Below are 144,179 nucleotides of genomic sequence, written 5' to 3'. Positions count from 1 at the left end.
CTTGGGGATGCTGGTCCACACCAGGTCCCTGCTGAAGGAAACGCTCGACATCTCTGTGGGGCTCAGGGACAAATACGAGCTGCTGGCCCTCACCATCAGGAGCCACGGGACCCGGCTAGGTCGGCTGAAAAACGATTATCTTAAAGTGTAGGTGGAAGGGCAAACTTCCAGGGAGAGGGAATCAAATCAGACCCGTGGTGGAAGGTGGGGGACAGAGACGGGACTTTTTCCCATATACTTATTACTTTTTATAACCAGATTTGCACTTGGAGAGTCACCTGATGTGATCCTAACAAGAAAGAAGTGAGAGTTGAGTGGTTTTAGTTTTGTACACTATTTATGTGATTGCTATTGATTTGTCACCTGGAAAGAAGAATTTAAAACCATGTCTCCTGCCTTTCCTAGAAGGGCTTTATATCTCTGCAGAGACACCTGTTTCAGCCACATCTGAAAGGACACAGTTTATGCAGTAGGGACTGTTTAATCTTCCTCATCCTGAAGATTATGTGAAAATACCTGGGGAGCATGTGCATAGCTCCTTTCTGCCTTCAGCCTTCTCCCCTGGGCTCTGAAAGCTGTCAAAGTCGCCTGTTTTTCAGATGAGGTCAGCGTGCCTGCCAGAGGATGGAAGTTGCCGGTTTCTTCTCCTTTTCCTTCTTATTTATTAACCATGGTCTTTAGTTGTTTTCTTTTTGGTTTTGGATTTGGGTTTTTTGGTTTGTATTTTTTCTTAAGTATTGGCTAGAAACTACATGCAAATCACCTTTTGCAGGGACATGTCTGCTGTGCCTCTGTGGGTGTGTGTAAGTGAAAGGGGTCACATTCAAGAAGTCTAAGGTTTGTGGTGATTATGCACTCCTGTGATATGCTGATTTGCTGTGTCTCTCATTGTGTGTCTGTGTCATGGCACTGCAGTCCATTACAAAGGAGTAGGTAGATTGCCTTGACACACCCCCAAATGCCTGTGATTTAGGTTACCAGTGTATTCTTTCTCATTTAAGCGTTTTGCTTCTGTTTGCTTATTGAAAACTTGTACTTCAAGTAGAGGGAATTTTAATTCTCATAACTCCTTAACTAAGTTTTATTATTCAGCCAATAAATATGTTCTCATATAATACCTGCTTATTTTCTAATTTATATTCATAACTTTCATACTGCAAAGAGGAGCCAAGTGCAAAAGGCAAGAGAAGGCTGGGATTGAAGCCAGTTTACTTAGAGTATATGATAAAGAAGACAGAGGGATCGACACGTATTTGGCAATCCTCCCTTCCCTGGCCACCCTTACCATCCTCAAAAGGAAAAAATAAAATCTAGGCTGTGCCAAAACTTGATCTCTGCTGGTCTGCCTAAAAACTCCAATTTTCTCTAGTTTTCCCCTAGAATTAATTGGAAAAGTTGATGGTAAGGCTCAGAGCTTATATGCCCTCAGAATGCAGAGGGAAGGCACCATGCTAAGCTGTAGGTACTACAGTGATGTTTAATAACTTTGAAGACAGGTCTACGTTATTTCATTAATGATTTTTAAAATGGAAATGCACTTTATTTCATATCTTCTCCCAGCCAATCCTCACCCTTACCTTAAATATGCTTTCCTTTCATACATAGGCACACACACACACACACACACACACTGGGAAATAAGTGTTCATAATCTATTCTTCAACAGGGAGCCATTTTTTCTCTACCATGCACGAGGAATCCAGTTTTCTACTCCTCTGAAGTGTCCAATATCCTCCTATGACAATAGGGGAAACTGAGGCCCAGAAAGTGACTGATCCTCAGTTAGTTCTAACAGCACCAAGTCTCCTAGATTTAAGTATGGGACTTTCCCACACTGCTCTTTTCAAAGATGCTGAGAGATGAGAGGGAGCGGCCTGAGGCCTGAGGCTTTGCATAACTATTTCATTGTTTCAAATAAAAAGGAACAAAATATGGAATAATACTTCAGATAATCATTTGTCATTTCTTTTCAGCACCCAGGGGCCTGATTTTAGCCGCCTCTAGTGTATGGGGAGAAGACTGGTGTGTGGGAAAACGGTAAAGGTCTTTTAAGAGGGGTTTCCATCTTTATTCTATGAAAGATGAGGAAAAAAATAACAGCAGAGGCAAAGGAGATGATATTTGGTACCTAAATGATTGTAGTTTGTAGTCACAACCCTTCTTATCTCAAAACTTTCATATCACTCACTTCACAGTGATCACGTCTAATCCACAGACGTATTAAATGTCATCTCCTTAATTTTCCCAGTTGTAATAAGAGGATATTAGACTCATGATATGGATGGAAAACTGATTTCCTCTTGATGCTGATTTCAATCAGTTGGGAATGGCTACATACAGTAGTACATCAAAAAGGATTTAAATGACACAGATGTAAAGATTGCTGTACCCAATTAGAGATATCTTCCATGCGTGCAGGAAGGCGAGTGGTGACACATCTGCTACAAATTTGAAAACCCAAAAATAGATAATGTCTGAGGTTCTTTCCAGTGCTGACATTCTATGATTCCTACAAAACCAGAATGAAATTATCTGACATTGAATCATCCATTCAAGGCTAGATGTAATGCCAGTAATCTCAGAGTCTTATGTAAATGGCCCCAGAGGGCAAATAGGAATTCCCAGGTGGGGAGAGTAAACCATCCTGGACTATCAACCCAGAGGCTAGTATCACAAGGAGTTTCCAAATCCTCCTATGACGGGGAGGAGCCCCACGCAGATCTTTCCTCTCTGCTTCCTTATTCTTACTAAGACTTTATTACTCACACAGTGACAAATTCTTTTTTTTAAGTAGTGGTTCTTTATTTTTTAGACCATGAAATATTTTAAGAATCTGAAGAAAACTATATACTTTCTTCCCTGAGAAATCTACTTACAAGAACATTCATACAATGTAGGATAGTCTTTCTTTAATAAATATTTGTCGATCACTCAATATGTGTCAGGCACTAGGTTAGGTTGTGGGTAATTCTGAGATATTACAAAGTGTTGGGACACCAACTAACTGAAAGTTTAAAAAAGCCTCTTAGGGTTTTATTTGGAGTAGGAGACATTTATTATTATTATATTATTGTCATTGTTATTATTGTTATCAACAACAACAAAATATCCAACTTTTTTGAGAACTCAACTCAGCATTATTGGTGAGAACCTGTGCTAAGAACTTTACCAGGGTATTTCCCTTAATTCTAACAACAAACTGTGTGAGGAAAGTATTATATAAAAGGAATTAACATATGCCAAGGGCTTAGAATAGTACCTGACACAGAGTGAATCCTCAATAAATGTTAGTTGTTGCTTTACTGTATTTATTATTATCATTATTTTTATAACTGAGGCCCAGAAAGCCTAGGTAATTTTCCCAAGGTTAAAACAGTGATGTCTTATTTGCTTCACTATTCTCTCACTTTTGAAGGTGATGATTATCTAGTGGGATATATGATCAAATAAAAGAAGAATGTGGAGGGTAAGGGTCCACTGGAGCTGCCAGCTGCCCACTCTAAACATTGTCCCTTCTAGGCCAGGCAGCCTACAGCCTACAACAGTTCAGATGCCTGAGAGCTGTCAGTCAGAAGCTGAGCGGCTCCACTGGTAACAGAATTCCTCGTGGTTACTTTCTCCATGTAGGGCATTGTTCAGTATCCTCACACCCTCAATCTGACCATGTGAAAACTGCCATATACCTACTTTGAAGAATTCCATAGATATCTGTCCATCTATAGTCTGCCGATAAAAGACACCAGGCCACGTTAGCCTCTGCAGAAACCAAAGCCACACTCGGAGAAGCTGGCAGGTGTGGGTGTGTTATGCATGGCAGCACGGAGAGGCTGTTCCACAGTTTACATACTTCCATTGTCTTTTAAACTCTCACTTACAATTCTGCTAAGGAAACAGACAAAAAACTTTCTTAGAGAAGCCTTGAAACTTCAATTATAAGCTATTTAACAAGTAATAAAAGCGTCCATGAAAACTACTAAAGATATGAAATCTCCCTAAAGAGTATGGTCAGATTTCCTTGGGACATTTTTCAGAGGATGATTATTAAAATCTTCTTGATAAAGAATAATACTAGGGTGTGAAATATGAATGGTAAATGTGGTTTATAAATGTTTTAATATAAAAGGAAAAACAACTGGAGACATAAAAATCTTGGTTAGAAATAGAATACAGAAATACATGACAATCATTCACCAGTATAGAGAATGAGATTCTGCAAATCATCTTAGTAATTTTGGAATCAGGGTGGTCCTTAGGAATACTATTTCCAGAGTCAGAATCCCCAAGGACATGTTATTCATCAGACATTTTAAAACTGCCACCATATGAGGTAACTAGGATAGAAATAGTATAGTGGGCTCTCTGTATCTGCGGGTTCCTCATCCCTGGATTCAACCAACCTCGGATAGAAAATATTTGCAAGAAAAAAATATTCCAGAAAGTTCCAAGAAGCAAAACAAAAAGCAAAAATAGTGCACTGGCAACTATTTACGTAGCATTTATGTTGTATTAGGTATTAGTAATATAGAGATGATTTAAAGTATATGGGAGGATGTGAGTATATTATATGCAAATACTAAGCCACTTTTTATAAGGGACTTGAGCATCCCTGAATTTGGGTATCCACGGGGGTCCTGGAACCAATCAACTTCAGATACAGAGGGACAACTGCGTTTAGGCATGTGAGGAAACTGACACCTAAAAAAGGATTTGAGCTTGGCACACTGTGGATTGGTATGTACAAGGTCCAGCAAGACTCTAAACTAGAATTGTCTGGACAATGTAAAACAGTGTAAATAAAATAAGGATTTTGTATAACCACATATTCAAGGGATAAAGGAGTTTCATTGTTGCTGTTATTATTGTTGTTGTTTTGCTTTTTAAATGACTATTTTTCTAGTTATATAAGCCATACCTGCTGAATTCTAATAACGTGGCAAACAGCAGAACATAAAGAAAACAAAATCGTTCATATTCTCAAACTCTCCCTGCCATACACTCACTATTTGCATTTCGGTGTGCATTCTTTTAGTGCTTTTCACACATATCTATGTATTGTATTTTTTTTAGAAAAAATGATATTATAATAATGCATTGTTTTGTAGCCAGTGTGACGTTTAAGTGTTAAGTATGCTCAATTGCATAAATCTTTTAAAAATGCTTAAATCTATCCACCGTGCTTCAGGAGGTGGAAGTTCTGGATTCAGATCTTGGCCCAACACGTGTTAGCTGTGCAACTTCGAAGAAGTCCCTTCAATGTTCTGAAATTCAGTCACTTTGTTTGCAAAATGAAGATAATAATAGCTAATATTTACTGAACAGGCACAAAGTGTTTTCCATACATTACCTTATAAAATCCTCACAGGGTCATATTTCAGGTAGATGTTATAGTTTCTGAACTTTTTAGATAATGACACTGAGGCACAAAGAGGTTAAGGTCTCACAGCTAAACAGGAGTGGAGTCAAGATTCAAAAGCAGGCAATCTGACTTCTCTATTGCCCTCATAACCACTAATGATGCTTTTCCTTTCTGGAAGCAGGAGACTGGACACATGATTTCTTAACTCTCTGCCTATTCCAGGATCTATGACATGTGGCCTGTGAAATGAACATTTTCTCTATATGAGTACCTTAACCGAAAAAAGTTAAACCCAATTTATCTCAAAGAACTTTTCTGCTTGATTTTACATTGGACCAAGTATCTCCTTATACCTGTGTCACTCTGTGATTCTTTGCCTAAGAACAACTGGCTTCTTGCTAAATGTGACATTTTTCCAGTCACTTTCACATGTATTATCACTTTCTATCATAACCCATGTTATGATAGCAGAGTAAATCAGAGAAAGAAAGAGCTTGGGGTCAGAGAGGAGAACTGAGACTAGGTAGTATAGGAACTAGATGGTTAGCATAAGAAATTTGGATATTATTCTAATTTCAATGCACTTGAAGTCTAAGGAGAGGATCTATTTAGATACTAATTAATATAATATATGTAATATTGGATAATATTTGGGTATTATTCAAATTTCAATGATCTAATTTCCATTTGGATATTATTCAAATTTCAATGCACTTGGAGGTCTAAGGTGAGGAGTAGTATGATCTGATTTACACTAAAAAGACCACGTTGGGAGGAGATTATATGTAGGGCAGCAAGAGTGGAAGCAGGAAAGCTGCTTGGATAGGTGGCTACAAGGTCATGCTGATGAGAGATGATGAAGGCTTGGGCTAAGGTGGTAATGGGAAAGACAGCAGGAACTGGCCTTGATCCTCTACCGATATGTCTCATTATTGCTTTTGTCCCAGAAGAGTGTGTGTCATTATTCCCAACCTTCTTCTGCATTGATCCAATTTCCCAACTCTTGGCTCCATTTATTCTCTTCCTCCTCTTTTGGATTTGACTCTAGCATTGCCTCCCTCAGATTCTTGACCACCTTCCCCTCCAAAAGGTGGCTGGATATGTATGAATGACTACATCAGGCAATATATGGACCCCAGCTGACCCCTCCCACTCAAAGCTCCAACTCTGGCCCACCAGCCCAAACCCTGTCTACCCTACTTTTTAGGGTGGAATGGACAGACCTGTAAAGGTGGAGATTTGCATTCAAACCACAGGCATGACTCACACGATTGCTTATTACACAAAGATAACTGTGATCGCACTAAAATTTAGACATCTCCCCTTCACTAATGATCTCAGGCATCACCACTGCATCTCTATTTATTCTGCATTTTTCTTCACAGGAGCTTTAAGAGAGATAAGCTATATCTAAACACATAACTTTTCTTTTGAGGCTTTCGAATGACTTCATAATTTGTCATTGCCTCGTACTCGATAAGGGCATAGAGCAGCCTATTTTGACTCTCACAGTGTTTACTCGTATGGCTTGTACATTTCACCATGTCTCTTTTTTGCCTTTCCATGAAAAACAAAAGACATTTTGTGTGTCAATAGCTTGCTGTTTACAGAGCAGAACCTGACAGCTATGATTAATGAGGGAGAGCCTCCATGCTTTGGGATTGGCAGTGATGGCTTGCATTTTCCAGTTGTGAAAAGTTTCCTCCTGCAGGAGTTAAGGAAATGTTTTTCCTGAATGTCTTTTCTTGCTTTGATCTTTGCCCAGCTCTAAATGCAGGCACTCCGTTCAACTTTCAAAATGTATGCTTTGCTGGCAGTCCCACTGAGTCAACCACTAACATTTTCCACATGATTCTACTACAGATTAAATTATAAAGAGCAGAAAACCTAGTGGGTTCGCTCTGCTCTGAGGTATATTTTTGCCTACCCTTCAAGTGTCTGTTTTCTCCTGTCCTGGTTTCCCCTCCCACTTGCCTTAGCAAAGCTCTTTCTCTCCTGTTTCCTCCTTTGCTCTCCATCTCTTCCTCTCCTTTTGCTATTAGGAGCATGGAAAGTAGAGGCAGAATTCTGATTCATATCATGACTCCGCAATTTATTAGCTGCAGAAGCTAAGCAAATCGCTTAACCTCTCGGAACCTCCGTTTCCTCCGCTGTACAGTGGGAATCATGACACATAGTTTGCAGGGTTCTTGTGAGGATTTGATATGCCATTGTATGAAGAGGACTTACTATAATACTGAGTCAAAGTGCGTGCCACTATACCCATGCTGTCTGGCCATGGGTAGCTCATCGAAGACCCTCTTTTAAGAAGGGACATCTTATGTGTTCTTAGGTTAAAATGAAAAAGATGTATTTCAAATAAGCCTTAGACACTGCATGTATGTGTCATGAACCTGTATTAACCTCCCCATTCTAGGCAGGCATCTCAGAAACCAACGACGTGTTTGTTCCCATTCATGTAAGAGAAGCTCCTTTGCACGTATGTGTGTATACCTCAAATATTCCTCCCTATTTAGGCCAAGAGAAAGAATGCTATTGCAGGAAGTAACAGTTAGCAAACTTGCTTACCTTTCCTTTCCAAATGTTAACAGTGTCTTTGCTTTGTGCCTTGAGCAGGGGGGTGATGCACATGAAAGAAATTCGGGAATTGCAGTTCTTGGGCAGCTACAGTGAGAGAACTCGCAAATCTTGGCAAAAGGACTACCAAGTGAGAGAGAATAAGAATATTAATTCCTAATATTTATTGAGCACTAACTACATATTTGGTCCTGGGTACCCTGGAAAAGTCCAGTTTTCAGGCCTATCAGACTAAAATCAGAGCCCATTTGTGGTGATCTCAATATGGAAAGCATTAGGGTGACAGCATGATCTTCTTTATGTAAACCCACACTTTTGCTGTGTGATTTGCTGGGCTTAATTGCCTGGTAGTCCTCTATAGCAGCGGTCCCCAACCTCTTTGGCACCAGGGACCGGTTTCGTGGAAGACAATTTTTCCACTGGTGGGGTGGGGGAAGGGCAGATGGTTCAGGCGATAATGCGAGCCATGGGGAACGGTAGATGATGCTTCGCTCGCTCTCCCACCGCTCACCTCCTGCAGTGTGGCCCAGTTCTTAACAGGGGTTGGGGACCCCTACTCTAGAGTCTCCATGTCATGAGCTTGCCAGGGCTGGTAGATTGTACTTATCTAAGCCCTGTTTCAGCTCGGACATATGTGGGCTTCACTAAGAGGACCCGGGGACATTTGCATGCAGCTTGAAGACTTCCTGAAGTGAGAATTTCTGAAGTTAGTAATTCTCTAGCTTGCCTGCTTCTCCCCCATGCACTCTCTACTTGCGCTGCAATGGAAGAGGCCCTGGGTCAGTTGAACAATGACTCAGGATAGGGCATGGTGATCCCTGCAAAACACACTCAGAGAAGACTTGGATCTACATCCTCTTCAATATAAAAGCAGACAGTGTGGCCCAGTGAACACTAATCTGTGCATATATTTAGCAGTAAATCTAAGGAATAAATAGGCAACATTTCTTTTCTAATTAGAAGCATTTTGTTCACTTGGGAAACTTCAGAAATAGAACAATTTTTAACTGTTTGGCTCAAACAAAAACTCATTCAGGCTCAGAAATTGGCAAAGGCCATACTAATAATAAATACTTATCCCATAATCACATTTTCCATAGCCCCTCTAATTTCCAAGAGTTTTGTCATAAAAAGAATTGCAGTGAAAAATCTGGACTGACAGTTCGCAATAATGACATAATATTAACAGGATGTCAGGGTTTACAGGGCTCTCCCATTTCCTCTGTAAAAATCTGACCATTACCAAAGCCACCACTTTGCCTTTCATTCATTGTTAAACAACTATTTTTCAGAGGGGTTATTCATTCATTTTTCTGTTCATTCAACAAATATTTATTGAATACCTACTATGTGCAATTACTTTACTAGATTCAGAGCATAATAATTGTAATAATAATGATAATAATAAAAATAAAACAATAGACAATATTTTTACACTACTTACTATGTGCCCAGCACGATATTTTGAGCATATCACATTTATTTAACACAGGTAAACCTTGCAATAACCCTTCAGAAGGTTTGCTTGTAAATTGCTCAACGACCTTTCTAGAATGTCACCAATGCCAATGCCAACCCTTCTTCTTGCCTCTTCCCTGATTCCCAGCTTTGCCAGAGTCCCCTCTCTGGCTACTAGCCTCTCCTGATCTGACCCCTCCTACCTTCTAATGGAATGCTAATTCTGGAAGGATCGAGCAGTCTTTAAATCAGGAGTTCAGGAATATTTGGAGAAGGTTCTTCCTCAGTGATCCAGGGAGTTAAATAAAACAAACTTTAGATTATCTGAGAAAGAAATGTTAGAGAAAGAAAGTTAGCAGAAGAAGACCTTGACCCTAAGCTCAAGTTTTCAGGATTGAGCCAGCCAACCTGATCATGAAACCCAATATTTCAACATTATGTTAACCTCTGTCAGGCTAAAATAGTAATAAAACCGTACTTGTAATTACATCCCTGGATATAGTTTTGGCCCTGAGAGCTACACAGTCTGAGAACATCAGAGCTAGAAATAACCTTCACAAATGGAGAGTCTGAGGTCTAAACAAGTGAAGAAATTTATTCCAGGTCATATAAACTCATGGTATTAAGGCCAGGACGTCACAGAATCACAACCCGAGGGGCCAAGTTCATCCCATTTACCTGGTCAGTCATCAGCTGCCTGAATTCCTTATATTATAATATGGCAGCCCTGCCAAGTGATAATACAGCCCACATGCTTGCACTCCTCAAATTGTGGTGCACTCCTTTGTCTCTGGAGGAGTGCATTCAATTGTCAGAGAGTTCCAACTCTTAGAAAGTTCTTCTGTAGTTTGAACTGAAATCTCTCCTCATGGAGCTTCCACCATTCAGGGACCCACAGCCTCATTTATCTCTTTTCCATATCAATTTAATCAATGACCCGGCAGCTCCTTTGGCCAGGCTCCATAGCCTCCAACCTTTCCTTCTGTAGCATAATAACCAAGGTCTCCTTGCTCTAGTTTATTACCAGCAAGCAATGATTTACAGTGGTTAAAAGCATGGGCTTTGCAAACCGACAAACCTCTGAGTTGAATCTCAGTTCTACACTTACAACACAAATGTCCAAGGGCAGTTTATTTATTCTGACCATAACCTGGGTTCTTTTACGTGAATTGGTGATGATGATACCCACAACATAGGGTTGTTGGGATGAATAAATGAAATAACATGAATAAAATTCCAAGCACTACACCTAGCACTATGTAAGAATTCAACAAATAGATCTGAATGGATGAATGAACAAACCCCAGGTTGGGTCTTTGTATAAATTCAGCATTATTAAGGGAGCTGTATAGAAAGAATTGCAAATCTGGAGAAGACCCTGTTGGGGGGAAGGCCGAAGGAGGAATGAAGGGGAGAGGCCCGAATGATTACCCCAAAGCTGCCACGGCTGACGACTGACGAGCTTTCCGTGCAGGGCATCCTCAGCCCTTCTGTCGCAAGTTCACCAACCACGTGATAAGCCATGTAGTTCATGCTCATGGCTGTGCTCAGTAAGGGGACAGGAGGAGTCTTAAGTTCAAGTCTTTTTCAACTAATTCTGGACTTTCTCATAAACGTCTGACCACATGGTAATTTGAAAGTCCAAACACTAAGTTATTTTGGGAATGGGAGAAAAGGTACTTTCTATCTTATCCCTCCCCACCCCCTCACCAGCTACAAAAACAGCTGAACAGACTTTCCTAACTCTTTCCCAAAACTTTCATGTTTGGGCTGAGCTCAGCCCTGGAAGATTTCACTCTCAAGAGAAAGAACTGAGAAAGTCATTAAAGGCAAATGAAAGCCCTGGAATAGAAATACGCAAGGAAGATGGGAATCCAGTTGGCTTTTTCTCCCAGGTGACCCATCTCTCAGTAACAGGAAGATGAAACCAAAGCAAACTGTCTCAAGGATAATATCTTTTAAAGCATATAAACTTCAACATAGTGTTAAGAAGGGGCTCTTGGGCACAGACCGCCTTGCATTGAATCATGGCTCTTCCTTTGTCATCTGGGTTATCTGTGGCGAATGACTACTCCCCCTGGGCCTGTTTTCTTCTCTATAAATGGATATTATGGTCCTTATCTCCTAGTATTTTGAAGAGAACCAAATGAGAGACTCCAGCTTGGTATATGGTCTGGCATGTATGTTACACTATTTCATTAAGTGTAAAAGGACAAAGAGCAAGCAGTCTTTGTCCCATGAATACAATGGGATCAAAATGATTAACACTTAGAGTCCACACTCTTTTTTTTTTTAACATCTTTATTGTAGTATAATTGCCTTACAATGTTGTGTTCATTTCTGCTGTATAATAAAGGTAGAGCCCACACTCTTTTTCCTGTCCCTTACCTGTTTGGCCCCTCCTCTCCTCCTATCTCCCTCCTGACTCTTGGTAAAAGGAAAAAACTGCACTGACACATGATCCACCCCACTTTTCAACAAAAATGTTTTGAAGGAGGAAGAACCACATGCATTAGGGGGCTAGAGTGTGACATGAAAGGAAAGGGATAGAGGCCAGCGATGCTGATCTGCATCCTACAGTGCACAGGACAACCCCCATGACAAAGAATGATCTGGCCCGCAATGTCAGTAGTGCCAAGGTTGAGAAACCCTGGTCTATAATATGTAGGACATAAAGGAGCAGGGGGACAATAGGGGTGTGATAGTTAGATTGAGGATCTTGAATATCAGGTTAAAATTCTTCCCAGACGTAATGGGTGTACTATAGAATTAAAGGCACAAAGAAAATATAAATTTCGGAAGATTAGTATTACAAAGGTTTGTCTAACATATTAGAACACAGAGATACTAGAGACTTTCAGGCATCCTGATGCAAATTCACATATTTTATATAGTATCATGGTTACAATGCCCCAACATCTGGCTGAAAAGTGAAAGCATCTATCAAGAGGCTAATTTTATCTCCTTGGCTTCAAAAGACAACTGGATTTCTGGCCCTTCTATTGATTAGGGCTTCCTCTGCACTCTGCAAAGACAATTAAAAGGGATGAGGGATGTTGATTTTTCTAAATAATAGTTTGGCATGATGTAGACAAAACATCTGGTTGATTGGCACTTTCACTTTGCACTTGGTGGTTTTGATATGGAGGAAACATAATCATTGTTGGATGTTGGCTAGTCATCATTGTAAACCTAGCTGATGGCAGGGTAGAATCAACTGGTCCTAAAGTAAAGAATTGTAGGTATGAATCTTCAACCTGAAAGACCATTGCTTATAAGAAAGAGGAGCTCTAGAGTTGAAAAGGAAGAACTCAAGCATAACCTTCATTTATGTCGCCCTGTGATTGCTCATATCCAAATACCTTCTCAATGTACTCCTGAGAAGTTTGTGTAATCCACCAAAGCATTAGATCAAGCCACGTTCTCTGGATGAGGAATATATCTGCCTGGAGAACGGGGCTCCTTTTTCTTCAGGCACAAGTTACTGTCTGCTCACAAACTCAAGTGAATGCATCCACCCAGAAGGGGGACATTGTATTTTTGTTTGTTTTTTAGTTTCTTTTTTATTCATCTACCAAGAGGTGACACCTTGTTCTAATTCATCTAAAGGAACAATATAAACCAGTGAAGACTGTGGTCCCTTTTTTCTGCTTTTCCAGTTCTTACATATCTTTCCAAGCCCAGCTCATTCTACCTCCCTAAAGCCTTCTCTAGGGTTCCTGTCGATGGTGATATAATGCATAACAACTGTGATTAATAAAGACTACCTGGATCACTGTGTCAGGTAGGATATTAAAGTCTTATCAATACAAGGAGAAAGAATTCTATGATTTATTAACAACACCTTTTAAAATTACAAGATAGGGAGGAGGTAATATGTAAACCAAGTATTTTCTTTCCTCATCCTTTCCTGACATTTACTGACATTATCATTCATTTTGGTACCCATTATAGACATTAATATAACAATAGTGAGCAACAGTAGATATTATCCCTGCATTCTCAGAGCTTAAGGTCTAGTGGAAAGAATCAGTAATCAAATAATCATTTACCTTCTGATGAATTAGAGATAGCCCCAATTCTTTGCTGCTTCCTTCATCAGGAGGTGGCATTTTACGTTCCTCCCCTTGAATCTGGATGGCCGTGTGACTTGCTTTGACTAATAGAATGTGGTGTAAGTGACACTGTGCCAGTTCTGGGCCCAAACTTTAAAAGGCCAAGAGCAGCTTCCATTCTTGCCCCCTGGAATCTAGCCACAAAGGTGTGAAGAACATTGGGCTAGACTACTGCATGAAGGAGCCCACATGGAGAGAGACCAGGGAAGGTGAGAGGCCATGATGGACATGACAGGGCCAACTGAGCCCCCAACTGAATGCAGCCACATGAATGACCTCATCACAGAATGTGGAATAGAAAAACCACCCAGCTGAACCCAGTCAACCAAAAGAATTGCACAAAATTTAAATTGTCATCATTTTAAGCCAGGAAGCATGGAGGTCATTTGTTATGCAACAATAGCTAGCTAAAACACATCATATCTAAGATAGACTTCCACTACATTCTTTTTCTATCACATTACCCTGTTTTCTTTATAGCTCTTATCACTGCCTAAAATTATTCCATTCAGGTTTCTGTTGTCTGTCTCCCCCAGCAGGAGAAAACTGTGAGAGCAAGGACCTTGTCCATACTGTTTCTTGCGATAACTTCTGTTCCTAAAACAATGCCTGACACAGAGCAGAATGTTCAGTAAGCATTGTAGCTTAAATGAATAGATGGACAGTTGCCACTATGATAGATGAGATAACTGAGAAGTAGATGTTGCTAAAACAGTTTGTAATAAGGGAATTAGACCTGGAGAGGGAAGTCAAGGATGAGGAGATTTGTTCTGATAAAGCCTTCACATGGTTTGTTCAGGAGGAGAGTGGGGAAGGAGCTATTTTCTTTCTAGTTACTGTTCAATTAATCATTCTCTTATAAGTGACATTATCACTTTAAACTTCCCATGGTGGCAGAGCATAGAAAGTTTTTCAAAATATTTTTAGAGCAACCTTCTGAGGATCCAGATATTAAATAGGTAAGTAACCTCCTGAATTATATAAAAAATTTAATTTTACAAAAACTGCTCAAGAAAAGATGTGGAATCTGCTCTAGTCCTCTGCTAGAAATCTGAATGAAAGAGAAAATTCTTCTTCCTCAATTTGAGAAAGTACCTCTTTCTAAATGTGAGGAAATTTTGAGGTATATTTCGTGTTTCCTAAGTGTAGAGTCCATCTGAGAAATTTTACAGGAAGAAAGAAAGAGAAAGCGTTCTTAAAGAAGAGAGTCAGTGAGAGAGAAATATGGAAAGATCTTTTTTCTCCTTCTTCCTGGAAAATGTTTCCTTGCTGGGAAAGAGGAAATCAGAAGAACTCTGGAGTTGCATGAACCAAAAACCAGAATGCTGTAGACACATAGTTTCAGGGCTGTGAGTGAGTTGGTCAGTAAGTAGCTGAGACCCTTCCTTCAAAGCCAAAAGATGAAGATAAGAAAAGATCAGAAAGAGAAAAGGATAAGAATGAAAACAGTTAGGAAATAATGGAGCTGATAGCAATTTTGCTATGTGTGTAAAATATATATGGAGTGTGTGGTAGAATTAAACCTATTTTCATCCTTATAGTTGTATGTATTCTATAAATGTTAGTTTTATACACACACACATATACATGCATGCATATCTATAAATATATACATGCATCTTGAGTTTCTATCTGTTTTTAAATTTTTTTAATTACTGTTTTGATCTTTGTTTAAAGCTTGGTTTGGGTTGTTTTAATAGAAAAAGATAAACATCATGAAAGGAAGAGAAATTCATGTTTATAAGACTCTGAGATGAGTTTGAAAAGAAAAATACTATCAATTCAGTACACAGAAAGACAACAAGATTCAGATCAAAGGGTAAACAGAGACTCTGGCTTCATTTGGAACATTGTCTGAATCTTTGATCCACCACTTACAAGCTCTAGAAACTGAGAACACTACTTAACCTTTTATCTCTAAAGGACAGGTTCTTTCAATGTTTTGAGGTATTTATGCATGAAATAATATGATATCTGAGACTGGGTTTAAAATAATCTAATAGGAAAGGTCATGAGGTGGGAGGGGATGTGGGTAGAGGTGAAATAAAAGTGTCCATGAGTTAGCAGTCCTTGAAACTGGATATAGATGACTTTTTTGTTCTATTCTCCTTACTTGAGTATATGTTTGAAATGTCTATAACATAAAATTTTAATGCCAAGAAAAAATAAATAAATAAAGGACAAGTTCTTTCTATTCAGTTCAAGAAATATTCTATGCTTGAAGAACCTTCTATACTAGGTTCTGACACTACAGCAGGGAGGAAGACAGCTAGCTGTTGCCCTCATGGAGTTTAGATTTTAACCAGAGAAAGAGACATTTGGAAAGTAAATTATAAATGAGCTGGGAATCTCCTCAAAAATTTTTAAGAAAAGTTCCCTTATAAAGTAGTTGAGAGGATTTTGTAAAATAATATTTATAAGGTTTCCAGGATCGTGCTTGTCACATCATAGACATTCAATAATTTGGAGTTCCAAGCCCCTTGTCCTTGAAGCAAACAGAAAGTAGACAACCAATATCTTCCATATTTGAAAGGTTGATGGGGGCAAAGATCATAGTTGCTTATTGTTCACCATAGTTCTAATGCTTAGACTGGATTAATGAATGACTGAGTTGATACCTCTTAAAGCTTAAATACAAAATACATTATGTAAGTGTGTAGCTTTGTAGCACTGCCTGTTCTTTGAAAGCCAGACAGTGTCTCACTTACCTTTTCCAAGTCCATGGTGAGTAACACAATGCTGAAGAAATGATAGAAAGCGTAGACCAATGGGAAAACACTGGACTGGTAGGAGAAATAGTTCTCTCTCTGCCAGTTCTCACCTGTGAATCACTTCATCTCTAAATACCAGCACCCTTACTTTCAAGTGGGTTTTGAAATCTTTGCTTCCCTCACAAAATAGTCAAATGAGATAATATAAGGGAAAGTGCTCTGAAAACTACAAGACACTACACAAATATAGAGGAGTGTTATTATTAAGACACTTTCATGCTCTAATCCCCTGCAGTCTGGCTTCATCTAACCATCTCTTTATTGAGATTGATTTCTCAAAAATTACCCATAAAGTTGGCTTTAGCAATCTTTCAGAGTTAATTATATTTGGGATGACAACTTGTACTGATTTGGATATCTAAACCAGGGTATGTGTTAAAAAAGAAATAGAACAGTTGGACACTCTCTTTTTGTGGTACATTCTCTCCCTGTAGAAAAGCCATGTGAAGCCAGCTTATCAGGAGGTACCTTGATCAGCCAAGAACTGGCTGTCTTGTAGTCAACTCTGGTGACTGGAATGTTTAATGACACCAGCATGTCTGCTCCCAGGATAAGGATGCATCTGCCTGTGAGAAATGGATGTTTATACCATCTAATCAGAGCACTCTCCCCTCTGGCTTGTGTCTCTCTGCTTCTCTTTGCTGGTCAAAATCCCTTCTGAAATGACACATTCTTTCCTTAGATAAGGTAACTCCTTCAATCAAGTTTCAGTCCTGTCTTACTGGCCTGAAAGCACTCTTTCTTCTTTATGTAGCTTTGACCATCTCTGATGGATCGAGCCTTAAGTGTTCATGTTATGGTTTAATTCTCATGTGGCCATCTTATTTCATTTTGTGTGTGTTTTTAGAGGGCACTTCATTATTGCCCCATTTATCACCAAGAATAATGACCTTCTAATACACCTTCAAACTAAACGGTCCCTTTTTGGCCCTCCTTCTCCGTCCTCCTTCTCCTTCCTCTCTAAGCAATGTGACAAAGTCCACCTTTCCTGCACTAGGAAGTTCCCAGCATCATCCCTTTTCTCAATAGTACCCAGTTTCTTTGGGAGGAATTATCTTCCCCCCATTGTTTTTGAAGTTGATAGAAGGGTAATTCCTGGCTTGCAAATGCGCACCTCTATTTATGGACCAGACTCTGGTTCAGCGTAACCAAATCTCAACTAATCAGATGATTTGGGAACTTTGAGGGGCAATTATTCTTATCACGGGGAGGATGAAGTGGCAATGACTACAACATCACCAGCATACAAGATTCTTGGTCTTGCTGGAGATATTTATTAAATGGTCCAATCTTCCTGCATATTTTTGGCCTCTGGATTGATAAATATATTATACATATATTTTTTATATAATGTATACAGTATATAATATATAACATTATTATTACATAATACATTTATATATTATATTAATTATATTATATTATATTATATTATATTATATTATACATTGATTCCTATTGTTCCTGACCCTAGTCTACTTACTACCACTTTATTGCATTTAAGGACATTTTCAGTAAAAATCTTGAGTTTGAGGTCTTGGCTAGGTAATCCCTTTGCATGAGAAGTCAGGTTTCTCTGACATAACACCATGGCCAGCTATGGGACTAATCAAAACCACAAGGTCAAGCACATTGAATATTTCAATATTGTACTCAGTTTTTCATATTGAACTATCTCATTAGCTACAAGACAAACCAATGAAATTCTTAATACATAGAAGAAAACAATAAAAGACTAACTTTCTACATGTCCCCTGTTCTTTAGTCCTTCAGTAATAGTATTTAAATTGTTTCAAGGATAATAACATTTATGCATTACTACCCATGTTTTCTCAAAATTTTTAATCTGAATTCTAAAAGGCATAAACAAGGGTCTGTATAGTCAGAGCCATTTTTATAAACTTTTGATGTTTATTTTGTTGTATATCTCACAAAAATGAATATCTGGAGATAAGGACAAATGTACAATGATAAGTGTACATTTAAGTCATCCGTGGTTGTATGAATTTTGCTTATATGGCTATTTGCTTATATGAGTGCTGTAAATGGCCAGATATAATAATCCTGTGTTCTATGACCCCTGAACACTTCCACTAAATCCTTTTGCTTAAAGTAGACAGAGGGATTTTTATTGCTTGCTACCAAGGAGCTTTTAGTCTCCTTGTGTAAAATGAATACAGCAAAATCATTTCTCTTCACCTCCCCCAGCGCACTGCCTTGTATATAATAGGTTCTCAATAAAGTCCACATAATTGAACTATTGTTATACAGCAACTATAGTTGAATTGAATTGAATTGCCCTGAATCGAATCAAATTGAAATGAATTGGACAGGCTTTTTCTCAGACCCACAGTAACTATAAAACTAGATTATTTGACCACCATTCAGAAAATTGTGCTCACAGGAATCTTGACAGATAAGATTTCAGGAACTCCTTATTTAAACACTTCTCAGACAAATTATGTGTTGCACTACATTACTAGGATTTCTGGCAAGGATTTCCAAGTAAAATGTCATTCCAAAGCAACTACCTGTGTTTGTAGGTGGTGTGTCATCGTGAAGTGGCCATAACAGACTGCAGTGTAGTTTGGGGCTCTGGTTTAACCACAGACTCTGACTCAAAGGCAACACTGGTTTGCAGAATCAGATGGAGTAATGTATGCTGAGTAGGAATTGCAGATAACAGCTCATGGATTGGGTTTTTTCCTCCTGAAGCTTAGAAAAAAAAAATGTTGTCTCTCTCTGTTACTGGGTTTCTATAGTGCCTCCCTTATCCAGCGTTAGATCAATGCTATTTGGCAGTTGTGCAAAAGATTGTTAAATAAAAATGAGAGATCAAAGTTATGCTCATGGGAAACACTTCTTCTTAAGCAACCTATTAAATAAGACACTTTTTAAAATAATAAGAATAGACTTTGATTTTTTTAAAAAAGTGGTCCATATTTATGTGGCTCAAAAGTTTACCAAAACAAGACTATATGCTAACTTTGTCAACTAGTATTTTTACTTTTACCTGAAAATGAACCTCTCTCCCTGGAGAGAACCATCATTGGAAACCACCAGATCTTGCTGACCACAGAGATCTGGATTTCATCAATGAGGCCACGGAACTCACTAAACACCACCACACACTTGTACTGGGTGCATGTATGCCATGCAGAACATACCATCTCAGCAGTTTTTCACTTTTGAACCAGTGTGTCTTTCCCCAGCTTTGCAGAACACTCAAACCTATACTTTCTTCAAAGTGATCCTTGAATACCCTGGATGAAACCTCTACCAAAGGAGACGAGACACTCAAGGCACACATACTTCATTTTTCATCACTGATTGTGATCAGGGAGGGAGGATTTGGAGGCAATAATATGGCCCAGTTCTGAACAATCAACCTGGAAGAACTTAAGAGAAATGGTTTAGAGCAAAGCAAATCAAATAATTTTGCCACTAAGAAAAATATAAAAAACAAACAGTTTAATCAGCTTCACTAAAAAATTAAAAAATAAAAAATTAGCCTTGGTGATGACAGAACCTTTTCCCGCTCAGTTATGATGGGGAGAATTTGTCTAAGGGAAGAAATAATGAGGCCCATTCTATATCATGCATGATGTTAACCCAGGTAGAATGTCAAACTCAAATCCCTGAAGTACAAATGATGTAATAGAAAGACCATCACAAATTGGTTATCCATACAGTGAAAAATAAAATTGGATTTCTGCCTGCCCCATAAAAATCAATTCCAGATGGATTAGAGAATTAAATGTCAAAAGTAAAGATTTTAGTGGGAAATATAAGTGAATTTCTTTCTGACCTCAATGTAGAAAGGATTTCTTAAAATACAAAATGTGCCGATGTAAGTGAAAAAATGGATGAATTTAACTATATTAAAATTAAGGCCACTTGCTAATCAGAAGACACATTAAAGAAAGTGAAAATACATGTTATGAACTGGAAGAAGATATTTTCAACATGTATAACCAATAAAAAATTAATAACAACATATAAAAAACTTTTGGAAATCATAAGGAAAGGACAAATAACACACTAACAAATAGTCAAAGGCATGAGCACACACCTCGAGGTTAAGGAAACGCGTGTTGCCAATATACATACAGAGAAAGATCCAGTATCATCAGATATCTGGAAAATACAAATTACAACATAAGACGCCATTTTAGACCCTTTTGATTGGCAAAATAATAATAGTAGTAATAATTTTTGACAAGTGCCAAGTGTTGAAAAGAATTTAGATAATAGGTTTGAGAGGTACATATTAACTCTCTGAGACCAATCCCCTGCAGGCTGATCTCCCAGAAAAAGAGATGACTTCCTGCAAAACTTCATAGAAACCAGCATTGGTCAAATACTTAAGGTGACGTCAATCCCAGTTAACCTCAAGGCTTAGACCCCAGCACACTGATGATGCCCCATGATGGACTGGTGCTTCTGTGAACATGAATACTCTTGCCAGGTGACAAATTCTTCCATTCACTCACATCATCATACAGCTGCAACTGATAGATTGGGACCTTGACCTCCTGATCACTGCAAGGGAAAGGCTAATGGTACCCTCTACTGAGAAGACTCAACTAGCAAGATAGGGCTGGACTAAAAGTTTTGCTATATTACTTTGCTATTTTATTCTGGAATCTGATCACATTGGCAGAGGAGCTGGAGCACCCTTAACCATAGAGATTAAAAGTCCCACAACCCAAGAACCAGGGTCTTCTATAGTCCAACATCTGGTTATGCCAAATAACTGTAATCTATCCCATAATGGGTGAGCAAAGGGTAGTTTCAAGCAGTATTCTAGTTCTTATATTGAATGGTGAGTCCTCAAGTGTTTATTGTATTATTGAAAATAAATGAATAATTACAAACAAACAACAAAACAAATGCAACCATTCATGAGCCCGTGATGAGAGTGCTTCATAGCTAAAGCCTATGATTAATCCAATCCTGTGCTCCTGGGTCCAAAATAGAAGGAAAAAATGGTTTTAGAGCTTTAACTTAGATGGTTTACCTACTTTCTCTAAAATTTTAATAAGTATTTGTAATGTAGCTATTTTTGTATCCATATTTCATACAAAGTGAGAGGATCAGAGAGGATAAGTGAAGAGCCCAACACTAAGTATCTAATAAAAGGTAAGTATCAGATTTGGACCTAAGTCTACCTGATTATGTATTAGTTTGATTAAGCTGCAGTGATACTAGCCCCCAAACTTTCAGTGGCTTAACACAATAGAAGCCTCCCATTCACATAAGTGTCCCAGGAGCATCATTTGAGTCAGTGGGGCAGCTCTCCTTTATGTGGTCATCAGTGGACTAAACCTCTCTGTCTTGTGGCTCTATAGCCCTTTAAATCTTCATCATCGTGTACAGGAAAGAACATGGAAGAACAGATTGGGGAAGTCGTATAGGCCAGCTTTAGAAGGATACTCATTATTCCTATTCAAACTGCTTTAACAAAAATGAAGTCACATGGGCACACTTAACTGTGAGGGGGGCTGGGAAATGTGGGAAGAGTGAATTTGGGTGGACAGATGGTGACTTCCACCACAGACTCCAGATCTCATGCTCTTTCCAATCTTTCCAATGTAACAGGTTGCTTCCCTCGGAGACAATGGCAGGCCATTAACCACAAGTTCTGTGATGCTAGGGCACATGTGCTCCCTGAACAAATGTATTCATTTTACTAGAGTATAAAAGAAACATATCCCAAGCGAAGCTGTGTGAGGTGCTTCCTCTTTATGCTTAAATCCATGGATGCATATTAAACAACTGCATTATACATAGAGTTGGCCATCCTTCAGTTGGTAACTATAGGAGAGAAACTGCACTGACTAATGTAGTGGGCATGTGTGCATTGGCATGAATACAAGGAAATAATGAAAAATGTAAACAATCATAATGTTGAAAATCAGTATATGTTGGTTGTCATCCAAGACCATCTTTTCTGGACTTTGCTTCATAAAATATAGCATATTTTAAATTTGTTTTTAATTTTGGCTAGTCCATTAGAGACTGATATATTAAAGAATAACCAATATATGTTCTTCATAATTAGGACTTGTAAAAAAGAGAGAGTTTTTCAAACAAAATTAAAATTTCTGTAGAGTGTGACTAAGTTATTAGAGGGCAGTAGCAGATATTCTCTAAATAAGCATGTATATGTTATACTAACTCAATCAGTTATCTGCTTTCATGCTTTTCTAAATAAGAGTAGCCATTTATTAAGCACACACTGTGTGCTAATAGCTTTATATACATTAGATCATTTAACTACAATAATGCTATCAGGTCGTTATTAGGATTCCCAGTTTTCAGATGAAGACACTGAACTTGGTTTAACTGCTTAAGGTCACACAGATAGGAATGGGTAGATCAGAATTAGAATGTAGATCTCTCTGATTCCAACACCCTTCTTCTACCCCATCATGATCAGTAGCCAGAAGTCCAGCTCAGAGTCAATAATGTTATTCGCAAGGTGTCAAAAAGAATGATGATTTCCTTATTTTGAATAGAGTGTTTCTACTGGGAAGGCTACAGCTGGTACTATATATGGTAAGTTTAAGTGATATCCTTGCATCTTGCCTCTCAGGATGGTTACAATTAGCCACCTAATTCTGACCCACTCAGACATAGGGTGCCAGACAGCTGAACTGAGGATAGAAGAGATTAAGGTGTTCTCTTGGTTTAGTCATTTTGGAAGCAATGCTTATCCCTAGGATCCCACCAACTAAGAATTTTAAGATGGAGCATTTTTATCCAAGACAGGATCTTTTCAGGGCACTCAAATTATATCCTGCAGGTATAATAATTTCCCTAGTAGTATGGCTGCTCTTGACTGGAAATCCCAGTTTCACATATACTAAGTAATATGAAATCGAATGGACTTTTTTCCCATTTCCTTAGAATTGACTCTTGGGAGCCTCTGCTGATGACAAAGAAGTGACAAGTACCCCACATTTTAAAAAGAGCAAAAAACAAAGGTGAGCCAAATTCTCTCCAAGGCTTGTTTAGAAGCAGTAGATCTGGCTCGTCCAAACCCAACCATGTCTCAGCTACCTGAGTCATCTTCCTCTCTTCCCTGCCACAACATCCAGCCTAAGTAAAAAAACAGAGAGCTAGAGATGTGTGGGAGTAGGGAGTAATTGACACCCCAACTCCAGCTTCTTTTGGAGAAGGGAAAGATGCCTCCTAACTTTACCCCAAAGCAAATGAGGAGGGCACATAGAAGACAATCTGAGAGCCTGAGGGTGTCCACAGCAACATGAAATTGTTATCTCATTCCCTGGTTGGACCTTTGCTTAGGCAATAATCATGCTAATCTGCCTATCTGAGCAAGGCATAGAGACTGGGGAGAGATGGCAGCATGGAGAGAGGGACATCAATGGTGAGATTTGGCAAAGGTGTGTGAAATTTTCAAGGTTAAGTAGACATGTCAAAAGGTGGTTGAACAAGAAATATCTTGCTGGTAGCACAGCCAAGAGGGCTGGGCACCCAGTGAGATATCAAGAGCATCAAGAAGCTGTGGGATAAACTGCCAGGAGCACACGCTGCATGGGTTCAAAACAGTTAAGCTAGAAAGAATCTCATAATAAAAAACTAGGCAGTAAGGAAAGCTCAAAGGGGCCTCTTGTACCCCACGATAGAGTCGGCATGTTTGCCTTACAGGGGCATCAGCAGCCAGCCCATCTTTGCCAGCGACTCAGAGATTGCCCAGAGACATGGAGAATTGTTGAGACCTGCTAAGTTAGCGATGCTTGTACTATTCTGTCTTTTTCCATACTAGAAAGAACAAGAAAAGGAAGATAAAGAAGAGAGAGATCTAACAGGTGCCCCAGCCCTAAATCAAGCTGAAGTTGGATGTAGAAGAGCAGAACATAAGCAGTAAATTGAATATGACATTGAAGCTTTAAATTCAACTAGACTGGATTGGACTTCTTTGTACCTAAAATTTACTGGAAACCTGTGGGATCTGTTTAAAATTGTTTAGATTATTCGATTTCATTAGATTGTTTGAGAATGGTCACTCCCTCCCCCTTGACCTCCTCCATAGACTGGAAGATAATGGCATTAATCCTGCATTCGTGTTGGGCTCAGCTATGGCACCTGCCTTGGCATATGGGTTGTTGGCAAGAACTCAAATAGCACTATACGGATTGGCTGGTCCTTTTGCACTTCTGCTTTTTACCATGAGAAGAACATGTCTCAGGTGGTCACTGGTCCAAAGAGGATGGGAGACCCATGGAGAGGACATGAACCCAACTCATGAACTACAGCCAAGCCCAGTCTAGAACAGCTAGAGCCCAACCAACTGGCACAATGTGAGAAGTAAAAGGATGGATATGAGTTAATGTAGCCATTCCACCATATTTATATGCATTAGGTTGTTTACCTTCTCAAATTTTTTAAATTCAGAGAGTGCTCCAATAAATATCTCCTTGAATATATCATTGTACATATGAAAATTATTTCTATATGCTGGAAAACTAAAGAGGAATTTCTGAGCCAAAGACGTTGCACATTAAAACATTGTTATAGGGCTTCCCTGGTGGCGCAGTGGTTGGGAGTCCGCCTGCCAATGCAGGGGACACGGGTTCGAGCCCTGGTCTGGGAAGATCCCACATGCCGCGGAGCAACTAGGCCCGTGAGCCACAATTACTGAGCCTGCGCGTCTGGAGCCTGTGCTCCGCAACAAGAGAGGCCGTGATAGTGAGAGGCCCGCGCACCGCGATGAAGAGTGGCCCCCACTTGCCGCAACTAGAGAAAGCCCTCGCACAGAAACGAAGACCCAACACAGCCAAAAATAAATAAGTAAAATTTAAAAAAAAACAAACAAAAAAAACATTGTTATATACTGCTTAAATTCCCTGGAAAGCTGTTCGAGCTCTTCATATCATCACTATTTACATTCCCACCCACTGGACCCAGAAGGGCCTGTTTCTCCATGCCCTCCTAAAGACAGGTCTTAACAATCTTTTCCAATTTTACCAGGCCGAGAGGAAAAAGCAAAATCTCATTTTTTCAATATCAGTGATTGAAGATAGTAAGGCATTACTCCATGTGCTCATAGGGAAAGTTTTCCACAATCCAAGTGAAAAAGCAAGTTGTAGAACTATGTATATAATATAATCGCATTTCTTATATACATCTATGAACTTATACATGCCTCTTGTATAAATGTATGTATGTATGTAACTGTGTGTGTAGGCATGCCTTTATGTAAATCTATAGAAACATTAAAAATCTGGAAAGGTATTCTCCAAACTGTTACCATGATTCTCTCTGGCAAATTAATTTGGGGACAAGAGAGTAAGGAGAGAACTTCAGTCGTGTACTTTATATAGTTCCATGTTGTTTAAAATTTTATGATCATGTAAGATTTTATAAGAAAAGAAAGTGAAACAGATGAAAATATTTCCTTAAATGTAAAACAAAGATCTTCATTATCCAGAATTATACAGCCATAATCTCCATTAATGATTTCTTTTATTTCCAAACTCACTAAGAAATCAATAAATTAGTATACTCATATGTCACAATTCTTCTGTGCCTGATATTTATCATTAATGTTATTTAACTTAGTAATATATCAAATATGGTAAGTTATAATAAAAATATTTGGAATGCTAGTGTACTAAAAAGCAAACGAATTCCAGATTTCCATTTGTATTTCAGTCTCAGAGCTCTGTGTTTATTAATTTTTTTAAAGCCATTAATGGGCCAGCCCAACCCTTTTAAGCAATTTATTGCCTTTCCATTGAGATGTTTTTATAGCTCTAGTTTATCTGTCTAAAAGCATCTCAAAGTTAAAACTCACTCCTACGTTTGCAAATCAAGTACACATGTCTGGATGAAGCATTTTTTAGTGGCTCTTGATACTCAAGATGACATTGTCTGAAGTAGGAAAAAATAGAGTATTTTGAGAAACTGAAATTTGGCTAGACAAATAATGAACCCACAAATCATTGTTTCCCAAAAGTTTTATATAAATGGTGTATTAATGCTCTCTTCCCACTGTTCAAATCATGTAGTGAGTGAGGAGTTACCCTCTTTCTGCCAAAACTGCCATCAGAGCCTTGTGAGCTAATTGGAAAAATGATCATGAAAGAAAAACAAAGAATGTTATAGAACCCTACAAAGCTAAGAACAAATAAAAAGTATTGTAAATACATCTGGATAAGAGAAGAATGTGAGATTTAGGTTCTAGTGTCAAGGGAACAAAAGACACAATATACTTTCTTAAGTGCAAGTCTGCCCACAGATTGCACACACTGGACCAGGTTCTTTAAGACATTTCAGTGTAGTATATATTTTCTTCCAGTCACATTCTAAATTCATCTTCCACAGTATATTATCAAATCCTAAATCCATTTACCCACACATATGTTTAAGTCTTTTGCTGAGGTATCCAAACAGCCTGGAGAGCACTTCATTTGTTAAACAACAAATCAGAAAACAGAACTATCTGTTACTTTGTTGAATTTGATTGCTGGCTTGCAGAAAAAGGTTTATGCAGGAGATACACTCACAAGAAAACAGCAAGGAATGTTCCCTTGGATCCCCCTGGGTCTCCTAGAATTTAGCCACAGAATAAGAAACATGTTCCATCTTTGAGATCACTTGAACCTTTGCCTTAGAAACCCACTAATTTCAAGGTGGACCTATAGGATTCAGACCCATGTTACAGTGTTGATTTGGGAACCATCTGATAATCTAAGGAAGGCATGTTTATCAGTTTATGTCCTCAAATCCATGGGTATCATTTATTTAGTCCCATTTCCAGCTATTTGTGTTAACCTCAACCACCATCAGTGTGTTACACATCTTTCTAAATGTAAAAATCTTAATTACAAACAGCTGTTTGTAATAATGCATGCTTGACTTAACTGTGTTCAATGCTATAGACAATCTTGTGTCTTGTGTTCAACAGGTGCTTGAAGGAATGCAATGGTTTGCATAGCTAAATCCAAATCTGTAGTACATGTCACTGGGTCTTGGGGGGTGGGTACAAATTAAGAATCTCTGGGAGTAAGATTGGTCCCTTGAAAGAAATATTTTTTTAAACCTCTGTCTTCCAAGACTCCTCAATTTTTCCCTCTTGTTTCTTTTACTCTCATCCAAGAGCAGATGCTGCTCCCTGCCTCTCATCTTCTGCCCTAAATGATTCCTGCTCATCTGTCTAACCTCGTCTCCTCCAATTCTTCCCCTTATCGCCATGTGCATCTGCAGTGGCCCATCTGTTCCTCAAGGGCACTAGACTGACCCTTCTCTCAAACCATTTTCCATTGCTCTTCTCCCTGACTGGAATGTTCTTATACTCTCCTGTCCTCTGTTCTCTCTGCCTGCAATGTTTTTCATCCTCTCCCAAAGGCTGGCTCTCTCTCATCATTCACTTCTCAGCTTGAGCATTTTCTGCATTAAAAAAAAACCCTTTTTAAAAAAAAAAAGCTTTCCCTGACCACCACAACTAATATATTTTCACTCAAATTTCTCTCCACCTCATTTCCCTGTTTAGTATTTTTTACAGCACTTACCACTAATTGGTGAAATTATCTCATTATGGAATTATCTCATTAATTTATTTCCTCATTATTGTCTATGTTCCTCAGTGGAATAATAGCTCCACTATTCCAGATTCACCATCTATAAATTAAGATTTTAGATCAGAAGATGTCTAAGGTTCTTCCCAAGTGCAGTGTTTATGGTGGGCTCTTAAACATGCTTGTTGAATAAGTGAGTAAATGAATATTGCAATTACTTTTAGTCTCTTCGTTGCTACATAGTGATGGGGAGCTCTGGTTTTGAAGTCAGAACTGTATTTGAATTCCAGCCTTGATAATTACCAGCTGAATAAACTTTTGCAAGTTACCAACCTTCTCTGAGCTCCAGTTTACTCACCTGTAAAGTAAGAATAATAGTGTCTACTTCATTGGGTTTTGTGACAGTTGAACAAAATAGAGCATAAAACACTGATTAAAGTGTCTGCTCCACAAGAAATGCTCAGTAAACATTAGTGACAAAGTAGTGCTTCTCTCAAAGGACACTTGCATTTGAAAAGATCTCAGGAAGAGACTAAATTTTAATGAGAAGATTCTTGCCTTTCAATCAATGGAACGCCTATTACTAGTGTAGTTTCTTTTGACAGAAAAGAGATCATATTAAGAAAGGAAGTTAACTAGCACCCTGCACATCATAGTTTGAAGATAGTGTTTCCAATGGAGAAGGTGAGAACTGTCTTTTAGAGGGTGAGACAGGAGGTCAGATATTGGTGAGGAGAAGGTCTTATCCAGCAGCGTTTCCTGGGTGAATTTATCTTAATCAAGTATTGGCCTTGCAGACCCAGAAAATGTCAGTTTCTCAGAGTTGATAACACTAAGTGAGACTGCCTTGCAATGTCCACAGTGAAGCATATAAACTAGAGACCAATTTGTTGAATTAGAACAAGAACTCTTAACTTTGAAATGGAAAATATTCCTATTAGCCTAAGCTGTCCATTTTCCCCCTCTATGAAAAAAAAAATTTGTGAAAGCCAAATTTTGATATAAAAATATCTTGGTGGGCAAGGAGAACTATTTGTGGGTCTCAAATATTACTGGATATATGCTGTCAGACACTAATGCATCCATCTGCACTGCCAAATCCTTTGGTGGTGCTGGAGGGGTGCTATCAGCTTTCTTCTTCTAACTCCTGTTTTTCAATGTTTCCTCACCTTCCAATTGACACTTTCCTTAGATAATCTTAATATCATTTATCTTGCAACTGCTTGGGTCTTACTAATTCAGACAGGTGAGAGTTGGAAGAAAGGTTTCAGCCACTCAGTTCTATGCTAATTTCCTAGAATGAATTTTCTATAATTGTATTCTCAAAACATCTTATTGTTAAGGTCTTATTATGCCTTAGTATATGTTATGTTTACAATCTATGTCTGTGAATTCACACATTTGAAAATTGTCAGTGACTGTAGGAGTAATACGGATTTGCAGACATTGGGACAGTTCAAAAATATTCCAGTTTCGTCCTCCCAATAACATGGTTGGATTGCAGTTCTTTACCTCCTTGAAGGGATGTGTGATGATTGACTTGCCTAACTAATGAAATGAGTGGAAGTGGTATGTGACACTTACAGATGGGAGTCTTTAAATTCCAGGCATAATTAGCCATGCTTACTGTCCCTCTGCTACAGCATCTGGTGGTGTCCCAGGTAGCAGAGACTTCATCAGTCTTGATCCCCAAGTTCATGGGGAAGATCCCACTGCCCACACATGATGGGCATGTCATGTGTGTGAGAAATACCCCACAGTTGCTTTAAGCCATTCAGCTTTTGCAGTTATTTATTTATGCACCATAACCCAACCCATCTTCACTAACATAGAAATGAAAATCTCTAGAGTGGACACGTAGATGATATCACTCTTGATGTTATCTGGTTTTTCTTTCCTTCAGAAGTATTCCAGATTCACCATCTATAAATTAAGATTTTAGATCAGAAGATGTCTAAGGTTCTTCCCAACTGCAATTGTACTTCTACATTTACTGATGATTTTCCTGAGTTCTACCTTTAGGTTCATGTGCATATGGATCAATCTGTGTTTCCATTCAGCAGCCTGTTCGGATGAGTTTTCAACACTTTTGTGGTCTGATCCTAGAATATTCCTTTTTGGAGATCTTTTGGAGAAAGAACTGTGGGTTTTTTTTGATAGTGTAAAGGAAGATTCCCAGACAGATTTTTGCTATTTACAAGAGATTTCTTTCCCAGAGTTTTGAGTATATAGAAACAGAGCTCACTCAACTTTTTTCATAGAAATTGCGAGGTAAAACAAAAAGCTATTGGTGACACTATGAAAAGAAAACATGGCTAAAAGAAAAAAAAAAGGAAAGAAAGAAAAATTACACCTAAAAAAAAAGGAAATAAAACATGGCTATCGGCTAAAAAATATTGAGGAGGGAAAAAATGGTTCATTGAGCACATGGGAGCAATACTGAAATACTTTGGGAGGAAGAAAACACCCTCATGAAAAGTAAAATATCTGCTATTAGGAATGATTGAGAAAAAGCAATGCTTAAACTAAGTGTATCAATAACCAGTCAATGGACTATGTTTCACAGGTAACAACTCTCTCAGCAGAAGTGATTACTCATCATTAAGATTTATTCAGTTAGCCAAGCAAATGAGAGGGAGAATGCCTCTGCTGAATCTTCCTTATTTCTCACATGTTCATCTTGAATTCCTCACTGAGGATAATATATGGAATGACTAAATCTCAACTACTATTCAAAGCCCCTTTTCTCTTCACTATCCCAGGATACAAAATACAGCTGAGAACAAAGTTACAGCATAAAACACAGCCTTTCCTCCCCTAAGCTCGAATAACAGACTTGTAGCCAAATGGAATTTTACCAAACTTTCTAAAATGAGTAACATTGTGTGAGCACTGTTCCCTTGGGAACTGTATGAAAATGAGATGTCTATCACAAAGGATTCTCCAAGAAAAACCCTCAAAGAAATGGGCATTTGTCTTGACCTATAGACAACTGCAGAAAATTACAAAAACCTAAGAATAGTTTAAACTAAAAAACTTGAATTTTTCCCAAATATGATAATAAAAAACATACGAAAATTTATTGAAAGTCTATTATTCATTCTTTCAACAACATTTATTGATTGTATATAAGGTGCCAAGAGCTGTGCTAGATGTTTTCATATGAACTGTATCATTTGGTCAAAAACTCTATAAAGTACAGATGAATTTATAGCTGAATGGCTTACCTAAAGTCATGCACCTATAAAGCCTCTTATCCAAGAGATATTTATTAAGGTTTACTATATTCCAGCACTTTTCTATGCACTAGGGTGCATCATTAACATTTGGCTGGGGGGGAGGGGGTGGTCCAAGAATGGGAGTACAAATTGAGGCTCCTATACCACAAAGCTGAATATTTAAAATATAAATGTTACCTATGCACAGTGAGGCCAAACAAACCGAAACATCAGAGTTTGGAGCAGAGAAAGATTTATTGCAGGGCCATGCAAGAAGAATGGGTGCTTCCTGCCTAAAAAAACCCTGAACTCCCTGCAGGGTTTCAGCAAAGCACCTTTAAAGGCAAGGTGAGGGAGGAGGCATGGTTAGTTGTTGCAAACTTCTTGGTGTCAGAATCCTTTGTTCTTGCTGCTGTCCAGGTAGATCAGGTCATGATGTTCCTATAAACCTCCAAAAAAACAAATGTTGTTCTCTGTTCTGCAACTTTTTATCTCTAAATGAATGGACTCTTAAATGTCAGAGGACTGAGAGTAGGCTATCCTGTATATTTCAGGCTATAGGCAACATTCTTTTACAAATCGTGCAAAGCCAGCATGACTAAGCACAAGCGTTAAAGTAAAAGGAACAGATCTAATATGGAGTCAGATTTGTTTTTCCCTATTACATAAACAGCGCTGTGCTAGATCCAGCTGTTATCAGCTCAGGAGAGCCAACTGTATGCATCTCTTCCCAAATTCACATTCAGTAATGTTGCATTGGCAGTTTGAATTTGGCTGTGGTGGGAGAATTTACACCATGGCAAATGGAAAACACTACAAATTGGTTCATTGTTGTTGTTGCTGTTGTTATTTTCAGAGAGCCTCTTGTTAAACATTTACCAGCATACCACTGCTTATGACAACCTAACTGTTGAATAAAATATGTTCTATCCCCCAACCTTGAAAAATATACCTTCAAAATAATCTAGGAGACCAAGTTTGAATTTATAATTCCCAGATTCCTGTTGTTCTGCACCAGACTTTGACAGGGAAGGGAGAGCCAGCCCCTAGCCTCTAGCCCCCAGCCTGCAACCTGAGGCCACAGCTCTGTCCACTTCTCATCAATCTCACGTTTCACCCTTCACTGGGAGGAAGATCATGTGGACACTCCAGAAAACACATGTAAGCTCATCTATCTACACACCACACACACATGTAGAGCTGCCCCTGGACCACCCCTTGGGCCTAGGGTTTTTCATATCAGGGGTGCTGTACAACCTCAGTGGCCTAGCGGAAGAGAAGAGAATGGTTACAGACCCTGGTAGCAGACACAAGTCTTTGCAGGTCTGAAATGTCAGGGTGTGGGTTCACAGAGCATCATCTAGAATGGAAGGATGGTACAGGCTCCAGGTGGGCCCCCTGGTCCCATGTGAAATCACCTATGGAGAGTGGTATGGATGGAGGGGGGCCAGAGTAGAGCCCCCTAAAACACAGGGCACAGCGTAGAGTCCTCTATTGTTTGTTCTAAGAATGATACTAAATACAGAAGTCTCAAAGTCCTCATGGAGCTCATATTTCACTAAGAGGACATATAATAGTTTAAATATCAAATATTTAAATATTTAAAACAAATTATTTTCAAGATCAAATTGGTTATATTACCACCCCTCTTTAAGATTAGTAGTGACTATTAATCATAAGATTAATAGTGACTATTTATGGACAGGTTATTTATTCAGAAATTACTAAGTTCTTGGAGACTGAATGACTAAAAATTCAGAGCTTGGCTATTGATTTTAGTTTACAAAATGATTATCAATATTTACTTTTCATCACAGTATTTGTTATGATGTCTGAGGAAGGACTCAGGACAGCTTCCCACTCAATATAAGTGTTCCTTCTACCTACCTGAATGAGTCCTTTTGCAAATTCTGGGCTGGGCTTGCTCCTTGCTCATGGGTCCCATCACCCTAGATAATGAAAGTATTTTTGTTATTTACCTGAGAATTAGAAACTTGTGGGCACAGAGAGCTGGTTTTTCAGTGCTTACCAGCATACCACTGGGTTACACATATGTATGGTAAATACTTCAGTGTAGACTAAAAAAAATTATTAACAGCTATTACTTTTGGGAAAAGTAATTCAAAAGAAAGAGAAGGAAGGCTTTTCATTGATTGTATTTCCATATTTTTCTTAATAATAATATGAGGTCAGTGGGATTATGGGCCATTTTGGTTTTCTTCTTTATAGAGAAGTATGTATAAACTACAGTCTTTTTAATATCAGTAAATATTTTTTGTGTTTTCAACCTTTATGAAATGACTAAAATTTAAACAGAAAGAATGCTACTATCTATTGACTGTATAGGAAGTATCAGGTGCAAATCCTATTAATTTTTCCTCCTTCAAAAGTGGAAATGGTATAAGCAGCAGAATCTTTCCATGGGCACTAGATTTCACTGAAACTAGAGTCCTGCCAGTTAACAACGTTTTCTTAAGCCCAAGTCACCCACCTTAGCATCACCAGATGCTTCATATGATACAGGTATGTTGCCACTGGAGTCTCCAGGCTCCAATGGCTTTCCTCCTCTGGAAACACCACCCGCCTTCAAATCTGCGAGTGAGATCTTGCTCAGTCTCATCAAATCCTGCCACTTGGACAACACCAAAGAAGGCTTTCAAGTAATCAAGACCATCTTTCATTTGTGCATGCTCACTGAAGTGAGGGCATCATTCATTCTATTTCTGTTTAAAATAAAAACGGAGATACAATGTTTCCAATGTCTAACTCATTGGCTGTACTTAAGTTCAATTAGCTGTACTTAACATGGAATTAACTTTTAAAATAAACTTTTCTTCAGCCTAAACCTAAAAAAAACACATGGGCAAAATATCAACATTTCTGGCTCGGGTACGGATGTCACCTCTTGCGCGTTTTGTGACCTTCTGTAGTCCGTGAACCTCTACAGTCTCATTTTCTCTATCTGAAACCCAGAATTTTAATATTGTTTGCCACTGCCAGGATAGTACACTGAGAGACCATATATGAAAGCAAGCTGAAAACTGTAAAGGGTTAATACAGATAGAAGAGAGGCCTCAGGGAAACGCTTTTTTTTTTTTTTTTCAATCTTAAAGAGGCTTTTCACAGTCAAGAGTAGGATTTGTCTGTCTGCTTTCAATGTGGGAATTAATTCTTAATGTGCAGGTGTTTAGACTTTAACCTTAACAGGTTTGTTTGTTTATTGTTGTCGTTTTGTTTTCTTTCATTCTTCTGTTAGAAACCGTGTTCATGCAACCCATTTTTTTCAACAACGTTCTGAAAGCTGGAACAGAATTTACCTAATTTATTCCAGTAATTGTTACTAAAGCACAAAGTGTGAAAGAAAAGTCAGTGGAGTGTATGGACACCAAGGGGGGGAAAGTGGCAGGGGGCGGTGGTGGCGGTGGGATGAATTGGGAGATTGGGATTGACATGTATACACTGATGTGTATAAAATGGATGACTAATAAGAACCTGCTGTATAAAGAAATAAATTAAATTAAATTTTAAAAAGTCAGTGGAGTGTATTTCTACAATATTATGTCATCTGAATGTTTAAAATATAATTAACTGATTGCTTCTGGCATACCTATCACCTCAGTTACTGTGGGTTTAAAGTGCTGGCAACACTGAGGAAGGACCCCCATGTCCACACACCTTCTCCTCCCATATGTGGGAAACAAAACCTGCCTGATTTTCACTGGATTCCTGCGTGTCAGTCTTTTGACCTGGAGACTTGGGGGAGGGAAGGAGGAAGATGGAGGAGGAGACCACTGATGAAGGGACACAGTTTAAATTTTACTGTGAAAGAGCTGACAGGGCATCATTAATGGAGGGGACGCTGCAGTTCTGGAAGCGGGGGACTTGTCCTGGGCAGGAGACCTTAGAAGAGGCTACGGAGAGTGGATCTGCATTCTCTCTCTCTCTCCTTCTCTCATTAGCTCTTTTGTGGCTGCCTGTCTGGGTCTCACAGCTGTGGAGTCCTTCAGGCAAGAATCAACAAGTTGTGGGCGGAGGCTCTTTGGGTGTCTTCCTGGGAAGGGTGGTGTTTGGTGGGAGGAGGGCAGAGGGCTCATAGGTCACTTTCCTGGACTTCAGTTGCCACCTGCAGACCTTCTTTTACTGGAATCTGGACCCCCGTTAAGAACTAGGACTTGAGACTTGCCCACCAGCCCTCCCCCTGCACCAGGCACGCACCTACTGAAGGTCCGGAAGCCAGGCTCTGGGTCCCTGGCAGGCTGCCCACCCTGGCCTTTCCCTTTTGTTGCCCTAAGGGCTGTGTGTTGGGAGTCAAGTCACTTGGCAACCAGGTGCCTTCAGAAAAGCCCCATGCTCTCTGGCCGTTACTGTTCACTCCAGCCAAAGCGGCAGAGAAAGGAGGGCATCGGGCTCAGGGGGGACCATCCCAACCTTCCTACTAGCCCCTGAGAACTAGTCAAGCTCCCTCCAAAGAGACTCATATGGAATATTCCATGGGCACCGAGATATCACCTCGTCTCTGCTCAGGTGGGAGCTAGTAGCTCCTCCCTGTTAAACGTGCATCTCAATGTCTTTTCTCCAAGTGCGTTTTTCAACAATAAAGCTGCTGCTGTGAACAGGTGAGACAGGAGTAAAGGAGTTCCTTCACTTGCTGCTGCTGGCTCAGCGGCAGGAGGTAAGACAAGTGAGAACTGTTCTCCTTCTACCAGGAAAGATTCTAACTATGGCAATGCATTGCACTGAGTCCTGGGGTTTTGTGGTTTTAGGCACTAGTAGAAGTTTAAGTATTTTCTCTTTCTAACTCCTTCTCCTCTAGGCCATAAAAGCTCTTTACTTTTTTTGTTTGTTTGTTTAATCTCCAAGCTCCCTTCAGCAGTTGCTACACCTTCAGATTGGGACATCCTGCCTCATTTGCAAACCTCAGCTGTGTCTGGGGGCAGGGCAGCAGTGGAGCTGCCAGGAGCAGGAAGGCTTCCAAGTCAGAGCACTACATCAGACGTAGGGAAACTGGGGGCAGATATATCTGGAAGGTGACGGGCATCAGGAGGCTCTCTGCCCAAAGGACGTTGAAGATCAAAGCTGATGTTTTCTTTCCTTGGTAAATTTCGCATGACTTGGCACACAACGCACATCTGAGAACAGGTATAATTGAGCTCAACTTTCCCTTATTTTGAAGAGCTTGTGGATTCGGGTCTACGGATTGGGGGTGGGGGTGGGGTTGGGGGGGAGTATCCAATTGGAAATCCAGTCACATGTATCTCACAGCCATGTGGGCTGAGATGGGGATGGTCCATCAGGCATTAGGAATAGGCTTGATTTTGGAATGCAGTGGATCTGATTGCTTCTTGGCACTTCCTTTTCCCAATTATGTTTGGCTTAGTCTAGTAGTCAAATTATTTTGCAGTCCCTAAGCTGATTCAGGAAGCATACAGAGGGCACAGAGAGGATACTGTCTAAAAAGTAGACTGGGTGATGGGGGAGGGAGGGTTCTGGCTGGAAATTGGAAATGTTCACTAACTAATCCACAACCCAGCCCAAAGAAAGTGACTGTATATTATAGCTTGGCCCTTTGTTAAGCCCCCAAACTGAATGTAACATGCTTTTTTAGAATATTGGTCAATTAAGGCTATTGTGCCCTCTTTCAATTATTTTGCTTCCTGAATATAGCTCAAGAAGACATATGACAGGTATTTTGAATTGATTTTATTTGAAAACATAGAATTTCTCATAATGAATATATGTTCTGTTTCAAAGATTTAGAAACCTCCTTAAAATCTAGACCCAGTACTCTGTTTTACCTTGGTAAACAAATGAATTGATAATTTGAGTTTCAATCTGAATGTAGTAATGCCACCAGATTGGAGCTAAAAATTTCCTTTTTATAATTTAGGAAGGAAGTGTTTGCATAAAATGTGATACTTAAAAAAAAAATGTGGTACTTTAAATAAGGGATCAGTCAGAAAGGTAAACCTACTCAAGAGAATGAGCCAGTTTTACTAATGGCTTCATAGAATTCATTATTCCCATGAGAGTATATTTATGAATTATTAAGTAACTCAGCCACTTATTAAATCAAGTTAGAGAAAAAAAAGCGACAACTTCTAAAAGTTGAAAAGACTTAGGTAGCAAATGTAATGAGTAGAGTATGTATATATTCAAACCATATTAAGGTTCACACACTACAAATGCAGTCTGGTCAATTTCTACCTTACCAAGTGGAAATTGAGTTTTATGAGTTAAAGGTTGTATATAAAGGAATAATAATATTTTAAGCCTTTATGGTGTAATGTCTGAAAACTTCTTCCTGTCCTCTCCTTTCAATGATGAAATGTCGGATGGTGAGGTCAACCAACAACCAATAATCATGAGAGTTAGCTGCTATTTTAATAGTACCTTTTTGGTAAATTGAAGGTATTGCCTGGAAAATTATTCAGCCACAGATTCTCCATGAGGTAGTCCTGTGTAGTGGTCACAATTTCTATTTCCTCTGCCTTCAAATCAGTTTCTTTACCTCTTGAAGCTTAAGATCATCTGTAAAAGGGAAGTGATGGCACAGATCTCACAGTGTTTTCTGGAGGATTAAATAAGATTTATGCAATCAAAAGCATCATTAGAGCAGCTAGAACATAAAAAGTGCTAAATACATGGTTTTGTGATATACCTCACACACCCACCCATATGATTTGCATGTTTCTTGCATTTTGATCATTTTTTTGATCCTAATACCTAAAAGCAGAAGGTCAAACACAGAGACTCCTATTCTATGACAGCAAGTCTGATGACTCACCAGAGGAAGAGAAAATAGATATTAACAGATCCTGACATTTGATAACATGAGTCCACTCTATCTGGTCTTCCATTATAAAAATCAGTCCAAAAATGACAGCCTTTTATTTTGGAGGGTGAGTAATCTAGTAGATGAATCAGCCTTCTCAGGTGTATATTATTAATCTCCAGCAATTTTAATTTTATATATAGTAACTATGCAGTTTCTACATCAACTTCCTGAGAATCCTAACTAAAACCTCTGATTCAAAATTAGTTGTAATTCGCATTTGAGGAATTTTTGCACTCTGTTGTATAGAACCAGAAGTTGTTCACTTTCTATGTGTGTACTGGACTGGCAAATCCAGGTTTGGGACAACCTCTCCTACTAGCCAGCAGTATGTGCTTGGACAAATCATACCCAACATCTCTGAGCTTCCACTTTCCTTGCATAAAAAAAGAGGCCACTTAACCCAGTGATATTGAAGATTGTTTCTTTCCAGCTCTGAGAGTTCTAGTTCTAAGTTTCTTTTATTTCCAAGATCAATACATAAAATAACTTTCAGAGCTACTTTCTTGATTTTCCAAACCAGCTGACAAAATTTGAGTTTATAAAATTTTAAAGATGACAAAAATCACACCCATGGCTTCAGTAAGATAATCTCTAAAACAATTTAGTTGTGCAAAACAGGAGTGCCAAACACACTTCCATAACTCTGAAAGGGAAAAATATGGTAAGTGAGTTAGGAAGGAAAACAACAATAACACATACACATCAAGTGATGGGATGAAATTAAAAGAAATCTGTCCCATCAGATAGTAATCCCCCCTGACCCCAATCCAAGGTCTATTTTCCAGGACAGGTAAAACTACTTCCTCCCACAAAAGTCAAGCTGATATTTCATAAACTAAATTATAATTGTGAATAATAAGCAGAATAGTTAAGTATAAAATAAATAAACATTTTCATTTTATAGGCCCTCTTTAATTCAGCAAAAAGGTCACACTGAGATAGATAATATATACATATCAAGGAGCATCAAACTTTTTCTTTTTCTTTTTTTCTCTTTTCTTCAGAGAAACACAATAGTTTATCAAATAACTAAATGGTCATTATGCTTCAACAGGGCTCAATTTTTTTTTAACATCTTTATTGAAGTATAATTGCTTTACAATGTTGTGTTAGTTTTTGCTGTATAACAAAGTGAATCAGCTATATTTATACCTATATCCCCATATCCCCTCCCTCTTGCATCTCCCTCCCACCCTCCCTACCCCACCCCTCTCGGTGGTCACAAAGCTCTGAGCTGATCTCCCTAACAGGGCTCAATTTTAACAAGTCAAATTGAAAAACAGATTGCAACAAATCACACACACGTACAGGCCTATTCATTTTCATGAAGAATCTGCTTTCAAGTTCTGATGATCCTTGATGGTTTCTTCCTGTTTAAATTTTCAGCCCATTTGCCCCAATACAGCTTTAAATAAATCAAGAAAAGTGGAAGAAACTATTTTCCCATTGCTCCCTGCTTTTGTTTGGATTACCATTCACATTTGTCATGAAGTTGAGAAAGGAATTGTGAAGTGTAGAAATAACCCACCAAGTTCCTTCATAGATACCCAAACAATTTAACTTCAGCAACACCCAGGTCTTTCCAGTTCTTCCACCCTCTCCCAGGTGCCTCAGGCAGCCTCCATCAACCACCCTCCTGATGTGCTCTATACCCTCCTCAGAACATCCATTTCAGGAGGGCTCGGGGGAAGAGTCTCAGGTTCCCCTAATACCTGGGAATGCACTTTCCCTCTCCAGTTCAAATTTGCTAGGCAGAAGAAGAAAAATAAAGAAAAAAGAGAGAGAAAGCCTAAAAAGGAAGGTTGGATTGTAGTTAGTGTCTGTTAGTGCAGATACATCTATCGGTGTGATCGCTTCAACAGTTAGTGGGACTTGGCACAGTGCCAAGTTACGTACAGAACAGAATTTATGGTGGTAGGAGATGCACCCTTCAAACAATGTATCCATTAAGAATTCAATGTGTTACGACCCAGCAATCCCACTACTGGGCATATACCCTGAGAAAAGCATAATTCAAAAAGAGTCCTGTACCGCAATGTTCATTGCAGCTCTATTTACAATGGCCAGGACATGGAAGCAACCTAAGTGTCCATCGACAGATGAATGAATAAAGAAGATGTGGCCCATATATACAATGGAATATTACTCAGCCATAAAAAGCAACGAAATTGAGCTATTTGTAGTGAGGTGGATGGACCTAGAGTCTGTCATACAGAGTGAAGTAAGTCAGAAAGAGAGAAACAAATACCATATGCTAACACATATATATGGAATCTAAAAAAAAAAAAAAGGTTCTGAAGAACCTAGGGGCAGGACAGGAATAAAGAAACAGACATAGAGAATGGACTTGAGGACAAGGGGAGGGGGAAGGGTAAGCTAGGATGAAGTGAGAGAGTGGCATGGACATATATACACTACCAAATGTAAAACAGATAGCTAGTGGGAAGCAGCCACATAGCACAGGGAGATCTGCTCGGTGCTTTGTGACCACCTAGAGGGGTGGGATAGGGAGGGTGGGAGGGAGACGCAAGAGGGAGGGGGTATGGGGATATATGTATATGTATAGCTGATTCACTTTGTTATAAAGCAGAAACTAACACACCATTGTAAAGCAATTATACACCAATAAAAATGTTAAAAAAATATTCAATGTGTGAAACTTATAAAAATCCTTTCTACCAAGACATTTTCAAGCTCATTAATAAACACTTTATTGACAATGAGTTAAGCTTAGCATATACACTGATACACATGAAAGTTTAATGATAAAAATAAGAAGGATTTTTTTCCTTAATTGTCTTACTCCTTGGGAGAACTTAAGATGGTATCATCTGTATTCTGATATTCCCCAACCTCTTTCTCCTGCTGTTTACTTGGGTAATTGCCATAGATTTTTCACTGGGCAGTGATGGTTCCAGTTAATTTGGGATAATATAACCAGACCCTTAAATAGCATATAACACATAAGAACAAAAAAAGTAAACATAGTAAATTTTTCTCTAGCTCAGAGGTTGGCAAATATTTTCTGTAAAAGGGCAAATATTATATTTTTTGGCTCTGCAGGCTGTATACATTTCCTGTCACATGTTCTTGTTTTATTTTTTCAAACCTTATAAGAATGTAGAAGCTATTCTTACCTCATGGGCTGTACAAAAACTTCTGGCCCACAGGCAGTAGTTTGCCTGTCTTTGATCAAGTTATGTAAGTCATGCTTTTACTTCAGTAGATACAATCTTACTTAAATACAGAATAGAGTTCTATTTTTCCTCCTCATATGTAAAGCTAGAGTTATCATTCAAATATATATTAAATATCTTCTATGTGTGCACTAGAGGATACAAAGATCACCATGAAGTTTCAGACCTCAAAAAAAAAGTGAGATAATTATGAAAGTAAACAAAAAATAAGGAAGACTGGGCACAAATGGCATTGATAGTTGTCTGAAAGTCTCCAAAACGCCTCCTTAAAGATGTCTATATGAGTAAGTCTTAAAGGATGTGATCAATGCTGCTGAATGCATATTAATTCTATCTTATTTTCCTTCCTCACTAATAAAACATTGATTTCTGCAGAGCAAGCATGTGTCTAGTAAACAGCTATGTTTCCCAACTTCCCTTGTAGCTAAGGTTAGATTGTGATATAATTCTGGTCAGTGAAATATACTTGGAAGTCGCTAGATGGGGAAATGTTTAAAAATGAGGTAGACTTAGCTGCCACATGATGTTTTCCCTTTTCTCTTCTTCCTCTCTGGAATGTAGATGTGGTATCGGTGATGCAGCAGTCATTTTGCAAACATGAGGCAAGAAGTAGAAGGAGAAAATCTACCAGTAGCCTGGGCTTCCCATGGTTCTGTGAAATCACATTACCATTACTGGACAGTCATGTTGGGACTTCTTTTCACACAAGAAAAGTAAACTCCTTGCTTATTTAAGCCTCTATTTTGTCAGATCATCTGGATGCAGATAGGTTGGCTCATGAAAAGAAAAGTTTGTGAAAGGTCATCCCAAGCAATGGGGACAGAATGAGCCAAGGAACCGAGATTTGAAAGTATGGAGGTTGAACAATAGAAAATATTTAGTTTGGCTGGAGCCAGTGTACTTGGGCATCAGTTAAAATAGCACAGGTTTGATTATTACACTTTCAATTTGTGGAGTATTTTTCTCCCTTAAAAAATTTCCAGAGCTTTTATGCAAACATAAAAGTGCCTGTGTCATTGGTTCTGAACTTATTATCTAAAATTACTGTGAGAAAAACAAGGAATTCTTTTCATCTGGATACTGACTCAGCACGTTTATCTTGTTTACTTTTAGTCACTGTGTTTCTGTTTACAGCTCATGAAATTCATCAGAACAAAGGTCCTAGCATTGATAAGTGAAACCGCAAACTCAAGCAAATAGCAGAAGCCAGAGTCCATTTGAACTGAAGTCAAGTTCAGAGCCGATCTTCCTGAGAGTCCTTTTAACACTGATTTGTCATAGCAGGTAGCTGACAAGATTTACCCTCAAGGACCAGAAACATGCACTGTGCCATCCAAAAGGCAGAAGCGCTGGATGGGGCTCATTTGATGCGAATCCTCTGGCAGGATGGTGCAGAGTCTGTCTACCCCGCTGTTTGGCTGAGGGACAACTGTCAGTGTCCCGACTGCTACCTGGATTCTGCAAAAGCACGGAAACTTCTCATCGAAGCTCTTGATGTGAACATCGGTATCAAAGACTTGACGTTTGACAGGAAAAAGGTAACTATCTCTAAATTATCTCTCCCTTCTCTCTCACCTTAAATAAAGGAACTAGTCTCCAATAATTTACATAATGAATTATATTTTATTTGATCATATTTTATATGTAAAACCGTGATTGCATAGTCCTTGGTGCAAAGTCCACATGCTTACTGAATGGAAGCTTCTGCTATTATTATTACTATTTTTATTACTACTGCTATTATTTTTAATAAAATGTACAGTGTGGCTCATTATTCCTTCAGTGAGTGGCAGCCTTGAAGGCACAATCAAACTATGTCTCTAATAAAAGGAATGCCCCTGGGCTTCAGTTTACTCATCTAGAAACGAGGGATACTAACAAAATTTGTTCCTAGAGATGATGTGAAGATTCAATGAGCTAATACGGGTAAAAATCTTAGCATGTGGCTGGCATATGGTGAGCACTCAAAAACTTGTATTGATGAGTATTTTTAGTCAAATTCGTGAGTAAATGTGTAAGGCTTTGTATGGGATTCCTGAGAGCGTAGCTGTCAAAACCACAAACTAGGTGTGGCCTCACCCTGTGTTTCTCTCTTCCAAATTTGCCAAGATAGTTATCAGAAGAGCAAGTGTGACCAGCAAGGTCCTCCTCTCCCACTCCTGTCTCCATCTGGAATTAAGGACTTTACCCCCAGGGTTCGCTGCTTGCTAGCTGTGGGACCTTAGACGTGTTATTTCCTCTTACTTTGCTCACCTGAAAAAGGTGAATATTAGTTATTGCTTCTCCCTCAAGTTGTATGAGGACTAAGTGGGTTATATTTATAGTGCTCATTGTATAGTATACACTCAAAATGGTGTTATTCTTACTATTACTATCTGCCTCCTCATCATCATTACTATTTCTGACACTCTTGGCAGGAATATTAATTGATCTCTAACTTCAAGTCATCACAGAAAGTTTAGGGACCACAGGTTTTCAGAATATAGAACAAGAACTCAGATCTAGCCAGGTTTTATTTCTTTGTGATTTTTAAAGGGCCTCAGATCTCAGCTGTATCCCCTTGGCTTTCAGTTTCCTTGTTTTCCAAAAGCTTATTCTATGCCTGTGAGTATATAAGTTAAAAAACAGAAAGAAAAAAGAGCAAGGGCTAATTCGATTCCCTGATAACCTTAAATAACATTCAGAAACAGCAAGAGTGGAGAACCAAAGTACGTAGAAGCATAACATACGTTTACGTGATATTTGCTTTCTGTATTGTAAGGTTCATATCACGTGGCCAAACGACCACTACAGTGAATATGAAGCTGATTGGCTGAAGAAAAGATGCTTTTCACAGCAGGCCAGAGAAAAACTCCAGAGAGAATTGTTTTTGCCAGGTAACCTTGCTATGATCTTCAATGTCCTTTAAAACTTGTCCGGTAAGAAATTTGCTCAGAAACAAATTAAAACCCTTGTGCTTTGGTTAAAATATTATTGTAATTTATGTGGAACGTTTAATGATTTACCAACACAGATCATGTAGGTAGAGATGGGAAGAAACATAGAGCAGTTCTAGACATTCTAAAGAGACAGAAAGAAAAGAAACGCAGCAAATATTTATCCTTGTCATCTAACACAAAAACTGGCACACTGTAAACACTCCATAAGTGTTCCCTGCAAAGGAGCAGGATGAACCGGAGGCAGACTTGCCCTTAATAATTTTATCTAAGGCCAGAACCACACAAAATCAACAAGGCAGAAATTCCTAACCTGGCATCACATAAAACTATGTGATCCATGAACCTCATGAAATGATATACACAACATTGACAACATTGAGTGTGCATGTGAGCGTGTGTGTGTGTGTGTGTGTGTGTGTATGTGAGTCAGGCTTGTGCACAGCAAATTGCTTGGGGAGAGTTTATATGAATTCCCAAGGGAATCTGTGAACACAGAAACATTCAGAAAATCTCCAGTAGACAGATTCAGTCGAAAAGGAAGACTTTATTCTTTGTTGGTTTTTTTAAAATTTCCTTTCAGTCTTTTTTCTTTTTTTATTGAAGTATGGTTGATTTACAATGTTGTGTTAATTTCTGCTGTACAGCAAAGTGATTCAGTTATACATATATATATACATTCTTTTTTATATTCTTTTCCATTATGGTTTATCACAGGATATTGAATATAGTTCCCTGTGCTATATGGAAGGGCCTTGTTGCTTATCCATCCTATATATAACAGTTTGCATCTGCTAAACCCAAACTCCCACTCCATCCTTCTTCCACTTTCCCCTTGGCAACTATGAGTCTGTTCTCTATGAAGAAGACTGAGAGACAAAGTAAATACTTAATATAGATAAAAAGTTATTTTTTAAATACGACTTTTTGGAGATACACAGTAATACAACTCAAACAGAGGTGCTGGGGAGAAGTGGGAAGTATTAATACCTTGCCCTCTGTGTATTTTGAAGATTTGTGTCATAAGATGATGTGGGTCAAAGGTCCACAAATTCATGTTTTCAAATTCTGAAAACATGCTGATTCATATGTATTTACTAGAACCTTGACTTCTACAAACATACTAACAAGCCAACTTTCGCTGAACATTCTTTTCCGCTGTTTACCAGATATATTGGACCACTGTCCCTTTGGGCAACTGACCAGCCTTGTTGGATTTTACACACACCTCTTCTGGGATTTCTGGGTCATACACCAAGATAGAGATTTTACCTTACTCCTTTCAAATCTGAAATTCTCAAACATGTGTGGTAACCGCATGGTTTTCAATGTTAGACTTACAACAGTTTACTGGGTGTGGAGATGTTACTAAATAGCCAACTTGAGCCCCACAGCTTCACCTTGTCCCATGGTTATCAATAGGGTATGACGTGGTCCCCTTCCTGTTCAAGCATAGTCCAGTCTTATCAAGAGCTAGCTTCCTCCATTCTCTTAATCTCAACATTCTGACAACTGACAATGTTTTGCTCTAGTGCTTTCTGTCTAAACCACCAGGAATCCATTTTCCTCTTTATCTAGTCCAGCTAGCTGGTGGAATCCAGATGGATATCCAGGGAAAGATGTTTTTCCTGCCTTCCCCCAGTGAGTGCTTTGCTAAATTCTTCAAAGAGTCTTCAATTACAAAACTGAGTGGCAACTGTCTGGGTCAAATAGCAATATCACAAGTATATTATTATTTTTTATTTATTTTAGATTTCTTCTGGTACTCAAAATATTTTTCCTTAACTCTGCCCTAATTTTGTAATCCCATTGGATTTTACTCTAATTTCCTTCGAGTTCTTCTTTTGATTATTTCAGGGAATAAAAGCCAACTTTTTATTATTACAGCTTATGCTTTTAAGCATTGTAAAAGTATACGGCCACCTCCTCCATTAATATTTCTTGATGAGTTCAGTTTTATAGCTTACATTTCTCAGTACTATCAGGCAGTAGCAGGATGGAAATGATACTACATTCAGTTAAACAGTGGAAAAAACTAGTCACACTGACAGGCTGCAATCATGAATAATATAAGGAGGACTGGCTGCTATTTAGACAACGGAAACTATTTTAATGGTTTAAAACAAGATCAGATTTTGAAAATATATTCTCAAGCTGTGCAGTTGGTAGGTGAAAGAAGAAATTAATGGACCATTTTTGAAATATTGCTTCTATGGCTTTTTGCCTGTAGAATTTGACACCTTATTTCCCTGCCATTGCATATTTTCAAACATTCATACTCAGAACAAGTAAACAAACTCAGTTACATTTCTCAAAGAATTTTGTTTTTAGTCTTCAGTGGCAATGTTTCCTCTGCTGCTCTTTCCTTAGAGTGAGGAAAGACTTTTAAAATCTGGCGTCAAGATGCAGATCACTTTTACTTGATCTTCACTTGGCACTAGATGTTGAACTCAAAAATGAAAAAAACATCAGCCAGAAAAAAACTTTTGTCATGGGACAGCCACAGCTGGAAAGAAGGCATTGGTAATGATTATTCCGTCATAAATTTCTATTCAACTGCACGTATATCGCGCACCTATCTTGTGTGAGAAGCTGTAAGGAAATACCGAGTTTTAAAAAGACATGGATTCTGCCCTAGAGGATTTATCCAGTCTAGGAGGGGACACTAGCCATGGAAACAAATAAGTATAGTACATCATTTTAAGTACATGAAAGTGCATAGAAGGTTAACTAGAATGTAGAAGGACTCTGAAGAGACAAGGAAATGGGACTCAAATAAGAGCTAATACTTGAGCTGGGTTTTGAAGGATCTGTCAGACAAAGATAGAAGGAAAGGAAATTCTCAACAGAGAAAAGGGCATGTAGAAAATCAGAGAAGCATAAAAGAGCAGGGTAGGTGTAGGAAACTGCAATTAGTTTAAAATATGGGTGAAGTTAAAATTGTTAGGCAACAAGGAAGGAAGTGGCTTAAGTACCCTACTAAGAAGCTTAGCCCTAAACCCTTAGGCAAGGAAGTTTGCTCAGCACAGAGGTCAAGTATGTTTCCTTCCATTAGTTTCTCAGGCTGATTCTCTTCCTAAAATTCCAGAGAAATGAGTTTAAGGTTTTTATAAGTTTAAGAAGATTGCTTTACTTATTTTCTTTAGGATGCATTTTATATTTTCAGAGTTGTATCTTTCTGATTTTTACCAAATGCATATAATTTCGTAAATGCCTACAAGGTTGTGAATGTCTTCTTAGCTTCCTTTTTCTCTTGATGCATTCTCTCCCCCTCCAGTGTACCCCTTTGGTTCTTGGTTTGTACTTATCTTACTAAAGACGGTGAAGTGATCAGTGCTGTGCTGTAGAAAGGTCTTGGTCATGGTCATCTGTGCTGGATGGATTGGCGTGGGGAGTGCCTGGGAGCAGGGTAACCATAGCATGGCCTAGAAATCGTCCTGTAAGAGCCATTAAGAACTTAAACTAGGGAAGTAGCAGAGAGGATGGGGGTAGAATTTGTACTCAAGAGAAACATATATTGACCTGGAGGACAGGAGGTTGCCGGCCCTCTAATCTCTACCAATTTAAAACCAGACTGTTGAAGCCTCACATGTGAATGTTTCCAGATAGGTGGATGAAATGGAAGACTTTAATAAAACATTGGAAATACGAAGATTTTTTAATGTAATTGTTTTTTAGCCTCCATGTGAAATTGACATAATTATACACTCATTTTTTGTGACTAACTTCATGATGCAAAATTCCCAAAATAAAATTGATAAGACTAAAATGGGAAAAAAAATCAATCCATAGCATGATCTTATATATATGAACCTAAATATCTGTTCTTCTTATTAACACTCAGAGGCAGAATGAATGCTTGTTTTCCTATCTATCTCCTTGAATTGGTACTGAAATGTTTGTATATTATTCTCTGACATCAATAGTATTTGTCATTGCAAATTAAGATTTAAAATGTGGTAATTTGAAGAAAATCTTTTGTTCTATGGAAGTGGTCTGCTCAGTTTTCTCAGCAGTGCAGGGAGTGAGTACATTGCACGGTCAGAGAAGGATATTTCCCCTCGTTTCAATATGCCCCACTTTAGCAGAGTAAGTCTTCACCTGTGTACTTTATCAGACTACAACCCTTCGGTGCATAGCTATGACTCCCTCCTTTGTTTCAAAAGGAATATGCCACAAGAGGAGTGAAAACTCTCAAGGAGATATAAGGTCCCTCTAAGATCTCTGTGCCTTGCACATGGTGAAAAACAAAAAACAAAAAACAGAGCTCCCCCTTTCTTACAGATGGCATGTGTTTCGTTGAAGATGAAGCTTTCTATTATAGTGCAAAGAACAGAATTGGTTTGGTACCCAGGCTATTTTTACAGAAATTTTCCAAAAGAGAAAAAATCACTATCTTTTAAAAAAATTAACAAGTAATGTACACAATAAACATGCCTAACTCCCATGTAATATTGCACCCATGTCCCTAAGCTTTGCCCCATTCTTCTGCCTTTCTTAAACCCCTAGAGGTGGGAATCTGCAGTGCACGTCAGGGATGGGTGAGGGCATTTGTTTCACATATTACTTGGTAATTATAAAAAGGACTGGGAGTTTGTTTGTTTCAAGCTGCCTTAGAATGTTCCAACTGTATCAGAACTGCCAGGTCAGAATGGCTTCAGAAGAGCTCTGTTAAATCAGCTGCATTAGAGCAATCAATTCACCATGTCACATACCAAAATACATTCCCTTCCCAAGAAAGACCTTATAAAAATTCCTTCCCTGAAGTCATCCAGGCTCACACTATCTGATGCACAGGTGGGAGAATGGTTCAAAGTCTTTGTAAGTTTAAGAAGCAAGTCTGTATTCTACTTTGCCTGCCATATGTGAAATGAACCTATTGACTTTCAGAGAAATGTCTTTGGGGTTTTGATGAAACGAATACAGGTATCTTAAATGCTTGTGAGTTTACAAATGCATATTTTGCTTCACTTTTTCTCTGTGCCATAGTGATGTCTTCCAATGTGTCTTGTTCTTTTCTGAATTACATATCATTTATCCCACTCAGTTTCTGCATTGTACTTGGTAAACATGGGTGTAATATGTAAAGGGTCTAATATCCCTCCATGGACTGTGAGTCAGTGAGTACAAGATGGGAGATTCACAGCCTGGGAAGTACCCTGAAGTGCTGTGTACCCAGCAGAGGCCCCGAATCTGCAGGTTGTTCCCACAGCCATCTGCCTAGTTTTTGATTCCACTTGTAAACTCTAGGTCAAATCCTTTTTCTTTTGCCTTTTCTCATCTCCATCCATACCTCCAATTAGAAAATACATAACCACATACTCAGAGATAAGTATTGGGTTGGCCAAAAAGTTTGTTCGGGTTTTTCATAAGATGTTATAGAAAACCCGAACAAACGTTTTGTCCAACCCAATATTAAAGATGTCTATTTTACAACTAGATACATTACAGAAATACTGGGGAAAAAAGGCCTGTGTACTACATCTATTACTTTTTATAATTTAAGAAACATTAATTATATTCTTTTTAAAAAATCATTTTTTATTACTTAACAACTTCATAAAACAAAGTATCATGTCATCATCCAATGTTAGTGCGAAATAGTATTTTGAAAAGCTGGTGTCTTCAAAAGCTGATATCTTTAAAAGACTTGAAAAAGTTTGAGGATATTTTTGAGAACCTAAAACAAATCTATTTTAAGGAAGAATTATTATGTTGTATTCCCTTTTCATATTTTTTCAGTATACTTACCACATCAAAAATTAAGAAAAATATACCAACTTTTTTTACTCTTGGAAAAGTAATTTCTAGAGTTACACTAAAGTAAATTTATTTCTTTTCCTTCCTTTTTCTTTTCAAACAGGGTAGAGTGGGCTTTTTTCAGTGAGTGAAGAACTTCCATTTCTCACAAACAAGACTTACTTTTTCTTGCAGCCCAGGAATAAGTTTTATAACATTGGCAATTGGACTGCAAATTTAGAATTTATAAATTCAGAAAATTCCAAAGTGTGGCAATTTCAAGAAGTAAAGTTGGATTGCTTTATATGCTGGCTTCACTTTTACCAAACCTACACATAAGTTATAAGCAATTACTTCTCACTTCTGGTTCTACTTTGTTCTTCAAGATGACAGAACACAGCAGAACAACTATAGTTTTGGGATAGTAGATATCTTCATCGTACTTAAATTTCTCCCTTAAGATTCCATTCCCAAACTTTCAAATATGCCCATGGAAAACACTGATTTTTAATTTCTTTTTAAAGTTTTCTATCCCTGTAGGAAAAAAATTGATTTTTAAAAAGAATTTTGATGTTGCTATTTACCCATTCTGTGTATTTGCCTAATATCTAGCTGAGCAAATTAGATAAATAATTTTTAATCACTGCTCCATTGAATGAATCCTCTAACTTTATTCTTTTCCTCAAAATTCTGTATTTTTCTCAATCTGTAACTTTGCTCTTAATCAAAAGAGCAGTGTAGCACTGAAATTAAAAGTGCTCTTGAACTTAGGTCTTTCTAGGTCTGTGATCTTGAGCAATTTACTTAACCTGTCTATGCCCCTAAATCTTTAACTGCATGATGGTACCTACTTATCACCTTGAGTAGCACCATGTTGAGAGAAAAACAATGTCTCACTTTACATATTAACTCACTTCATCTTCACAAGTTTCCCTTAAAAGCAGTTGTAAATAACTACAGAGAACAGCCTTGAGAGGCTTCTTGAACTTCTTGAACAGTATATGTTTACTGTTCAATGAAACATATGAAACAAAAAAATGTAGAATCCTATTAGTAAAATTCTTTCTCCTTTTTTCCATTAGCTGTCAAGCTTCCATGTACATCGCCTGTTTGCCCAGAGAAGACTGACATTCAAAAGGTTTTAGGGGGAAAAAGTTGTATAGGTTGTCCTTCTTGCCAACAACTTAGTGGAAGCCTTTTGTTATCTCACACCTGAATTACTGAAATAACATGGCCTCTGTGTTCACTCCCAGCTTGCACAACTCTGCAGGGTAATCTTCCCGATGCCCACCATCATCTTTCTTCCCCCCTGGCTCTGGTGTTTCACTGCAGCACAGTAAAGTCCAAAGTCTTCCCTGGGACTTTCTAATCATCCCACAATCAAGTGCCCCCTCAGCAAGCATGTGGATTCTTACTTTTGTCCAAACTCCGTTAGTTTCTCAGATCACTTATTCTATTCTTTCTGTCTGGCCAAACTTCACCTTTCCATCCTGCAAGGTCCAACTCACATCCCAAAGAAGCCCTTTACCAACCTACCCTATATTTATATTTATCCCCAAGTCAAACTACAAAATAAAGGCCAGAAAGAAAGCAAGCCCAGGAAATGGACATAATTTCACTGGTAACACTAAAATGCAAAGCTATAATATAACAATGGAAGCATATATATTTTTCTAAAAGAATTTTGTTAGAATTCATTAGGAGAAGAAGTGAAAGAATGTGGTCTGCTAGGAAAGTGCTTCCCCCCGTGAAACAACACAGTGTTTCGAAAGGAGAACAGTTTTGGAGTCAGCAGAGGGGCTTTGACTTTCTGCTCTGTGAACTTGACCTGGTGTCATAAATGATCTGACTCTTACTTTTTCCATATGTAAAAGAGGCAATGCCTCTCAGCTCCAGGATGTGAAGAAAAAATGGGAAAATGTAAGTACTTTGCTTAGCTCAGTGCCTGCCACACTGTGGATGCTCAAACCCTGTTAGGTCCTTTCCCTCCCCTTCTCCTTCTACTTAGAGAGCCATGAACATAGCAGAGGCATAGTAAAGAGCATTTAGGTAAGGATAGGAGAGAGAAACAACAGTGGCATGATCACCTCTTATGCATGAGTTCCCCTTACTTGATGAATAATCATGTTATAATCCCGATTAAACACTTGAGAGTGACTCAGAGGTGAATTATTGCCACGAAAAGGATTTTAGTTCCTCAGACATTGGTTTGAAGTCTGGGCCAAATTTTTACCTACCTGACAGATAGTTTCCTTTAAATAATACTAAGGAAGGCAATGAAAAGACTGGTCAACTATGACCCTAATTCCAATCAGTGCTGTAAAAATGTTTACTGAAGCTGGGATGATCAGCAAACTTGGGGAAAAGTGGTGAGTTATCTACTAGTTAGTTAAGGATCACTACAGATGAAAATACCATCACTCAGTAGATATATTTCATGTACAAACCTAGATACCTGGATGAAAAAAATTCCAGACCCATCTAGATGCAGTCCCATCACCATATAGAAAACAGATAATATGAATAAGGCAGACAGAGGAAAGGTATCTAAAGAGAACAGTGTGCTCATGCAAGGAGGAAGCAGAGTCTCTCAACTCTAACTTCACTGAGACATGATGAAAGTTTCTAGCCCAGAACAAATTGGTCAAGCACAGTATATGATGGACAACCAAAAAGGAGATTTATAAAGTGATTTACTTGGAGCAATAAGAAAAAATGAGGAAAACCAGAGAAAAGGTGAATCCTCTGATGGGAGCAGATGGTCTTAGATAATCCTGTTTCACACATAGTCGTTCCCATCTCAGTTGATGGCAACCCCATCTCTCAGGCAGCAGGATCATCCTAGACTCCTCATTATCCCTTATACTACACACCCAGTGTGTCAAGAAAATCTACTAGCCCTATTACCAAAACAATCCAGAATCCATCCACATCTCACTATCTCCACCACCAACCCTCCATCTGAACTACCAACATCATACGCCCTCTTCCTCCCCTTCCTCTTCCCCTACTCCTTTGCCAGTCTTCCTTCTTCATATCTTTAAAGCATTGCTATATGCCAGTCACAGAGCTCAATGCTTAATATGTATTACTCTATTTAATCCTAGCAACAACTTTACAAAGGCAACATCACTGTAACCAGTTTACACATGAGGAAAATAAGGCTGTTAAAAGTAAGTAACTAGTCCAAAATCAAAGAGACAAAGAAGTAACAGAGCCAAGATTTGACTGAAGAACACCTGCTTCACTGAATCCCTTTCTATCATCCTCCATCTCTTCTATGTGCTTGCAGCAATTTGTGCCGGCTACTCTTTTTGTGTCGCTGCAATTATCGCACTGAAGGGTCAGTGTCGGTGTATTTGACTGTCATCCCCACTAGACAATTGGAACCCAGCGAAATCGCTAATATTAATAACAGGTACCATTTATTGAACATCTTCCATGCATTATATTTATTCAGCAAGTACTTAATGAGTGTCAGCTATGTACCAGCCGCTGTTCTAGGTACTGGGAATGCAGTGATGAACAAAACAGAGGTAGAATTTATCTGTAAGGAGTTTACATTTTGGTAGAGAAAGGGATCACGAAATTTACAAATTTATCTACATTAAATCAAGTGGCCATAAGGACTTGGACACAGGCAGGTTGGTCGATGTGGCGATGGGGTGTATGGAAGTCTCTTCTGAGTCCTTCTAATTTTTTACTGAAATAGGAAGCAAAGTTATCAGCTAAGCATGAGTAGGAGGAGGAAGTGTGGGAAGTTTGAGGACAGGGAACGTGAGAAACAGTCAGCTAGGGGAGTATGAGATAGAGTTAACTATAGATTAATGGGTGTGCAATAAAATCGGTCATCATGGTATGTTTTCCTCCAGCCATGTTCAGCTGCTCTGGGTCAAGTGCAGATTTAATTAAGTATACAATGTCAAGTTCTTTCTAGGTATCATCTCATTTAAATTTCCCAACAACCCTGCAGGTTGTTTAACTCTGTATTTTCCAGATGAAGAAATTGAACTGAGAGAATGCATCACTTTCTGAAGGTCTTGTAGACGGAAAGTATCAGAATTCAGTTTTGAATCCAAATCTGTCACCTTCAAACCTTGAGTTATGAATTTTGACACAAAGTCCCTATCAAATTGGACCCACATCCTCAACTCTATATGTGCTTAGTATGTTCTCAGTGAACTAGCTTCGGAAACTTGGCTGAGGAGGAATTCTTACACATTTTGGTTGACTGAAAAGTTAATATGCGTCAACAGACTTGAGACTGCCAAAACAAGGTTAATTAGATTTAGGCTGCCTGAGTAAAAATATAGTAGCAAGCCCACCGTGCTGGCACACCTGTAGTATAATGTCTGACCTGAGATGCCCAGGCTGTTGTGGGACATCAGCAAACTTGAAAACATCATCCAGAGGAGAGCAGAGAGGGTAGTGCAGGGCTTGGGAGCCATAAAACATGAAAAATATGAGACAGAAAGAGACTATTTAGCCTTGGAAAGAAAAACTTAGCTCAGTGACTGTCTTTATACACATCTCCAAGACTGCCATATTCTGTGTGATTCTGGAGCACAGAATTAGTGCCTAAAAGCAGGTGACAGAGGTAGATGTGCCTCTGCATAAGGAAGAAGATTGTGTTGATTGGAGCTGTCTGGAACCAGGATGGGCCATAGGGAGGCGTGTGCTCTGGAATTAAAAGCCATCAAGAGGGTGTTCTATAACCATTTGAGAGATGTCAGAGGGGATAGTCACAACAAGGACAGAGGGTGAAACTGAATTTTCTGTTAGTCCTGCCAATTCCAAGGAAGTCTGAGATAATAATCTCCCTTCTCAACATCCTTTGGTGTTTGTTATCCTTTAACAAATTTTTTTCTGAACATCCAGAGTCTAGTTCTTCGTGTGGGTATCCCAGCTCTGACATATATTAGCTGTGTGATGTTGCATAACTTAGGTATGATCCTGATGCCTGTCTAATCTATAAAGGGGGAATAATATAGAACCTTTATTATGGGGTTGTTGTGAGGATTACAGGCATCACTCCATGTAAAGTGCTTAGAAGGGTGCCTGGAATTATAAATGTCCAATAAGTGTTCACTCTCATTTTTTCAAGTGTTTTTCACACACTCCCCTTTAGTGCTGCTTCATTATTTCATGAGTTCTTGTTTTTTCCAACTAAATCGTCACTCTTGTCATAGGGCTGAGCATATATATATTACCGGGTACTTAATAGTTCAAAACAAAAATGTGTTTCTCTTCTTTCAAGCAACGTAAACTTGTGTAGAAGCATCTTTTGTATGTTCTCAGGGAGACTTTTCAAGTTTGGTGGGATTAGCACCTAGAGGAAAGGTTTTATGGATTTCTCCATCTTTTAAAATACTAAAGTGTGCTCAAACACTGCTTTTTCAAGGGTTGCTTCTTGTTTCCAGTCATCATTAGGAAATAAGCTAAGATTTGTTTAGGATACAGAACATAGCAGTTTTCTGAAAATCTACTGGGTGCAAGCCCTGGGCTATATACCAGGGGGAGGAAGAGTAAGGGGGCAACAGTGGTGAGGAAATAAAGATAAGCAACAGGATCTCTATAGTTTGCAAGGATCATACAGTCCAGTGGAAAAGAGAGAAAGATAAGGACCTGCCTGACCCACACTTGCTTACTTTTTCCCTTCATCTGCGACACCCACCTCTTTGTCTCATGGGTCCTAGCTTCAGTGACTTTGAGTTCCTCCAACAATCTAAGAGATCACCCCTCTTCCTACTGTCTTTCCTTCTTAGACACTTTCCCTGCCCTTTGCGCGACTGGCTTCTCTCACCTCTCAGGATGTGGCTTAAACAGCTTCTTTTCAGTTACACCTTTCTTATCTGCCATGTCCAAACAAATAATTTCCCCAGCCCACTCCCAATGATTATTTGTCAATATACCCCATTCGTTACACCCACGACACTTGCTACAACGTTTATTTTTATGTATTTATTTGTTTGCTTCCTTGTTTATTCACTTTTTCCACCCCAAGGGCAGCAATCACATCTATTTTTATTCACCAGTGCAACCTCTTTCGCAAAGCCAGACTTTCTACGTGTGGAGTAAGTGAAAGATCCTTTCAGCATAAGGTGGTGAGCACAGGGTCTGAGGTGTGTATTGGTGCTGGGGATCACAGAAGATAGCCATCTAACCCAGTCTTGGAGATCCTGAAGGAGGGCATTGCAGAGGCTGTCACTGCCCCATCAGACCTCCTCAGCACTCTTCCCATACTTGCCAACAGTTTGCTATTGCAAGATTGGCAAGCTCCTGGAGGGTTCTCTCTGCCTGAGGGAGCATGCTTGGCCAACACACAGGGAAGGCCAGAATGGCCAAGGAGTGAACGCCCAGAAGCAGCTCTCAACCAATAAGGGGTAGGTGGGGGGGGCCTCTGCATCTCAGCTTCCTTGCCCCTGGGTGGGACAACTCTGTATCTGAGTAGAGTCTACAGTGTTTCCATGAGGTCCAGCAGGGCTGAGCCCCAACTGCAAAAGCAGTAACCCGTTCATTAAAACACCTTCCAGAGGCCCCCTTCCCTTTCTCACTTCCCCACCTCCTATTGGTGCCTCCAGGGACACCTCCTTAGTAAATCGCTTGCACTCAAATCCTCATCTCAAGGTCAGCTTCTGGAAGATCTCAATCTAAAAAAGAACAAGTGACCAGAATCTTGAAAGGTGTTTCGAGTTCACTAGACAAGAGGTAAAATAATTTCCAAAGAGGGCAGGATTTCCTTAGTGCAGAGAAGAGAATCAAAGTCCCAAAATTTGGGGGTCAGGTTTTGATTATGGCTGGGCCCCTGCAAGATATTTATAGGAAAAGATAGTAAGCAATCAGCTGATCCTCAGCACATGAGATTAGCTGTTTCAGAGCCAATAGCACAGTTCCGTGCAGGTAGACAGAAGGTCCTAAACTCTTGAAATAACACATTGCAACCCTGCATGCTGTACTCATGAATCTTTAACTGAAGAGCTTCTTTGTGTCTTTTCCTTTTTTGAAATACAACTCAGGATCCAGGAATGTGAGGCTTAATCCTGAAAAGGAAGCCTTGTACAAATGGTTTCTTGAAAGCCAGCGTGCAGCCTGTTCATAAATTTTATGATGTGTGAAGCACATGTTCAAGGAAGTATTTATTAGTAAGGCCATAAGTTAAATTAGAAAAGGTGGTTCATGCCTTAAATATTCCGTCATTTTCCATACTGTTTATGTTTCCAGACCCAAGTGTGAAATTTAACTTTTCTTTTAATGTATTCACCTAACAAATGATTTACTCTAGGCCAACATGTTTTCTTATGGTCCCCAGTAGTGATGTTTTGCAGTTGGGGGGAGACTGGGAAAATGCTTCTAAATTACTTTTTCAATGTCAAAGTTTCTGTGCAGAAATCATAGAATGATCTTACTGGTGGATTTATTAAGAAGATGTAGTTTATTTCTCCCGGAAAGTTGGAGTATTTTATATTGGGGATGTTTTGATGAATTTGGAAACTGGCTAGTCATAGTGCTGTCTCTGAAACTCACAATTGGCATAACTGAGTCTGTGAGTGGCTCGTATTAGGACACAGATCCTGTGATGGGTTGTGGCCCTTGGTCACTGATTTTTTCAAAGCTCCTGCCAAGGCACACCAAAATAGGAGCTATAGTTGGAAAACTGTAAACTCTGTAGAACTTAAAAGGTATTGTGACCAACTCCTGATAGTAAAATCCTATGAATTTGAAATTATTTATAGTACAGACTATGCTATGTATGATATTAACAGCCTTATACTGAGCTTTATACTGAGTCTTTGTGTGAATATGGTTAATTTTACACATGTAGAGAGTAACAAATTTATTAAAAGAATCTAACTCATTTTGTATTTTTAAAACAAAGAATATCATGTGTGTATGTGCATGTGTGTTTGAGAGCGTGTGTGTGTGTGTGTGTGTGTGTTATTCTATAATGGGAAAATGAGTCATGTAGAAACAAAAATTCATTAAAATATGCTATAATTATATATAGATGTATATAGTGTGTGCCCTTAGCAGAGCCTTCTTGAATCCACAAAATGCTCAAAATACAAAAGTTTTGAAAATATTTGCATCTTGTGAAAGTGTTTTTTACATCTCTATTTATTACATTTCCCTGCTACACAGTCACCAAAACTCTCTGGAAAGTGATAAAGGCCTTAAGTAAAACCAGACTGGCATGGATCACTGACATATACTGGCATAAATTTAAAAAAAGAAGCTAGCTGATTTTTAAGCCTTGGTTCATTTCACAAAAGCAATGAATAGCAATGTTGTCAAAGAGTTGTGCCATGAAACCTAGTCATAAAGCTTTTTCTGCATTTAAAATCCTGACTGGGAGCCAAGGTTTATCTTTAAACACTCATGCTTGAACATGTCCAGACAAAGTGTTCCTAATTGTAACTTGCCCTGCTTTCTTTTTCGTCTAGAAAGTAGATTTCCTTTGTAAGGGATAGAATAAGCTGTGGACATTCAGACATAGGACTTAAGAATACATGTAACCACAGTATTTCAAGGCATTAAATGTTTATTTTCTGTGTAGTTGTTGAAATTACAGACTTTGGAATTAGTCACCTGAATTTGCCTAACTAGCTCTGCAAATCATTAGCTGAAAGACTTGGATCTCTGTTCCCTTCTCTGTAACATGGGAATACTGAAAGTATCTATCGCATATATTTATTATGGACATTAAAAGAAATAAGGTATGGAGAGCACCTAGCACTGTGCCTGACACCTAGAAAGTATTCAGCAAATATTAACTAATATATTAATATTATTATTATTATTATTATTATTAGTCTACTATGTGCCAGGCACTGTACCAAGCTCCTTGCATAATCTCGTTGCATGGTCAACATATGACCTGCAAGGTAAATATAAGTATGGTTATTTTATAAATTAAGAGATGGAGGATCAGCGAAAAGATAAGGAAACAAGCTGGTAAGAAGCAAGACAGTGACTCAAACCCAGGCCTCTTTAGCTCCATGTTCTTTATTCTATTCATGTCCTGTTTCATACAGTATCAGTGATATGTGGCTACTTAAGTTTAAATTTAAATCAGTTGAATTAAATGAAGGAAAAACATTTAGTTCCTTCGTTCCACTAGCCACATGCCAAGTCTCAATAGCCACATGTTATTAGTAGCTATGATACTGGATGGTACAGATAGAGAATATTTCCTTCATCTGTTCTATTTGACAATATTGCAGTCTAGACCATACTATCTCTCCAGGCTGGTTTGCTCTCAACAGGACAAAATTTTTTTTCTTTTAAATATTATAACAAAGTCTCATCAATTAATTACTTAACCCTTTGTAATAAAGAAAACACATTGCTATAGATGGCCATGTAGATCGTAGCTAATCCATCTAACAGTCTACACAGGAATGAAAAATTTGCCCTTGGCCAGATCATCACAGTGCCCAAGAACTAGGAGAATCCTCAGCTGTAGTCTAGATGATCTTTTTATTCAATAATAAGAACCCATGGTGATGGGAAATCCTAAAGCCAATGTGAAAATGCAAGATGAGTCTCCACCTCTCATCTACCTCTAACACTCTATGGACCTATAACTTTCATCTGGGGCTCAACAAGCTTAAAGCTGTTTTCAATAGTTTTTAAGTTTCTGGGTGTAGTCTACTTAGGTGTAAGCTTTGGAAAGAGGAGATAGGGATTTATTATGTCGTTAACACTGATATTTTGCCCAGGAAATTTTTCTCTTAACTGGAAGCCAAATGACTTTTCTAGCTAGGTAGCCAATAAGCAATATTTATGATATTTATCACCTTCTTTTCACAGACCTTTTTGATTAGTATCAGATATTACAATCTGGAGACTGTAAATGCAAAGGGAAAATGGGAGTGGCAAAGCAAACAACCATATAATCCAATATTCAAAACAAAATCAAATAGATTGCCCCTTTGAACAGAAGCTCTTTCATATAAAGCCAACTCTTGTTAGAGAGCAGAGTGGTGCAGCAGAACCGCGCTGGGCCCATAAAACCAACTTTGATTTCAGAAGAAATAGCTGAGGCACGAGGGACAGACCTGAGGAACTTCATGCATATAAAAGAGCAGCTGGCATCGTAGAAGGAGCATTAGGTAAGGGATCAGAAGATCTGATATCTCCATGGTATCCCGAACGTACTTCAACTATAGCATCTACCATATTATGTTTTAATTGTCAGTTTCCGTGTCCAAGTCTCCCATAGACTATGAGTTCCTGAAAACCTACTGCCTATCACAGTGTCTCACGACATGGTAAAATATTAGACTTATTGAAAAAATACACCAACAAATAATTATTGGGTAGCTAATAGAATCAAGGAAGACCAAGAACCTGTATTTTACACCATACACCCTCCAAAAAAAATTATGCTTATATCCCAAACCCTTCACACCCCATTGTTATCGCTTTAGCCAACTTGCTCTGGCCCATGTGCTGACCTGCTTCTCTTTGCCAAGCTGACTTGGTTTAATAGTAAATTCTAAGGTTTTTCTCTAAAAGCACTTGATAAGCAACACTGAAAAAAAAAGGAACAGAAATGGCTATAGTTCTTTCAGTTATGGTTAGTCCCACAGAGAGAAGAGTTAAAACAGAAATTAGGAACCAGTGGCTGAATATAAACTCGACTTCCTGAGAAGATACAGTAAGTCACTTGGGCCTGTGGAATGTATTCAATACTGAAGAATATTAACATTGTCCAAAATAATGAATGCAGCCACTAGGGAGGACTCATTTAGAGTTTGCAATTTAGGCCCTGAAAATTCTGCCTCATTATGCATTATGCAATATTATGCAAACTTTGGCAATATATGTGTTTATAATCTGATTAGTTCTTCCCCCTGCCCTGCCCCAACACACACCTACTCATCTCTGTGAATGTCCTCATGCAACTCGCTGGTAGGAGATAAGGAAGTGGCTTCCTGCACCTGTAAGTATCTTTGCTACTACTAAACCAACATCTGACTCCTAAGAAATCCCTGGTTCTGCAGAAACAGCCATGCTGACATCAAAGAAGAAATGATTTCCAATCTACAACTACTACAAGGGAACACTGACCCGATCTTTTATCTTAAACTGGAGGCTCTGGGGTTGTTTTCTGTAACATGACGTATATTTCCCAGTTAGAAAAAGGAGGCATTGCACAGGATGATTTTGAGATCATAAGTCCTCATTCCGTCACTTGTTAGGAAGGCTTGCCTTCCTAAGGCAAATTCTTTCCCCCAAAATGAAGAAATCAAGTGGATTAGCTAGAGGGGTCTTTGCTGAATGCAATTATTAATATCTGAGTTATTTTCCTTGGCAAAATTATGTTTCCTCTGTGTTCTACCTCCTTTGAGAGAGCCTGGTTTGTAAGCAAATTATTTTCTACATTTGTTTTCCTTTCTGTTTTTTCAAGTAAACATTTTTATGAGTAATAAATCATGAGGAATCAGAAAACAAAGAAAGGCATTTGACTTTATCTCATGTGGCATTGTCACCAAAGTGTTTGTGCATGCCATGAGCACAACTTTCATCTTTTCCTCCCCATGGACAGCTTTTGCTGACTCCTGTGAACAAGTTGACCCTAGAGAAAGCTTCTTATCAGGTAAAATAAGAGGAAGAAGGAGAGTTCCTACCATGGCAAACACTTCTCACCCCGACCCCCAGGGATAGGCATATGCTGTTCTAGCACGTGATTCTGATTTTATCTCTATTTGGAATTGAGCAATATAACTTGGCTGTTAAAATACACAATATTTCAAGGCTATTTCTAAGCAATGTCCAGGCAGAGAAGCCCTAAGGACATATGCATCAAGAGCCATCACAAGCTAAACAACATTCTCCTGACAAATGTGTTATAGTGAATACCTGTCATGGGTCTTCCACGGTTGTAGGCAGAAAGCATAGAGTAGACTGGCTTGGGATCAGGGAAGAAGAGCTGGTAACTTGGGCATTTCTAATATGACTGAAATTTAATCAATTCCATGATAGAACAAAGGTCAGCTTCAATGAACTAGTCCCTTCTCTGAGGTTCTCACTGTATGTTAAAAACAGTGCAATCCCATCTGGTTTCTTCTTTTTCTTAATTCACAGAATGTCAGTACTGGGGCTCAGAGTTCCAGCTACCTACTCTGGATTTTGAAGCTGTTTTAAAAGATGATGAGCATGCATACAGGTGGCTCTCCAGGCTCAAGAAAGTCGGCATAGTGCGACTCACAGGAGCATCTGACAAACGAGGAGAAGTTTTAAAACTTGGGAAAAGGATTGGTTTCCTTTATCTCACATTTTATGGGTGAGTCACCAAATAGTTGGTATTCTGCCATCATATATAGGGTTTGATATACTTCCCAGACAGGGGACTCTTTTGATTGATGATATAGAAATTTCCACAATGTCTTGACAGGAAGTCAGATGAGAATCTAAAAGTGGGATTTCTCTGAGAATGACTGGAATGACGTCAGACGCCAAAGACAGGATAGTTAAAGGTCGAGGATTAGTTTGCTAGGGCTGCACAACAGAATACCATAGACTGGGTGGCTTGAACAACAAAAGTTTATTTCCTCACAATTCTAAAGGCCAGAAGTCCAAGATCAAGGTGCTGGCAGGTTTGGTTCTTGGTGAGCGCTCTCTTCCTCACTTGCAGTTGGCCAATTTCTCACTGTATCTTCACATGGCCTTTCCTCAGGGTACCTGCACTCCTGGTATCTCTTCCTCTTCTTATAAGGACACCAGTCCTATTGGATTAGGGCCCCGCCCTTAAGATTTCATTTAATCGGGAATTCCCTGGCAGTCCAGTGGTTAGGACTCCACGCTCTCACTGGAGAGGGCCCGGGTTCAATCCCTGGTCAAAAAAGAAAAAAACCAAAGATTTCATTTAACCCTAATCACCTCCTTAAAGGCCCTTTCTCCGAATGTAGTCACACTGAAGGTTAGTGTTTCATCATATGAATTTGAGAAGGACACAGTTCAGTCCATACCAAGTGGGATAGAAGACTGTTTCTCTAAGGCTTTTTTAAAATATTCAGCTTTACAACTGTGAACGTTTATTAAAGTTTTACCTCCCAAGAGTTGGCACAAAATTAGGTTGGGCCCTGGGGAAATGAAACCAGCCACCAGATGTTTTAAGTAAAGCTAACATGCAGAAAATTAAGTATACGCACTTTAGCAAGTAACAGGAAATACAATTGATTTTAACTTTGGAACAAGAGGCTGTTTGCATAAGAATTGCCTGAGAGGTAACATTAATTATGGATAAGAAAACACTAGCAACAGGAAACACTACCTGGAAGTGGGGGTATGACTGTATTTCTAATCTTTAGGGTGAGCCTGTCATTTGCGATGGAGACACTTATTCTTGGGCTCAGAGTAGAGGGCACTAAAAGTGAAAAGGACCTGCAAAATGCAAAGTTTGCAAACTGGTAGCACGCAGGCAGTATTCAGATGTGTTTTGTTTGGCTCACATGATGTTGAAAAAAAATGGAATCAACACTTAAAAACTGGGAGATTTTACATTAAATATGGAGCTGACTTTTCTTGAAAAATCAAATGTAGCAACAACTGAGCTTAAACCCTGCTTGCCAGCAACCTGCTGGAGGTAAGAAAAGGCTGAGCCCTGAAGAGAGCATACTCTCACTCTCCAATTTCACGAATTCTGCCCCCAACTCCCACCTCAGACCTGCAAGAGCCCTGCTAGCCTTTGACTTTGCCCCTAGGTTTGCTAATCTAGAGCAAGACCTCGTCTGTAGGTAAACAGAAGGTCAAAAATATTCAGTCACTTGCCTCCAATGATTTGAGTATGTTTATTAATGGCAGAAGACTCTACCATGTTTAGGCTTGGATGACCCAGTCCCCACTTCCATCCCAAGAACAAACTTTTACCATTAGCGAGTTTGTGTCATACAAAATTTTTATCTCCCCTACATCTGTAAGAATTTAAGCTGCCTTACAGATTACAGCAGCAACAACAGACAAAGGAAAGAGGAAGAGTCTTGAAATTATTAAGAGCCCCAACTGTATTATTTGCTCTCTATTTATTTTTCACAACTTTCTGGAATAGATATTATCCCTGAGTTCACTAATGAGGAAGCTGAAGCCCAGAGAATTAAAGTATAAACCCAAGTTTCCACAGATAGTAAACAAGGAACCAGAGTTGGAATCTGTGTCTGTCCCATCCCTGGGCTTTCTAATCTACCTCACTATCAATCATAGTATGAAGGAAGAAGACGGAAAAGATGCTTTAGGGCGCTGGAGGTAAACAGAGCACTTCAAATATCTTCTAAGTTGTTTTACTTCATTTTTATTTGCTGACAACAGACTTTTTGAATTGATGCCAACACATTTCACAGTTTCATTACAGTGGCCAAATTTGGGGCTCTTTGTTATGGTTCCCTAACTTCCACCCCTATCCATCACATTAAGGGTCAGATTCTTAGTCCTGATTTATGACTTGTGTTTTATTTTGTTTTGTTGTTACAAATCCTTAAAAAGGCTTAATAATTTGGCCACTGATCTAATATTGTGAAATTTATTGGAATGAATACTAAAGGTTTGTTGTCAAAACAAATCAGATTTCCTACTACTCTTCCATTCCCGTTGTCCAAGATCTTTGCATCTGACCACATAGTTTACCTACACAATTTCACCTTCAGCAGTTGATCACATTTCTTCCCTAAATCTCTCAAACTATACCACACTCCAGAAAATGCCTTTCTTTCCACCTTACTGCTTCTTCCACCAATGATTACCAAGATCTCTTTTTTTAATTTTTATTTATTTATTTTTCGGTAATTTCTAATTCCCTACCTCAAGAACTTAACGAAGAGAACAGTTTTGTTGTTGTTGCTGTTGTTGTTGTAGCTCTGATTTTGTTTGTTTGCTTACTTGTTTCAGGGGGTTTTGTCAACAGAATGAGAAAAGTGAATATTTTCCCCGAAGTTATTTGCCGTTTCTATACTGAAGTTAGGGTAACATGAGATTTTTAAATAAGGGAGATATTTAGGACAATGTTTCTCAACCTAGGCTGCACAGTAGAATAACCAATTTAAAAAATACTGACATCTGGGTCCCATCTCCAGAAATTTTTTTTTTAACAGGACTTGGATTTGGCCTGGGTATCAGGAATTTTAGAAACTCTTCAGGTGATACTCATTTGCAGCAAAGGTCATAAGCCTCTGGTTGAGAGGAAGGGTAGTTCAAGAGAAGGCAGGTCACAGGTGGTGTGGAGCTTGGGTTCTTTACATCCTCTGAACTCTCACAATTATGTAGACTAAATGGCACTTGTCATGTTCTTCTTTGTACTGTGGTAATGCCTGGACATGATTTAGAACAGAATCAGTAGCTGCCTTAGACAGGGTCTCTCCCTTTCATAACTTTGTTTCTCCACTGGCCTTACTCTTGTTTGAAAAATAACTGGTTGGTGAGTGAGTAAACGGAAAGAATAAATGAAGGCAATAAATAATGAAGGCAATAATAATAATGCCAGAAATAGGAGAGGGACAGAGAAAGGAAAGTGGGAAATGTTAAAGGTAAACTTTGCTTTCCGGGTAGATTTTTCAAGGAGCCTGGTTTCCGCTCTTGCTTAGTTGCCAAAAACAATAATAGCTTGGTGCTACTTCACACGTGCTTGCCTTGGGGAAACTAACCTAGTACTTTTCCATTCGAATAGGGTTACTAGTTTAGAGAATTTGAACTGCGTGTGTCTAAAGTGAGAATTATAATGTCTATTTTGGGGTTTTGGCTGCCATCTACATTGTTAGATTGTTGGTTGGATGAACAAAAACAGTAGATTCCAGAACTTTCTGTAGTTTTAGCATATGGTAGGCGAGGAATAAATGTATAATGAATAAATTCACACCTAGTTTTTAATAGACTATAAAGCAGCTGACGAATGCAATAGTTATTAGAGCATTTCATATTATAAAATTATGTTCACCTACTAAATCAAAATGGCAATAGCTTTGAGGATAAATGTTTACATCATTTTCCATAGCTGTATTTTCTCAGATACTTGCCATTTTTGACAGTGCATCATCTAGGCAATATTTGTTCATGCAGCCCTGTGAAATGCTCAGTAACCTTACTGCCTTAAGGATGAAAGCTTTCCTGGGAGAAAAGAATAAGAGTTGGTAAAGAAACCCCCATTGTCAATTTTGTCAAATACATATACATGTGGATCAGTATGTAAAAAGATGACCTTTTCAGGAGGATTTAAACCTTTGACTTGGAACAATGTAGTTTTTGCAGAGTGAGGCCAAAAGCCTCATCCCATGTCCCTGACCACACCCCACCCCCACAAAAGGAATAAAAACAGCTTTCTGGATCATTTCTTTATTGAACAAAATATCTGAATTTTATGACATAATTTAACCCAATGGGAAATAGTCATTGTAAACTACACTCCACTGCCATCTTCAATGACTGAATGCAAGTTAGAATAATGCATTCGACAATGCATCCCACAGAGTAAGTCTTAAAGAAAGTACAATCACTGTCAATGAAAGAGAATATCCTGGTCGGTGGTATTGTCGTCTTGCTCATCCATGCAACAACCATTCCTTGAATACTTTACCACGTGCAAGGCACCATGCCAGGCATTTTGTTCTGAACTAGTTCTGGGTTTCTGCTTTATGGAAAACTATCTTTGGTGATTGCTGTGTATGGGTGATTATAAAGAGTTGAGTTGACTTCATCTAGATAATCTGGAACAATAAATATTCCATAAAACCAAGGAACAAACTGTAAAGTACCCCCTGGACTTCTGGCATTACAAATGAGGGAACAAGATAGTCAATACATGCCAACAGTAATTAAAAGGTAACACATAGTGGAAGGGTGATACTCTCCCAGCCTGGTGAAAGCATGGTGAAGATGGGGCGATATTCAACTATCAATATGGCAACTAGAGAGAATGAAGCCAGACTCCTCAAACTTACACAGGCTACCACTGTATAAATAGGTGTGACATTACTACATACATATTTAATTATGACTATATAATTCTATACAGCTCCTCCTCCCCATCTCAAGCTAGCCCAACTTAGATGCAAACCATTTTATCCACCAAAGAGGGTTGGTAGGGAACGACTACAGCCATAGTTCCTTTCTCACTTTGCTCAGATTGCTTTCCTCCCTTCCTACTTAACACCTTCTTTCTTGCATGCATCTCCCTCGCTTTTGCATCTCCTGACCTTTATCCTGTCTACAAACAACCTGTTCCAAGTCCTCCTCTGATTTTGGCTGCTTTTTGGCCTTTTGTGCCCTAGTTGCTTGACCTATTAATATTTCTCCTCCTGTGTTTCAATCACCATCCCTGCTACATCCTCCCTTGATCTGGTAGCCTCTGAAGTTTTAAGGTAGAGAACCCCTCTCCCAGCCTCAGCTCTGTGAGATCACTACCAGCGCCACATCCCCATGCCCAGGCATTACAAGAAAACAAAATAAGTACTTTACTACTCATCCTAGGAGCTAGTTTTGCATTCTGAACCGCCCATCCAGAAAGAGAGGTGGAAATTCCCTTCTCTCCCATATATTCCTAATATCTAGTTAGGCAATTTCTGTTTCCTGTGGAAGATTCCACTTTTAGGGATAATGCATGCAGTGTGAAAGAAAATAAACTACTGTGTTGTAAGATATCACTACTGTTAGTTTGCTGGGTTGTAGTAATATTTGCTAGTCATCATATTTTGAGACTGTAATTATAAGACAATGAGAAGTTCACATGCTCTTCCCTAAAAAGGCAAAAGCATAACCTGAGAATTTCTTCTCTAATTAGTTGGACAACTAAATTAACTGGTGAGGTTAGGGTATTACTATTTATATATACTTGTGTGTGTGTGTGTGTGTGTTGTGTGTGCGTGTGTGTGTGTGTGACACAGAGATGGGGTGGGGGAGGAGGGTTCAACATCGTATTTTTTAGTGTTTACCACTAATATTGTATATTAACTAGTTATCTTGCTTGTGACTACTAGCCAGGATAACCTTTGAAAATAAGGCATGTGTATCTCATTGCCATTGCCACCGTCATATTGAGCTCTTTGCAGGCAGAAACAGTGGACTGCTCAGTACTAGCTTGGTGTCTCACGCACACTTATCTCTCAGGAAACGTTAATGAAAGGGAATGTATGCTACGATATTGAGAAATTCCATTTGATCAAGACATCAAAAATTCTTTCTTAGCATTGTCGATATTTATCAGTCCTTAGAAAATTAACCTCATGAACAACTCATCAGAAAGTCAAGAGGAAGAAAAATACAAATTTCAACCATAGCTAGCAAAACTCCTCTTTTCCAGATCAGAGCCCAGAAGTTCAGTTCTTTCTTCTTCTTTCTTCTTTCTAAGAATATTTTATTTTCTAGCACAAGCAAGATGCAGTAACACATGTAACAAGGATTAGACTAAGAAGAATAATCAGATGAAAATTAAAAAATATATTTTTCTGAAACACTAACATCAGGAATAAAATAAAGATGATGAGAGATAATGAGGAATAGGGGTAAAAGCAAAGAAATTTATGAATCTTGGTGGTAGTCAAATTTTATCTTGTGGAGACAGCATGAAAGCTATGTAAATGCTGAATAAAACTTATAAGGCCACAAATTGTTGTGGAAAATAAATAAATACTTTGAAACCCTTCCTTCCGAAAAGTTTAGGAAAGAATTGAGGACCCAATGCCCCAGAACATCTGTATTGCCTTACTGCCCAGAGAGCTGCCCAGAGGACCAGTAGGGAAGCAGAGCTTAATCATGGCTTCACCATCAGCTATTTGTAGGTGAGAAGTTGGTCTAAACTTTTCTTTAGTTTCCCAGAGTTCTATGATTCTCCTCTACTGAGGCCTTGTTTCTCTTTCTAAAGGAGTGTTTTAATACCTATCATGCCCTTTGAGGCCTTTGGATGAAAATTTGCTGGAAAAATCTAAAAATGCTACTATTACTGCTGAGTTTTGCATTTGCATGAGTACCTTGCATGCAGGCTTCATGAGATGAATAAAATAATGTCAAACAGCAAATGTTTCTATTGGGCTGTTTGTCAAATGCACCAGCCAAGCCAGTTAAGAATTAACATTATTGAAATAGCCTCTGGGGAGAACAAACATATCTCCTTTCCAGCATTCACTGGATTTCTGCTAGCATTTCTGTAAGCCAGCCCAGCAGCACTTCACACATTAACTTGTATTAGAGATTGAGGACGTATGAGTGAAAAATATGATTATTCTTTGGCATCTGGCTCCTTAGAAATTGCTCTTACCATTAGTACTCCCTCCAAATCTGACTTTGAAACAGCTACTTGCTTGATATACATGTTACCAGAAAACGTTTGTGAAGTGTGGGGACTGAAGAGGGGAAGAAAAAACAAGTTTACCCATTTTGCTGAAGTTTCTAGCCAAGAAATTGCTTGAGAAAACCACACAGCCCTTCTTGAATAAAAATGGCTATAAAATAAAAACTAACCTAGAAGCTATTCAGACTTGGGAAGAAAACAAAGAAAACTTGTCTGAGTTCTGAATTGAGTTGTAATTTCATCCTACTTCGTGAAAAATCTACACTGAGATTTCTTAATGAGGTGTTTTAGATTTAGTACTGATCACAGTATTTGAGGATTGGGTTGGGGGGAGCTTTAAAATGTGTATTCTTCTGAGTATTAGGGTTTCCCAAGCAGAGTAACAAGCTGTGTTCTTTCGGCCATTGTGAATCCCAGTTTATGTTATCAGCCAAGAGCCAGTCCCCGGAGTTCCCTTTGTAATATTAGGTTTCACGGTAAAGTAGCTGCCAACAAAACCACTTGAGTATGAGGTCATCTCATGAATGAAAGGAAAAATAATTTCTGTATCTGATGCTCCTCTAGAAATCACTTGAGGAAATTTATAGGCTACCCTACTAAGGCAGTTGCTTTTCCACAAGCCCTCCAATCCCCATTACCTCCTTGGTTATACTCTGTGCAACCAAGACAGGCAGCTGCTGTTATTGGGATGGGAGAAAATAATTTTCTGTTAAGCACTTTTTATGTGCTAAGTATTGAGCTCCATGCTTTACCATCATGATCTTGAATCTTGACAATTCTGATAAGAATCATTATCCCCATTTTAAAAGTAAGGAAACTGAGGCAGAAGAATCAGCTACAAACTCAGGTTTACTTGACTCAACAGTCTGTAATCTTTCCTTTACAGCACGCCACTATGGTGGTTTGTTGATATTAACATTTTCCCATAGTCCCTAATGCCATAATAATTGTTGACTATCAAATGTGGCTTCGACTTATACTGCTAGCCCAGATGCAAGGGAATAATTTGACAGGATTATGTGGAAAGTTCTCAAACTAAACCATAATGACAGTACCAGACTATTCATTCCCTTCCCCTCTATTAAATTCAAATTAGAGCCAACTGTTTATGCAAAGGGAAAATGACAGTTGACAAACAAATAACTTGTCACAAGAGAAGATAAAGTTTATATTTTTTTCTTTTTTTTAATATTTAAATTTTATTTTATTTATTTTTTTATACAGCAGGTTCTTATTAGTCATCAATTTTATACACTTCAGTGTATACATGTCAATCCCAATCGCCCACTATGTCACACCACCACAACCACCACCCCGCCACTTTCCCCCCTTGGTGTCCATACGTTTGTTCTCTACACCTGTGTCTCAATTTCTGCCCTGCAAACCAGTTCATCTGTACCATTTTCCTAGGTTCCACATATAGGCATTAATATACGATATTTGTTTTTCTCTTTCTGACTTGCTTCACTCTGTATGACAGTCTCTAGATCCATCCATGTCTCTACAAATGACCCAATTTCATTCCTTTTTATGGCTGACTTATATTCCATTGTATATATGTACCACATCTTCTTTATCCATTCATCTGTCAATGGGCATTTAGGTTGCTTCCATGACCTGGCTATTGTAAATAGTGCTGCAATGAACATTGGGGTGCATGTGTCCTTTTGAATTATGGTTTTCTCTGGGTATATGCCCAGTAGTGGGATTGCTGGATCATATGGTAATTCTATTTTTAGTTTTTTAAGGAACCTCCATACTATTCTCCATAGTGGCTGTATCAATTTACATTCCCACCAACAGTGCAAGAGGGTTCCCTCTTCTCCACACCCTCTCCAGCATTTGTTGTTTGTAGATTTTCTGACAATGCCCATTCTAATAGGAGTGAGGTGATACCTCATTGTAGTTTTGATATGCATTTCTCTAATAATTAGTGATGTTGAGCAGCTTTTCATGTGCTTCTTGGCCATCTGTATGTCTTCTTTGGAGAAATGTCTATGTAGGTCTTCTGCCCATTTTTGGATTGGGTCGTTTGTTTTTTTAATATTGAGCTGCATGACCTGTGTATATATTTTGGAGATTAATCCTTGGTCCGTTGATTTGTTTGAAAATATTTTCTCCCATTCTGAGGGTTGTCTTTTCGTCTTGTTTATGGTTTCCTTTGCTGTGCAAAAACTTTGAAGTTTCATTAGGTCCCATTTGTTTATTTTTGTTTTTATTTCCATTACTCTAGGAGGTGGATCAAAAAAGATCTTGCTGTGATTTATGTCAAAGAGTGTTCTTCCTATATTTTCCTCTAAGAGTTTTATAGTGTCTGGTCTTACATGTAGGTCTCTAATCCATTTTGAGTTTATTTTTGTGTTTGGTGTTAGGGAGTGTTCTAATTTCATTCTTTTACATGTAGCTGTCCATTTTTCCCAGCACCACCTATTGAAGAGACTGTCTTTTCCCCATTGTATATCCTTGCCTCCTTTGTCATAGATTAGTTGACCATAGGTGCGTGGGTTTAACTCTGAGCTTTCTATCTTGTTCCATTGATCTATGTTTCCATTTTTGTGCCACTACCATATTGTCTTGAGTACTGTAGCTTTGTAGTATAGTCTGAAGTCAGGGAGTCTGATTCCTCCAGCTCCGTTTTTTTCCCTCAAGACTGCTTTGGCTATTCGGGTCTTTTGTGTCCCCATACAAATTTTAAGATTTTTTGTTCTAGTTCCATAAAAAATTCCATTCATAATTTGATAAGGATTGCATTGAATCTATAGATTGCTTTGGGTGGTATAGTCATTTTCACAATATTGATTCTTCCAATCCAAGAACATGGTATATCTCTCCATCTGTTGGTATCATCTTTAATTTCTTTCATCAGTGTCTTACAGTTTTCTTCGTACAGGTCTTTTGTCTCCCTAGGTAGATTTATTCCCGGATATTTTATTCTTTTTGTTGCAATGGTAAGTGGGAGTGTTTCCTTAATTTCTCTTTCAGATTTTTCATCATTAGTGTATAGGAATGCAAGAGATTTCTGTGCATTAATTTTGTATCCTGCAACTTTACCAAATTCATTGATTAGCTCTAGTAGTTTTCTGGTGGCGTCTTTAGGATTCTCTATGTATAGTGTCATGTCATCTGCAAACAGTGACAGTTTTACTTTTTCTTTTCCAATTTGGATTCCTTTTATTTCTTTTTCTTCTCTGATTGCTGTGGTTAGGAGTTCCAAAACTATGTTGAATAATAGTGGCAAGAGTGGACATCCTTGTCTTGTTCCTGATCTTAGAGGAAATGATTTCAGTTTTTCACCATTGAGAATGATGTTTGCTGTGGGTTTGTCATATATGGCCTTTATTATCTTGAGGTAGGTTCCCTCTATGCCCACTTTCTGGATTGTTTTTACCATAAATGGGTGTTGAATTTTGTCAAAAGCTTTTTCTGCATCTACTGGGATGATCGTATGGTTTTTATTCTTCAGTTTGTTAATATGGTGTATCACATTGATTGATTTGCATATATTGAAGAATCCTTGCATCCCTGGGATAAATCCCAATTCGTCATGGTGTATGATCTTTTTAATGTGTTGTTGGATTCTGTTTGCTAGTATTTTCTTGAGGATTTTTGCATCTATATTCATCAGTGATATTGGTCTGTAATTTTCTTTTTTTGTAATATCTTTGTCTGGTTCTGGTATCAGGGTGATGGTGGCCTCTTAGAATGAGTTTGGGAGTTTTCCTTCCTCCACAATTTTTTGGAAGAGTTTGAGAAGGATGGGTGTTAGCTCTTCTCTAAATGTTTGATAGAATTCACCTGTGAAGCCATCTGGTCCTGGACTTTTGTTTGTTGGAAAATGTTTAATCACAGTTTCAATTTCATTACTTGTGATTGGTCTGTTCATATTTTCTATTTCTTCCTACTTCAGTCTTGGAAGGTTATACCTTTCTAAGAATTTGTCCATTTCCTCCAGGTTGTCCATTTCATTGGCATAGAGTTTCTTTTAGTAGTCTCTTAGGATGCTTTGTATTTCTGCGGTGTCTGTTGTAACTTCTCCTTTTTCATTTCTAATTGTATTGATTTGAGTCCTCTCCCTCTTTTTCTTGATGAGTCTGGCTAATGGTTTATCAATTTTGTTTATCTTCTCAAAGAACCAGCTTTTAGTTTTATTGATCTTTGCTATTGTTTTCTTTGTTTCTATTTCATTTATTTCTGCTCTGATCTTTATGATTTCTTTCCTTCTACTAACTTTGGGTTTTGGTTGTTCTTCTTCCTCTAGTTCCTTTAGGTGTAAGGTTAGATTGTTTACTTGAGATTTTTCTTGTTTCTTGAGGTAACCTTGTATAGCTATAAACTTCCCTCTTAGAACTGCTTTTGCTTCATCCCATAGGTTTTGGATCATCGTGTTTTCATTGTCATTTGTCTCTAGGTATTTTTTTATTTCCTCTTTGATTTCTTCAGTGATCTCTTGGTTATTTAGTAACGTATTGTTTAGCCTCCCTGTGTTTGTGTTTTTTACGTTTTTTTCCCTGTAATTCATTTCTAATCTCATAGTGTTGTGGTCAGAAAACATGCTGATATGATTTCAATTTTCTTAAATTTACTGAGGCTTGACTTGTGACCCAAGATGTGGTCTATCCTGGAGAATAATCTGTGCGCACTTGAGAAGAAAGTGTAATCTGCTGTTTTTGGATGGAATGTCCTATAGATATCAATTAAATCTATCTGGTCTATTGTGTCATTTAAAGCTTCTGTTTCCTTATTTATTTTCATTTTGGATGATCTGTCCATTGGTGTAAGTGAGGTGTTAAAGTCCCCCACTATTATTGTGTTACTGTTGATTTCCTCTTTTATAGCTGTTAGCAGTTGCCTTATGTATTGAGGTGCTCCTATGTTGGGTGCATATATATTTATAATTGTTATATCTTCTTCTTGTATTGAACCCCCTTGATCATTATGTAGTGTCCTTCCTTGTCTGTTCTAACATTCTTTATTTTAAAGTCTATTTTATCTGATATGAGTATGGCTACTCCAGCTTTCTTTTGATTTCCATTTAAATGGAATATCTTTTTCCATCCCCTCACTTTCAGACTGAATGTGTTCCTAGGTCTGAAGTGGGTCTGTTGTAGACAGCATATATATGGGTCTTGTTTTTGTATCCATTCAGCAAGCCTGTGTCTTTTGGTTGGAGCATTTAATCCATTCACGTTTGGGGTAATTATTGATATGTATGTTCCTATTACCATTTTCTTAATTGTTTTGGGCTTGTTTTTGTAGGTCTTTTTCTCCTCTTGTGTTTCCCACTTAGAGAAGTTCCTTTAGCATTTGTTGTAGAGCTGGTTTGGTGGTGCTGAATTCTCTTAGCTTTTGCTTGTCTGTAAAGCTTTTGTTTCTCCATTGAATCTGAATGAGATCCTTGCCGGGTAGAGTAATCTTGGTTGTAGGTTTTTCCCTTTCATCACTTTAATTATATCATGCCAGTCCCTTCTGGCTTGTAGAGTTTCTGCTGAGAAATCAGCTGTTAACCTTATGGGAGTTCCCTTGTATGTTATTTGTCATTTTTCCCTTGCTGCTTTTAATAATTTTTCTTTGTCTTTAATTTTTGCCAATTTGATTACTATGTGTCTTGGTGTGTTTCTCCTTGGGTTTATCCTGTATGGGACTCTCTGCACTTCCTGGACTTGGGTGGCTATTTCCTTTCCCATGTTAGGGAAGTTTTTGACTATAATCTCTTCAAATATTTTCTCTGTTCCTTTTTCTCTCTCTTCTCCTTCTGGGACCTCTATAATGCAAATGTTGCTACATTTAATATTGTCCCAGAAGTCTCTTAGGCTGTCTTCATTTCTTTTCATTCTTTTTTCTTTATTCTGTTCCACAGCAGTTAATTCCACCATTCTGTCTTCCAGGTCACTTATCCGTTCTTCTGCCTCAGTTATTCTGCTATTGATTCCTTCTAGTGTAGTTTTCATTTCAGATTGTATTTTTCATCTCTGTTTGTTTGTTCTTTAATTCTTCTAGGTCTTTCTTCAACATTTCTTGCATCGTCTCGATCTTTGCCTCCATTCTTTTTCTGCGGTCCTGGATCATCTTCACTATCATTATTTTGATTTTTTTTTCTGGAAGGTTGCCTATCTCCACTTCATTTAGTTGTTTTTCTGGGGTTTTATCTTGTTCCTTCATCTGGTACATAGCCCTCTGCCTTTTCATCTTGTCTATCTTTCTGTGAATGTGGTTTTTGTTCCACAGGCTGCAGGATTGTAGTTTTTCTTGCTTCTAAAGTTTATATTTTAATGTTTCACAATAATAATCTAAACTAGCATCCAATTCTTGTTCTGATGAAATAAATTAAGCACAGTTTTCCTTTCACACCCAAAAAAACTATTAAATATGCTTAATGTGGAAATCTCATAGTTTTGGGGGTTTTTTTTTTTTGCAGTGTAATACATTCTAAGTTTTTCCTAATGAAGGCCTTTTGAACTTTGGAGCAAATTGCTGTAACATTTTTCTTTATGTTTTTAGAGGCAGCTGCCATCTTTCTATCATTACCTGTCTTCATTTTTATTGTTGGGAGTATTATTAACCTTTAAAAATAAATTTTCAAAAAGTACTTCTCATGGTAGAATATAGATACAGAAAAATCACATAAAACAAATGTATAGCTTAATGAATTACTAAGGCAAACACCCTTAAATACCATCCAGGTCAAGAAATGGAACATTGCCAGCCACTCTACAACCCATCCACAAATCCTAATCAATCACAAACCTCTCTTTTCTCCCCACATGTAATAGCACCCCTGAATTTTAAGGTATTCACTATCATACTCACTTACATTTTTTTCTAGTTTAAAGTATTAGCACCCAAGTGTGACTTCCTTAGCACTACAGTTTGGTTTCCCAACTTTTTAGTTTTCTGATATCTTTTTTCCTTACATACAATCAGTTATATTTGTAAACATAAATTTATTAATCAGCACCAGTGCTATGTCAATGTATTTCTATTCACTTCGGTTGCCTGAAACCCATTCTCTTGTAAATTCCTCAGGAAGAACTCATGGGAACACTACTCCATGAATTCTTGCATATTGAAAGCAACTTAAGAGCTTTATACTTGAAAATAACTTGGCTAAATATCAAATTCTTGGCTCACAGCATCTCTAAGATGTCAGTATGGTTTTATTGGTAATCTAATTTTCTTTTCCTTATAAATAATTTGATATTTTTACCTAGATTCTCAAAAGATTTTATTTTCTTTGAAGACCAGTAATTTTATAGACTATTTCTTCATGTTGGTTGCTCTGGGGTAACTTTTTCAGGGAGTATATGGGTTGATCTTTCAGTGTGCAGTTTCGAATCTCATTTTTTAAATTTCAAGAATTTTTTTGAGTTGTAGATTTTAGTATTTGTTCTGTTCTTTACTTTGAGTTTCTTCTCTTGAGGACACCTATTATGTATATATTAAATCATCTTTGCCTATCCTCTTAATTTGTTACTTTCTCTCAAATCCTTCTTACCTTTTTAAAAAAAATTTTTTAATTGAAGTATAATTGATTTAGAATGTTGTGTTAGTTTCTGCTATACAGCAAAGTGACTCAGTAATACACATATATACATCTTTATATTCTTTTCCATTATGGGTTATCCCAGGATATTGAATATAGTTCCCTGTCCTATACAGTAGGACCTCATTGTTAATCCATTCTATATGTAATAGTTTGCATCTCCTTACCCCAAACTTCCAATCCATCCTTCCTCCAACCCCCTCCCCCTTGGCAGCCACAAGTCTGTTCTCGTGATCATGGTATCTTCCCTGCCAGGTAAGTATACAAGTCTGTTCTCTATGTCTGTGAGTCTGTTTCTGTTTCATATATAAGTTCATTTCTGCCATATTTCAGAATCCACATATAAGTGATATCATATGGTATTTGTCTTTCTCTTTCTGACTTACTTCACTTAGTATGATAATCTCTAGTTGCATACATGTTGCTACAAATGGCATTATTTTGTTCTTTTTTTTAAAGGATTTTCTTATTTATTTATTTATTTATTTATTTATTTTTGGCTGTGTTGGGTCTTCGGTTCGTGCGAGGGCTTTCTCCAGTTGCGGCAAGCGGGGGCCACTCTTCATCGTGGTGCGGGGACCGCTCTTCATCGCGGTGCGCAGGCCTTTCTCTATCGCGGCCCCTCCCGTCACGGGGCACAGGCTCCAGACGTGCAGGCTCAGCAATTGTGGCTCACGGGCCCAGCTGCTCCGTGGCATGTGGGATCTTCCCAGACCAGGGCTCGAACCCGTGTCCCCTGCATTAGCAGGCAGATTCTCAACCACTGCGCCACCAGGGAAGCCCCTATTTTGTTCTTTTTTATGGCTGAGTAGTATTCCATTGTATATATGTACCACATCTTCTTTATCCATTCATCTGTCAGTGGACATTAAGGTTGTTTCCATGTCTTGGCTATTGTGAACAGTGCCAACGTGAACATAGGGGGGCATATATCTTTTGGAATTATAGTTTGGTCCAGATATATGCCCAGGAGTGGGATTGCTGGATCATATGGTTATTCTAATTTTAGTTTTCTAAGAAACCTCCATACTGTTTTCCATAGTGGCTGCACCAGTGTACATTCCCACCAACAGTGTAGGAGGGTTCCCTTTTCTCCACACCCTCTCCAGCATTTGTTGTTTGTAGATTTTCTGATGATGCCCATTCTGACTGGTGTGAGGTGATACCTCATTGTAGTTTTTGATTTGCATTTCTCTAATAATTAGTGGTGTTCAGCAGCTTTTCATGTGCCTCTTGGCCATCTGTACGTCTTCTTTGGAGAAATGTTTATTTAGGCCTCTGTCCATTTTCTGATTGGGTTGTTTGCTTTTTTGTTGGTGAATTGTATGAGCTATTTGTATATTTTGGAAATTAAGCCCTTGTTGGTCACATGATTTGCAAATATTATTTCCCATTCCATAGGTTGTCTTTTTGTTTCATTTATGGTTTCCTTTGCTGTGCAAAAGCTTGTAATTTTGATTAGGTCCCATTTGTTTATTTTTGTTTTTATTTCTATTGCCTTGGAAGACTGACCTAAGAAAACATTGATATGATTTATATCAGAGAATACTTTGCCTATGATCTCTTCTAGGTGTTTTATGGTGTCATATCTTATGCCATTTTGAGTTTATTTTTGTGTATGGTGTGAGGGTGTATTGTAACTTCGTTGATTTACATGCTCCTGTCCAACTTTCCCAGCACCACTTGCCGAAGAGACTGTCTTTCTCCCATTTTATATTCTTCCCTCCTTTGTTGAAGATTAATTGACCGTAGGAGTGTGGGTTTATTTCGGGGCTCTCTGTTCTGTTCCATTGATCCATATGTATGTTTCTGTGCCATTACCACATTGTTTTGATTACTGTAGCTTTGTAGTATTGTCTGAGTGTGGGAGGGTTTTGCCTCCTGCTTTGTTATTTTTCCTTAGGATTGCTTTGGCAATTCTGGGTCTTTTATAGTTCCATATAAATTTTAGGATAATTTATTCTAGTTCTGTGAAAAATGTCATGGGTAATTTGAGAGGGATCTCTCTTTCTTTTTTTTAACATCATTATTGGAATATAATTGCTTTAAAATGGTGTGTTAGTTTCTGCTGTATAACGAAGTGAATCAGCTATACGTATACATATACCCCCATATCCCCTCCCACTTGCTTCTCCCTCCCACCCTCCCTATCCCACCCCTCTAGGTGGTCACAAAGCACCAAGCTAATCTCCCTCTGCTATGCTGCTTCTCCCCATTAACTATCTATTTCACATTTGGTAGTGTATATATGTCCATGTCACTCTCACTTTGTCCTAGCTTACCCTTCCCCCTCCCCGTGTCCTCAAGGCCATTCTGTACGTCTGCATCTTTAGTCCTGTCCTGCCCCTAGGTTCTTCAGAACCTTTTTTTTTTTTTAGATTCCATATATACGTGTTAGCATACAGTATTTATTTTTCTCTTTCTGACTTACTTCACTCTGTATGACAGACTCTAGGTCTATCCACCTCACTACAAATAACTCAGCTTTGTTTCGATTTATGGCTGAGTAATATTCCATTTTATATAAGTGCCACATCTTCTTTATCCATTCATCTGTCGATGGACACGAAGGTTGTTTCCATGTCCTGGCTACTGTAAATAGTGCTGCAATGAACATTGTGGTACATGACTCTTTTTGAATTATGATTTTCTCAGGGTATATGCCCAGTAATGGGATTGCTGGGTCGTATGGTATTTCTATTTTTAGTTTTTTTAAGGAACATCCATACTGTTCTGCATAGTGGCTGTATCAGTTTACATTCCCACCAACAGTGCATCAGGGTTCCCTTTTCTCCACACCGTCTCCGGCATTTATTGTTTGTAGACATTTTGAGGATGGCTATTCTGACTGGTGTGAAGTGATACCTCATTGTAGTTTTAATTTGCATTTCTCTAATGATTAGTGGTGTTGAGCATCCTTTCATGTGTTTGTTGGCAATCTGTATATCTTCTTGAGAGAAATGTTTATTTAGGTCTTCTGCCCATTTTAGGATTGGGTTGTTTGTTTGTTTGATATTGAGCTGCATGAGCTGCTTGTGTATTTTGGAGACTAATCCTTTGTCAGTTCCTTCGTTTGCAAATATTTTCTCCCATTCTAAGGGTTGTCTTTTCATCTTGTTTATGGTTTCCTTTGCTGTGCAAAAGCTTTTAAGTTTCATTAGGTCCCATTTCTTTATTTTTGCTTTTATTTCCATTACTCTAGGAGGTGGGTCAAAAAGGATCTTGTGATTTATGTCATAGAGTGTTCTGCCTATGTTTTCCTCTAAGAGTTTGATAGTGTCTGGCCTTACATTTAGGTCTTTAATAAATTTTGAGTTTATTTTTGTGTATGGTGTTAAAGAGTGTTCTAATTTCATTCTTTTACATGTAGCTGTCCAATTTTTCCTGCACCACTTATTGAAGAGGAAGTCTTTTCTCCATTGTATACTCTTGCCTCCCTTGTCTAAGATAAGGTGACCATATGTGTGTGGGTTTATCTCTGGGCTTTCTATCCTGTTCCATTGATCTATACTTCTGTTTTTGTGCCAGTACTGTACTGTCTTGATTACTGTAGCTTTGTAGTATAGCCTAAAGTCTGGGAGCCTGATTCCTCCAGCTCCATTTTTCTTTCTCAAAGTTGCTTTGGCTATTCAGGGTCTTTTGTGTTTCCATACAAACTGTAACATTTTTTGTGCTAGTTCTGTGAAAAATGTCATTGGTAGTTTGATAGGGATTGCAGTGACTCTGTAGATTGCTTTGAGTAGTATAGTCATTTTCACATTGTTGATTCTTCCAATCCAAGAACATGGTATATCTCTCCATCTGTTTGTGTTGTCTTTGATATCTTTCATCAGTGTCTTATAGTTTTCAGAGTACAGGTCTTTTACCTCCATAGGTAGGTTTATTCCTAGGAATTTTATTCTTTTTGTTGCAATGGTAAATAGGAGTGTTTCCTTAATTTCTCTTTCAGAATTTTCATCATTAGTGTTTAGGAATGCAAGAGAGTTCTGTGCATTAATTTTGTATCCTGCTACTTTATCAAATTCATTGAGTAGCTCTAGTAGTTTTCTGGTAGCATTTTTAGGATTCTCTATGTATAGTATTATGTCATCTGCAAACAGTGACAGTTTTACTTGTTCTTTTCCAATTTGAATTCCTTTTATTTCTTTTCCTTCTCTGATTGCTGTGGCTAAAACTTCCAAACCTATATTGAATAATAATGGTGAGAGTGAGCAGCCTTGTCTTGTTCCTGGTCTTAGTGGAAATGTTTTCAGTTTTTCAACATTAAGAACGATGTTGGCTGTGGGTTTGTCATATATGGTCTTTATTATGTTGAGGAAAGTTCCCCCTATGCCTACTTTCTGGAGGGTTTTTATCATAAATGGGTGTTGAATTTTGTCAAAACCTTTTCTGCATCTATTGAGATGATCATATGTTTTTTATCCTTCAGTTTATTAATATGGTTTATCACATTGATTGCTTTGTGTATATTGAAGAATTCTTGCATTCCTGGGATATACCCCACTTGATCATGCTGTATGATCCTTTTAATGGGCTGTTGGATTCTGTTTGCTAGTATTTTGTTGAGGATTTTAGCATCTATGTTCATCAGTGATATTGGTCTGTAGTTTTCTTTTTTTGTGACATCTTTGTCTGGTTTTGGTATCAGGGTGATGGTGGCCTCGTAGAATGAGTTTTGGAGTGTTCTTCCCTCTGCTATAGTTTGGAAGAGTTTGAGAAGGATAGGTGTTAGCTCTTCTCTAAATGTTTGATAGAATTCGCCTGTGCAGCCTCTGGTCCTGGGCTTTTGTTTGTTGGAAGATTTTTAATCACAGTTTCAATTTCACTGCTTGTGATTCATCTGTTTATATTTTCTATTTCTTCTGGGTTCAGTCTCAGTAGGTTGTGTTTTTCTGAGAATTTGTCCATTTCTTCCAGGCTGTCCATTTTATTGGCATATCATTGCTTTTAGTAATCTCTCATGATTCTTTGTATTTCTGCAGTGTCAGTTGTTATTTCACCTTTATCATACCTAATTCTATTGATTTGAGTCTTCTCCCTTTTATTGTTGATAAGTCTGGTTAATGGTTTATCAATTTCATTTATCTTAAAGAACTAGCTTTTAGTTTTATTGATCTTTAGTATGGTTTCCTTCATTTCTTTTTCATTTATTTCTGATATGATCTTTATGATTTCTTTCCTTTTGCTACTTTGGATTTTTTCTGTTCTTCTTTCTCTAATTGCTTTAGGTGTAAGTTTAGGTTGTTTATTTGAGGTGTTTCTTCTTTCTTGAGGTAAGATTTTTTTGCTTTAAACTTCCCTCTTAGACTGCTTTTGCAGCATCCCATTGGTTTTGTGTCATCGTGTTTTCATTGTCATTTGTTTCTAGGTATTTCTTGATTTCCTCTTTGATTTCTTCAGTGATCTCTTGGTTATTTAGTAGCGTATTGTTTAGCTTCCATGTGTGTAATTTTTCCTGTAATTGATATCTAGTCTTATAGCGTTGTGGTCGGAAAAGACACTTGATATGATTTCAATTTTCTTAAGTTTACCAAGGCTTGATTTGTGACCCAAGATATGATCTATCCTGGAGAATGTTCCATGAGCATTTGAGAGGAAATTGTATTCTGTTGTTTTGGGATGGAATGTCTTATAAATATCAATTAAGTGCATCTTGTTTAATGTGTCATTTAAAGCTTGTGTTTCCTTATTTATTTTCATTTTGAGTGATCTGTCCATTGGTGAAAGTGGGGTGTTAAAGTCCCCTACTTTTATTGTGTTACTGTAGATTTCCCCTTTTATGGCTATTAACATTTGCCTTATGTAGTGAGGTGCTCCTATGTTGGGTGCATAAATATTTACAATTGTTATATCTTCTTCTTGGATTGATCCCTTGATCATTATGTAGTGTCCTTCTTTGTCTCTTGTAATAGTCTTTCTTTTCAGGTAGACTGCCTATTTCCTCTTCATTTGTTTGGTCTGGTGGCTTTTTACCTTGTTCCTTCATCTGCTGTGTGTTTCTCTGTCTTCTCATTTTGCTTAACTTACTGTGTTTGGGGTCTACTTTTTGCAGGTTGCAGGTTCGTAGTTCCCATCGTTTTTGGTGTCTGCCCTCAGTGGGTAAAGTTGGTTCAGTGGGTTGTGTAGGCTTCCTGGTAGAGGGGACTAGTGCCTGTGTTCTGATGGATAAGGCTGGATCTTGTCTTTCTGGTGGGCAGGACCACACCCGGTGGTGTGTTTTGTAGTGTCTGTGAACTTAGTATGATTTTAGGCAGCCTCTCTGCTAATGGGTGGGGTTGTGTTCCTGTCTTGCTAGTTGTTTGGCATGGGGTATCCAGCACTGTAGCTTGCTGGTCGTTGATTGGATCTGGGTCTTAGCATTGAGACAGAGATCTCTGGGAGAGCTCTTGCCAATTGATATTACATGGGGCTGGGAGGTCTCTGGTGGTCCAATGTCCTGGACTCTGCTCTCCCACCTCAGAGGCTCAGGCCTGACACCCGGCTGGAGCACCAAGACCCTCTCAGCCACAGGGCTCAGAACAAAAGGGAGGGAAAAAAAGAAAGAAAAAATAATATATAAAGTTATTAAAATAAAAAAATAAAAAATATATAATTAAAATTTTAAAAATAAAAATGTAATTTTAAAAAAAGAAAAGAGCAACCAAACCAATAAACAAATCCACCAACGATAACAAGCGCTAAAAACTGTACTAAAAGAAATGGACAGACATAACCTTAGGACAAATGGTAAAAGCAAACCTATACAGACAAAATCACACAAAGAAGCATATGGATACACATTCACAAAAAGAGAAAAAGGAAAAATATGTACATATATATATATAAAAAAGGAAGAGAGCAACCAAATCAATAAATAAATCTACCAATGATAATAAGCTCTAAATACTAAACTAAGATATACATAAAACCAGAAACAAATTAGATGCAGAAAGCAAACCCCAAGTCTACAGTTGCTCCCAAAGTCCACTGCCTCAATTTGGGGATGATTCGTTGTCTATTCAGGTATTCTACAGATGCAGGGAACCTCAAGTTTATTGTAGAGATTTAATCCGCTGCTTCTGAGGTTGTATGGAGAAATTTCCCTCTCTCTTCTTTGTTCGCACAGCTCTGGGAGTTCAGCTTTGGATTTGGCCCTGCCTCTGCATGTAGGTCGCCTCTGGCATCTGTTCTTTGCCCAGACAGGAGGTGGTTAAAGGAGCAGCTGATTTGGGGGCTCTGGCTTACTCAGGCCAGGGGGAGGGAGGGGTACAGAATGCAGGACAAGCCTGTGGCAGCAGAGGCCAGCATGATGTTGCAATAGCCTGAGGCACGCTGTGTGTTCTCCTGGGGAAGTTGTCCCTGGAAACTGCACAGTGGCGGGCTGCACAGCCTGCACAGGGTCCCAGGCGGGGAGGTGTGAATAGTGACCTGTGTTTGCACACAGGATTCTTGGTGGCTGCAGCAGCAGCCTTAGCATTTCATGCCCATCTCTGGTGTCCGCACTGATAGCCGCAGCTCACGCCCATCCCTGGAGCTCGTTTAGGCAGTGCTCTGCCTTCTGTGGGCACTCGGGGAAGGAATGCCCTCTCCTCCCACACCCCAAAACAATGGTTTCTTGACTCTTAGGCAGTTCCAGATGTTTTCTTGGACTCCCTCCCAGCTAGCTGTGGCGCACAAGCCCCCTTCAGGCTGTGTTCACACAGCCAACCCCAGTCCTCTCCCTGGGATCTGACCTCTGAAGCCCGAGCCTCAGCTTCCAGCCCCCACCCACCCTGGCGGGTGAGCAGACAAGCTTCTCGGGCTGGTGAGTGCTGGTCGGCACCAATCCTCTGTGCAGGAATCTCTCCGCTTTGCCCTCTGCACCCCTGTTGCTGCACTCTCGTCCATGGTTCTGAAGCTTCCCTCCCACCCACCCCCTGTCTCTGCCAGTGAAGGGGCTTCCTAGTGTGTGGAAACTTTTCCTCCTTCATAACTCCCTCCCAGAGGTGCAGGTCCTGTCCCTATTCTTTTGTCTCTGTTTTTTCTTTTTTTCTTTTGTACCACCCAGGTACGTGGGGAGTTTCTTGCCTTTTGGGAAGTCTGAGGTCTTCTGCCAGCGTTCAGTAGGTGTTCTGTAGGAGCTGTTCTACATGTAGATGTATTTTTGGAGAGGAAGGTGATCACATCTTACTCCGCAGGCCATCTTGAAGGTCCCCTATCTCTTTCTCTCTTTTTTTTGACATTTAAATTTTCCTCCTTTTCATCCTCTAGTCATCCAAAGGCATTATTTGTTATGCTTATTTGATCTTGTATTTCTTCTAATTTAGTCTTCATTTTCTAATGATTTTTAATTTTTTTTTCTTTTCTGAGTATATCATCCCATTTTTGAATTTCTGCTTCTTATGTAAGTTATTCTTTCATATATTGTACCAAAGTCTTCTGGATTCATTAGAAGTAGCTATAAATAGAAAATAGAAGTTAGAAACAGAAAAAATATATTTTTCATCTTTTAGGGGCATATCCTTCTATCATGTATTTTCTGTAGGTGTGCTCTTTCACTATTTTTTTCCTTTTATAAATTAACTATGAGACTAAACCTTAATCACTTGTATGTTGCTTATCTTTATATAAAATGTGTTTTCTTAACTATTAAAGGGAGATGTGATTCAGAAACCTTTTATAAGTTATGGTTTTAAGCTATATTTCAAAATTATGGACGATAACGTTCTAAGACCTCCCAGTCCTTCTCCTTTACTTTCATCTAGACCTTTTTCTTTTGTCCCTGTAATGCTCAATATAGGATCTTTTTCTCAGAAGGAAGCTTTATCATGGAAGGGAATTTGGTAAGTTTTTAGAGTTCATGGTGCCCAGACTATTCCAACTCCTTACCATAGACCTCTTGTATTCAGCTATAGTGGAATGTGAAAATCCCCTCCCAGATTTAATTACCATTCTCAAATTGCCCTACTGCACTTTCCAGTGAATATCTGTCAGTAATTTGGGAATTTTTCAGGTCCATCAGATATCTAGTTGCTTCCCTCTGCTTCCTCCTACACAGTTGCTTTGGAAGGCCCATCTCTATACTCACTCATTTTGGGGGTTCATGGAAATATCTTGTCACCTAATTTTGATTAGATATTGTCACTGAGTTTTGGGGTTTGTACTCAAGATGTCTTGCAGAGAGAATTCAGAGAGATTAAAAACTGTCACCACCAACATTCCAGAATCCTCCTTGTTTACTTCATATCTTTATGTTTTATGGAGCTGTCAGTTCCCTGCTGTAATGAGATTCCTTTTTGTAAGATTTTACAGGACTATAGGGAAGCAGAAATTTGAAGGGAAGCCGAAATTTGAAGGGAAGCCAAGAATAGCCATTGAGCAAATCCTCCTTGCTCCAGCCCAGTTGACCATCTCTCACATCCTCTGATAGACCATATTCTTTCCCTCCACTGGGCCTTCTCACAAGCTATTTTTTCTGCCTGCAATGCCCTTTACCCTTCTAAGTAAATCCTACTCAATCTTCAGATCTCCACCTGACTGTCACTTCTTTACTCTCATAACACCTTGTACGTTAGCTTTGGAAGATAAATCACACTAATCTGTCTTCCGCATAGACTGTAAGTTCCATGAAGTGCAAGTACCATGTCTATTCTATTCACTCCTGCATCCTCAGTTCCTGGCCCGTTGTATGTGTCTAATAAATGATAATGGAAAAATAAATATCTGGATGTCTGATGAGTGACTGCATCTAGCAAGTCACATGTGGAAGCATCACAACTATAATTAGAAATAATAAGCAATATGGTATTCCTTTAGATGGTTAACTATAAAAATTTTTTGGTTTATTTTAGCTAAGAGAGCGTTTTCCATGTTAAAACTTAAAAAATAAAAAGATATGAACATTATGTTTTCGATACAATGGGATAAGTAATGATGTTCAAAAAAAGGCATTCTTTCTTATATCTGACAATAAGAGTTTGCAGCAAGTCAACATTAGAGGTTGTAGCTGCTGGGGAAAATAAATCCAAGTTGCAGGTTTAGAACATCTTTTCATATAAATAGTACTTCAAAAAAGAAAAAGATTACAAATAAATTCAGCATGATTTTCCAAGTGTGAGCCACTAACCAAAAGAGTATAAAATCTATCACCTAGGGTATAAAGAAAAAATCTAGTGAAAACAAAATTTCAGCATTCCAAAAATACTGAAGGATTCAAATTTGTCACAAAACACTATTAATATCATGAAATACTATGGTATCTATGACTGGCCATCTAGATTAGGGTGAATCTAGTAAATTAGCATTCAAACCAATTCCATGATATACAGTGCTACCTTAACATCATGATTTTAATGTACAGAAGCTTTTGACAAAACTCTTGAATAGATGAGGAAAAATAGGGAAAGTTCTAATTAAATGTTGAGAATGACATGAATAGCTCAGTGAAAATACTTAGGCTTGTTTAATAACATCTTTGGCAAAAGCAGTATTATTTGTACAGCGACAATTACCTACCCCAGTACAATTCCAAACAAGTCTACACCATCAGATTTAGATGCTATACTGAGCCTGTTTCTTCAGCTTTAGAACAATCTGGTCCTGCACCTCTGTTTCATGACAGCTCCTGATAATCTGCTTGAGATGTTTCCTTTCTTAGAACAACCTAAGAATATGTCACTAATAAGAGGTGCACGTAAGTACACCCTAATCTCACTAAGGCCCCACAAGTGGGCTTTTTAAAAATGCTTTCTACACAGGCCGATGGATCATGCTTGCATTTATTTCTGCTGTGTTTTATTGGAGATTTGGATTTGAGAAGGATAAGTGAAAGCTTAGAGTCATAGACAATCAGCAGCAGCCTTCCTGGCATGACTCATTTCTATAAGAAGGTAGAAAGGTAAATCAAATGACATTTCTAGGATTTTTCCAGACTTATGCTATAACTATTAAGAGAATGTTTTATGATTGGAACTGGCAAACTCCTTTCCTGGGATTTATCATTATGCGTGAGCATAGACTTTTAGGCTATACATCCCATACCGTGCCTAAGACACTTCAGGGCTATAAAATGTTTACCATCCCCTGCCAGTTAGCTTAGAGGGCTGGAGAACTGCTTTGAAGAAGCCAAGTCACAAGCCCCATCCCTGTAGAAGCCAGTTAGTGTCAAAAATAGATCTGTTCCCTGCCAAAAGCTTGCACCTTGAATCTCAGCCAGCTCTTGGCCGCAGCAAAACTCAGTTCATTTACCCTTGATCATAGGAGGAACCAGGAAAGAGAATGTAGATGGATCAAAGCAAAACCATCATCACTCTTGGACAGAAAATCTAAATAAAGTCATTTCCTCCTGACAGTGTCAGCAGCAGCATCTTCTTAGAAGACATTATATATTCTATAATTTGATGAAATTACTCTTTTTGTATCCTTAAATCCCTTCCTATATGTAGATTATTCTTAGAATGCTGATGTTGACAATAGTCTGAATCTGTATTATATATGGACCATGGAGTGACATGAACTTCATAGAGAACATGTATCTCTTGGCTATAGTCACAACAATATAATGGATTGCCTGACTCATACTTGAGTTGCAGCAGGCTATACATACCCTTTTCTCCTTTCACTAGGTCTCTTGCCAGTTCATGGCCACATATGGATGGCTCTTTAATTTTAATGAAAGATATAACAGGCTTTCCACCCTAAATTTAAATGACAAAAAAAAAAAAAAAACAGAGCAAAATAGCTAGTTTCATTCTCAGTCCCAGAGAATGGAGAAGAAGCCCAACCTTTTCATTTCAGATTCCTCTGCCTCAAATACATCTCTCAGACATTCACATTTCTCCTTCCCTTATTTAATTCAAGTTTCTATGAAAAATTTCAGCTCTTTCTAGAGTACTTCCCAAAGCATCATTTCCACCATGATGTTCTCCTGGCCCCAAACCTTATCTCCTTGCCTTGCTTTATTTTCTTTATAGCACTTATCTCTATATGATATTGGATTTGGTGATTACTTGTTTGTCCTTTTTGTTCCCTACTAGATTACTAATGCTAAAACAATACCTGGAATAGAATAGGTTTTTTCAATATATATTTATTGAAAATGACTTAATATGAACATAAATTAACAAATAGACATTATAACAGCAATAAAATTGCATTCATGTATAGTGACATCTTTTCAAATCAGCTTTGGTTTATTTTGAGACACAGCTTCCTTCCAATTACCCATTGTTTCAATCTTCCAAGGAAAAGCCTTACAAAATCTGAATAATGGTTGCTTCTCTTACCACAGAGTTGCAAGTAATCGCTAGTTTTTTTTTTTTAATTAACTTTTTATAACGTTTAAGTCAAGCTATTTTTTGGTAATAGAGGTAAAATTCACATAACATAAAATTAACCATTTTAACATGTGCATTTCTCTGTCATTTAGTACGTTGGCAATGTTGTGAAACCATTACCTCTATTTAATTTTAATCCATTTTCATCAATGATGTTACTTTTTTTAAAAACTTATTAATCATCTTGGAGTGGTAGAAAACTAACCCATTACATAACAAAATGGTAAATAAAGAAAAGAATCAAGCATTTATCTCATCATCCCTATTTAAGCTATTATATGGGGTAAACAAATAGTAGATGAGGGAAAATGAATCTTTTTAAAAGTATTCCAACTGATAAATTAAAAAAATTATTAATTTGGTATTTCACTATTTGGAATCCACAGTGAATTAGTGGGTCTAGCCATTGAGCACGAGCAACAAATATCACAAAAAGAAAGACATCTAGATATTCTGTGCCTTGTAATAAAAGAACACAATCACATCTATAGTTTTGTCAAAGAGAGAAGAGAGAGTCTGCCCAAGCCTCTGCATTTAGCTGCCAATTTTCCACAAACACAGAGGACAGGGAACATGTTGAACTACACCATGAGTTTACAATCTACAAAGTCCATACTGTGCGGAACTCTTTAGAGCAAATTCACTAACTTCTTCAAATAATAAATTGTAAGAAGAATAGGCTGGAAGAGAAACATATAGATTAAGAGACTTAAAAGACATAACAATTGTTTTTAATGGGCAAGATTAAACATAGTGTCTTAGGATACATGTTCAGGGAATAAAAATGTAAAGAAATGCAAAGAAATGATAAATATAGAAGTCATGGTCATGGTTATTCTAGAGAAGAGAGAAAGGATGGTGACTGGGACAGGACATATATTTGAGCTTAAAGTTCTGTTTCTTGATCTGAGTGAAGTTACAAGAGTGTAATTAAAAATTCATTAAGTTCTCCCTAAGATCAGGAATAAGACAGAATGCTGTTTTTTACCACTTATATTCAACATTGTACTAGAAGTTTCGACAAGAGCAATTAGGCAAAAAATAGAAATAAAAGCATCCAAATGATAAAGGAAGAAGTAAATCTATCTCTCTTCCCAGATGGCATGATCCTGTATGTAAAAAACCCAAAAGAATGCACAAAAAAGTTACTGGAGCTAATAAATGAATGCAGCAAAGTTGGAGGATACAAGATCCATGCAGAAAAGTCGGTTGTTTTATGTATATCAGCAACGAACAGTCTGAAAAGGAAATTAAGAAAACAATTCCATTTACAATAGAATCTAGAAGAATAAAATACCTATAAATAAATTTAACCAAGGAGGTGAAGACTTGTAAAATGAAAACTACAAAATGTTGCCGAATGAAATTAAAGATCTAATAAATGGAAGGACATCCCATATTCATGAATTGTAAGACATAATATAAAGATATCAATACTAACCAAAGTGGGCTACAGAGTCAATGCAGTCCTTGCCAAAATTCCAATGGCCTTTTTGCATAAATGGAAAATCCAATTCTCAGATTGATAGGAAATTGCAAGGGGTTCTGAATAGCCAAAGCAATATTGAAAAGAACAAAGTTGGAGGACTTACCCTTCCTGATTTTAAAACTTACTACAAATCAACAGTAATCAAAATATTGTGGTACTGGGATAAGGATAGACATATAGACTAATGGAATATAAGTGAAAGTGCATAAATAAACCCATACATCTATAGCTGATTGATTTTTAACAAGGGTGCTGAAACCATTCAATGGGGAAAGAATACTCTCTTTAACAAATGGTACTAGGACAACTGTATACCCACATGCAAAAGAATGAACTGGGACCTCTTACTCACACCACTTATAAAAAAATAACTCCAAGTGGATCAATTATAGAGCTAAAACCATTACATTCTTAAGAGAAAACATAGGGGTAAATATTCATGACCTTGAATTAGGCAGTGGATTCATACATATAACACCAAAAACAGCAACAAATATAAATTAATAGGACTTCATCAAAATTAAAAACTTTTGAACATCAAAGGACATTCCAAGAAAATGAAAAGACAACCTACAGAAGAGGCAAAAGTATTTGCAAATCATGTATCTAAGGATGTAGTATCTCAGATATATAAAGAACTCTTACAACTTAACAAAAAAAAAAAAAGACAATTTTAAAATGGGAAAAATACTTGAATACATTTCTTTAAAGGAGATATACAAATGCCCAACAAGCACATGAAAAGTTGCTCAACATCTTTAGTCATTAGGATATCACGAATCAGACCCGCAATCTACCACTTCACACCCACTAAGATGGCTATAAATAATTTTAAAAAACCAAACAACAGAAAACAAGTGTAGTGAGGATGTGGAGAAATTGGAACCCTCACACATTGCTGGTGAGAATGTAAAATGGCTGTTGTGGCAAACAATTTGGTGGTTCCTCAAAAAGTTAAAGATATAATTATGACATAATCCCATAATTCCACTCCTAAGTATTAACCCCCCAAAAAATTTGAGAACAGTTATTCAAATAAATGCATGTTCTTGAACATGTTCACATGTTCAAACCAGCAATATTCACAATAACCAAAGAGTAGAACAGCACAAATGTCCATCAAATGATGAATGGATAGACACATTGTGGTATATCCATACAATAGGACATTACTCAACCATAAAAGAGAATGAAGTACTGATACATGCTACAACATGGATGAATCTCAAAAATATTATGTTAAGTCAAAGAAGCCAGACACAAGAAGTCACATATTGTATGATTCTATTTACATTAAATAGCCAAAAGAGGTAAATCCGTAGAGAGAGAAAGCAGATTGTTGTTTGCCAGAGACTGGGAAGAGGACAGAATGGGAAGAAACTGCTTAATGGGTAAGAGGTTTTAGTTTGGAGTGATTGGAAGTATTTTGAAACTACATAGAAAGAGGTGTTGGTTACCAACGTTGTAAATGTTCTAAATGCTTCTGAAGTGTTCACTTTAAAGTGGTTCATTTTATGTTCTGTAAGTTTTGCCTCAATAAATCATTTTTTCAAATGCTTTAAGCTATTAAGAAACATAACCTACACCCATATACACCTCTTTATAAATTCTGCACTCTTTTTTAGAGAGGAGAAGAGAAATGAGGAGATACTGATTCTGAAATGGTTACTTTGGACAAAGAAAGGTCAGACTCTTTACCTGACTCATAGTCATTATGGTAATTATTTCATAAAATGAAGTTTCCATTTGTCCCATGTCTCAAGTTCATTCTAACACATTTCCTCTGGCTTAGTGACAACCTGTTTAAACACGTTTCTTGTATTTTACAGACACACTTGGCAAGTGCAAGACAAAATCGATGCAAACAATGTGGCTTACACAACTGGGAAGCTAAGCTTTCACACTGATTATCCAGCCCTCCATCATCCACCTGGGGTAAGGTGAGCCTCAACATATTTTCCACAAGGCAGGCCAAGGACTAATATCCTCCTGCATTTTGAGCCTAGAAGATTATATGTTTCACTAGCTAATTTGTCTTATGTAGATCTTTCTCCAAACGCAATCCAAACTCAGAAAATCTCTGTACTTAAATCCTGAATAGCCTCATATTCCCAAGGAATAGAAGATTTTCATGTTTTGTTTTGGTTTTTTTTTACATTTCTTCATTTCTCCCTGGAAATAACTATTGGCATTTGTTGCTTTGCCAAGACATTTTACCACAGTGGTATATCTTGAGGTCTTTTTGCACATCTACCATTCCCAAGAGAGTTAAAAGAGAAAATAAAACCAGGGAACACAATGTAGAGTTTTTCCCACAAAGTCACATGGCATGGCCACCATTCACATCAGTTAGCTATTGCTGCAAAAAAACACCCAAAAAACAAAAAACAAAAAAAACCCCACTCCATAACTTCACAGCGTAAAAGAACAGCCATTTACTTAGCTCATGTTTTTACAATCTGGGCTATGTTCAGCTGGGTAGTTCTGCGGCTGCTGAGTCTGCTAGGGACTTGTTGACCTAGGTGGTAGCTGAGATGACTTGCCCCTGCTCCGTCTGATCTGTCATCCTCTCCCCTCAATCAGCAGAATGTCATCTCTGCCATGTTTTATTGGTCAAAGCAGGTCGTAAGTTTAGCCCAGATTCAAGGGGTGAGGAAGTAGAGGCCACCTTTTATGGGAGAAGCTGCAAAGATGTACTACAAAGGGGTATGAATACAAGAAGCAGAATAACCCTGGCTCGTTGTGGAAATCATCTACTCTCCCAGCTATCAGATACTTCATTGAGGAGGGGGATGTTCACCATGGAATCACAAATCCTCCAGATTTTCTGGAAGCCTCCTCTTCCACTACATTGTTACAAAATTACCATTTTAATAACCAGCTACATTTTTACAAAAGCATCATTTTGTTAAACCAAGAAATAAATGGTCAGGAAACTACCTTTGAAAGGATATTTTGTTCCTATTTTTAGAGCTAAATGGGACTAAATGAAATAGCCACACAGAAATTTATATCTTCAAAGGTAAATGAAAGTGGAAATTTGGGGCAGTTCTCTAGCTAATGAAGGTGAAATGGGGGAAAATCAAAATTCCTGTGTTTTTCATCATATTGACTGGACACATTTTCCCTGTGCCTTTGTTACCCATTGTCCTCATCAGTATTAACTAAGCTAGTCTAGTATTTGACTTCACATGTTTTAAATTATTTTGTTGATTGTAAAACACCACATGATTTCTCTGAACTAAATGACGACAGTGAAATGACCCTCAATAGTCACCTTTTTGGGTAGGGATTGAGGGGAAGTCACACAATGTGATTTGTTTTAAATGTGGCCCAGAAATTTTCTAAAACCCTGAGGGTTAAAAGCCAAACTAATCAGCTCAGTTCATCTGCCAAAGAGGTTGGAGAAGTTAAATGGAATAAAGTTTTTAAAATTAGACTAGGAAACTAGGTTCTATTTAAATTTTTAAATTATCTGCTTTTTATCAGTTTATGTTTGTTTCTGGGTTAAAATTGAAAGCCTATGGAAAAGTGATTAAATGACTTCATAAATGTCCCTGAAGTATAAGGCTTGACATTTTCATAGCATTTTATATTATTTTTTTCTGCATTTTATATTCTTTCAAAGCATTTTTACTTATATTGCCTTATTTGATGCCTCTTAGAATTCCTTTAAGGTAGACAGGAGCCATCATGTCTTTTTATGTTAAATGACAAAACGTCACCCAACATGGTTAAATACTTTCCCAGGGTGACATCTGATTAATAGGGAACTTGAACTTGAAACCAGGCCTCCATCATGTTTTTTCACCACACCATAGGGATCTTGAGTTGGACTTTCTAATTACCATAATTTCTATAAAATATTGATTATTTATAGACATTGTCATATATTACAAACTCTTGAAATACAGGAATTGAATCTTATACTTCCATAAATTTCAAGACTTAACCCAGCACCTTGAATGTAATAGAGACTTAATAAATATGCCAAAAAGAGGTTGAAAAATGCCACAAAATTGTACCAATCTCTACCGGCAAGTGAAATATCCAAATCTAAGTGATCTGATAGGAGATTTTTAAATAAAAAATGATTCCTGAAATGTCTAGATTCTGGTAAAATAATGAATAAAATGTAGCCACCTGCTTGTGCTATTGTTTAAATTTCCATTTTGAATTACTCAGGGGTTGAACCAAAGTTTGAGCTCTTTTATAACAAATAAAATAAATCAATGCTCTTTTCAGTACAGATGAAATGATCTGGATAATGAGTTACCTGTTGAGAGTTCAGTTTGATCAATTTCAATCACGTGGGGGAGGATAAGGAGACATCTTTAATGAAACACAGATGTTGCTTCCTTCACTGTCTTTGTCTGGGCCAAAAGTCACATGCTGCCATAAAGTAACATTTAAAAAGAAAATATTTTTGGTTCTGAATGACTTACATGACATCAAATTGGGTTTTATACACATCAGGCCTATATTTACCTTTTGAATTAGCGATGAAAGTATTGTCTGGCTCCATCGTCTTTTTTCTTTCATAAGATGGCATTAAAATGTAAATGTACAAAAGAAGATTATTAGTTGGCCTTGCCACATGTAAAAGACATCAGCTGACCTTTTTTTTTTAAGGTTTGTATTTGAAATATTCTGTGACTTCATTATGGCAGAGTATAAAAGGATTTAAAGAGCACTCAGATTCTCCCAAAGACAAAGTTATGCTATTGCTTTGCCTTCTTGGAGTTTGGAAGACTTGAGTTTGATATTTCCATTTCATCTTCTTTTTAATCATGCTGTTTCACCCTTCATTGCCCTGGCGATGAGATAATTCTCTACAATGACTTGGTCAGCTTATGCACATATTTTTTCAAGCTTAAAAAAATAGCATCAATTTAAGGACGAACCATTATTCATTTAGATAAGTTATCTCCTAATAGCAGAAAATAAGGTATTATCAACCTGTAATGGAAGTTTAAGTTTACAAAACACATAAACACACAAACCACACAATACCAAATTAGTAAGAGTACGATAAAGGGACTTCTCCTATTACAGGAAAGGAACTTGCTATATGAGGACTTTGAAGCAAATAGGCTGAGGTTTGAACATTAGCTTTGCCATGTATTAGCAGAGTTCTTACCAGCTGGCCAGTGTTTACACCTGACTCTCAGTTTCTTCATCTATATAATGGAGATGAAATTATCGAATTCTAAGGACTGTTGTGAGGAATTAATAAATATGCATTATAACATCATAATTTAAGATCAAGTATGTATAAAATTTTAAATATTGAGAAATTTTGTGTGGATTTGGGAGGAGGCAGAATTTGTGTTCTAGATCTGCACTATCCAATATAGTAGTCACTAGTCACCTATGATTGTTTACATTGTAATTTAATCTAATTAAGTCACACTAACCACATTTCAAGTGCACAGTAGTTGTATAGGACTAGCGACTACTATATTGGGCAGCACAGAAGAACATTTCCATCATCACAGAAAGTTCTAATGGACAGCACTGCCCTAGCCATCTACGGAGATAACCAAGCCAAATAGATATTTTCCCCACTTATACTGATATCCCACTAGTCTGAGTATTTGATCATATTTGCCTCTTCCTTTCTACAAGAACTGTCAGACACTGGCTTTAATTTTTATTTTATTCAGTAAAGAGGAAGTTTTAGTTTATAGTGTTAGTTTCTTTAAGTGGAATAGTGTTAGTTTCTTTAAGCAGAAAAATTACTATCTAAATTTAGGTATTAAAAATTTAGGTATTCAAAATCACCCACCCATGCTGACTTACCAAAAAGAATCATATAACCGAGGAAAACAAATCAACTCCATTCAAAAGAATATTGTTAAAATATTACTACATTTAGTTTTTCAAAATGAAATAATGTTAAACATTTTCCCCTAACTCTTAGTAAAAGTAACTAACACTTACTCCTTTTGGTTTCTCATTCCCAGTGTATCTTAGGCTTATTCATCCTCATAGCCACATCCTTCCTCATTCCCTTATCATTACGCTTGAACTACTGCATTAGATTCTCAAGTAGTTACTCTCTCACTAGTTCCCCCCCTTAAAAAATGTATCTCTTGTCAACACCACTAGACTAATAATTTCCAACTCAGTCTTGACTACGTTACTTCCATATTCAAAAGACTTTAACGATTCCCCTCTGTGCACAAGAAAGTCCAATATCTTTCATCTGACATTCCAGACTCTCCCTGATGAAATCCTAAATTACCTTTCCAGCTGGATCTACTGTTCCCAGCTGTGACCCTCTACTGCAGCCAAACTTTTTGAGACCCAGTGAAGTATGCATTTTTGCATACCCATCAATACTGCCACCTGATTAGCTCTGGCCATTCTATTCTATGTATCCAAAATTTTATCCATCCTCCTTTGCCCATATTAAATCCCACCCCCTCTGTAAAGTCAACACAGAGTGCTCACTCATAAGATCACTGCTCTTATGATCTGTGCCTTTTGTTTACTAATGAACATTATATGCCTGTGCCCTTGTCTTCAACTGCAACAATGTTTGAACTATAAATTATTGATTACAAGCAACTTTTTCTCCCTAACCTCTTTCTCTGTTGTCACCAAAGAGACAGATATAAAAGGTTTGCTGATTTTAATTCAATTACTTTTATGAATCTTTCCTTAAAACTGTCAAAAATGTTAAGTGCATACCATTTTAAAACATAGTCCTCTGTTTCTTTTCATAGGTTCAGCTTCTGCACTGCATAAAGCAAACAGTCACTGGGGGTGATTCAGAAATTGTAGATGGATTTAACGTATGCCAAAAGCTCAAGGAAAAAAATCCTTGGGCATTCCAGATTCTGTCCTCCACCTTTGTGGACTTTACAGACATTGGAGTGGATTACTGCGATTTCTCTGTACAATCCAAACACAAAATTATAGAGTAAGTACTGTTTCTAAATTTGTCAGAGCAGTAAAACTGTTGACAGCAAAGGCTTCATTAACCTAAAGCTTAAACAACAGAAAAATTCAGTTAACTCCCAAGCTTTAGTTTTTATTAACTGTTTAATCCAATTCTTGAATGAAAGAGGAAAAAATAACCCTTTCACCATTAAAAAAATTCTTTATCAAATTCCCTGTTCTTAATCAATATAAAAAAGTAACTAAGACTTCATGTACACTTCATTTTTAAAGTATAAGTTCTTCAGAGTTATAATCAGTGTGATTGTATGCTAATCCGGACCCTTTCAGAAGTGAAAAAATATAACTCAAATTAGGTAGGTCCAGGAGTTTAAAAACATCATCTGATATTGATCTCTTTTTTTCCTTCACCTCTTAGCCAACATATTCTCTGTGTTGGCTTCATTTTCAAAGATAATCAATAGAAGCTCCAAGTTTTCATTGTTATTAGAGCTGGTAATCACAACACACAGAAAACACTTATTTCCCAATAGCCAACACAAAGATGTAGATTCGCTGCTCAACATGTGTTCAAGTCTATACTGGAAGCAATCACCACGGCTAGGAAGTCAGAGAATTCTGACTGGCTGTCCCTGGATCACATGTTCATCTCTGGAGTAAGGTCAGCCTCACCTGAACCACAAGGGCTGAGAATTAAACAGTGACATCTCCCCAGACTGATGCCAAAAACTCATATGTTCCCTACACAGAATGTTTTGTGTTCTTTTTTCATTTAACATTATTTCACAATAATTTTTCAAGTATCTACAAAGGCCACACATTTATTCTCTTATATGAGAATTATCCTACATTGTGTTTCTAGGACATGTTTTATTTAATCCAACCTCAGTTAATGAATGCTGGGGTGTTTCCAATTTTATAACTGAGTTTGTATTCTTCTTTTAGGAGAAATAGCCAAATAATATGAAAATAAACTCATTTAATAAATAATCAAATCCTCAGTATACTAACTCAGCTTTCTTATATACACATATGATCTTCATTTATTCATTCAACAAATATTTACTGAGGCCAGTCACTCTTCTTGGTGCTTGGGATACATCAGTGGACAAAACAAAGATTCCTGCCTTCATGTAGCTTACTTTCTAATAGGGGAGGGGAGAATTAGGAATTTTAAAATATATGAGTAAATTGCAATGAATGTTAAAACATTTTAAGTGCTTAAGAAAAGAGGAAAAGTAAGGCAGGATAGGGGAATATGTAGAGCCAAAGACTTAGGGAGGATGAAATTTGTATCATTAAATAGTGTGTCAAGGATAAGCTTTACTGAGTAGGTGATATTTGAGCAAAAACTTAAAGGAGTGAGGAAGTTTGTCCAGAAGATCAACAGCTAGAGCAAAGTTCCTAGGATAACCCTAAGAAGATGCTCGGTGTGTTCAAGGGACAGCAATGAGGCCAATGGGGGGATAGTATTACAAAAGGAGGCCAGGTGGGGGTAAGTTTATATAGAGCCTTACTAGTCATTGTAATAACATTAGCTTTAATTCTTAGTGAAATAAGGGCTTACTGGAAGATTTTGACCAAAAGAGAGCCATCTATATTTATATAAAGTCATTTACATTTTAAGTAGATCACCATGACTGCTGTGCTGAATATAGTGTATAAGAGCAAGGGCAGGAGCAGGAAGACCAGGTTGGAAGCTCCTACAGGACCAGAGGTCAGAGATGAGGGTAACTTGAACATGAGTGGTCCAGGTGGCGATAGCAGCAGTATAGAGAAGGGTCTACTTGGGGATATATTTTGCATATTGAAACAGCATATTTTCATGACAGATTGAATGACGGTGTGAGAGAAAGACAGATGTCAAAAATAAATCCTAGTTCAGAATAACATACCCTGAGAGGTAGTTCATTGGGGTGGGAAAAAGATAAAACAGCTCCTGAGATTCCCAGTTTTAACAGGACAGCTTTCACTGTTTAAAAGTTAACTTAGAGGGCAGACAGCAGAAGCAAGAACTACAATCCTGCAGCCTGTGAAACAAAAACCACATTCAAAGAAAGATAGACCAAATGAAAAGGTAGACGATTATGTACCAGATGAAGGAACAAGCTAAAACCCCAGAAAAACAACTAAAGTAAGTGGAGATAGGGGAACTTCCAGAAGAAGAATTCAGAATAATGATAGTGAAGATGATCCAGGACCTCGGAAAAAGAATGGAGGCAAAGATCGAGAAGATGCAAGAAATGTTTAACAAAGACCTAGAAGAATTAAAGAAGAAACACCTAGAAAAATTAAAGAACAAACAAACAGAGATGAACAATAAAATAACTGCAATGAAAAATACACTAGAAGGAATCAATAGCAGAATAACTGAGGCAGAACAACAGATAAGTGACCTGGAAGACAGAATTATGGAATCCACTGTTGCAAAACAGAAAAAAAAAAAAAAAAAAATGAAAAGAAATGAAGACAACATAAGGGATCTCTGGGACAACATTAAACACACCAACATTCACATTATAGGGGTTCCAGAAGGAGAACAGAGAGAGAAAGGACCTGAGAGACTATTTGAAGAGATTGTAGTCAATAACTTCCCTAACATGGGAAAGGAAATAACCACCCAAGTTCAGGAAGCACAGAGTCCCAGGCAGGAAAACCCAAGGAGAAACACGCTGAGACTCATAGTAAACAAATTGATAAAAATTAAAGAAAAAGAAAAATTATTAAATGCAAAAAGGGAAAAACGACAAATAACATACAAGGGAACTCCCATAAGGTTAACAGCTGATTTTTCTGTAGAGTTTCAGAAACTCTACAAGCCAGAAGGGAGTGGCATGATATATTTAAAGTGATGAAAGGAAAGAACGTACAACCAAGATTACTCTATCCAGCAAGGAACTCATTCAGATTCGATGGAGAAATCAAAAGCTTTACAGACAAGCAAAAGCTAAGAGATTTCAGCAGCATCAAAGCAGCTCTACAACAAATGCTAAAAGAACTTTTCTAAGTGGGAAATACAAGAGGAGAAAAGGACCTACAAAAACAAAAACGAAACAATTAAGAAAAGGGTAATAGGAACAGAGATATCAATAATTACCTTAAATGTGAATACATTAAATGCTCCAACCAAAAGACACAGGCTAGCTGAAAGGACACAAAAACAAGACACATATATATGCTGTCTACAAGAGACCCACTTCAGACCTAGGGACATGTACACACTGAAAGTGAGGGGGTGGAAAAAGATATTCAATGCACAGAAATACAAAGCATCATAAGAGACTACTAAAAGAAACTCTGTGCCAATAAAATGGACAACCTGGAAGAACTGGACAAATTCTTAGAAAGGTATAACCTTACAAGACTGAACCAGGAAGAAAGAGAAAATAGGAACAGACCAATCACAAGTAATGAAATTGAAACTGTGATTAAAAATCTTCCAAGAAACAAAAGCCCCGGACCAGATAGCTTCACAGGAAAATTCTATCACACATTTAGAGAAGAGCCAACACCCATCCTCCTCAAACTCTTCCAAAAAATTGCAGAGGAAGGAACACTCCCAAACTCATTCTATGAGGCCATAATCACCCTGATACCAAAACCAAACAAAGATACTACAAAAAAAAAAGAAAATTACAGACCAATATCACTCATAAATATACATGCAAAAATCCTCAACAAAATACTAGCAAACAGAATCCAACAACACATTAAAAGAATCATACACCATGACCGAGTGGAATTTAAACCACAGATGCAAGGATTCTTCAATATACACAAATCAATCAATGTGATATGCCATATTCACAACTTGAAGAATAAAAACCATATGATCATCTCAATAGATGCAATAAAAGCTTTTGATAAAATTCAACCCCCATTTATGATAAAAACTCTCCAGAAAGTGGGCAAACAGTGGGAACCTGCCTCAACATAATAAAGGCCATATATGACAAACCCACAGCAAACATCGTTCTCAATTATGAAAAACTGAAAGCATTTCTCTAGATCAGGAACAAAACAAGGATGTCCACTCTTGCCACTATTACTCAACATAGTTTTGGAAGTCCTAGCCATGGCAATCAGAGAAGAAAAAGAAATAAAAGGAATACAAATTGGAAAAGAAGAAGTAAAACTGTCACTGTTTGCAGGTGACATGATACTATACATTGATAATACTAAAGATGCCACCAGAAAACCACTACAGCTAATCAATGAATTTGGTAAATTTGCAGGATACAAAATTAATGCACAGAAATCTCTTGCAATCCTATACACTAACAACGAAAGATCAGAGGGAGAAATTAAGGAAACAATGCCATTCACCATTGCAAAAAGAGAATAAAATACCTAGGAATAAACCTACCTATTAAGGTAAAAGACCTGTACTCAGAAAACTATAAGACACTGATGAAAGAAATCAAAGATGACACAAACCGATGGAGAGATATACCATGTTCTTGGATTGGAAAAATCAATATTGTGAAAATGATTATACTACCCAAAGCAATCTACAGATTCAATGCAATCCCTATCAAATTACCAATGGCATTTTTTACAGAACTAGAACAAAAAATCTTAAAATTTGTATGGAGACACAAATGACCCGAAAAGCCAAAGCAGTCTTTAGGGAAATAAACGGAGCTGGAGGAATCAGACTCCCTGACTTCAGACTTTACTACAAAGCTGCAGTAATCAAGACAGTATGGTACTGGCACAAAAACAGAAATATGGATCAATGGAACAGGATAGAGACCCAAGAGATAAACCCACGCACCTATGGTCGGCTAAACTATGACAAAGGAGGCAAGGATATATAATGGAGAAAAGAGAGTCTCTTCAATAAGTGGTGCTGGGAAAACTGGACAGCTACATGTAAAAGAATGAAATTGGAACACTCCCTAACACCATACACAAAAATAAGCTCAAAATGGATTAAAGACCAAAATGTAAGACCGGACACTATAAAACTCTTAGAGGAAAACATAGGAAGAACACTCCTTGACATAAATCACAGCAAGATCTTTTCTGACCTACCCACTGGAGTAATGGAAATAAAAACAAAAATAAACAAATGGGAACAAATGAAACTTAAAAGCTTTTGCACAGAGTGAAGTAAGTCAGAAAGAGAAAAACAAATACCATATATTAAAGCATATATGTGGAATCTAAATAAATGGTACAGCTGAACCAGTTTGCAACGCAGAAATGAGACACAGATGTAGAGAACAAACGTATGGACACAAAGAGGGAAAAGCAGGGGGGTGGGGTGGTGGTGGTGGGATGAATTGGGGTATTGGGATTGATATACATACACTAATATGTATAAGATGGATAACTAATAAGAACCTGCTTTATAAAAAATAAAATATAATAAAATTCAAGAAAAAAAGAGAAAATAAATGGTAAGATTGTAGATTTAAACATGACCTTATCAATAATGACATTAAATATAAATGGGCTAAATACAACAATTAAAAAAAAGTTACCTTAAAACCCCATGACAGGGCTTCCCTGGTGGCGCAGTGGTTGAGAATCTGCCTGCTAATGCAGGGGACATGGGTTCGAGCCCTGGTCTGGGAAGATCCCACATGCCACGGAGCGGCTGGGCCCGTGAGCCACAACTACTGAGCCTCCGCGTCTGGAGCCTGTGCCCCGCAACGGGAGGGGCTGCGATAGTGAAAGGCCCGCGCACCGCGATGAAGAGCGGTCCCTGCACCGCGATGAAGAGTGGCCCCCACTTGCCGTAACTAGAGAAAGCCCTCGCACGAACCGAAGACCCAACACAGCCAAAAATAAATAAATAAATAAATAAAGTAGCTATAAAATTTAAAACAAAAAAAAAAAAAAACAACCCCATGACAAATTACCATTTTGTTGTGACACAATATGGTTGCAGATTATTCAGGGCTAGAGAACAGAGGCAAAAAAACAAAAACAAAAAGAAAAAAAAACTTAGCTATTGAGTGAGATTTTTTTTTAACAGCTTTACTGCAGTATAATTGATTTACAATGGTGTATTAGTTTCTGCTTTATTACAAAGTGAATCAGCTATACATATATATATATATATATATATATATATATCTCCCCATATCTCCTCCCTCTTGCCTTTCCCTCCCTCCCCCCATCCCACCCCTCTATGTGCTCACAAAGCACCAAGCTGATCTACCTGTACTATGCAGCTGCTTCCCACTAGCTATCTATTTTACATTTGGTAGTATAGATAAGTCCATACCACTCTCTCACTTCGTCCCAGCTTGCCATTCCCCTTCTCATGTCCTCAAGTCCATTGTCTACGTCTGCATCTTTATTTCTGTCCTGCCCCTAGGTTCTTCGGAAACTTTTTTTTTTTTTAAATTCCATATATATGTGTTGGCATACGGTATTTGTTTTTCTCTTTCTGACTTACTTCACTCTGTATGACAAACTCTAGATCCATCCACCTCACTACAAATAACTCAATTTTGTTTCTTTTTATGGCTGACTAATATTCCATTGTATATATGGCCACATCTTCTTTATCCATTCATCTGTCAGTGGACACTTAGGTTGCTTCCATGTCCTGGCTATTGTAAATAGAGCTGCAATGAATATTGTGGTACATGACTCTTTTTGAATTATGGTTTTCTCAGGGTGTATGCCCAGTAGTGGGATTGCTTGGTCATATGGTAGTTCTAGTTTTAGTTTTTTAAGGAACCTCCATACTGTTCTCCATAGTGGCTATATCAATTTACATTCCCACTAACAGCACAAGAGGGTTCCCTTTGCTCCACACCCTCTCCAGCGTTTATTGTTTGTGGATTTTTTGATGATGGCCATTCTGACTGGTGTGAGGTGATACCTCATTGTAGTTTTGATTTGCTTTCCTCTAATGATTTGTGATGTTGAGCATCCTTTCATATGTTTGTGGGTAATCCGTATATCTTCTTTGGAGAAAAGTCTATTTAGGTCTTCTGCCCATTTTTGGATTGGGTTGTTTGTTTTTTTGATATTGAGCTGCCTGAGCTGCTTGTGTATTTTGGAGATTAATCCTTTGTCAGTTGATTCGTTTGCAAATATTTTCTCCCATTCTAATGGTTGTCTTTTCATCTTGTTTATGGTTTCCTTTGCTGTGCAAAAGCTTTGAAGTTTCATTAGGTCCCATTTGATTATTTTTGTTTTCATTCCCATTTCTCTAGGAGGTGGGTCCAAAAGGACCTTGCTGTGATTTATGTCATAGAGTGTTCTGCCTATGTTTTCCTCTAACAGTTTTACAGTGTCTAGCCTTACATTTAGGTCTTTAATCCATTTTGAGGGTATTTTTCTGTATGGTGTAGGGAATGTTCTAATTTCACTCTTTTACATATAGCTGTCCAGTTTTCCCAGCACCACTTATTAAAGAGGCTGTCTTTTCTCCATTGTATATTTTGCCTGCTTTATCAAAAATAAGGTGACCATATGTGCATGGGTTTATCTCTGGGCTTTCTATCCTGTTCCATTGATCTATATTTCTGTTTTTGTGCCAGTACCATACTGTCTTGATGACTGTAGCTTTGTACTGTAGTCTGAAGTCAGGGAGCCTGATTCCTCCAGCTCCGCTTTTCTTTTTCAATATTGCTTTGTCTATTCAGGGTCTTTTGTGTTTCCATACAAATTGTGAATTTTTTTGTTCTAGTTCTGTGAAAAATGCCATTGGTAGTTTGATAGGGATTGCATTGAATCTGTAGATTGCTTTGGGTAGTATAGTCATTTTCACAACTTTGATTCTTCCATTCCAAGAATATGGTATATGTCTCCATCTGTTTGTATCATCTTTAATTTCTTTCATCAGTGTCTTATAGTTTTCTGCATACAGGTCTTTTGTCTCCTTAGGTAGGTTTATTCCAGGTATTTTATTCTTTTTGTTGCAACGGTAAATGGGAGTGTTTCCTTAATTTCTCTTTCAGATTTTTCATCATTAGTGTATAGGAATGCAGGAGATTTCTGTGCATTAATGTTGTATCCTGCTGTTTTACCAAATTCATTGATTACCTCTACTAGTTTTCTGGTACCATCTTTAGGATTCTCTATGTATGTGTCATGTGTCATGTCATCTGCAAACAGTGACAACTTTACTTCTTCTTTTCCAGTTTAGATTCCTTTTATTTCTTTTTCTTCTCTGATTGCTGTGGCTAAAACTTCCAAAACTATGTTGAATAATAGTGGTGAGAGTGGGCAACCTTGTCTTGTTCCTGATCTTAGGGGAAATGGTTTCAGTTTTTCACCATTAAGAACGATGTTGGCTGTGAGTTTGTCATATATGGCCTTTATTATGTTGAGGTAAGTTCCTCTATGCTTACTTGCTGGAGGGTTTTTATCATAAATGGGTATTGAATTTTGTTGAAAGATTTTCCTCCATCTATTGAGATGATCATATGGTTTTTCTCCTTCAGTTTGTTAATATGGTTTATCACATTGATTGATTTGCATATATTGATGAAACCTTGCATTCCTGTGATAAACCTCACTTGATCATGGTGTATGATCCTTTTAATGTGTTGTTGGATTCTGTTTGCTAGTATTTTTTTTTCACACACACACACTGTATTTTATTTTTACAAGAGATAAATAGACTGACACCAAGCATTGTACATGGATGACCACAACAAAAGCAACAATGATTGCAATTACCAAACATGAAACACACTCATACTATGTCATAATATTGACATTCCATCCAGTAATCCTCCACTGTAACAGCTCCTTTATTTTGCAGTGAAAATTGATTTGTATATTCTTTGCCTCTGAGTCCTTGTGGGATTTTTTTTTTTAATTCAAACAGAAAGTCACAAAAATTATACTCATCCTCATCAGTTCACTCAGTCCCATGTAATTAATTTTTATTTTATCTTGATCTTTTGTTAACACTTTTATGAGTTCATCAGTTTTTCATTAGAGTTCTGAAAATGCTTATTCATTCAGTTCAGCAGTACAGTCAGTTACCAGAAACCTGTACTTGTCAGAGTCTTTTCCATGAATTTCTTGAAGATGAAACCCTTTTATAGGAACATATTTGCAAAAGCATCAGAGTACACCCAGAACTGTCTGTAAATGACAAAAGACTTAAAAATGACCACGGTTAAAGATTTGATGAAAGTTCATAATAATGCAGTTAACAAGAAAATTAGTTATTTCTGAGATATACATTTTAAAGTAATAACTAGGATTATGACATAACATTATACCAGAACATATAAGATTTTTAGAAATTTCATGCAATGTCTGAAACATTTATATTAACATATTTCCATACAAATAACCCAATGAAAGTTTAGTATTAGTTGTTTTGTTTGTTTTTTTATACTGCAGGTTCTTATTAGTCATCAATTTTATACACATCAGTGTATACATGTCAATCCCAACCGCCCAATTGGGTGTTTGCTAGTATTTTGTTGAGGATTTTTGCATCTATGTTCATCAGTGATATTGGCCTGTAGTTTTCTTTCTTTGTGACATCTTTGTCTGGTTTTGGTATCAGGGTGATGGTGGCCTCATAGAATGAGTGTGGAAGTGTTCTTCCCTCTGCTATATTTTGGAAGAGTTTGAGAAGGATAGGTGTTAGCTCTTCTCTAAATGTTTGATAGCATTCACCTGTGAAGCCATCTGGTCCTTGGCTGTTTGTTGGAAGATTTTTAATCACAGTCTCAATTTCACTGCTTGTGATTGGTCTGTTTATATTTTCTATTTCTTCCTGGTTCAGTCTCTGAAGGTTGTGCTTTTCTAAGAATTTGTCCATTTCTTCCAGGCTGTCCATTTTACTGGCATATAATTGCTTGTAGTAATCTCTCATGACCCTTTGTATTCCTGCAGTGTCCGTTGTTACTTCTCCTTTTTCATTTCTAATTCTATTGATTTGAGTATTCCCCCTTTTTTTTCTTGATGAGTCTGCCTAATGGTTTATCAATTTTGTTTATTTTCTCAAAGAACCAGCTTTTAGTTTTATTGATCTTTGCTACTGTTTTCTTCATTTCTTTTTCATTTATTTCCGATCTGATTTTTATGATTTCTTTCCTTCTGCTAACTTTGGGGTTTTTGTGTTCTTCTTTCTCTAATTGCTTTAAGTGTAAGGTTAGGTTGTTACTTTGAGATGTTTCTTGTTTCTTGTGGTAGGATTGTGTTGCTATAAACTTCCCTCATAGAACTGCTTTTGCTGCATCCCATGGGTTTTGGGTTGTCGTGTTTTCATTGTCATTTGTTTCTAGGTATTTTTGTATTTCCTCTTTGATTTCTTCAGTGATCTCTTGGTTATTTAGTAGTGTATTGTTTAGTCTCCATGTGTTTGTATATTTTGCAGATTTTTTTTCCTGTAATTGATATCTAGTCTCATAGCGTTGTGGTTGGAAATGATAATTGATATGATTTCAATTTTCTTAAATTTACCAAGGCTTGATTTGTGACCCAAGTTATGATCTATCCTGGAGAATGTTCCTTGAGCACTTGAAAAGAAAGTGTATGCTGTTATTTTGGGATGGAATGTCTTATAAATATCAATTAAGTGCATCTTGTTTAATGTATCACTTAAAGCTTGTGTTTCCTTATTTATTTTCATTTTAGATGATCTGTCCATTTGTGAAAGTGGGGTGTTAAAGTCCCCTACTGTGATTCTGTTACTGTCAATTTCCCCTTTTGTGGCTATTAGCATTTGCCTTATATATTGAGGTGCTCCTTTGTTGGGTGCATAAATATTTACAATTGTTATAACTTCTTCTTGGCTTGATCCCTTGAACATTATGTAGTGTCCTTCTTTGTCTCTTGCAATAGTCTTTATTTTAAAGTCTATTGTGTCTGATATGAGAATTGCTACTCCAGCTTTCTTTTGATTTCCATTTGCATGGAATATCTTTTTCCATCCCCTCACTTTCAGTCTGTATGTGTCCCTAGGTCTGAAGTGGGTCTCCTGTAGACAGCATATATATGGGCCTTGTTTTTGTATCCATTCAGCCAGTCTATGTCTTTTGGTGGAGCATTTAATCCATTAACATTTAAGGTAATTATCGATATGTATGTTCCTAGTACCATTTTCTTAATTCATTTGGGTTTGTTATTGTAGGTCTTTTCCTTCTCTTGTGTTTCCTGCCTAGAGAAGTTCCTTTAGCATTTGTTGTAAAGCTGGTTTGGTGGTGCTGAATTCTCTTAGCTTTTGCTTGTCTGTAAATGTTTTACTTTCTCTGTCAAATCTGAATGAGATCCTTGCTGGGTAGAGTAACCTTGGTTGTAGGTTTTCCCTTTCATCACTTTAAATATGTCCTGCCACTCCCTTCAGGCTTACAGAGTTTTTGCTGAAGGATCAGCTGTTAACCTGATGGGGATTCCCTTGTAGGTTATTTGTTGTTTTTCCCTTGCTGCTTTTAGTATTTTTTCTTTGTATTTAATTTTTGATGGTTTGATTAATATGTGTCTTGGCATGTTTCTGCTTGGATTTATCCTGTATTTGACTCTCTGCGCTTTCTGGACTTGATTAACTATTTCCTTTCCCATATTAGGGTAGCCTTCAACTATAATCTCTTCAAGTATTTTCTCAATCCTTTTCTTTTTCTCTTCTCCTTCTGGGACCCCTATAATTCGAATGTTGGTGAGTTTAATGTTGTCCCAGAGGTCTCTGAGACTGTCCTCAATTGTTTTTATTCTTTTGTCTTTATTCTGCTCTGCAGTAGTTATTTCCCTTATTTTATCTTCCAGGTCAGTTATCCGTTTTTCTGCCTCAGTTATTCTGCTACTGTTTCCTTCTAGAGAATTTTTAATTTCATTTGTGTTGTTCATCATTGTTTGTTTGCTCTTTAGTTCTTCTACGTCCTTGTTAAACGTTTCTTGTATTTTCTCCATTCTATTTCCAAGATTTTGGATCACCTTTACTATCAATACTCTGAATTCTTTTTCAAGTAGACTGCCTATTTCCTCTTCATGTGTTTGGTCTCGTGGCTTTTTACCTTGCTCCTTCATCTGTTGTGTGTTTCGTCTTCTCATTTTGCTAACTTACTGTGTTTGTGGTCTCCTTTTCGCAGCCTGCAGGTTCATAGATCCTCTTGTTTGTGGTCTGCCCCCTGTGGCTACTGTTGGCTCAGTGGTTTGTGTAGGCTTCCTGGTGGAAGAGACTAGTGCCTGTGTTCTGGTGTTTGAGGCTGGATTTGTCTTTCTGGTGGGCAGGTCCACGTCCAGTGGTGTGTTTTGGGGTGTCTGTGACCTTATTATGATTTTCGGCAGCCTCTCTGCTAATGGGTGAGATTGTGTTCCTGTCTTGCTAGTTTTTGGGCATAGGATGTCCAGCACCATAGCTTGCTGTTTGTTGAGTGGAGCTGGGTCTTAGCGTTGAGATGGAGATCTCTGGGAGAGCTTTCGCCATTTGATATTACATGGAGCCAGGAGGTCTCTAGTGGACCAATATCCTGACCTCAGCTCTCCCACCTTCTCGGCTCAGAAGTAAAGGAAGAAAAAAAGAAAGAAAGATAGGGAAAAAAAATAAAATAATGTTATTAAAATAAGAAATAATTATTAAAAATAAAATAATTAAAAAGTAATAAAAAAAAGAGAGCAACCAAATGAAAAAACAAATATACCAATGATAACAAGTGCTAAAAACTATACTAAAAAAAAAACAATGGACAGACAGAAGCCTTGGACAAATGGTCAAATCAAAGCTATAAGACAAAATCACACACAGAAGCCTACACATACACAGTCACAAAAAGAGAAAAAGGAAATATATATATATACATACATACATACATACATATATATATATCGTTGCTCCCAAAGTCCACTGCCTAAATTTTGGGATGATTCGTTGTCTATTCAGGTATTCCACAGATGCAGGTACATCAAGTTGATTGTGGATATTTAATCCGCTGCTCCTGAGGCTGCTGGGAGAGATTTCCCTTTCTCTTCTTTGTTCGCACAGCTTCTGGGGTTCAGCTTTGGATTTGGCCCTGCCTCTGCGTGTAGGTCGCCTGAGGGTGTCTGTTCCCCGCCCAGACAGGATGGGGTTAAAGGAGCAGCTGCTTCGGGGGCTCTGGCTCACTCAGGCCGGGGGAGGGAGGGGTACGGAGGAGGTGGGGCGAGCCTGCGGCGGCAGAGGCCAGCATGACATTGCAACAGCCTGAGGCACGCCATGTGTTCTCCCAGGGAAGTTGTCCCTGGATCACAGGACCCTGGCATTGGCGGGCTGCACCGGCTCCCGGGAGGGGCAGTGTGGAGAGTGACCTGCGCTTGCACACAGGCTTCTTGGTGGCGGCAGCAGCAGCCCCAGCGTCTCACGCCCGTCTCTGGGGTCTGCGCTGATCGCCGCGGCTCACGCCCGTCTCTGGAGCTCGTTTAGGCAGCGCTCTGAATCCCCTCTCCTTGCGCGCCGCGAAACAAAGAGGCAAGAAAAAGTCTCTTGCCTCTTCGGCAGCTCCAGACCTTTTCCCGGACTCCCTCCCAGCTAGCTGTGGCGCACTAGCCCCTTCAGGTTGTGTTCACGCCGCCAACCCCAGTCCTCTCCCTGGGATCCAACCTCCGAAGCCCGAGCCTCAGCTCCCAGCCCCCGCCCGCCCCGGCGGGTGAGCAGACAAGCCTCTCAGGCTGGTGAGTGCTGCTCGGCGCCGAGCCTCTGTGCGGGAATCTCTCCGCTTTGCCCTCCGCACCCCTGTGGCTGCGCTCTCCTCCGTGGCTCCGAAGCTTCCCCCGCTCGGCCACCCGCAGTCTCCGCCCGTGAAGGAGCTTCCTAGTGTGTGGAAACCTTTCCTCCTTCATGGCTCCCTCCCACTGGTGCAGGTCCTGTCCCTATTCTTTTGTCTCTGTTTTTTCTTTTTTCTTTTGTCCTACCCAGGTACGTGGGGAGTTTCTTGCCTTTTGGGAGGTCTGAGGTCTTCTGCCAGTGTTCAGTAGCTGTTCTGTAGGAGCTGTTCCAAATGTAGATGTATTTCTGATGTATTTGTGGGGAGGAAGGTGATCTCTGCGTCTTACTCTTCAGCCATCTTGAAGGTCTCCTTGAGTGAGATTAACTGAATATCTATCATAATTTGCTTTTGTTATTTTTTGCAATAAAATTCCAGAATTTGGCCATTATCAAGGTCTCAGGGATGTCCTTAGAGAATATCAAGTGGTTAACATTAATTCACTTAAAATGTATTTTTAACAACAGGAGATGAAACAAAGAGAGTTTTCAGTTAATCAAGGTCCTTGGTCCCCTGAGTGTTTGGGTTAATTTTCCTGGTGGTCAAATCTTTTAAGTCTTTTGAGATGCTTATGTCCTATCTAGTACAAAAAGATCTTGGAGGCTGTTGAGAAAGTTAAGTATCATGCAGTACAATAAAAAACAAAGTAACTAGGACGAAAATAATAGTGTGATTAAGCTATAGTGTTGCATCCTACTGGTTACAAATTCAGTCACATGAACACAACTCCTCTTTTTATCTGTGAGTTGTTGGTCAAGTGACTTATTCTTGCTAAGCCATGAAAAGGAGTAATTGTCAGTAAAAAAAAAAAAAAAAAAAAAAAGGAGTGATATTAATACCTACCACATAACAATTGTAGTGGGAATTATAGAGATAGATAATATACAGACAGCCCTGTCAGAGTGCCTGGATCAGAAAGGGCAGAATAAATTTTAGCTAGCCATAATTTTCATAATCCAACACATTTACTGGTGATAGATTTTAATTTCAGCTCTGAGTTTCTAAAGACCAAAGCAAGGAGGGAACATAATCTGTTTGCAAGATTTGAGATACTTTTAAAGTCTGAAATAAATTTTTCTTGCATAAAATGTGATGTGGTGGGCAAGACCATAGTGATATTCTCACAGCAAATTCACATCACATCTCTCAATGGAAATAATATTTTAACTAACGAGGCGTATCCACAGCATCCACTTGGATTGTAGGAGATGATTCTACCGTCTTTCCCTTGGGTTCTTTTATTGGCATCACTGATGATGTTTTGCTTTTACTAATTTGCAGTCACCATGTAGCTTATTTATGTTTAAATGCTTGTCCTTTATGCATAGCTAATACATAGTTGGTTATTCCTCATCTTTGGGGGCTTTTTCCCCTTTCTCAGCATATAATCCTACATCAAAACCTTCCTTTCATTCTGTTTTTGCACACAGCATATCCTGCTTACTAAGATTCAATTTTGCATTTTAGGTTGATCTTCAAGATGCCAGCCACTCATCTCCTCTAACATTCTTCAGTCCTCAGGATAACATCTTCTCTAGACCTCATAACTAAATTTACTTTCTATTTCTCCTCAGGTCATTACTGAGAATGCTAAATAACAAATTTGTTTCTTATTTTCTCATATAGAAAGTAGATACCAGGTGAAAAGAGACAGAGGTTGTGTTACACACACATACACACACAGAGAAATTGCTTATTTTTGCCCACATGTGTGAACTCTGGGAAATGAAAACTTAATACAATGTACCATGGGACACACAATTCTGATTTCATGAGATTAATGAATCACGAAGTTCCTTTCAAAGATATGTGAGGATACATACATGGACTCCAAAAGAGAGAGCTCATAACTAGCATAACCATTCCCATGCAAGAATTACGGTGTTAGTGGAAAAAGAAGCATCACCAGAGTGGCTGGGATGGAAGACCCCAAGAAGTTTCAAAGATGTGACATACTTGTCAGTATCACGGAGGATGACACAAAGGGTGTCATTGGTATATGTACGGAACATAATGCAGGGTGGGTAGGAGGGAATGTGGGTCAGGAGCAGTCAGGCTAGAATTTTAAAGATAAGATGAAAAGGCAAAATGCCCTCAGAAACTGTGAAAGGGGTCTGAAACCAGCAGTATGAACACTAATGGGGCACTTGAAAGGTCAAGCACTGTCCTTTGTACCCCTCAAACCCAGAGGTCCACAGTCTCTTCTGCTGACTGACCTCTTCCTTGATTCTTTGTTCATAAAGCCACGACCTGCAGGCCACAGAGTATCCTTTATCTATGTAGAGAAGATGCAGCAACAGGGGAGGGCCCTTCACTGCCTATTCAGTCATATTTGTATTTTATCAATATATATAAATTCAAGTTCTAAGAGCCTTTTTTGAAAACCTGTTCCTTTCTTACATTCTTCCCCTATATGGTTCAATAGGTAGTTTTCAGTCACTATTCAATAAGCAAAGAGTTGCTGCTAATCACTATTTCTTAGAGTTTATCATTACACTTGCCATTGGCTCAGAGGATTGACTATTAATCTGAGGCACAAAGCACAGGGGCCCAGATAGCCATACTTTGTATACCACAGGCCATTGCATCCGTCCTCCCATAACCTAGCTTGTTGATAATGGTTCACTCTGTGTGAGCAGCCAGCTAAGTGTAATCTAGACCCCAAATCAGTGTCACCAACCCCGGGAACATGTGACAGTCTGTTCAGTTTGACCCATCAGTCAGCTGTTGGTTCACATTACCACCTCCTAAGCTGGCCCAGGAGTAATTCTTGGCACTTTGTCACCATCCTTGCCCACCTTCAGTTTTTATCCATCCCTCCTGTACCTAAAGAAAAGGTAAAGTTGGTTGATGTTTTAGAACTGGATAAAAGTCCACCTTCTGAATAAGCTAAAAAAAAATTTTGTCTCTTCCTTTTGTCCCTGTGTCTAAATGGTCATGCCTTGCTAATTATAACCAGCAAACTTAAATTTAGAAATAATGTTATCATTTGTTACATTGAAAACAGTATTATGTTACATTGTCATGATCATGATTTATATTCTAGGAAAGAATATAGAGATAACAATATTAGGATCTCCCAAGGTACTAAAAAGGCCTTGGTACTCTCTAAATGTACTGAAAAAATATATACAAAGTTACATATGCAACAAATATTTAATAACTGCCTGTTATATCCAGGATCTATGTTAATTGCTGGGAATACAACGTTAAATGAGATTCAGTATCAGTCTTCTAGAAGCCTATACACTAAGATACATAGTATAGATGGAAAGATCCAAAGAAAGAATGTGCCTCAGGCTAGACTCTTCTTTCTCTGTGCCTCGGTTTCCCCATCTATAAACTAGGGGTTGAAATAGAACAGAGTATTTCCAATTTTTAAAAAACAAATTTTTCTTCCCAATATTGTTCCAGTAAAATCATATTTAAAACCTCCATAGATGAAACATATAAAGTGATTGACCTAGGAACTGTAACATAAAAATATTTTAATATGTAAAATATGTAAAATGTAAATATGTAAAAGCTACTGTTTGTAAAAAGCTACAAACATATGTAAAATATGTTAATAATATGTAAAAACTACTGTTTTAAAGAATAAAGAATGAATTTATTTTCCTAAACAAACAAATTTTAACTGGAATTTCTCAGAAACATTTATTTTAAATTAATTTGAATCAATTCTGGCACTTATGTAGTAAGATTTCAAAAAATTCTTGCTAAATGAATATGTGAAAAAAAACAAATGAATACATTGTACCACAGATAACCTTAATATCTTCTGTACATGTGTTTGGATTCTTTAATATTGTATTTCAGAAATATCTTCCAAGATGAAATGACCCTTACAAATGTAAAAAGATACTTCATGACTTCTATATTTTAACTTTTTCTCTTTGAAAAATAGATTAGACGATAAAGGCCAAGTGGTTCGCATCAACTTCAATAATGCAACTAGAGACACAATATTTGACATACCTGTTGAAAGAGTTCAGCCTTTTTATGCTGCTCTGAAGGAATTTGTTGACCTCATGAATTGTAAAGAATTCAAGTTTACTTTCAAGATGAATCCAGGTCAGTGAACACATTTTCTCAGGCAACTGAAAGAATGGATTTTCTTCAACCTTAACCATTTAGCACAATATCTAGAGCAGTGTTTCTCAAACATGGCATGTGGAACACTAACATCAGAGTCTTGGTGACCAGCCAACTTGCTTAAATAGCAGACTCCTGGCCCCTACCCTTCCTCTAAATTGACTCTCCAGACTTTAAAGTACTCATTTTAATAAGTTCCTAGGTAATCCTTAAGCACACCAAAATTTAATAACCTCTAACCTAAAGAATAAATATTGAAAGACAAGCTACAGACCAAATAAAATCTCATGTCTGATATGAAGACTGATGACTTATATTTTCTATTCTGATAGCCAATCAGTACAAACTGAAACCTGTACTTAATTTTTCTATCTTGGTAAATAAACAAAATTATCTCGATGAGCCTCACTCTAAAGTACATGAGTAGGGTTTACTCATTACGCTTATCTGATCTGGCAAACATGGTGCTACCTGAAATAAAGAAGTACTTGAAGTATTCCAGCCACTTGGATAAAGGAGCAGAAAGCACTATGGTTTTTCTGGACCATCTCTACTCAATGAAGTGACATCAAACTTGAGGCTTTTGATATCTAAAATAAAAAGCATAATTTCTCCCTCCTGCTGATTGGGCCAAGTGGAGATACTTTTCATGTGTGATTATTTTTTGAATTGATCTTTGGTACAATAAGGTAATACTAGAAATCTCCATAAATCTGCTGCTATGAAGTCAACACCAAGTTGAGTTTAAGAGCAGTAACATGTAAAATGGAAATACCATGGGAGAAAAATACCCCCAAAATAGGAGTTGGAATTCAAGCTTCACCATTCAATGGCAGTGTATCTCCTGGCAAGTGCCTCAACTGCTCAGAGCAGAGTTTTCTCATTTATGAAAATACGATATAATACTCACCTTTCAAGATTTTTATGAGGCATAAAAATTATGTACATAAAATACTAGGAACATGAAAGACAAACCAAGAATGTCACTATCCTTATAATTGTTTGAAGCTGTTAAAGTAGAAATAAATACTTCTTAAGTCAGAAGGAGAAAAACAAATACCATATGATATCACTTATATGTGGAATCTAAATTATGACACAAATGAACCTATATGTGGAATCTAAAATATGACGCAAATGAAACAGACTCACAGACATAGAGAACAGACTTGTGGTTGTCAATGGGGGAGAAGGTTGGGGAAAGGGATGGATTGGACATTTGGGGTTAACAGATGAAAACTATTATATATAGAATGCATAAACAACAAGGTCCTACTATATATCACAGGGAATTATATTCAATATCCTGTAATAAACCATAATGGAAAAGAATGTATATATAACTGAATCACTTTGCTGTACAGCAGAAATTAACACAATATTATAAATCAACTATACTTCAATTTAAAAAAAAAAACACTTCTGAGTAAGAGATAAGTAACCATCAGGAAGAACAATTCAAAAGTTTTATACAGAGATAATACTTTAAGTAAGAATTATAAAAGTATCTACAAGCGCCCCCCAAGCTCTGTAGTTCAAATGTCAAAAGGTCTAAAGCAGTCTCCATTCAGTGGGCCTGATTTGTATGAAAAAGCAAATGTGCAGTTTTATGTAAAGAAATAAACATATTGCGTCTTGATGTGAACCAAGTAGCAATGCTATTTTGCAGTTTACATTTTCTAGCTCAGCAAATCATTTACACACAGAATTATATTCATATTGAAAAAATCTTTTGTCTAGGTGATGTGATTACCTTTGATAACTGGCGCTTACTTCATGGCCGACAGAGCTATGAAGCAGGAACTGAGATATCCCGCCATCTAGAAGGAGCTTATGCCGACTGGGATGTGGTCATGTCAAGGCTTCGTATCTTAAGGCAGAGTGTCCGGAATAGAAACTGAATCTCCTGTCGATAAGATTCCAGTGAGTGTATTTTATAAGATATGGCAAGGTTATTTGTCTTCACAGGCCATGAGCCATGTCAGTAACACATTAATTTCTTTAACACAAGAGTTCTCTTTTCTTTGTAGTCATATACAGTGCCAACTTTTTAGATGTTGTAGCCATGCTCTCCCTTTTTCAAATAAAGCATCTCCTCTGTCCAATTGCATATACGATCTAATTTCTTTTGCCCATCTGTGAGAGTCTCCAGAATGCCTTCAAATAGTTTTGTATCAAAGTCTTTCTTCAAGTTAGGCTTCTTTTAAATAAAGCTTTTGTTTCAAATAAAGGTTGTGTTTCAAATAAAACTTGTCTCAAAACATGTTTCTGCTCTGTTGTCTGGAGGGTCTCATTTTTCATGAGTGCATATGGCTGTCTTTAGCATGCTTGGGAAGAGGCTTCATATTTTCAAAGATCTCTTTTGTTTACTCTTATTACAGAATTACGTGACCCCAATTTCCAGACCTCACCAACCTGGTGATCTCAGCATTTCTTTTAATACATAAATTATGATACCAAACCCAAGAATGTGCCAAATGAAAAGAAAATCTAGTTCCACCCCCCACCAAGTTGCTCTTGCCCCAAATAAATACTCCCAAGGACTGCCAGCATAGCTTACCCCCGTCCATGGATCAGTTCTCCTCACTCCTTGCCTTCAACTAATAACTAGAAAAGGTAGAACCAAGATGCATGCAACACTCATAAGTGGACATGATGTTTGTTAACCTCTGGACAGCTTGACCTGCTGGTCTTGGCTTCTTATATGGCCACTGCCTTGCCTCCAGTGATGGAACACAGGTGTCACCACCAGCCATGAAAGTTCCACTCCGGTTGTGCCCAGTCCCTTCCCTACCTCTGCCGAAAAGGGGAGTCTCAGCATTTCCTCTTGCTGAAATCCTGGTAGTACATAGATTTTTAGTCCGTACATTTTGGGACCTAACCAAGCCTCCTATTTCAAAAGTCTTAATCACTGCCACCGCTGTAGAGCTCTACCTGTCACCTTAAGACCGAGTGAAAACACTACTTCCATCCATGCTTTAACTTTTGTTTCACACTCATAGTGTGCCCATGGCACTGGAAGTCTGGATCAAAAGTGTCTTAGGCCTATGTCAGCACACCCCTCTATTTTCTGAACTCTGGTAGTAAGTCCACATCGCCTGCCCAGGCTCCTCTTTCTCTTGGAACACTGTCCCTTTCTGGGGCCTTCTTTGTCCTTTCCCATCATCTGGTCTTGCCTGGGGCTACTATAGTACACCACACATGTTTGATTCTTCTATACTTCAAATAAAATGGGTTGGGTTCTCAGTCCCACCTCTCCTAAGAGAATCCTAGAATGAAAACAGGTAAGTTCAATGGGGGCATGGCTTGATTTGAAGAGGCTGCATTCAATACCTGAAAACAAATAAGTTTCTGGAGTAACCCTAGCTCCATCCATTTACAGCATCTAAACCACAAGCACTTGCAACATTAAAGTGACTTGTTACACTTTTATTCATTCGACAGATATTTAATCACATACCTGGTATATATCAGGCACACTGCTAGACTAAGGACATAGAAGGACTTGGGACTATAGTCTGGTAGGGGAACAGATAAGGATGTAGATGACGATGTGTTATGTTAACAGAACAGTTCATAGGAAGGCAACCAATACTGGGGAGGTTAATGAAAGCTTCAGTGTAAATTGAATGAGTATTAACAGTTTTCCTGGCAAAGATGGGAAAATGACTTTCCAAGTCAAAGGGCAGAAGAAGCACAGAGAATTGAAAGGAATCACAGTGCATGCACTGAGAGAATAGAGCATAGCAGGGGTGTAAATCCTGGGATTGGATGCCTAGGTTCAAAGTGTAATTATGATAATCAGTTAACTATGTGTCTTTGGACAAATAACTTCTTCCCTTAAGCCTCATATTTCTGTCTATAAATGAGACTAATAACAGTTCTTATCTCATTAAATTTTTCTATGGATTAAGTAAAAGATCATGTAGAGCAGTGTTTCCCCAAACTTCTCAGATGATGAGTCGTGTGTGTGTGTGTGTGTGTGTGTGTGTTTAATACAACTTCCCAGACTCAGTCCCTGAAGACTATGACTCAGTGGATCTGGGCTAAGAACTAGAAACTGTATTTTGAGCAAAGATCCCAGGTGATAGGCATCAGCAGAGAAGTTTGGAAAATATTAATGTAAAGCATTTAGCATGGTTCCTAGCTGAGGGTAAGCACTCAATAGATGTTAACTATAATTAGTTATAATAACAGAGGTTGTAGAGGGAGAGGGTAGATAAGGATGGAAAGAGATACATGATGCCGGAGACGGAGATAGGGACCAAGTCATGAAATGTCAAAATGTATGTTGCACTAAAGAGTTGACATTTTATCTTGAAAGCAATAAGGAGCCATTTAAAGGTTTTTAAACAATAAAGTGACTTGGTCAGATATTCATTTTTTTAAAGATCTGCCTGGCTACATTGTGGAGGAAATTGTAAATGAGCAAGGCTAAAAGCTATACATCCACTTATGAGGTTATAAATCTACTTACTGTAAGAAGCCAGGTGAGAGATTAAGAAAGATTGAATCAGAATGCTGGGAGAGGGAATAGAGAGATACTTAGAAGACTAAATCTAGAGAACTTAGTGCCTCTCTGCATGTAGAGAATGAATGAGATGTCCAGGATGCCTGCTGGGTTTCTAGTTAAGAAAAATGGATTAACAGTAATTCCATGCTTAAGAAGAGAAACCACAAGAGCAGAAGAAAGCTTGTGGACAAGACAATGAATCCAGTTTCGAACAGACTGAACTTGAATTGTCCTTGGATTAGTCCATTTGGCAGTTGGCTCTGTATATACATACAGCTCAGGACAGAGACCTGGATTGGAGATCTGCATGTGGAAAGTATACAAATGATGGATGAAATCATTACTTGTTTTCCTGGAGACATTTAGTGATCATGACCAAGATTACAAGCCTCATGATATGATGATTAACTAATGATATTGGCCTAGTTTGTGGAATCAGTTACACCCTGAACATATCAGCGGTGGCTTACATTCAAAATCAGCTAGACCTCTTACATATTGTATTTTGTCACTAGACGACAACATTCCAAACCAGCGCCCCATGGACTGGCTGTTTCCTTCTCTGCTGAAAAATTATTTCTGCCCTGGAAAGAAGGGACAAAAGGATTGGATGCCATTGCAACAATTTCTGAAGTGTTATATAGGACACGACATATTATGGGCTACGGCAGCTGGTGCTGACTGAAGATGATTAGGTTTCCTGGATATAATAGTCTAAAGATTTGACTTTCCTCCAAACTCATAATAGATCTGATGCAACTTGGATTAGAATTTACCCCTATTTGGCAGCGTGGACTCTTACTGTCTGTTCTATTTCTCCGATTTGACTTGCAGAATATTAGCTTCTTGGCTGGTTAATCAGAATAACTTCACAGGTCACCAGAATGACATGTCACAAGGTATCTTTGTTGTTCTCTATTTCTCCCCCTAATGGACCATTAAAAGGTAAATAAATGAGTTTCATTAGAGGGAATTTATGCAAAAGAAGGAAACACATGGAAAAGCTGAGTGACACTGAGGGTAATTTCTCTGTTCAGAATTTAAGCTAAGAAACAGGAGGCACTTTATGAACAAAAATACCCTTTTATGTTAAATATCATTTTGAGGATAGATTTGAACCAAAAGTTCTTGCAATGAAAATGTGATCTGTTCGGACTAAATGGCTTAGAACATACCTCTGTGTCTCTGCACATACTTTTCCAACTGTCTGGACTACTCTTCCCTACCACCTTTTGTGCCAGGAAAACTTATCTTCCTCCTTTCACCTCTCTTGTGAATCCTTCCCTGATTCTCCCAGTCAGGCTTAAGCACCCTTTCCTCTGGCTCCCAGTGAGCTTTACATAAATGTTTGTATATTCATATATTTAATCTATCAATATTCATGAGCACCTATTGTGTGCCAGACACTATTCAAGGCATTGGTAATACAGTGGTGAGCAAGACAGACATAAGGGCCCTCATAGAGCTAATGGTCTAGTGGTAATATCGGGCATTGATCAAGTAATCACAGAAGTAATTAATTACAAATTGTGGTAAATGCTATAGATGAAAAGTCTAAGAAGAGACAAAAGCATAAAATAAGAGAATAGGACTAATTTGAAGGGAGTGGGGCTCAGCCTTCCTTGAGGAATTGACTTTTGAGTTGTTTGATGAAGAATGATATACAATAATGGTACTTTTGACATCAACAGAAACTCTTAATCTAACAATAAAGAAATTTTTTATCTCACAAAACATGAAGTCCAGGAATGAGGCAGTCTCCCCACTTCACATTTCCTCAGTCCCACTCCTCTGTAGATCTCTTGCTTCTGCCTCACTTCATATGTGTGCTTCATCCTCAAGTTGGTAAAATGGCTACAGAAGTTCCAGGCATCACATCTAGACATGGCTGTGTGAAAAGGAATAAAAAGTCTGATATTTTTCTTGGAAGCAGAGAAAGTTTTCCTAGAAAGTTCTCTTTCTTGGAAGCAGAGAAACTTTTCCTAGAACTCCTCCTACAGGCTTCCTCTCATGCCTTCTCAACCACAATTGTGTCAAATACACTCTCCTAAACTAGTGACTGACAAAAGAAAATGAGATTTCCATGTTTAACTTAGATGAATCAGGATCTGCCCTTGGACAGGGGAGGTAGTCTCTATCACTGGTGCAGATGGTTGTGTGGAGAAGAGCAAATAACTAAAACATCAGGATGAAGATTAAGGTTAGATGATGTGTAGGCAACCACCAGTGTCTGCTCTAGATAGGAGAGACTTGTCTAGGTGAAGGAGAAAAGCAGGCAAGGAGAGCATAGCAGGCAGAGCAAAAAGAGTAAAGGCTCTGATCTGGAAGGCAAGATGGTACCTCTGAAGAAATAGATGAAAGCCATGAGTCTAAAAGCTGAGTAGCCAACCAACAGTGTCCAATAGATTTTACACTCTTTAGACAGAGATATTTTCATTAGTGTACCCCCAGTGCCTAAGTATGTGGAATAAATGAGTGAAGCTAGGGCATACTAGTACTCTCCATTTTACATCCTAGGTCACAACCCCAGAGCCTCAGTCATCTAGAAAAACCTCAGTTTTTGTGCCAGGTGGGACCTCATTTTTTTTCCCTCTTCCACTTGTATAACACATTTTATCTATGCACGTACCCAATTTTAGCCTCAGAAGCTTTTTCATTCTCTACCAGGGTCAGTCCATTCACCAATTTAAACATCCCAGCAGGGAACTTTCAGTTTCCAGACCAGCATGCAAGGAGCTTCAAAGCCCTTGCTCTCTTTACAACAAGTAAAAAGCTAAACAAACTGAAAAATCAACAACACTTCCTAGATCCATCAAACAAGTGAAGTCACAGGGCAAACTGCTCTGACAAACTCTACAGACAAACAAGCAAGTACAGAAAATCACAACTTATCAGAGCAGAAACTTCCACAGCACCAGTGCCAGGGTAGGAAACCCTAATTTATAATTGACAAATTGCTAGAGGCTCAGAGTGGACATATCTAAGAGGGAAGATCTCTAGGGGACCCCAGTTATAGGGAGGCCCTCACAATTTTGTGAGTTTTACCTTCAGGAGCTCTACAAGTTCTCATAGTGAATATCAGAGAAAATTCCCCTGCTCTTCCAGCAGGGGGAGGGAAAAGGAACCATTTTAAAATGTGCCAGATTATTCTGTTCTTAACAAGGCCTGCCCTCAGTGGAAACTATGTTACCAGAGCCTAATCTGTTGGTGCTATATCAATCAGAGCCTAACCTACCTGAGGGAAAGGAAACACAGACCTCCATACCCCTCCAGCCATCCTGTCTCACCTAAGAGAGCGAAACTGAGATGTACTGGTGAAGTTAACAGTCCAGGGGCATAAGTTCACCAAAAGACTGAGAACTAATCATAGGACTATGGAACCCTATCCTCACTCACCATCTTACCACTACATTATTAAAGGCCTATTTACTAGTTCCTTTTACCTAGTGTATCATGACCACATTTCAACAGAAAGTTACAAGGCATCCTAAAAGATAAAAACACAGTTTGAAGGGACTGATCAAGTATCAGAACCAGAGTCAGATATGGCAGTTGGAATTATCAGACCAGGAATTTTTTAAAGTTATGATTAATATGCTAAGGGCTTTAATGAAAAAAGGAGAAAACTTGCAAGAACAGATGGATAATATAAGCACAGAGATGGAAATTCTAAGAAACAATCAAAAATAAATACTAGAGATAAAAAACACTATAATAGAAATGAATAATATCTTTGATGGGCTCATTAGTAGAGCGGACACAGCTGAGGAAAGAATCTCTGAGCTTGAGGATATGAAAATAGAAATTTCCAAGAGTATTAAGTAAAGAGTGAAAGGAATGAATAAAAAGAGAACAGAATATCCCAAAACTGTGATACAACTACAAAAGATATAACATATATGTAATGGAAATAGGAGAAGAAAGAGAGAAAGGAATAGAAACAATATTTAAAGCAATAATGACTACGAATTTTTCCCAAATTAATGTCGGACAACAAACCACAAATCCAGGAAGCTCAAAGAACACCAAGCAAGATAAATATCAAAAAAACTACACACAGTCATATCATATTCAAACTTCAGAAAATCAAAGAAAAAGAAAAAATCTTGAAAGAAGCCAGAGGAAGGAAACAACTTACCTATAGAACAGAAAGGATAAGAATTACACGTGACTACTCCTCAGAACCCATGAAAGCAAGAGATTGGGGTGAAATATTTAAGGGGTTGAAAAGAAAAAAAAAATACTAAAATTCTACAGAATGCAAAATTTTCTTTCAAAAATTAAGGAGAAATAGAGACTTTCTCAGACAAACAAAATTTGAGGGGATTTGCTGCAAGTAGTCTGCCTTGCAAGGAATCTTAAGAAGTTCTCCAGAGAGAAGGAGAATGATATGTCAGACACTCAGGTCTACAGAAATAAAGGAAGAGCATTGGAAAATGGATAAGTGAAGATCAAATAAAATATTCCAGCACCTGGAGCAGCAGGTAGGTCCTCAAGTATTTGGTTAAATTAATCCCTCAGCCTCTGTCTCTGATGACAGTCCACTTTTTACTAGATTCTTTTAGTCAGGACCTGAAACAATTTGATCCAATCATCTTCTCACAAAACAGTTTTCTTGAATCTAAGTAGATAGCACTGAGTGTTTTCCATATTGATAATGTTGATACAGGGCTATAGTATTAGCCTGTTGATATCAGACTCTAGTCATTATATTGTAAAACCAAAGAATCTTACTCTCTCTTTCATGGACTTCTATGTCCAGCGATTTGACTTTGAGAATTACATGAATACCCTGAAAGTATATGTAAAAGTCTGGGTGTATTTATGTGTGTGGTATGTGTGCACATTTTTCTGAGTCAAAGGATCATAATTTTATCAGATTTTCATAGATCACTTAGATCCCTTGTAAAAATTAAGAAACTATTCTTATAAATTCTCATTATGTCCTTAAAAGAAAAAAAATATATGATCTCTTAGGCTATTAGTCTTTTACAACTTTTGAAAACACTTTCAATCTATTATCTTATCCCCCCAACAGCTCTCTGAAAAAGGCAGAAATTGTTCTACCTTTTTCCCAGTAGATAATACAGCCTTCTCATCTTATTTAGTAGAACACTACATCCAAATGAGATGAGTTTGTGTTCATCTTTACTTTTTCAGTACTACCAGTTAACAGAAAAAAATTCAGTCCTGTAGAGAGTTGTTAGTCTTTACCATAGGTAGTTTTGACTATCTTTTTTATTTTTACTAAAGAAACCAATTATTATGTTATTGTTTTGTTATTACAGAACTGAATTCTTTTGATGAAGGAGATAAAAGACCTATACTCGGAAAACTATAAGACTCTGATGAAAGAAACTGAACACAACACAAACAGATGGAATGATATACCATGTTCTTGGACTGAAAGAGTTAATATTGTTAAAATGACTATACTACCCAAAGCAATCTACAGATTCAGTGCAATCCCTATCAAAATACCAATGGCATTTTTCACAGAACTAGAACAAATAATTTTAAAATCTGTATGGAAACACAAGGGACCCTGAATAGCCAAAACAATCTTGAGAAAGAAGAATGAAGCTGGAGAAATCATGCTCCCTGACTTCAGACTGTACTACAAATCTATAGTAATCAAAACATTATGGTACTGGCACAAAAACAGACACATAGATCAATGGAACAGTACAAAGCCCAGAAATAAACCCACACACTTATGCTCAATTAGTCTATGAAAAAAGAGGAAAGAATATACAATGGAGAAAAAGATAGTCTCTTCAAACTGGACAGCTACATGTAAAAGAATAAATTTTCTCATACCATATACAAAAATAAACTCAAAATGGATTAAATACCTAAATGTAAAACCTGAAACCATAAAATTCCTAGAAAAAAACATAAGCAGAACTCTTTGACATAAATTATAGCAATTTTTTTGGATCTGTCTCCTAAGGCAAAGGAAACAAAAGCAAGAATAAACACCTAACTAAATCTAAAAGCTTTTACACAGCAAAGAAAACCATCGACAAAACAAAAAGGCAACCTACTAAATGGGAGAAAGCATTTGCAAATGATCTAACAAATAAGGTGTTAATATCCAAAAATATATAAACAGCTCATACAACTCAATATCAAAAAAATAAACAACCCAATCAAAAAAATAAACAACCCAATCAAAAAATGGGCATTTTCCCAAAGAAGATATACAAATGGCTAATAGGCACATGAAAAGATAATCAACATTGCTAATTATTAGAGAAATGCAAATCAAAACAACAATAAGATATCACCTCACACCTCTCAGAATGGCTATCATCAAAAAGACCACAAATAACAAATGTTGGGGAAGATGTGGAGAAAAGGGAACCCTCATACCCTATTGGTGGGAATGTAAATTGGTGCATCCACTGTGGAAAACATTATGGAGGCTCCTCAAAAAACTAAAAGTAGAACTACCATATGACCCAGCAATTCCACTCTTGGGTATATATCTGAAGAAAATGAAAACACTAATTTGAAAAGATACATGCACCCCAAAGTTCATAGCAGCATTATTTATAATAGCCAAGATATGGAAGCATCCTAAGTGTCCATCAACAGATGAATGGATAAAAAGGATGTGGTCTATATATATATATAGACCACATCTAATGCACAGCATTGTGATTATAGATAACAATACTGTATTATTAATATTTACTTGAAAGTTGTTAAAAGATTAGATCATAGATGTTCTCATTACAAAAAGAAATGTTAATTATGTGATGTGATGGAAGTGTTAGATAACACTATGGTGGTAATCATATTGCAATATATAAGTGTATCAAATCAATATGTTGTATACCTCAAACTTACACAATATGTCCATTATATCTCACTAAAGCTGAAAAAATGATGCACAATAAGTATACTGTGAACAGATTTCGAATTTCATTTACGCTAAAACTGTAATTTTTTTCTAATTCTATTCTAGTTTTAATCATTTGAAAAAAGAAACAGATGGAGTTAACAGATGTTATTAAGGAAAATATTTCTTGCTTAAATACTGTATACTTAATATAACCATTTAATTAAATATTTGAGTAGCATTAAATGTCATTTATTTTGAGGGGAAAAAAAGTCATTTTTTTTCATAGCTTTTGTTATGAAATTTTTGCCTGATAATCCCCCAAGGTTGATTTTTCAGAAATTGTTTCTCAAGTTTAAACTCTTTTTTCCTCCCAGAAATAATGAAATAATTTTCATGACACTCCAATAGGTCCTTAGATTTATAAAACAGAAAATGGTCTTAAATACCATTGAATTAGCTGTTTCCCCAAGTATGGTAACAATAATATTAAAAGTAGATTTGATTATTTTAGCACTTCAGGGATAGACTTTTTAAATTTTTAGTTGTTATATATTTTATACTTATGACTTTCTAATTATAGTGATGATTGGTTTTCCATTTATGGTAATGATATAAAGTTCCTTTTTCAAATTAAACTTAAGTAACAATTAAAAGAAAAATATTTCTTTTTTTTTTTTAAGTTGCTGGGATTGGGATTTTGTTTTTTTGTGTTTTCTTGTGTTTTTTTTTTAATAAATTTTATTTATTTTATTTTTGGCTGCATTTCATCTTCGTTCCTGCATGCGGGCTTTTCTCTGGCTGCAGCAAGCAGGGGCTACTCTTCATTGTGGTGCACAGGCTTCTCATTGCAGTGGGTTCTCTTGTTGCAGAGCACAGGCTCTAGGTGCGTGGGCTTCAGTAGTTGTGGCACACAGGCTCAGTAGTTGTGGCTCACGGGCTTAGTTGCTCCGTGGCACGTGGGATCTTCCCGGACCAGGGCTCAAACCCGTGGCCCCTGCATTGGCAGGTGGATTTTTAACCACTGCACCACCAGGGAAGCCCAAGAAAAATATTTCTAATAGCACAGGTGATACTATTTTCAAGGTGATACTCCACTGACTGAAATTGGGAAAATGTGGATCATCTTATGAACAAGCAAACAGGAAGAGAGAGGAGAAATTACTTTCCATGGTTATACATAGTGAGTGACAGAGCCAGAATTCAAACACATATTTTGGTTTTCAGTTCAGTATTCTTTCTACTTTTTCACATTGTGAGGATTTCAGTTTCACATGGAATTAGGCTGGCTCCTTGCTGCTTCCAGATTTCTGACCAATGGCTTCACTTTACTTTCCCTGTGAAGTAATCCCAGAATTGATTCAGAGACAAACGTGAAAGGGCACAAAGGTCATTTGAGGGTCTAATAAACAAGAGAATCTAAATCAGTGCAAAATTCTCAAATTATGGAGCACGTAAAAATCACTGGGAAGCTTGTTTAAAATGCTGACTCCCGACACATCCCCATTTGGATTCAGTAGACCTAGGTCTTGGAGTCTTGATATTTAACAAGCATACCAGGCAACTGGCTGTAGGTGGTCCATGGATCACACTTTAAGAAACACTCTTCTGAACACATGGTCCAAAGGAAGCATTGCAACCCTGACTGAAAAGGCCTCTGGGACTTTTAATAGCCATACATTGTTTGCACTTGTTTCACTGTCCTCTCTCAAAGATTTCCCTTATTTTCCTTTGGTATAACAGTAGCAAAAGAAGTGTCACAGAGAGGGTGTCCTTACCCTATTCCATGTTAGTAGAGGTCAGCAACTACATCTGTATGTCAGCCCCAAGAAGTCATATTTCTTCCTCAGCCTCTTGTCTACCACACATTTTCTTTATAAACTGAACATTTCCTCGGAAGCATTTACCATAGCTGCAATACAAGGGTTTTCTGAATAACTAATTATTTGTGTTTATTTTTCTCCCTGGACATTGTTATACTCATAATACACAGTATACCTGGCACCCAGGAGACACTCAATGAAGGGTTGCCGAATAAACAAGCAGAGTATCACTTTGGGATACAAACTTTTGAAAATGATCCACATTTCACACTTTGTAGGTAGAAGAGAGGAAAATTTTCTCTTCCTTTTATTTTTGGAGAAAGTGACATTTCCAAATGTCATCCTGTGATATGGCCTGGAAGATACTGGTTATAAATGTTCTCAAATTGTTGAAATCAATATAATGAAAAAACATTTACCATGAGTGCAAAAATGGTGTTTTGGCTTTTTTATGTATGATGTAAGCAGTGGCACTGAGCCAAGCTTTACATTCCCTGGAAACCATATGGAAAATATCACTGTCTACGATGCTTGATGAGCCCAAATATGCTATGGTTTCTCTCCAGGAAATAGCAGTGTGCTGACCCAGCTGCTTAGTGTTCATTATGTATTTAAAAATACAAATCATAAGGTTTCCCTTTTAATACATTTATGCAAAATTACAGATCTTACCACCTGAGTTTTTCTAGGTTAAGTCATATTCAGAGAAACCTAAATCATCGTAAAGAGCTAGGTGGTGAGGAAGCAGGGTACAGAAGATGCAATTCATATAGATATGTGTTTTCATTTTAAGACATAAATCAAGCATTTCCTTTTTAATACACTTGGGCAAAATTTCAGTCCTAGTTGTTTTGAGTTAAGACATACATAGAGAGACTTAATTCTTGGACCAGTGGTGGGTCAGGGCCAGATGGAAACAGGATGCAATGAATATAAATATGCACTTGAAAAGCAACCTTATTTAGTGGTTTCTGTTTTTCCCCCATACAATTTGCTTTCAAATTTTAGGCAGTATCTTTGAAATGTGGGATTCAACCAGCATTAAAATGAAACCCTTGTGAAAGCTATCATTTAATGATTTCTGGAAAGTCCTGCACTCTTTCTTGGATACCACTGAAACCATTGGTGGTGATAAATAATGTACCTTCTTTCCCAGGAACCAAAGGAACACCTGATATCAAGTTTACAGAAGCCCACATCTGAAGCAATCACCAAGGTGTTCCCCACTGGGATTATCTGCTGAAGAAACTGAACCAGGATCCAACTGGAAAGCCTCTTAAATGAGACAATCTAAGATACCATTTGCTTTCCCTTAGCAGCAATCACTAATAATGTAGCTTTTTAAATTAACTTTAAAAAACAATGTGGTATTTAAAAAGAAAAACAGAAAAAGGTATGATTTGCTTATCAATAAGTCAACCAAACTAGATGACCCTTACGTCAAAAGCTTATTTTTGGCAAATTTTATTTTTAATATTTTGGCATATAAAAAATGATTCAGCAAGTATATCCAATTAAAATAGGAAGCCATAGCCAGCATTAGTGACGCTGGATATGAGTCTCATCCTTGGTGATAGGACTGTCCTGAGAGTAACTGCAGCTAAGTTACTACTGATTCAAGAGCTTAATAACAAAGCCACTTTATTTATTATGGTATTGGTACTGAAATAGCCAAACAGAAATAAAAGAATGAATACCTTATTAAGTGATGATAAAACAACTGACTGTCTTCCTGGAAAAATAAAATAGAGACATCCCTATCCTAATCTAACATCATCCACAAAAATAAATTATAGATGGATAAATGACTTTTTTAAAAAGAATAAAATCTTGAAAATAAACCTAGGAAACTGCATGCACAATCTGCATTGAAAACCCAGAAGTTATAAAATAGAAATTATAGCCATTTGACTATGTAGAAAAATTTTTACAAGTTTTTTGTCTGAATAGAAAACCAGCAGGGGTTGTTGCTGGCTCCTTGCCAAATGTCAAACCTGATAAAACCATAGACATAAGAAGGAAATATGGATTCCCAGAATCATCAAGAAAATGTGAGAAACCCTGGAGAGCATGATGACTGTCTTGACCCAATTGTATAAGAAACAGATCAATGCAGCCTGGGGCCAAAGATGGTCTGAAAAGCAGTGAGAAGATAAATTGGAGAAAATCTTTAAAGTTCTCTTCTTGTTCTCGGGCTGTTACTTTGAAAAAATCATGGCCTGTCCCTTCAACACTCAAATCTACAGCAATAGCACAGACACAGGGGTCAGCTAGGTAAAATCTTGATTTTATGACAGCTCAGTAGCCATAATGAGATGAAGAATTATTGAAAATGGGTACAGCTGCCAGATTCTATCCTTCTACTCTAAAAACCCCAGGATTGGCAATATTACCACCTATAGTGTTGACATCCTCACCATGCTATTTTTTCCTAAGAGTTAAAGGAGAAGTTACCTGGTAGAGTGGCACTAAACAAGAACGATCTTATGGTGCTATGTTGTAAGCCCTCCTTCTTCCCCTCTCCTCAAACTAACTGAGGTGGACACAGACTAGGGCCTGATCTGTGGCCCTTCATTAATATTCATTTCCAGTGTAATTGTTACCCCTAGGTCAATGTGATCTCACAAGATAAAATAATAAGTCACCTGAAGATATGGGCATTATAACAGAAAGGGAGCAACTAAAGAAACAACCAGAACAAATGGCTAATAATTTTAAATAAACATGAAAGTATATATTTAAGGAGATAAGGAAAGATAGTAGTAATATGAGTAATAATAATATTCATAAAAAGAAATTAAGAAAAATAACAGATATGAAAAAACACAGTACTTAAAATTGAGAGCATAATATATGAGACAAACAGCAGGATGAATTCAGTTAAAAATAAACTAGGGAATTCATCATTAGGACAATTTAATTAAATAGAAATAAAAAGACAATATAGTAAAATTTTTAAATGAAATAGAATGACAAAAATCAGTCCCAATTTAACTGCAATTAGAATAAATATAAATGGATTAAGCTCACAAATTAAAAGAATGGGACTATCAAATGGGAATTTTTTTAATTTAAATTTTTGAATTTTATTTTATTTTTTTATAAAGCAGGTTCTTTTTAGTTACCTATTTTATACATATTAGTGTATACATGTCAATCCCAATCTCCCAATTCATCACACCACCACCACCCCATCACCCCACTTTCCCCTCTTGGTGTCTATACGTTTGTTCTCTACATCTGTGTTTCATTTCTGCCTTGCAAACTGGTTCACCTGTACCATTTTTCTAGATTCCACATATATGCATTAATATACAATATATGTTTTTCTCTTTCTGACTTACTTCACTCTGTATGACAGTACCTAGGTCCATCCACGTCTCTACAAATGACCCAATTTTGTTCTTTTATGGCTGAGTAATATTCCATTGTGTATATGTACTACATCTTCTTTATCCATTCGTTTGTCGATGGACATTTAGATTGCTTTCATGAGCTGGCAATTGTAAATAGTGCTGCAATGAACATTGGGGTGCATGTATCTCTTTGAATTATGGTTTTCCCAGGGTATATGCCCAGTAGTGGGATTGTCATTTGCCTTATGTATTGAGGTGCTCCTATGTTGGGTGAATATATATTTACAATTGTTATATCTTCTTCTTGGATTGATCCCTTGTTCATTATGTATGTCCTTCCTTGTTTCATGTAACATTCTTTATTTTAATGTCTATTTTATCTGATATGAGTATTGCTACTCCAGCTTTCTTTTGATTTCCATTTCATGGAATATCTTTTTCCACCCCCTCACTTTCAGTCTGTATGTGTCCCTAGGTCTGAAGTGCGTGTCTTGTAGACGGCATATATATGGGTCTTGTTTTTGTATCCATTCAGTGAGCCTGTGTCTTTTGGTTGGAGCATTTAATCCATTCACATTTCAGGTAATTATCGATATATATGTTCCTATTACCTTTTTCTTAATTGTTTTGGGTTTGTTTTTGTAGGTCTTTTTCTCCTCTTGTGTTACCCACTTAGAAAACTTCCTTTAGCATTGTTGTAGAGCTGGTTTAGTGGTGCTGAATTCTCTTAGTTTTTGCTTGTCTGTAAAGCTTTTCATTTCTCTGTTGAATCTGAATGAGGTCCTTGCCGGGTAGAGTAATCTTGGTTGTAGGTTCCTCCCTTTCATCACTTTAAGTATATTGTGCCACTCCCTTCTGGCTTATAGAGTTTCTGCTGAGAAATCAGTTGTTAACCTTATGGGAGTTCCCTTGTATGTTGTCATTTTTACCTTGTTGCTTTTAATAATTTGTCTTTAATTTTTGTCAATTTACTTACTATGTGTCTCAGCATGTTTCTCCTTAGGTTTATCTTTCCTGGGACTCTCTGTGCTTCCTGGACTTGGGTGGCTATTTCCTTTCCCATGTTAGGGAAGTTTTCAACTATAATCTCTTCAAATATTCTCTCAGGTCCTTTCCCTCTCTCTTCTCTTTCTGGAACCCCTGTAATGTGAATGTTGGTGCGTTTACTGTTGTACCAGAGGTCTCTTAGGCTGTCTTCATCTCCTTTCATTCTTTTTTCTTTATTCTTGTCCGCAACGGTGAATTCTACCATTTTGTCTTCCAGGTCACTTATCCGTTCTTCTGCTTCAGTTATTCTGCTATTGATTCCTTCTACTGTATTTTTCATTTCAGTTATTGTATTTTTCATCTCTGTTTGTTTGTTGTTTAATTCTTCTAGGTGTTTGTTCTTTGATTCTTCTAGGTCTTTGTTAAACATTTCTTGCATCTTCTCGATCTTTGCCTCCATTCTTTTTCCGAGGTCCTGGGGCATCTTCACTATCATTATTCTGAATTCTTTTTCTGGAAGGTTGTCTATCTCCACTTCATTTAGTTGTTTTCTGGGGTTTTATCTTGTCCCTTCATCTGGTACATTGTCCTCTGCCTTTTCATTTTGTCTATCTCTCTGTGATTGTGGTTTCATTCCACAGGCAGCAGGACTGTAGTTCTTCTTGCTTCTGCTGTCTGCCCTCTGGTGGATGAGCCTACCTAAGAGGCTTGTGCAAGCTTCCTGATAGGAGGGACTGGTGTTAGATAGATCTGGGTGTGGCTCTGGTGGACAGAGCTCAGTAAAACGTTAATCCGTTTGTCTGCTGATGAGTGGGGCTGAGTTCCCTGCTGTTGGTTGTTTGGCCTGAGGCAACCCAGCACTGGAGGCTACAGACTCTTTGGTGGGGATAATGGCAGACTCCAGGAGGGCTCATGCCAAGGAGTACTTCCCAGAGCTTCTGCTGTCAGTGTCCTTATCCATACAGTGAGCCACAGCCACCCCCTGCCTCTGCAGGACACCCTCCAACACTAGCAGGTAGGTCTGGTTCTGTCTCCTGTGGGGTCACTGCTCCTTCCCCCAGGGTCCTGATGTGCACACTACTTTGTGTGTGCCCTCCAAGAGTGGAGTTTCTGTTTCCCCCAGTCCTGTCAAAGTCCTGCAATCAAAACTTGCTAACCTTCAAAGCCTGATTCTCTGGGAATTCCTCCTCCCATTGCCAGACCCCCAAGTTTGGAAGCCTCATGTGAGGCTTGAACCTTCATTCCAGTGGGTGGACTTCTGTGGTATAATTGTTCTCCAGTTTGTGAGTCACCCATCCAATGGTTATGGGATTTGATTTTATTGTGATTACACCTCTCCTACCATCTCACTGCAGCTTCTCCTTTGTCTTTGAATGTGGGGTATCTTTTTTGGTGAGTTACAGTGTCTTCCTGTCAATGATTGTTCAGCAGTTAGTTGTGATTCCAGTGCTCTATCAAGAGGGAGTGAGCGCACATCCTTCTACTCTGCCATCTTGAACCAATCTCCTCAAATGGGAATTTTTAAAGTTTTTTTAATCTAACAATATGTCATTTATCAAAGACATTTAAAAGGAAAAAAAACACAGAAAGAGTGAAAAAATGATATATGAAGAAGATATGAGACAAAATAAAATTTGGCAACAACCTGTAAAAATAGTGTTTAAACCAAAAAAACCCACAAGACACAAAGGGGAACACTATACTACCCTATGCATAGCAGTGTACACTGTGGACCACCACCAATATTCCCCTTCAGGAAAAAGACATTCATTCACTCCATTACCAAGAGTATTAGCTTCTAACAGCTCACAGCTGCGTGCCATAATCCACTAAAATAAATTAGGAATTCTAGGAAAAGTGGTTGATTCCAGAGCCATCAAAAAAGAATAATTCCAGATCCAGAGGGAAAGTACAGGTTAAGCTAGAATATCTTGTGCCAGAAAGAAAGACGTGCTTTAAGCATCATAGTCATGTCAAAGTGATATAAGAGCCAGCTTGAAAGTGTTCCACTGACTGAATATGGGACGATTTGAGTATCAAATAAATTATTATGGTGACAGATTGCGTAAAGAGTAATATCTGAGTCCATATTAATATAAATAAATAGATGGAGATTAATGGAAATCTCTACATTGCAACAGAATGTCAATTAATAATGTAGAAGGGGGACTTCCCTAGTGGTGCAGTGGTTAAGAATCCATCTGCCAATGCAGGGGACATGGGTTCAATCCCTGGTCCGGGAAGATCCCACATGCCATGGAGCAACTAAGCCCGTGTGCCACAACTACTGAGCCTGTGCTCTAGAGCCCACGAGCCACAACTACTGAGCCTATGTGCCACAACTACTGAAGCCTACGTGCCCTAGAGCCCACACACTGCAACTATTGAGCCCACACTCCACAACTACTGAGCCCATGCACTGCAATTACTGAGCCCACATGCTGCAACTACTGAAGCCCACGTGCCTAGAGCCCATGCTTCTCAACAAGAGAAGCCACCACAATGAGAAGCCCACGCACTACAATGAAGAGTAGCACCTGCTTGCCACAACTAGAGAAAGCCCACACACAGTAACAAAGACCCAACGCAGCCAAAAATAGAATTTAAAAAAAAATGATCTTCTCAAAAAAAATAATAATAATGTAGAAGGAATAATGGAATTAGAAAACTACCATGATAGTAATAACTGATTCAGATAAAAAATCATCAATTAATATTGAAACTAATGGGTGAAAATTTGTTGAAGAACAGGATATTTACATAATCTCAAAGTAGCTTCCTATAAGTTATTTATTAATTACTTATTAATACAATTTTTTATTGATTAATAAGTAAAATACTTATAAGTAGACTCTAACATAGAGAAATCTTACAGACACCATCTTAACCAAGTAATAAAAGTCAATATCAAAAGTGATGGTTGGGGCTTCCCTGGTGGCGCAGTGGTTGAGAGTCTGCCTGCCAATGCAGGGACACGGATTCGAGCCCTGGTCTGGGAAGATCCCACATGCCGCGGAGCAACTGGGCCCGTGAGCCACAATTGCTGAGCCTGCGCGTCTGGAGCCTGTGCTCCGCAACGGGAGGGGCCGCGATGGTGAGAGGCCCGCGCACCACGATGAAGAGTGGCCCCCGCTTGCCGCGGCTGGGGAAAGCCCTCGCACAGGGGCGAGGACCCAACACAGCCATAAATAAAATAAATAAATAAAACTAAAAAAAAAGAAAAAAAAAGAAAATGCTCCCTATTTCACTTACAAAATTAATTTTTTAAAAAAAAGTGATGGCTCAAATAGACACCATCTGCTTCCTTATATGAAGAAATGAGAACACAGCATCATTCTGTGATATTCGTGCCCAAGGATAAAAAGTGTAAAACATTAATTAAACATGAGAAAATATTAGATGACCCTAACTGAGTAACATTCTACAAAGTAACTTGCTTTTACTTCTCAAAAATGCCAACGTCATGAACAAGGTAAAAATGAGAAACTCTTCCAGAATGAAGGAAACTAAAAAGATCACAACTGAATGCAACAGGTGATCCTAGATCCTGGAGAAAAAGGAAAGGGTGCCATTTACAAAGACATTATTGGGGCAATTGCCAAAATTTAAATGGGGTCTGGGTTTGAATAGCAGTACTATTTCAATGTTATTTGATTCTAATAGATGTCCAGTCGTTCTGTAGGAGAGGGTCCTTGAAGCACTTAAGAATAATAAGGCATTAGGTTTTCAACTTATCCTCTAACGTTTGAGAAATAATAATACAATAATAAAAATTATAAATTAAATACATAGTGGAAAAATGAAAAGATAAATATAGTAAAATGTTAACTTTTGGAGGATTTGAGTTAAGATTATACAGATTTCCTTTTTATTATTCTTGCAACTTTTCAGTAAATTTGAAAGGAGAAAGGAAAGAAGGAAGGAATCTTTGAAATGAAGATAATATCTACCTTGTAGATTTAAGTAATATGTGTAAAGTGCTTTGTGTTGTGACTAGAATCTAGAAGATGCTCAATAAATGATAGCTATTTTACAGCCTGAAGCTCTCATAATATACCTATGCAGTGGTTCTAATGGACTTTTGAAAAAGGTTTCTGACAAGTTTTACTTCTCTTTAACTTAAAAGAATATTGTAACATACAGGGATATTTGAGTTATAGGACTCTTCCACAGTTTATTAAGTCCATAAAAATGTGTACTCACTCACCATTTTCCCAAATGTTTTAGTGAAAAGATTTCTACTGACAGTCCTTTACATTCATATAATGCATATTCCCAAATACCATCTTACTGGATACTCATAATGACCCTGTGTGTAGTTAAAATTATTGCTCTCATTTTACAGATAAGAATCTAACAAAAAAAAACCTTATGATTACATATAATATGTAAATTATTTACATATAATAAATGATGGGCGCAATCTCATGTTTCATGACTCTAAATCTAGCATGTTTTCTTTTACTTAGAATTAATGTTACCATATTGTTCAGCATGACAGAATATTATATAACTCAAACAAATTAGTTCCTCTGAGGTGAGTAAAATCTTGCTGAAACAAGACTGGCAGTACCATTTAGAGAAGACAATTTTAAAGGAAACTAGACTATATAGGAATAAATAAATCTAGCAACAAACATGAAAGATTTAGATAAAAAGCAATGTTAACTTCACTAAAGTGCTTTAAAAGACCTGAACACTGTAGAGATACCATGGTCCTGGATATAAAAGTTCAATATTATAAAAATGTCAGTTCTGTTCCAGTTAATAAATTCATAATAAAATGCAATTAGAACCATAATTCCAACTGGATCATTTATAAACTGTGACAAGTTAATTCTAAAATTTATGTAAAGATAAAATGTGTAAGTATAGCCAAGAACATTAAAAACAGAATAAGGGGAGGAAAGGGGATTCTTCCCTACCAGATGTCAAAGCAAACTGTGTTGTAGTGACAAAAACAATAGTATTGACACAAGAATAGAAGACTCTTTCATGGTATAAGATAAATTCCAGAAACATATCTATAATTTTATTTATGATAAAGGTGACATTTCATATCAATGGGGAAAAGATGATCTTTTCAATAAGTAGCATCAAAAACTATTGGCCATCCATTTTGAAGGCATTAAATTTAGACACCCCCCCCACCTCATTCTATATACAAAACTAAACTCCAGATATATTATGGGGCTAAGACAAATGCACAAAACATGAACATATAATAAGAACTATAGGAGAATATTTTATAACCATGGAGGAGGAAAGACCTTCCTTGACAAGACACAAAACGTGGAAAATAAAGGAAAGTTTGGACCTCCCCAAAATGTAAAACTTCTATACAAGAAACATCATCATACACAAAGACAAAAATCAGATGACGGACTGAAAGCAAATATTTGCAAAATATTTAACAAATGGCATTATAGGGAAAATATATAAAATCACAAATCATTTCTTAAAAATTACTAATAAAGAAATGGTAAAAAGACATGAACAAGCAGCTCACAGAAGGAGAAATGTGATTGGCCAATAAATATACAAATGATACTCTATCTCACTAGTAATTGGGAAATTATAAATTAAACAACAGTGAGATATTTGTATCTATCAGATTGGCAGAATTTTTTTAAAAGACTAATATCAAATAACGAGTCAGAAGTGAGGAAAAGCCTACTCTAACCCAGAGGAGTCAGAAAGACAAGGCTGGTGAGATGTGGGAGGACAAGCAGAAGTTCTAGATGAGGAAAGATGAATAAAAACAACCACGCCTCCTTTCCTGAAGCAAGGCCAAGATGAAATAGGCAGGAAGCCTCAACTTTAAATCAAAGCCAGATTTTTGTATTATTACTTGGAATTTAGCATGGTAATTAGTGCACTGAGATGGTATTTTGTGACTTGAATTGACTAGAGAAGGCACAAGACCTAAATGTGCTCTCATCCAGGGCAGGGGAAGAACTAGCTCCCCAGATAAGGACCAGTGGGAATACAAATAAAATTGCTCTATGGTTATCTATGAGTTATGCTTAGTAACCATTGTATACATACATATAAACAATATATGTATTATGTGCGTATATGTGTATGAAAATATACATATACTAAAAAGATACAACTAAATTGTTGCCAGAGGTTTCCTCTGGAGAAGGAAGTGGGAAGGTGGGAATTCTCATAAATGGTACATCTCTTTCAACAGTGGTTCTTAAGCAATTGTTACTAAATAGCAGCAGCTTAATTCTGTGGCATAATGAATTGAAAGAAAGAAGGAAGAATGATTCTGAGGCTAACAAAACCATATCTTATTCAAATAACAAAGAAGGAAAGATTCCATCCTAACTCATGCCCTCATCATTTCTCACCTGAACTGTTGGAATCAGTCAGAACTTGACTCAGTTCTTTACCCTGGTTTCTTATTGGCTGTGTGATATTGGGCAAGTTACTTAGCTTTTCTGAGCCTAAATTTCCTCACTTGTAAACTGAGCTTAAGATTGTTATATTTACCTCTAGATATTATTGTGCAGATTAGATATTATGCAAGAAACAAATGACATTATGTTTGAAAATTAGCCCAGTGTCTCAATCCTTATGCTTAATATAAATATTTAACACTGAATACTTATGATAGTACAAATACTTAATACTTATATTAAATACCATACTTAATGCTCAGTATATGGTAGCTATTGATACTGTAAGAAGTTCCTAACTGACCTCCCTACCTCTAATCTCACCACCATCTAGTCTCACTATGACAAAATTTCCTCTCCAAAATAACAGTTACGTCAACTCCCTATTTTAAAATTTTCTGATGATTTTTCATTACATTCAAGATGAAGTCCAAAATCCTGAATAAACATCCAAGCCACATTTTCTACTCCTTCCCCTACCACCTATGACCCCTATACTCTACGTATAACAATTTCCAATCTCCCAAATATGTCATATGCTTTGGAACCTCTGTGCTTTTGAGTCTATCCTTCCTTCTCATCCTCTAAGCCTCAGTTTGGACATGTCTTCTCCAAGAAGCGCTCCCATTTCTTTCCATACTGTGGGAGATAGTCCTTCTTCATGGCTCCTCTGTGTAACCCTCTGTTAAAATCTATTTCATTTTACCTCATATATGTAATCTCCCTTACTTGGTGGAGCCATACAAAGTGAGAGAAACGAGCATATACTGAGTACATCTAATGTGAAAAACACTGCTTAGCATTCCACATTATGTTTTTAAATTATCCTTAACAGGTAAAGAAACAGATGCTAAATAGCTTGCCCATGGTCATTGGGTGACTCAGGTGGAGAGTTGCTAGAGAAACCCAGTCTTTCTACTCTAAAGTCCAGATTTCAACTCCTTGGTCTTGTACCTCTTGGTGTTCCCAGAACCTGCTACATGATTTAGTAAATACTTTAGTAAGTACTAGGGATGTAATGTACAACATGATAAATATAATTAACATTACTGTGTGTTATATATGAAAGTTTTTTTTTTTTTTTAAAGAGCTCCTGACTTATTTATTTATTTATTTATTTTGCTGTGTTAGGTCTTCATTTCTATGCGAGGGCTTTCTCTAGTTGTGGCAAGTGGGGGTCACTCTTCATCGCGGTGCGCGGGCCTCTCACTGTCGCGGCCTCTCTTGTTGCGGAGCACAGGCTCCAGACGCGCAGGCTCAGTAGTTGTGGCTCACGGGCTTAGTCGCTCCGCGGCATGTGGGATCTTCCCAGACCAGGGCTCGAACCCGTGTCCCCTGCATTGGCAGGCAGATTCTCAACCACTGCGCCACCAGGGAAGCCCTGAAAGTTTTTAAGAGAGTAAATCCTAAGAGTTCTCATCACAAGGAAATTTTTTTTCTTTTACTTTATGTCTATATGAGATGATGGACATTTACTAACCTTATTGTGGTAATCATTTCATGATGAATGTAAGTCAACTCATTATGCTGTACACCTTAAACTTATACAGTGCTGTTTGTCAACTATATCTCAATAAAATTGAAAGAAAAAGAAGTCAACCCCAAAATGACCCAGATTCAGGGATTATCAGACAATGATTTTCAAAAAGCGATTATGACTATGCTCAAGAGATAAAAGAAAATATGTCTTAATAAATCAAAAATGAGGAAATCTCAAGATATGGATGCAACCTGTGTCCATCAATAGATGAATGGATAAAGAAGATGTGGTATATACATACAATGGAATACTACTCAACCATAAAAAAGAAAAAAATTTTGCCATTTGCAGCAACATGGATGGACTTGGAGGGCATTACACTAAGTGAAATAAGTCAGACAGAGAAAGACAAATACTGTATGATGTCACTTATATGTGGAATCTAAAAACTACAACAAACTAGTGAATATAAGAAAAAACAAAGAGTCACAGATATAGAGAACAAACTAATGGTTATCAGGGGAGAGAGGGAAGGGGCGAGGGGCAATACAGGGGTAGGGGAGTAAGAGGTATAAACTACTAGGTATAAAATAAGCTACAAGCATATATTGTACAACATGGGGAATAGAGCCAATATTTTATAACTATAAATGAAGTATAACCTATAAAATTTTTGAATCACTGTATTGTATAACTTAAATAATAGTGTACGGCAACTATACTTCAATTAAAAAGAAAAACTTTACTCTTGCAAAAAAAGAAAAAGAGGAAATCTCATCAGAGAAATAGAAAAATTTTAAGTGGACTAGACTGAAATTTTAGAACCAAAATATACAACATCTGAAATAAAATTAGCTGAATGTGCTTATGATCATAATGGTAATAAAGAAAATACTCAGTAAACTTAAAGATAAATTAATAGAAATTATCCCAGCTGAAGAAGAGAGAAGAAAAGATTGGCAAAAAATGCACAGAGCTTTAGGAACTTGTAGGAAAAACTCAAAATGTTCTAGCATGTGGATAATTTTAATCCAAATGAAGAAAAGAGAGAATGGAGAAGAAGAACCTATTTGAAGAAAGAATACTGAAAAATTCCCAAACATAGTTGAGGATATATATACTGATCCACAGTTTCAAGAACCTCAGTGAACACTAAACAGGATAAGTATGAATAAAATCACATCTAGGCATATAATAGTCAAACACCTGAAGCCAAAGATAAAGAGAAAAAATCAAAAGCAAACAGAGAAAAATATATTTCATAAAGGGAAACAAGGATGCAAATAACCATGAACTTCTTATCAAAAATTATGGGGACCAGGAACTAGTAAAGCAACATCTTTAAATTGCTGAAATAAAACTGTCAATCTAGAATTCTATATCCAATGAACACATTTTTCAAGAATGAAAGTGAAAAAAAGCCACTTTTTTATAAAATTAACTAAGAGAATTGATGGCTGGCAAATCTACAGTGAAAAAGGTACTACAATAACTTCTTCAGACTAAACAGATTTGATAGCATAGGAAAACACAGTTCTTTAAGAATGAGCAAAAAGCATCCAAAATAGTAAAAACTGAGTAAATTAAAATCCAAGTTTTCTTTCTTAATGTCCTCCAAATACATATAAATACTTAAGGCAAATATTCTTGTGATACTTACTTTTTTGTGTCAACTTGACTGGGCTATGAGATGTCAGGTAACTGGTAAGACAGTATCTCTGAGTGAGTCTGTGAAGGTGTTTCTGGAATTTTTAGGACAGTGGACGTTTTCTGTATGATACTATAGGGGTGGATACATGTCATTATATGTTTGTCAAAACCCATAGAATGTAAAAACCAAGAGTGAACCCTAATGTAAACTATGGGCTTTGGGTGCCAATGACAAGTCCACGTTAGTTCATCAATTATTACAATTGGACCCTGAGGTGCAGGAGGCTGTGGGTGAGAAGGAATGATCCATCCTTTCCACTCCATTGTGCTGAGAACTCAGAACTCTTAAAAATTGTTTACTAATTTAAAAAATAATAAATAAACATAAACTCTAAAAGCACATTTACATGTTCAATACATCTGTCCTCCTCTAGCTATGGGTCTAATGGAAATACAGAAACAGCAGGCTCTAGTATTGTTAAATTCCCAAGATTTTGCTTTTTAATATTTTATTTAAAGAGGTCCTGACTTCGATCCAACCACTTAAATGAAAAAGAATCTGGACTGAATCAGAAACTAAATTTTATTTGGAAAAGTTTTGAACAGTTTCCATCATTTGATTCTTTATAAATGCATCCCTTAACCACTCCCTGATTTTCTATTTGGGGAATTCTAGGTAGAGAAGGTGTTTAGGCTACTGTATGGTCATCAGTGCCTACTGATATAGGAAGAAAGAAGACAGGGAGGAAGAGAAGGACGGGGTGGGGAAGGAGAGAAAGAAGGAAAATGTAGTTTTAAGTACTCTCTTTTTATAACTTTGCCCTCGGCTTCTACAACAGATTATAATTTGATAGCCTAAAAATAACCATTTTACTATTGTCAGATCCTGTCCTTATGGAAAAGGGCTTTTTCATAATATTTGGGTTTAGAAAAAATACAGGCCAAATTTCAATTTTGCCAGGTGCTTTATCTGTGTTGTACTGTCAAGAAATCTCTCTGTAGAATCACAGCAAATGAAACCAGCATGTGTTGTATCTAATAGGGTTTATAAAAACTTATTTTGAAGGAAAAAAATAAAGAAAACATAACTCTTAATAGAATCATAATGGAAAAGTTTTTTTTTAAGTGATCTTAAATGCCACCTAAGAACTATCTGGACCTAATACAAAGGAGAAAGAGATTAGACTAGAGGGCTCCAAATTTAATAAAACAAAATCTACATACAGAAGTGCTGGCAGGCTAGCAAAAAGGGACTTAGTCAACAGTTATGTCCCCATCACAGTAGGCACAATTACAAGCCCCTTAAGCTGGGCTTGCACAAAATGGTACCCTTGATGCAGAGATCTTTTCCATTCCTGCATAAGGGGTTTTCCCTTTCCTTGAGTACCCAAGTTATTCACTAAGCTGTTAAAGGAAAGACCCCCAGAAGGTCTAATACCCCAACCAAGTTAATTCTACATCTTCCCTGCATACTTCATACCTGCTTCTTTACCCTGTCTCCTAACTCAGTGAAGAACTCCATCATCCATCCCATTGCCCAAGCCCTAGGAGCAATCAATCCATGGTTCTCCCTCTCCCGCAATCTCAGCATCCAATCACTCACCTAAACCCCTTTGATTCTACATTTAAAATGGAGTTAAGCTCTGCACACTCTCCTACATTCCCCTTGTCACTTCCCAAGTAGAGGCCCCATCATCTCTTTCCTAGTCTAACACTCTCCTGCCCAGCATCCCTCGAATCTTGTAGGGATGCCTCCCATCTATTCTGCCCTTGACAGCTAGGTCAACTCACAACACACAAATCCAGTTCATCCTTAGCTATTATGTAGCCATATTGCCATAACAGTTGTTTAAGACTGAGTGGTCATTGCATTTTACCGGTTGTTAAATACTGAATATCAGCCTGATTGATAATCCTATCACTCTCTTCCTTAAAAGCATTCTCTTATCTAAGATTTATTGCCTTCAGGATATAGTCCAAACTGCTTAGCAATACAAATAAGGCAAGATAATTTCCTAAAATATCAATTTTTGTTTCTTATTGCCATTTCCACCTAATGCTTGTTCCAAACAGGTAAACAAGCTTTGTAATTTCTTGCT

General features: G+C 37.7%; 2 protein-coding genes across 4 annotated transcripts in view; both read left to right on the top strand.

Moving 5' to 3' along the window:
• FIBIN (fin bud initiation factor homolog) overlaps positions 1-1,326 on the top strand; it is a 2,298-nt gene extending 972 nt beyond the window's left edge. Inside the window, exon 1 of the mRNA XM_007180986.3 lies at positions 1-1,326. This exon is cut by the window's left edge and continues 972 nt beyond it. Coding sequence (XP_007181048.1) covers positions 1-151 — 151 coding nt within the window. The 3' untranslated portion in view covers positions 152-1,326.
• Positions 1,327-36,024: 34,698 nt separating this feature from the next.
• On the top strand, positions 36,025-117,266 carry BBOX1 (gamma-butyrobetaine hydroxylase 1). 3 transcript variants are annotated; one of them, XM_028166208.2, is made up of 8 exons: positions 36,025-36,180; positions 42,358-42,611; positions 43,835-43,949; positions 61,839-62,037; positions 92,173-92,278; positions 97,075-97,271; positions 114,830-114,996; positions 116,758-117,266. In XM_028166208.2, the coding sequence occupies exons 2-8, from the start codon at positions 42,393-42,395 to the stop codon at positions 116,916-116,918; spliced, it is 1,164 nt and encodes a 387-aa protein (XP_028022009.2). In that variant the 5' UTR covers positions 36,025-36,180; positions 42,358-42,392; the 3' UTR covers positions 116,919-117,266. The 3 variants fall into 3 exon arrangements, with proteins under 3 accessions (XP_028022009.2, XP_007181050.2, XP_007181049.2); XM_007180988.3 differs by having other exon boundaries at positions 42,355-42,611; XM_007180987.3 differs by having other exon boundaries at positions 42,208-42,611.
• Positions 117,267-144,179: the final 26,913 nt, after the last annotated feature.

This window comes from Balaenoptera acutorostrata, chromosome 9 (genome assembly GCF_949987535.1).
Source record: "Balaenoptera acutorostrata chromosome 9, mBalAcu1.1, whole genome shotgun sequence".
Lineage (NCBI taxonomy): Eukaryota > Metazoa > Chordata > Mammalia > Artiodactyla > Balaenopteridae > Balaenoptera > Balaenoptera acutorostrata.
This window is presented reverse-complemented; position numbering and strand designations above follow the sequence as displayed.

Coding starts and splice junctions, on each gene's coding strand:
- BBOX1 (XM_028166208.2), top strand. CDS start 42,393: ATGCACTGTGCCATCCAAAAGGCAGAAGCGCTGGATGGGGCTCATTTG. Junction 42,612..43,834: donor TGACGTTTGACAGGAAAAAG/GTAACTATCTCT, acceptor CTGTATTGTAAG/GTTCATATCACGTGGCCAAA. Junction 97,272..114,829: donor TCCAAACACAAAATTATAGA/GTAAGTACTGTT, acceptor TTTGAAAAATAG/ATTAGACGATAAAGGCCAAG.